Here is a 144,179-nt window from a genome sequence, read left to right on the forward strand (position 1 = left end):
TAGCTGTGTGTTTGTGTGTGTGTGTGTATTTGGAGTATGATAATGTGTTGAATCTGTATATTTGGGTGACATGGGAAAATTGCATGGATGTAGCAATGTAATTTATGTGTTGGTATTCCAATGCCTGTACCAAGAATGATAATCACCCATAAATGTGCTTTGAGGGCAGGCAACAATTTGTGCTGACTTTGTAGTAAAGGTCTTCAGCGTGGATGAAGCCAAAGTAAAATAAACCTAATTTCGTGTTTAATTTAATAATAATCTACAAGCAAAGACAACTGATGATGTGCGAAGAAAACTTGAACACAGAATAGGACAATATTGATGATTTCCAGAACTTTGTGAAACAAGACAGTTATCCTTCGCAACACTGAATAATGAATTTGTCGCTGACTTATCTTTACTATTTCCTATTATTTGTCTGCCTGCGGTGGTAGCTGTTTCACGAAAATGCAATACTCTGTTGAAAATGGACATCATAACTTTTATATCATACATTTCATAACCGTTGGCCAGTTCACTTTAAAGGGAATGGCTATAATAACTGATCGGTGGGAATCAGTGAATATACTGGGGGAATGTTTGTTCCAATCCTTTTGGGATTCATTTAAGAGTACATTATACATCTGGAGAGTTTGTTTGCAAAAACCGATAAGTCCATATTTGGAAAATGGATATATTTGCGATTAAAGGTCAAGAAAAATGAAAAGAATAATAAGAAAATTTTTGCTTCTTTTTACCATAACTTTAAAAATGTACCTTTATATGTAGTGACCGATATATAATTTAAAAGGTATTATTTTGTATTTTATGATAGAGACCGTACTTCAAAATCTTCAAAAATGGACTCATCGGTTTTTACGAACAAACTCTTCATCTATTGTTGTGTGAAAATTATTTCCTTCAAATCGGTCTCATATTCAAGTAATATGCAGTTCAATGTTTCCAGATTAGCGTGACTATGCAGTGTCGGGTCGTTAAAGGGATGGTATAGTTTTGGTTGAGATCTAATTTCAGGTTTCTAACATTTTTTGGTGAGATAATGAGAAACCTCTTATGAAATATGAAAGATCATGTAATTCTATGAGGAATTCAACGTTTATTTGATGAAAATTGATTTTGAAATGGCTGAGATATCCAAAAAAGAGCGATTCTAATAAAGTGTGGGACCCACACTTTATTACGATCGCTTTGTTTTACTTTGTTTTTGGATGTTTCAGTCATTCCAAACTTGATTTTCATCAAATAAACTTTGAATTCCTCTTAAAATGGTATGCTCTGAGCTATATATCATAAGTGTTTCTTGGTATCTCTCAAAAAGTTAAAAGCCCAATTCTCATCGCCACCAATACTGTACCATCTCTTTAAAGATCGCAAATACCAAGTGACTTGATTCTCACAGTGATATAAATTGCCTCTTGGCCCTTATCATCTCGCCCAAACGTTGCAATTGCATATAAATGCAAACAAAGAGTCGTATTGTTTACATAAAGGAGGATAAGAGTATCACCTTGTTAAAGACGCGTGTACTGCCGCGGTGCAAATGCAGGGAGTGACGGCACGAATTGTCACCTCTGCCTGAAGTGTGTGTGTGTGTGGGGGGGGGGGGGACTGCATGGTATGTGATGTGTATTGTGTGTAGGTGTGTATAATGTGCTTATAGCTGTGTGCGTACGTGTGTCCATGTGTGTTTGTGTTTGGATGTTTGTTCACGTGTATGTTTAGATGTGTTTGGTGTGCATGTGTTTAGGGTGTAAGGTGTGTGTGTTAAATATGAGTATCGTGGGTTTTCCGTAACAGGTGTATGTGTGGTGTGCATGTGTAGGGGTTCACATGGCCTGTACGTGGTATGTGTGTGTGCGTGTTTGGTGGTATTATGTCTTTGTGTTGATGGCGGTGGTTCTCTCTCTCTCTCTCTCTCTCTTTCTCTGTATGTATACGCGCGTGTAATATATGTATAATGTTATATGTATGTATAAAATATGCATGGATGTTTGTATGTATGCATGCATGTATGTGTGTATTCATGCATGTATGTATGTGTATATGTATGTGTGGGCGTGTTTTTGTTTGTGTGGGTTTTTTTTTTCGCGCGTACTGGAGGTGAGGGGAAAGTAAGGGATCACCTGCGATGTCTAGCTGTCCGTCCGTCGTCTCTCCGTCCGTCGTCTCTCTGTAAGGCTACAATTACTCATCTGTACCCAGGGCTTCTATTTCAAAACACATTAAGGGGGTAATGTCATGCTTATTGGAATGCCAACACATAACTTACATGCCATATCCATGCAAACAAGTCATGTAAAAAGGCATTCGAGGAAGTGTGTATGTGCGTTCGAACATGATAATTGAGTGTCCGTTTGTGTGAGTGTGTGTGCGTGTGTGTGCTTGTGTGTGTTTGTTTGTCTAAGTGTATGCAATAGCATGGTACTATAAGTTGGAAAAAAAAAATCTTTACCAAACACCTGCTAACCGACTGCTACCAGTATATCACTTCGAGATGTGCACACAAATGTATGGGAGTCATTGGTGCCATCTGATTAATGTCGTCAACGTAGGAAAAGCCCTCGCCATCGACGATTCAGACACTACTGCCAGCAGCGCGACTTCGTATTGACAGCGCCAATATTCTAAAAGTGGTCGGTCCTGATAATGAATGACGCAGCAAAAATCCACCGCATTTGCGGTTGGTATTCTTCAGTGCTTTTTTAAAAGGATGCCACGCATTTGCGGCTGTCAACGTTGTCGCCATAGCAACGTAAGAGAAGCGTTCAGTGAATGGAATGTTTACTGAGATTCAAGCGGTCGTAGTCGGCTCGAGGAACGAGTCTCCATTTTGATGAATTTGTCTGCGTGATTTATGCATTGAAGGACAGCGAACAGGTATGAGAAAGGTTCATTATTTTTGTAGGTATAGGCCTCTATGCCTGTCTGCGGTCTGTGGCCTATAAGTGTATGATGGTAGATCGCTCTGACTGTGTGAGTATTCTATCGTTACTTAGCATAAACATGCTATAGGTTTATTACAGCTTCATGATGTAGATAATCATATTATACTTTCAAACGCCGTGTATGAGAGAGTAATAATTCATGCATGTAAAAGATCCCGCTTCATTCATTCATCGCCAACAGCAGGGTACGTGTTTAACCCGATGAAGTGGTTCCATCTCACATCCAACTGGACCCCATGGAAGACCAGCTTAGTGTAGCTGAATATGGGCTATCCGGTCATCTCTCAGAAGGAAAATGGACAAACATATATCATCATGTGGGCGCATTTTTAGTGAAGTTGTCTCATCCACTTGAAATGTACGTGTTTGAAACTATGCACATCGAAGAGTTCACACACTGGTATTGGTCGGTCGGTAATGTATGCGAGTTGTGGCGATAAGCTGTGATCGCTGGTCATGTTTTATCATCCTTTCTTATGTAGGCCTATACTACACAGTCATGGCCATTTCTCTTCTACATCAGTTGAAAGAGAGTATTGGTGATGTCATTGTCAATTTGATATTAGCTATCTGCTTGTCTGTAAAAATGTTTTACCCGAAATATCTAGATGTTTTCCGTTCTTAATGGCCAGTATTATAGGGGGGGGGGGGAGGGCACTGAGAAATAGTGGATAAGTCTCCCGTCTCCCAGTCGGAGGACCCGAGTTCGATTCTCACCCAGTGTTTATGACCTACCATGTCCCTCTCGACCCAGGTGTATAAATGGGTACCTGGCAACGCTAGGGTAATAATAATGGCAGGGCCCTCTGGTAGAGCAGTGGCAACACTGAAGAGGCTAATCTGGGTAAATAAGACCTTATTATTGTTATTATTATTATTATTATTATTATTATTATTATTATTATTATTGTTATTGTTATTATTATTATTATTATTACTATTATTATTATTCTTATTGTTATTATCATTATTACTATTACTATAACTATCGTTATTGTTATTATTATCATTATTATTATTGAACTCATATTCGGTATACATGATCTAAAGTAGATATAAACACACTATCCTGTGATTATCAAATTTCACAGCTACATTATGGTACGCTAACGTATTTGGAGGATGTATTGCATTTCAACAGGTTGGTATTTGTTCAGATTATAATTACTCTCTACTTGACACTCACAATGACGCAGAGAACAAGAACAAAACACCTCATAGACGTTTGTTTCAATTATTCCAATGTGTGCTAGAATAATGCGCTCTTCCCTTTCTCTGTTTCTCTCTCTCTCTCTCTCTCTTTCTGTGCGCTTATGTCTGAATTATCCCGGTATTTTCTCTGACCGTGTGAATGCTGGACCAATAATCTCGAGATGTTAGATTCCGTCATTCAAGTCGTATTTCACAACTAGCGTGCGCACCACACCACTGTGGCACGCAATAACAAAGGGCAAAAAAAAAAAAAAAAAAAAACCTCTCAGTAGGAGCCACAGTGCACCAATATCAGCGGGATATTTCTGTTCGTGTAAACTCTTGCAAAAAAAAAAAAAAAATAGAGATTTTGATTGCGATCATCATCCCGCTATTTTGTATGTTTGAAAGTGATTATTATTCTATTTATACCCAAAACATTATTATAATATATACTGACATAAAGACACACATGCACACAGACAAGCAACATGATACTAGAGCCCATGCATACTTAGAAAATACGATAGAGAAGGTAAAGATATTATGAACGACTGTATGACCATTGCGGCTGATGAGTGCAGTGTATATAGAGTGGTAGTGAACTAAAACAAATCAATCAAAAAAAAAGAAGACAAAGAAGACAAAAATAAAAACAAAAGAAAAGAACAAATAAACAAGCAGAGCAGTCAAATTGAAGTGTGGAAGTATCTTCCTTGATTTCATTCTGTTGTTCTTGTTGTTATTGTTGTTGTTTTTCAATTGATAAGGTCAGCCATTACTCTCAGCCATGTCGGACGTAGTCTCCCCTCTCCAGACGGCAATGGACGCATTCCGCGAGACAAACCAGACGGCATTCATCGTAGGCCACACGGGGGACTGTGGGAAGGCGCTCGTCTTAGAATTGGCGAAGACCAAGATCTTCAGCGAAGTATTTCTAGTTGGGCGACGGGAAGTAACACTAGAGGGCGCTGTTTACAAAGACTTTGCCATGGCGAGTTCTCATATACTTTATTTCGAAAATTTATCAATTTGGGAATATATATCAAGTTATTTATCTTTTTGTATTTGCTACACAGCATGGCCATATTACTCGGCTGAATTAATCTCAATACTACTTCTCTTATTGATTAAGATTCTTTGGAAGTGATGTGTATATTTCAATTATTTTCGTCATTACCACCAGGACGTTATCAACATTCATGCCACTAGAAAACACCCTATAAGTATAAGTATTCTGTCACCCGAGTTTATAACCCCTTGCCGTTATTTCACCCGTCAGTCATTCTGTGTTAAGCGGGCAGTGACTCCTTGAAACTCATAACATCATTCGCAACGTCGCGACAGAGACTTCAAACTGACGTCACTTAGCATATAATAATTACAGATATGATGACATCATGTGGCTCATATCCTATGACGTCATTATTTTCTCGTAGGAGCAGAAGATTGTAGACTTCGACAATCTGGACGCGTTCGCAGACGTGTTCAAGGGACCGACAGTTGGATACTGTTGCCTAGGAACGACCCGGGGAAAGGCGGGAAAGGTATGATCATGTCTTGTCAGATATGCTCCAATAGACATAAAGGTCCATGACACCATTGCTCGACCTATATGAAAATTGCTTCCATGAAAATCTGAACAGACCCTTGAAACTGCTCATAAGCATTACCCCAATCATAACCCTAAACCTTTTATCCTCACGTCATAATGAACTTAAAAATGACAAAGTGTGCATTGTTTCTTTTTTTTTTTATATAATTCGTGCACGTACTTAAAATTGTATTCTGCGACCTGTATCATCAGATGAATGAATGTCAAATCGACACCCCTATTTAGGAAATTCCTGGTTCCGCCTCTCCAACTCTAACCCTTTATAACCCAAAGTCCTTGGAGAAAATAAGACCAGAGCAATTTTCGCAGGAGCAAGATAATGTTATGTCACCCAAGGCGTCATGATAACAATGATGCTCATAACTCTTCTCAAGTAACTGGTTGAGAGTATTATAGGCCTACATAACAAATATCTTGTGTAGTCATTGGTAGTTTAGGCAGGAAATGGAGGTCATGACTTGGCCATAAAGTGAAATGAAAGTAATACTTGAATAGTGCATCGATTGACTTAAAGGTAGGGGATACCTTTTACAGAGCTCCCAAAATGTAATATGAACCTCAGGGGACTTGTTTAGGCCACTGCTGAGAAATTTGGAAGTCAACAGTTATCTACAATTTAAATAATGCACAAAACTCAACTACTCAGTAGTTCTGTGTGTCAGCCACACTTAAGCCTTTTTGTTGCAGTCTTCTGTATTTTTTTTAATCTATAAACACAAATCTAAAAGTATAAGAGCTGATGTAATAAGATATAGAGTGTGTGGCAAGAATTTATGTAGAAATGTTTGTAAGTTTTGATGAACTTTCTTCACAAAATATACATGATGGACACACATGCAGTGCATGGGTCTGCAAAGGTAGCCTAGTAATGTACTGGAATTTACGGTGAGCCCCGAAAGAATTCAATTCAAAATCTAACGGTCAATAAAAATGTACTAAATGTTACCTTCCACTTTCAACACTTTATGGGAGTTTCTAAAATGATACTCTCTTCAACATACCACTGTATTTATACAGCTCTTCATTTAAGGCATGCAAATGGGATTCCCTACCTTTAAGGAGCTTTAGTATACATTGTACGAGATTGTCATCAAAGTGTATAACAACTATATTGCGCCCTCTGTAGGATGGATTCGTCAAGGTGGATCACGATTACGTAATGAAAGTTGGCGAGCTTGCGAAACAAAATGGCTGCCGCCAGTATCACCTGATGTCCTCGACTGGAGCAGACAAGGACAGCTGTATGTTATATCCAAAGGTCAAGGTAAGGTCAAAACCACCCGTCTGTATCCCATAATTCTTTACCCCCATGACCTCCCGTCACTCTAAAATACTTTGAACTCGTGTTATTCCATTGATTATGAGACCAAGACGGCATGCTTAAAACTCTGTGCGTATTGGTATGTTCCGAAAGCTGTGGACTTTGAGGAAACCTATTTTGTTCTTGTACACAGTAATGTAGCAACGTGGCACTGGAAAAAAGCATACATAGTTTGATAATATGTTTTCACATTGATGTATGGCATCAACATAAGACTTGCATGCAATTACAAGTTACTATCTCTTTATATTGTTAAATAATTATTAAACTGCCTGGATTTGCAAAATTAAAAAATAAAAATATGCCATGAATTTTCAGAATATCTATTAGTCATCTAAGTATTATCTTCTTCGTCATCACAGGGACAGGTAGAAGCCGAGACTGCTTGCCTTGGTTTCGAAAAGCTGACCATTTACAGACCAGGGTGAGAAAGTTCGATTTCCATTTAGAAATCCTTCCCCAAAGAAGAAACCGTAAATAAAAAAAATAAAAAAGTGAAATTGAAAGAGAAATGAGAAAACAGTAATGTATATTTATATTGCAGTAGTATATGTAGGTAGTCTTGTAGAAGGCCTATGTTTTCCCCGAGTACATGCCATTTTCCTAAACGTAAAAATTACCCTCTTTCCACAATAATACCACCAGAACAGAGAGAGAGAGAGAGAGAGAGAGAGAGAGATAAAGAGAGAGGAGGAGGTTCAATGTAATTTTTGGCTTCTTGTGAAATCGAATGCCATTCGAGAAACGTCAACTAAAAGAAGCACATGTATCGACAATAGACATTTCCCTATACAGAAGAAATTAGCCGTAAGGTAAGCATTTTGAATAAACACAAGTATGCACCAGGATGTACAGCGAGTGGTAGCACTAGTAAAGAAAGGACACATGGTAAGCGTGAGTGTATTTTTGTGCTTCATTTGAGTGTCACTTTATTACAAATGCCATTTCTTTCAAGTCTCCACCCCCCGTTTCGACGGGAAGAATCTAAAAGCGGAATCTTTGGAAATTGAATATTGTGTGTGGGAGGGGTGCAGCAACCCCCTCCCCATTTCCAAGGCCCCTGTGTCAGCACGTCACATATCCCTCCACTAATTTATTCCGTCGTTGCCATTTTGGTTCGAACGCAGTGTTCTCATGTGTGACCGCGAAGAGTTCCGGCTGGGCGAGCTGGTAGTGCGCGGTGTGATGAAGCCCGTGGACCGGATCTCCCCCGGCACGCTCTCCAACACGGTGGTGTCCGTAGCTCAGGCCATGATCGCCCGCACGATGAAGCCAGCCGAAGAGTCAAAGGTCATACTCGGCGGCAAAGACATCTACCGTGCTTCGCGGGAAGTTACCGGATAGACAGTTCTCTGCACCGGGCAGCGGCCGCCCCCGCCGCAGTAGCGACCGCTTGACACTGCTTGATGTTAGATGAAGCACTTAAAGGGAATGGCGAGTTCAAGATCAGTGGGAATCAGTGGGAATGTTGGGGGACGATTGTTCCAATCCTTGTGGGATTCATTTAAGAGTACATTATATATCTATTGTTGTGTGAAAATTATTTGCTTCAGAACGGCCCCATATTCAAGAAATGTGCAGTTTAATGCCCCGTCACTGTACTGACATGCTAACCTGAAAACATTAAACTGCACATTACTTGAAAATGAGACCATTCTGAAGCAAATAATTTTCACACAATAGATATATAATGTACTCTTAAATGAATCCCACAAGGATTGGAACAATTATCCCCCAGCATTCCCACTGATTCCCACTGATCAGTTACTAGCCATCCCCTTTAATTGAAAGCCTGAATCAAACTGTTAGATATTTCATGTCGAGAGCCCACCCGCTGGTGTTTTAGTTTTTAAGATGAAGGAAATGTTTCAACAGTTACTATTCTGTCTTGACATACCTTTGAAATATCTTATTCCCAGCTTGAAACCAATTTCGAAAAAAAAAGACAGCAGAAACAGGAATATTCTATTTTAGACCAATATACATTCATTTGATGGAAATTAAGGAGGAAAATCTATTTTTATACAAGCTTTTTAGTACAGAATGCAGACCTTGATCTTCTTGTCCTGATAAATTGACTTACTGCTTTCGTTTTCATATCTTATGAGAATTATTATTTCCCCGAGAGAATTAAGGAATGTCAAAGAAAGACAATAAACGGGGGGAGGGAGCAAAGAAGGGAAATATCATAATAATAATCTTATTATACTAATGATTATGCGTGTATAATGTGTGTGTGTGTGTGCGTACGTCTGTATGTGTGTTTTAATCCTTTTCTAGGCCTACATTAATAGTTGTCAATCCAAGATAGAGTACAGTCATTCAAACTTTACAACCAATCCACTTTAATAAAAGGGTCTAACATAGGTCTTAACCTTGCTTAATACAGTACAAATTTTAAGAACTGCATGCATTTTTTTTTTTTTTTTTTTTTTTTTTAGGTGCGTGCACGGTGCAGTAACTTTTACACGAGGTAATACGAGTTGATAAATTTGACGTACAGTGCACTCCCGTTATAACGAACACGGTTGTTACGAAATTGCGTTTACAACAAAGTTAAAATGTCAGGTCGCAGCATTATCAACTCTATGTAATTCTATTGTTTATTTGTTCAGTATTAACTGAATTTCGATATAACGAAAGAAAACTGCCGGTCTCAAGGGCTTCGTTATAATGGAGGTCCACTGTTGAACGAAAGAAAACTGCCGGTCCCGAGGACTTCGTTATAACCGGAGTCCACTGTTAAACAAAAGAAAACTGCCGGTTCCATAAAACAAGGACTTCGTTTTAACGGGAGTCCACTGTAATACCTTCGTTTTCTTGCTTGCTGAGAATTTCTTTCCCAAGACAGGAATGGCTGTCAAAGAAAGGCAATAGAGAGAGGGAGAGGGAGAGAGAGAGTGTGTGAGAAAGGCAAGCAATGGAATGTTCTTGTAAGAATATTGTGGATGTTTATAGGCATATAGTTGTCAATCAAACATTTTTATCTAACATTAGTACAATTATGCAAACATTACAACTAATCCACTTTATTCAAGAATTCTACATTAGCTCTAAGTTACAGAATTGTGTCACATAGTTCGGAGCAAATCTAAAAAAAAAAATTGTAATGTTTTGTTTGTGCTATGCATGGTTGCAATAACATTAAAATCGAATTATGTTTCGTGGAACATTATTGATTGATCAAGTTATATTTTGCTGTAGATGAGGCACCGAATCCTATAACCGAAAGGGTGACCCATACCACCGTATTGGAGTATTCTACGCTGTAGGCGCTTCTGTATACGATGAAACATGCGTAAACCATGAGTTATATAGAAACCCACACAGTGGACGCTTTTGTATGTGATGTCTTTCTTGTAGGCAGACCGTGCCGGAAACTAGGCTCGGCCATCAGTCGTTATTTTGATTAAATCAAGTATGAGTAACGGCGATCTATTAAAGATTTCCTCGTCGACAGGAAATTGTAGTTGATTGAAAGATATGATAGATTATATATAAGTGCATCGGAGTTAATTATAATTTTGAAATCAATGTCAACTCTTGCTTGATACAATATTACACGGGGGCCTGACCTCATCATTGCGTGAAGTGAGATTTCCGCTCTATAATACGTTGATGTCATTTGGATTGTTGTCATATTACCTGTGTTTACATTTTGTCGAACCATCTGGTGGTTTTGAAAACACCATTGCGCAATAACTGTCTTTTTAGAAATAAATATGTTACTGGTATTACATGAAGCATTTCTGCATGGTGTGTGTTTTATGATTAAGAGCGCGGATCCATTAAGGGGGGACCCGGGCGTCCCCCCCCCCCCCCCATAAAAAATCAAAAGAAATAACAAGAACAAAATGGAAGGGGCGTGGGCGCCCTCTTTAATTTTGGAAGAAACCATATTTTTCAGCCGATTGTAGTGGCAGCAGAAAATTGCGCTGAAGGCTCTTCTTTTTTTCTTCAGCCGATGAAACCCGTAAATGGCACCAGAAATATTTTGTCGCCTCCCCCCTCCCCCTTTCGAAGTCCTGGATCCGGCCCTGTTTTACTACTTTTACGATTGCAAAACCGTTCTAAAATCTAAGTAAGGATAATAAAAAGTGAAAAAGATGTTAATCATTCTGCCCTTTAGCGTAAGAATATCAAAAGGCCCCATGAGTCCCACTATAGGCAAGAAAGGCCCACGAGACCGACATTAAGTGAAACAGATCTGCATCATGAAGGGAAAATGCGGGGCTAATGTGGAAGGCACGTACCTCCTTCTTACCTTCCTTTCTAATAGAAAGACAAGTTTCGCTACTAAGGAAACCATCAACACTAGGTAAAAAAAAGGCCAACGAGACCGACATTAGTGTCGAGTTGCAATCCACGACCTATAGAGACACTGACTGAGGAAGGTCAACGAGCTATACAGTCAAGAATTCAATTTCTGATATCGCAAACTCACATTTATTTCTTAAGTCCTACAGGTCAACTATAACAAGAAACCATTTTTCTGATATCACGAAATCAAATTTGTGATACACGTATAACTTCATGTCATGAACAGTCACAAAGACGCATTTATAAATCCATTCTGTGAAGTTGATTTAAAGGGGTCGGTGCAATATAGTGCTTACCCACACAATAGTCATTTTGTGATAATCGCTGTTGAATGTTTTGAAAGTCCATACATTGTACATTAATAAAACATGAATGCATGCATTTTTGTGAAGGATAAGGATTATGAAAATGCATGTAACTCAATTTTGACAAAAGTGTGGGTTAGCACTATATTGCACCGACCCCTTCATTTAGCCTACATCAAATTTTAGCACTAATCAAGAACAAACAAATAAAAGTCACTTGGATTTCGAGTGTTAGTTTAATTTTAGAAAGCCAAACATTACTTTTGCACAGAATTTGGATCGACTACGAGCGCTTGGTGCAAACATTCACTGTAAATGCGAGCATTAGTTTTGAAGGGATATTAAGCATGGATTACAGCAACAGTTTTGTGCCAAAACACAAATTGATGTCGTCTTAAAACTTTTGCAGGTACTCTCTGGAAAGAGGCTAGTTCATTCCCGACAGAAATACGAAGGGAGTATCTTATGAAAGCTGGTGGTGTAATAACTTTCGTATAGGTATCTTTTCTTGATGGGGACTGAGATCGTCAGTACGATGGGTATATGTGACCGTGCATCACAAAACGAACAAAAAGTCCCACACACTGATTTTGCGTGAGGACTGAAAATAAGTGAAATGGGTCAATCTAGCCGATCTTGACCTTTTCATATTTTCTGTAAGAGCAAGTCTTCTTTTACATTATTCTAAAATTTGGGGTCATAAAACGGGCGGGAAAGTGTGTTTTTTAGCAGTTTATATGATAATTTTTGGTAAAAATAGTGAGTGATTATTGGTGTGTCTTTAGAGTCCTTTTTTTCATTTCTGAAAAACCTTGTACACACTCTTCACTTTCAACTCTAATAACTTTTGAAAGGATAATGCTACTGCTTTGAAAGTTGTCATTAATTATGGACAGAATGCATTAATGAGCCATGCTTAATTTCAATTTAATTTGATAATCCCTTCATTGCTATTACTAGGGTGGTTTACTCCCTGTGTTCTGTCCCATTCATCCCACAGCCAGCACGGTTTGGTTAAGATTAATCGCTTGAATAGACTCTGTACTTCAGAGCCTCTTTTCTCAGTTCACACTTTTCCTGTGTTTGTACTTTCTTTTCCATATTTAGATAGGTTAGGAAAGTCCGTTTGTTTTGAGTTACACATCATTTTAAAACTTAAAGTCTGTTCTTTCAGAATATGGTCTTAACTAAAAATTCGTGTCTGGCGACTTTTTGTTTGTTTTGCGGTGCAGGGTCACATATTCATGTACATTTCCTCGTATCAATTTTAAAGCAGTACAATTAACAAAATCAAGTATTTTTCACTCAATGGACGACAAGGAAAAGTAGCTTTCGTATTCTCTTACCATAGCCACTTTTATTTCGGTACCTGGATGGTGTAATTCAACTACCAGTATAATAACGAATCAATTTTCCTTCCAAAATATCGTAGTGCAATTTGTTGGTCGCGTTTGATTGGAACTTTCTTCTTTGATTTACGTCATGTTATACGATAATGATCGTTTCCATCCATTGAATCGGTCAATCTAAATATTTTCCTTGTTTTTATCCCTAAACACTTGGAAAGGATTCAGCTTTCTCTGTTCATATAACATGCAGCTATACAGTTTAGCTTCCATTGAATTTCACCAGCTTTTAATTAGATATGTGTTTGTTTGGATTTTTATTTATTTATTTATTTCTCTTTTTTGTGCATATGACAGCATTTTATTCTTTAGAGGTATCGGCATTACTTTCTTTGATATACATGCCATAATCTGGCCATAAATGGAATGAACATAAAATACCGAACCATATCTTGCAAACCAATGCAAACTGTATGTTATTTCAGAAATAGGAGTGATGATTAAATGAAATCACTTGGACATGATATATGGATTTTATAGCAGCGACTGTATACATAATCACGCAGAGCCTTCATCACAAAAACTGTTCATGTTGGTCAGTGTACTTGTAGTTCATGACGTTAAAAGGGCATATCTTACAAGTGCTCCACTTTTAATTTATTACACTCATCAGGAAGATACACGGCAACATATTACATCCATGTATTCTGATAATTCTAGTGTGATTTACGACCTACGCGCTATTGCCACGTATTTAATGGAAGGTAAGAAAAGACGTAAAAAATATGATGTGGTTCTGGTGATCAAAGACAAATCATTTGGCTGATAACACTTGGAGCCATGACAGAATTTGGCTGCAAATCTCGGAAAACTATACGGCGTGAATGTAACCATGATATCAAGTCTACGAAAACAACATCCAATCTAACAAAATATTCTCTGAATTATACAAAGAAGTGACAATTTGCGAAGAAGTATTAACCCGATCCATGGCCTCCAACACCTCAATAGTATATTCTCCATATGCAGGATGTAACACATAAGACTGCCCTGCCATATTTTATATATCTACCAAAGTCTGACCAATTGAAGAGTTTGTTCGCAAAAACCGATAAGTCCATTTTTGAAGACTTTGAAGTACGGTCTCTGTCATAAAGTACAAAATAATACCTTTCAAATGATTGGTCACTACATGATAGAGGTACATTTTTGAAGTTATGGTCAAAAGAAGCAAACATTTTCTTATTATTCTCAATTTGTGTAGTTAATGAAAAAGTAAATGACAGCAACTTTACAAGAAAAATAATGCTCTCAGAGTGTTCGATTTATTTTCTTTCAGAAACAGCTGTATTTGTAACGAACTTAAAGCACTTGATAGATATACAAGTCATAATTCTAGCAAGTTTCATAAATTTAACAATATATTTAGATATGAATTCAAACATGTACACACAATAACGGCAGTAAAAAGTTATAAGATGGCAATGGAGATTTAAGAGTAATGTATTGACAGCAAATTGAAAGAATCTAAGTACATACAAGTCATAGTTCTGTTGGTGAGTTTAAGAAATATATGATCTTTTAATATGCTGCAAGAAATATCATTTCACCACTTCGTGTAATTTATAGAAAATACAAAAAGCATACTATATATTCGAAAACAATACACAGAGCCGAAAAAAAAAACTTTATTCAATAACGACTTAAAAACATAGACATGACAACTGAAACTCATCATCTTCTGTAAATGGACATTGATGGAAAATGATAGTAATAATAAGGTTGGAGTATATATTTCCCTTTGAACATAAAAAGGTATTTACTTTATATTCTAACTGCAGAACTTAAACACCTGTATCACACAGACATTATGTCGCAAATAGATTAATGAGTCGATATCCTACATGCAATGGCAGCAGCATCAATAACATAGGGGAAAAAGAATTAAGTTATGATACATGTATAAATATACATGTATAGTCATGCATGTATAAACATTTAAAGATTTACGTACGTCAAGCACAGCATGTGGTTTATGAATTTCAAAACTTGTTGAAAGGCGAATACGAAGTCAGCATCTTAAACAAAGTACGAACTCCTTCAAGGTGAAATTATATCTAGGGGACATATCTCATTATGTACATTGTAAATAATCATTCAGAAAATATGGATTAATTTCAAAAGGACTGCATTATGAGCACATCAGAAGCATCTGAAAGGTATGAAAGACAGTGTACACAATATGACTGTCACATGCAGGTAAGTAATATATTGCGTTCGCGTTTCGGCATGTTCATTCTGACATAAATATAAGTGTTGTGAAAGAAAAGTGGAAGCAATATAATCATAATTTCAAAACAAGTGGTAGGTTTTTCTTTTATTCCTCACAATCTGAGTTTGAGCCTGAGTTTTTTCCATTATTTATTACAACATATGTACAAGAAAATTTGAATGTATAATGGTAATTTAAGACTACACTTCTGTGTTAACGTCAACATTAATACATAGCACACGTAACAGTCTATGAAGCACATTAAAGACATAATGAATAAATGATTAAATCAAATAAAACCATTTTTAAGAGCTTTATTGGACTTACAATTGATGATAATAATGTTCACAATTAGGTTGCTAAAAGAACCAAGAGATAGCACAAGATCTAGCAGGTGTTTTCATTTCATTTTCATTTCATTTTATTGCATTTTATTGTTTCTGTATGGTACAATGTAATAAACTCTGATCACTTTCAAAAATAAACAGATGGTTCATAATAAAACATGGCTGATTTTGCACATGACAGGTAAGCAAATCATTGTGACGAAGAACGGGGACACAATGATGATAATAATGGTCCTTTAACACGTGTTACAACGTCTGTTTCAAAATGCTTTTATAACGTTAACGATTTGCAGTACCTTGTCTATACGGCTTGAATGTGTTTTACTAGTTTACTTCAGAAATATTTCCTGTTAATAATTTTCCTTACTTTCTTGGCAGAGCGTTTCACAATTTAACTCCTATATAAGAAAGTGAGAGTTGACCAAACATAATTTTACATTTTGGTAAGTAAAGCAGGTCTTCCTTTTTGCCCCTTTTTTAATAGGAGGAATGTTGAATATTTTGACAATATTCTTAATATTCTATTACGTGGCATATTCACCTTAGACAAATCAAATATAAATGCACTGTTGGAATGTTTAAGTAATTCATACAACTGCCAGTTTTGTGAACAGAGGATCAAAAGGTGTTCTGAGTGGACTGAAGTTGATAGCTCACATGGCCATCCTCTGACTATTAAAGACAATGGCAATTCAAATAAGATTTACTTGTGCTCCCCCACACTTCAATGCCATACATAGTGTTGGACTGGATAGAAGATCTGTATAGGCGAATAATTTCAAATTCAATTTTAATTTCAATTTCAATTTTATTTTCGTATTTCTCGATGGAAAATATATAAAATACAACAAAATATGGTAATACAGAATGCCCCGCTTGGATATATACAAAAATACAAACATAACACAGAGCGGTCAATGCTTCATTTTCAATCAAAGCAAACCAATAAGTGTATCTGACATAAAGTACTAAAGCTTGACAAAGGAAAAAGTCTTACTTTACGTATGAAGATTCTGCTTGTTTTAGACATTGATAAATGGTAAAAAATCAGCATTTCAGACATTAGTCTGAAACTCTGAATGTATTAGGAACAAACCAGGTGCAACTCACACGCAAATACAATACATACACATTGCTTCGTATTGACAGTCGTATATTATATAATTCTGCTTATTTCCAGCATGATTCAAGTCTGAAGATTTAATCTGGACATACCAAAATATCAAATCAAAAATCAGTCAAAAGTTTCCTGCAATGTCTGTATTTACGATAAGGTAATAAATTCAAGAATATATATTAGAAGAGAACAGGAAAACATTTCCATGGTCGATTATTGGCAATGGTTCAAGCAGTTGCAAATGTCACAAAAAGGTTTTCACGGCTGTTTGTACATAATTCTTCTCATTTATGACAAATACAAATGTGCTGATTTTGTGAGCGATCACACTCATGTACGATCCTTATTGAATCAATGCATGACATAGGAAAGAGACATGGAAGGGAAGAACTATTGAGAGTAATTACGAGTGAAGCAGTGGCCCGAATTGAAATTTCACCTTTTAAGGATACTGTAGATATCGAAATTGAGACTATATTCAAAACAGCTTTCAAAGGTGCATATTGATAGGAATAAATGAAGAGTTTGTTCGCAAAAGCCGATGAAAGTTTGTATTTGCCAAATGGAGATATTTGCGATTAAAGGTCAAGAAAAATAAAGAGAATAAAATGAAAATTTTTGCTTCTTTTGACCGTAACATCAAAAATGTACCTTTATATGTAGTGACCAAGATATCATTTAAAAGGTATTATTTTGTGCTTTATGACAGAGACCGTACTTCAAATCTTCAAAAATGGACTTATCGGTTTTTGCGAACAAAGTCTACACTAAATATTCAACGTTTTCACTCTTGCCACACCAGATAAGTGGTATACATACATACCGGTCCATTATCAATATACAGTATGTTCTACCTTTCATTCACTGTGAGTTATGATACAGCTGTTGGCTCTGGCATATCTTTAATTATTACAGTTAAAAAATAACAAAAATTAAGGAAAGGAGGCAGTATGTATCTGCATGTAATACTGCACAATATCATGACGCAATAAAATTTTAGTGAAACAAGAACACAGATTCTGCAAACAAAATGTCGGTGTTTGCTCCCTGTTCATCTATGAATATAATCAAACGAGTGTAGGTTAGTTTAACAATTAGTGCAAGCAAAGAATAAAAAATCACTAGATTTCAAGTACAACACATCACATACATCTTCAAACAGAAGGGTTTTCGCATATGCATCGTGAGCTTCACACATTAGATTCAGACACACATACAAAAAGAGACATTTTGACATATTCCTGACATACGACTGCACCCATTCTGATTTGAGTTCTGAGTAATGAATAATTGTATATTCAGGGGTACTCTCCTGGTATCAATTACGACTACATTTATTATGAAATCATGTCCACTTGGGGCTACACAAAATAAGTTGATCACAGTAGAAATTCCAAATCAAACGAATATAGCACGTCTACCAACTTGTCATGAATGAAGAGGAAAAGAGGGAAAAGTTTTTGCATACCAGACCACTATTGTTCTTCATGTTGTGGATAAATAAAATGATGTAGCTCTTGTAGTACCTCCTGTGGAGGTTAACCTGCTCTGATGCTCCTTTTTTTTCAAACCCGAGTAACACATACTGACTCCAGGAATGAGATGAATCATCCTTGAGGAGATTTAGGCCTACACACGTGGGAATGTGTTGAGCTTACACATTGACTGTAATCAGGGTATGACAGTGTCTTACAAGCTATCCAAGCTCAAAAAACCTGACAGTCTGATCGAATTGTGCAAAAAACATTTTATCACACTTTCAGATGATTTCACTTAATCTTTCTTCCAATCCTCCAAGCTGGCACTTTTGGAGGGCCACCCTAAGGTCATCAAAGTTACCACCAGTTTCATCCTTCCAGTATTGTAGACACTGTCGCATAGCCATGTTAAGGTCCCCATTCCTCTGATGTAGAGCCTTATCGGCCCTGTTATAATCAATGTTTAGTTGGCAGGAGAAATTGAAGTACTGGTCTTTAGATATCAGGGATGACAGCTCCTGAAGTTCCTTCTCTGATGCCTTCCGAGACCTGCAATAAGTTTATGACATCTTGCATGAACATAAACTACTTCGATAAAAAGTACCGAAGGACGTCATCAATGGTCTTAGACCACATTTAACCATCCACTGCATGGAGGAAAGAAATTCTAGATTATTTTCTATTCTTATAAGAAACATGACACCAGTGAAAATGCCTAGATCTTAGGCAAAGTACAGTGAGGTTTGAACCTCATTTTTTACCTTTTTCAGTAAAAACCTGTCTAGAGCGGCCACCCAAGGGAGACGGAATCAGTGGCCGACATAGACAGATGGCCATTATAGACAGGTTTTTAACATGCTTTTTCTCTACAAGAGAATTGTTTTAATGGTCCTTTATTAAAGGCAGATGGCCCTTGTACACATGTGACCGCTAAGACAGGTTTCATTGTACCATTATCATGTTCATGCCGACAATTACAAATGTTTGACCCTGTTCAAGGACTTGTCTTCCAGGTCCGAAATCAAATCAGCACATTTCCACTTCATGTCCATTTGGCATAATTTTGTTATGACATCGCATTGACAGGATGCAGGACGACAAGACCCCAAACCATAATGCCTCCAATACCCTTTTCAATTCAACTCCAATTGATTTTATTTCTGAATTTTTGATGATATATTATGTATATATGGGTCAGAATTTTGAACGATGTACAATTGAGAGAAAACAACGCAAAACCTTCCAAATCATTTATCTTACCTGAAACAGTATAATTCAAGCGTTAATATGAACCCAATTATACTAGGATTTTCCCAGTGGAACAAAATTTTATTCACCGCGGAAGTTTACCATGTCCAGAGCAGCGAACGTCCGTGAGGAATAGTACTGCACAAACATTTTAATACCATTTAACATAGCTTGCAAAGATTTCATTCAGTTCAAAATCGTAACGAAATATCTTAAGGGACATGTGTATGTGTTGGCGGAATATCATCTTGTACTCTTAATCTGTACGTAATGGTAGACAACTGATGATTTAACCAAATTCGTTAGTTCTGTAGAAATGTTACTCTTCCGCTAAACACTTTCTCCAATTTACGCGCATTTTGCTGAAACTGAATATTTCGACCTCTTATTTCACTATCCCATATTTTAAACCTTACTCCCAAATAATAAGATACTTCTTTAAGATGTATCTGATCTAGGCAGTCTCTATAACCCAACAAACCTAACATAGTTTTCATCACGGAGGTTCGCATATAGCTCACGGACGTTCGGAGCAAACAAGATATTGAACAATGCGGTTCTCTTGAGTTGGAAACGAATTCTATTCACAACAAACAGCGATTTCATGTCGAGAACAAACTCCTCTGGAAAATCCTATATAATTAATACCTATTCTCAATTATAAAGGCTTGTTTATCTCCCCATGATGAGGAACAAAAAAAAAAACACTTTTTTTTTCATCTCGCGTAAATGAACGTACAAACGTACGTGTAATCTCAGTGACGTAGTACATCCTTGAGAACGAATATATTTATCAAAATTTCGTAATCACGAAGTAAAGATTCAGCTCCTAAATTTGTTATCTAAAGTCTACAATGCAAAATTTGCTTATAACGAACATGGTCACAGCTAAATATGACAAAGAATTGACATAGAAAAACAAAAGAAATGTGCTCCGTTATCGAAATACGAACTTTAGCTGGAGAGGGCAACGAATACGTTTGAATGTGTATAGAAAGAAATCCCCCTGCGTTTGCTCCTTGTGTTACACACTGTTACCGAGGAGAACTTGCATTATTATATTAGTTAGAAATGATATAAGGTTCGATACTCGAAGTTTCGTCATAACAAGGCAGAGTAAGTCCATATAACTTGGATGGATGTTTGCAACTTCGATATTATACAATATGGTTCGTTATAACAAACATTTTGTAGCGCGTCATTTCAGAGACTCGCTATTCATACGGTTTGTCAATCCGAAAATTGATTAAGGTTCGTATAATCATGAAGCTTGTTTATTCGGTAAATGATAGGAATCTCCGAATGTCAATCGAAAGGTTTGTTCCTTTGAAGATGAAAAATCAGGTTCGTTTATCCAAATGTGGAGAAACAAAATAACAACCAAATCCTCCAGATTTCAAAACCTCAATAATCGTTTTCACCTAAACTAAAATCAGGCCCATTCCACTTTTAGAAGAACGGACCTAACGAATAGTGAACCTTAATATTTAATTTTGGGATTAACAAACTTTCGGAATAAGGACATTTTTAATGAGAAACCTACTGAATTAACATGTATTAACTACGAACCTTTTTTTTTTAATTTTCGGAATAACAAACCTTTCGACATTCGGAGTAACGAGTCTTTGGAAGAGCGAACGTATCAAAGTGCGACCTTAAACCTATTCTTAATCATTACTTTTTTAAACATGTGTTTTCAAAGTAAGCACAAAAGCACAAACAACTTGACGATCTCTCTGTCTCTTAAATGTAAAAAAAAAAAAAAAAAATCTGTGACAGAATTGTAAATCAACATTGATTTTCATTGATGAGTATAAAAAAAAACACCATGTCATGATAAACGGAGGATTTGCGTGTTTCATCGGAAAATAATTGTATACTCCATTATTTTTGTTCGCTTATGACGATATTTCGATGACTAAGAAATAACAGAAAAAAAATGCTCCACCACAGGAATTCGGTATAACAGGAGTGCATTGGAAATTATTTTCTCTGTTTGTTGGAGCTCGATCCCTTCTCTGTTTCTTCTCATTTTCATTCAACTGCTTCCACGTCCTTTTGATACTTTTACGTTTCTTCTTGACACATGCCCATTACAGACTTCTTCCTTCATTTCATCCTTTTTGTTTCAATATATTATGAATGTGACTGCGGAACACTTTTCGGATTTGTTTTGTTTTGTTTTGTTTTTTCTGTTTGGTCGCAGCATGTTCAGGCTACTTTGGGAATGAGAGAAAATTCGTTGTGAAGAGAAAAATAAGAATGTATTAAGGCATTAAATATCATGACAATTACAGCGACGTCCGTGATGGAGACCAAAACTGGATGTGTTCTGTTTAAGATGGTAGCTACCTTACTCAAAAGATATACACGGGGAGCATCTGTCACTAAAAAGTGGCACTGTTCCTCTGTCTCCTACTATGTAATCCATGGACTTATTCTACCAACGAACATCCGTGAGCAAAATGTTTTCCTTTTGTTATTACAGGTAAATCGAATTCTGACGTTATTCACTTTTGGGTATGAGAGACTAAGTAATTTTGTAATATTTTCAAGTAACATTAACTTAATGTACAGTGATATATTTGTAATTATCAGAAATTTCCTTTCTCGGACCGAACGTCCGTGAGCGAAACTTTCACAACCTGAAACAGTGCAAATTGTCCCCAAAACCTCATCAGAAAGACATTTACATGCACAGAAATTACAGATTACGCAAAATTCCATTTGCCTATAACTTGGTTTTCAGTGTTTAGTTATTTATATATAATTAGAGGGAAAAACAAGCGTAAATTTGCGAGTAAATTTTGAGCTGTTTTTTCATCATGATCACATACCGCCTTAAAAATTCTGAAATTACTGCTCTAAGCTCATTGTTTACTTTGTAAAACTTTAACCCTAGCAACGGTATACAATTCACTTTGATCACTTCTGTTTCTTGTTTTTTACTATACAATGTATGATTACTATAGGTCCTCAATTGTTGTACAGTCTTTTCTATTTCTATGTTTTGATATTTCTTTTCTATGTTCTATTTACCTTATTCTCTGTTATCAAAAGAAGTGAAACATATGTTTTGTCGAAAAATGAAATAAACTTTGAATTGAATTGAATTGAATTGAATTGAATTGAATTGAATTGAATTGAATTGAATTTGTCGCCATTGGTAGGAATGCATACATCACGGACGTTCGCTGGAATTGTCACGGACGTTCGTTCTACTACTAGGGTCATGTTCCAGGACGGGTAACTAATCGACAGAGAGTACGTATCCTTCCTAACTCTTTCAAAAATTTGAAAAGGTATTGTCAATGCAAATTATAGGAAATCTGACACCCTTTCAACATATATATTGCTCAGAGAGGGATTAGGAGGTGAATTTTCAGAGAAAATATTAATTATTTGCTTGGTTTTCGGTGAATCGTATGGTCCAAAACCTGCAGACAAGCCCAAGTCTGCTCTAAATATGACATGCAGCTACTCGGCTATAGAGCCAAAGGTAAAATGTACCTTTGCCATCAAAGCAAGATGGTGCCCCACTCGATAACGTTTTACTCATCACGGACGTTCTTTTTTTCTCGGAGGTTCGTCTAAAAATGTAATATCGGCTCGTATTTGACAAGGGATGGACAGAAACTCAAAACAGACATATTATCGTGTGGCTAGATCTTAGTTGATCACGACTCAGAACAATATCGCCAACAACATTTAATGCCCTACGATCTTTATTACTAAACAGCGGACTCACGTCCGTGACGAAAACTGAGTATAATCTTGCATTAAAAAAAATATGTTACGTCCCATGTACAGCCAGTAGACGTACAATTTTTGCAGGATATGTACATTAGGTGAAACACCAAATTTTCGTATACATTATAGTTGGGACAACAAAGTAGAATTTGCAGCAGCGATAGAAATAAAAGCATTACGGACGTTCGTCTATTTAGGGCTTTGATATTTCAATTGTTCTCCGTAATTTCATACGTGCTCATAAAGTTCTTATAATTTTGTGGTACATACCCATGATATGTCAGCTCCAGAACACGGTCAGATATTAGATGCCACGTACCATACAAAAGGCACATCATCGGTTTGAAAAACGAAAATTATTGTTAAATAAGCTTTTTTGGCGTATTTTTACGCTTTAAGTCCTTGTCAAATGCAAAATATCAGTCAAAAGTGAACCAAACCATACAGTTCCTGAAAGGAAATTTACCAGGCTTTAAGATGACATGAAAGAATCTGTGTTTTTTTTTTTTGTTTTTTTTTTTAGATCATCTTGGTGTGTTCTAAGGGAAAGAGTGTCATAAGGTGCGAAAATTGACAATTGTACATCGTTCAAAATTCTCACCCATATATATATATATATATATATATATATACAGCAAAAAAACACCACTTTTTCAAGTTCATATCTTCAATAGAATATTTGGTTAAAATTTAAAATTCATATACGATGTTAAAGATAATTAATTGGCTATCAACCTGGTAGGTCGAAAAAGGGGAAACTTTACTCATAAGTGGACACATTCGTTTTTCTCCTTCAAGGCACAAAAGTAGAAATTGCACACATTGACAAGTTGTTAGTCATGCGCATGTGCACCTCCATATGATTATAACAATGAGAACATAGGTCAAATCTAACACAAATTGAAAGACAAATTAACTTGAAAAAGTAAACCTATTATTTCTGTAATGCCTTTGTATCCCACAAAGATAAAGGCAAAAAATTAATAAACAAAATAAAGAATCTTCTGTCAAATCCAAATTCAAATGGATATTAAAGAGGTAATACCAACAAAATCGGTAGGAATTTGAAATTTTATTTCAAATCAAGAAAATTGAAAATTATATTTGGTTCTTGAGCTTGTCTCATGAATTGGTGAATTCCTAAATTTAACAAATAAAGTAACGAAATTATGCGCATTTTATCACCTACGTTACTTACTCCCTGTATCATTTGAAGTTTGATTCGACAAAAAATTCTTATTCCCCATATATTTACCCACTTTGTTTTTGTTTGACGACATAAAGAGATACAAGGTAAAAAAAAAAACTTGTTTCTGCTATTCAAAGCATGTCTCTCATTGTAAACATTAATTTCTTGAAGGGTATTTGCAAACGAATGCCCAACTGTCAAATGTTGCATTTTTTTTTACCTTTGTGTCTTGGAGGATAAAAACAAATGTGATCACTCATGCGTAAAATTTTACTTACATTATCCTGCCAGACTGTAACCAATAATGTAAATAACATTTACATGGCATGTGACACAAACATATATCGAAAAAGAGTGTTTATTGTCCTTTTTTCTTTTTTTTTGGTTGTTGCTGAGTGTATATATATATATATATATAGAGAGAGAGAGAGAGATAGAGAGAGATGTAGATATATATAGATACATAATTATGCGTCACTGGTGAAGAATGCATTCTATCATTCGGAAATATATACAATTTGTTCAGGATTGATGAAAAGTGCTGATTGCTGTAAAGCAGACAAGACGCCAAAGCACTGGACGATACGCCTATCTTACGATTATATATATACGCATTGCAGGTAACCGTATAAAGAACAGTTGGATGGGCAGTGTCTGCAAAATTTGCCCAATGCTCTTGATAATAATAAAAGTCAGGTTTGGCCACTGATTGTCATTTAATGAAAACCGAATTTGAAGACAGAAATCCTTGATATATGAGTATTTACCTTCTGCCACTGCTACTACTGGCATTGTTACTTTCTGTACGCTCTGCATTCCCTTCCGTATGCTCCGCATTCCCTGCTGTACGCCCTGCATTCCTTTCCGTATGCTCTGCATTCCCTTCCGTACGCTCCTCATTTCCTTCTGTACGCTCTGCGTTTTCCTCTGTACACTTTGCATTTCCTACTGCAAGCTCTGCATTTCCCCCTGATGAAACAAATACAGAAAAAAAAAAACACTTCAGATTGTCTGAAATCTGTACTTTTGCTTCCTAAGCACTGATTTCACTGATTGCGAACTTTAAAAACACACTACATTATTGTTGTGCAATGATACAAAGTTATCACTACCCCCTCCCATTCCACAAAGATGACTGGATATTATGCCAGTTCACCTCCGCCAGTCAATGACCCCTACCAAAACTCTCCACCTCATCCAGTAAGTCATTGACCTTCATCATCCCTTGAGTATAATTGCACTTCTAGCCTCATCTAAAATTACGACCATGACTAAGACAAACCAAAACATCCCTGCCCTTTCCCCATTGATTACTAAGAATTGTTGTAGAATCCAAAACCAAGAATACTACGTCCATTATAAAACTAGTCCAGCCTTTGTTTCTATAACAACCAAAGTTTTGCCCAATTAGAACCTCTCTTTAACACGAAGACTCTACCCCCCCCCCCCTCACCAATTCAAAGTGTGTTACAACAGTCGAACCAATATCCATGATTGAATGTATGAAGAGATTATTGTAACATGCAGAGAAGACTTGAATTCTGACGCTCGAAGAGAGAGGATCGCTCCCAATCGCCTGTCGAATAAAGTGCTCGCCAAAATATACTCAGCTGTAAGTGTGCCATGATACTTCATTGAACATACCTCCGTAAAATAAGCTGATCCCGCTACAAATAATTATGACCCACCTCCCCCCCCCCCCCATCCGAGGTGTCTACTGCTTCTGATGATCACCAAACATTGGCGTTCAATCACATTTGAGCCTTATATATTATAGATAGATAGATAGATAAACAAAACAAACAAACTTAGCAGTAAGTGATGGGGATAACAGTGAAAGTGGGTAATGCAAAAAAAAAAAAAAAAAAATCCATTACAAGGTGCTTAACGCTCAGTACTAGAATTCCTACATAGAACCGAAAGAAGAAACGATGAGAATCTGTGAAAATCTGTATTCAATTTCTTGTACTGTTAGGACTTTATATGAAACAAGCGTTGTTTGTGTCGGCAATTTTTTCTTTTCTACATTGACTACCTTTCTGTGTTGAAAGAATGATCACGACCGAAATGATGCATCAAGATTGAAATCCATTCATTTTATATAACGTATAGTAGTAATGATTTCGCTCACTAAGAACCTAGGCTTGTGTGACAGTTAGAGCTTTGACGTTTTACCTCATGCCGATGTGTATTCTGAATAAATGATAATGTAGTTCTATTATGTTGATAGAAACACAGGATCAAAACCATGATACAAAGGAACTGCTGTAATTAAACTTCGGAGAACATTTATTTAATAATTCATATGAAGAATCTAAATTTGGAACGAACTCTCCATTACACATAGCAACAAGTTCTTCACGTGATCAGTTGTCAGAATAATCTTCAGACTTGGGAAGAAGGTTTGTAATTTTCATATTAATTATATCATATATTCATAGCAAACAAGAAGAATGAACAAAGTCAGTAAAGACCATTCTGCTTGCAAAATACCATGAAATTTTCTGTTGAATAAACAGGCTTCATTTCACATTGCCTACGGAAATTTAATTCCCATACCAACAATATTAGCAATGACTTACCAGTGAACTTCACCAGGAATCGGATTGTTTTTTGAATGCATTGTTTCACATCAAATGCAACTGCTATGACCTTTACGGACTCTCCCTGAGGTTCAGTGAAGAAAGTCATTTCATGCTTGTTCAGCCAGTAGAATGAGCGAATGCTCATTGTCTGCGTGTTCAAACCAATTAGAAAAGTGTTAGCAGTGAGATATTACAGTAGCAGCACACATACATGAACAATCTACAGAACACCTGCGAGTTCAAACCAATTAGAAAAGTGTTAGCAGTGAGATATTACAGTAGCAGCACACATACATGAACAATCTACAGAACACACGCAGGTTAGACACATCTATGCAAACAAGTCTATGAGTAGAGATCAGAATAAGAATGCATACAAATTTTTATAAAATGGGTTCAAGAATGTAGCCAATTGGAAGCGCTGAAATGAGTCACGTGTGCTTGTATTAATTTCTCACTAACATCCACGGCCGACGTCACAATGTTTGCACTAGCAGCGCGCACTCAATCAGTTGTTACAAGTGCGTCGCGCGCTACTATACGCGCTGTCAATCCTGTAAACAACTTCTAGTTCGGGCTGCCGGCCGGCCTTTCTTGTGTACATAACATGGTATTGTGTGGCCCGGCGTACCGCGTACGTATACTCTCTTATACGTACAGTACTTTCCGAGTGCGACGTGTTTGGGACGAACATCTTCGGACATCTTGATCCACAAAGGTACGTGAAAAATGTTGTTAGTTTTCGACCCATTTTATAAAACAAATGATGCACAGGATTATTTCGTGGCGTTAGTGGAGACGCAGCTCACTCTCGGGTATTTACGATGTAGTGCAACATGCACTCGGCTTCTCCTCGTGCATGTTTCACAATTGTAAATACCCTCGAGTGCGCTACGCCTCCAATAACGCACTCTATCCTGTGCATCATTTGTATAATATTGACTTGAATTGTAATACCCTTATCAGGTAATGACCAGGTGTATCTAAATATGAGCAATTTAATCTTTTTTTTCTACTATTTTTTTTTTTCATATTATGCGTTTACGCCAACAACATTATAACACACACCCTTCCAAATTTAAACCTAATTAACCTTTGGCAGAAGAAACAAAATCCCAGCATCAGGGCTTTAAAACAATTCTAAAATGAGAGTTGGGATAGAAAGAACTATTGTAAAAATTTGAATCCGTAAAATCGATGTTAAGTACTGTTCAATACATAAAATGTGAACAATAGTTATGATAAAAAAAAACATGTTTCAAACTAAACCGTCTACCGTTACGGTTTTGTGAGAAAAATACTCATATCTGCTTATATTTTAGGCTTTATTGCAAAAATGTTGATTATAGTAGAACGTTTCGTGATACAACATACCTATAGATATGCATCACATGTGATATCTTGAGCATTTTTTAAATCACTGCTACCAGAGGTAAAGAGGACCTTTAAGATTCTCTCACTGATATCATTTGTCCAAGACTGGTCACGTACAAATATGTCATAGGCCTAAATATTTTATACATATATATATATGAAGAGTTTGTTTGCAAAAACCGATAAGTCCATATTTGCCAAATGGAGATATTTGCCATTAAAGGTCAAGAAAAATAAAGAGAATAATAAGAAATTTTTTGCTTCTTTTGACCATAACTTCAAAAATATATTTTTATATGTAGTGACCAATATATCATTTAAAAGGTATTATTTAGTACTTTATGACAAAGATCGTACTTCAAAATCTTCAAAAATGGACTTATCGGTTTTTGCAAACAAACTCTTCATATATATATCCGTTTGGTATATATCCGTCGGGAATATGTAGTTTGTTGAGGATTGAAAAGTGCTCAATGCTGTAAAGCAGAGCATATTAGGCGTACTTGTGTTTTGGTGCCTTGTCTGCTACCGGCGGTTTCACGCTGTCGCGATCCTCAGGCAGACTGACAAAGTGGTGTGTTTCTGTGCTCATGTGGCGCGGTGGATCGGTTTGACGCATGGATGATTTTTCTTTTCCGGTGTCTGCATTTGGATATGAGCTCGGACCTTTTATTGAGTGCGTTTTTGTTTCGGATGATGATGATGGCCTTCTCATCGAGGCAGAGGTTGCACAGGCCACTCCTTCTTAGAGTTAAGTTTGACCTTTTTTTTTTTGGATGTCCCATGTCAGTGTGAAGTTTACGCGTTTTTCTTTCAGGCTCCAGATGTATTTTGAGAGTTGAGTTTCGTTTTTGTATTTCTCATTCTTGATGGATTTAACATGATTCCTATATCTGTCTTTGAAGGTACCCCCGCCAGCCCGTAGTAGCACTTTCCTCGTTGTCATGCTTGACGGTTGCCTTATACACAAGAGCCTTTTTCCATGCATCTTCCTCTCAATGGGCATTGGTCTTTTTGACGGCAGTTGCATTTGGGTTTGGGTTCGGTGTCACGTGACTTGGATTGTTTGATAACTCTTTGGTTGTGGGATTTTATGACTGCATCCATGTTTTTCATGCAGCTGTAGCTCACTTTTACCGTATTCTTATTGAATATTGGGTTCAGCTTGTACCCTTTGGGAAAGTGTTCGTTGATGAGCTTCAGGAATCTACCCCCCACGTTTGTCTTGGTCGCTGCATTATAAGGTGGGTTGAACCATGTGATATTCCTGCTCCTGTTTTTCCTTTTCCCTCTTCTCTTTCCCTCTTCACTCGGTTTGGAGTACTTGATGTTTTTCTCGTAGCCGTTTTTTTTTTTCTCAGGGCTTCGTTGTACAGTGGCGCTGCGTTGTAGAATATGTCTTCGTTTGAAGACAATGTCGAAATGCGTTTTTCAACGGCTAAGGGTATTTGGGAAAAGGGAAAAGAAAAATCATCCATGCGTCAAACCGATCCACCGCGCCACATGAGCACAGAAACACACCACTTTGTCAGTGTGCCTGAGGATCGCGACAGCGTGAAACCGCCGGTAGCAGACAAGGCACCAAAACACAGGTACGCCTATATGTATATATATATGGGTGAGAATTTTGAACGATGTACACTTGCCAATTTTCGCACCTTATGACATTCTTTCCCTTAGAACACGCCAGGATGATCTTAGAAACCAGATTTTGTCACGTCATCTCAAAGATTGGTAAATTTCCTTTCAGGAAATGTATGGTTTGGTTGACTTTTGCCTGATATTTTTCAGTTGACAAGGACTTAAAGCGTAAAAATACGGTAAAAACGCTATTTTCACAAAAACTTTTGTTTTTCAAACTAATGACGTGCCTTTTTTTTATGGTACGTGGCATCTAATATCTGACCATGTTCTGGATCTGACATATCATGGGTATGTACCACAAAATTATAAGAACTTTATGAGCACGTATAAAATTACAGAGAACAATTGAAATATCAAAGCCCTAAACAGACGAACGTCCGTTATGCTTTTATTTCTACCGCTGCTGCAAATTCTACTCTGTTGTCCCAACTGTAATGTATACGAAAATTTGGTGTTCCACCTAATGAACATATCCTGCAAAAATTGTACGTCTACTGGCTGTACATAGGACATAACATTCTTTTATACAAAATTATACTCAGTTTTCGTCACGGACGTGCTTCCACTATTTTCTAATAAAGATCGTAGCCCATTAAACGTTATTGGCGATATTGTTCTGAGTCGTAATCAACTAAGATCTAGCTACACGATGATATGTTTGTTTTGAGTTTCTGTCCATCCTTTGTCAAATAGGAACCGAAATTATATTTTTAGACGAACCTCCGAGAAAAAAAAAAGAACGTCCGTGATGATTAAAACGTTTTCGAGTGGGACACCATCTTGCTTTGATGGCGAAGGTACATTTTACCTTTGGCTCTCTAGCCGAGGAGCTACATGTCAATTTTGGAGCGGACTGACGCTCGTCCGCAGTTTTTGGACCATGCAATTTACCGAAAACCAAGCAAATAATTAATATTTTCTCTGAAAATTCACCTCCTGATTCCCCTCTGAGCAATAAATATGTTGTAAGGATGTCAAATTTAGAATAAGTCAATGGATTACATAGTAGGAGAAAGAAGAACAGTGCCACTTTTTAGTGACAGATGCTCCAAGTGTTTATCTTTTGAGTATGGTAGCTGCCGTCTCAAACAGAACACATCCAGTTTTTGTCTCCATAACGGACGTTCGCTGTAATTGTCATGCTATTGAATACCTGAATTCATTCTTATTTTTCTCTTCACGACGATTTTTCTCTCATTCCCTAAGTAGCCTGAACATGCTGCGACCAAACAGAAATAAAAACAAAAGAAAACGAATCCGAAAAGTGCTACGCAATCACATTCAGGATAATGACGGAAGAAGTCTGTAATGGGCATGTGTTGAAGAAGAAACGGAAAAGTTTCAGAAGGACGTGGAAGCAGTTGAATGAAAATGAGAAGAAACAGAGAAGGGATCGAGCTCCAACACACAGAGAAAAGAATTGCCAGTGCACTCCCGTTATACCAAATTCCTCTGCAGAAGTTTTTTTTTTTTTTGGTTTATTTTTTCATTCATCGAAATGCCGTCACAAGCGACCAAAAATAATGCAGTATACATTTATATTGTCTGATGAAAACATGCAAATCCTCCACTTATCTTGACATTTTTTTTATACTCATCAATGAAAAGGCAATGTTAATTTGTAATTCTTTGCAAGATTTTTTTCTTTTCATTTTACATTTAAGAGATAGAGAGATTGTCAATAATTTGTTTCTGCTTTTGTGCTTACTTTGAAAACACATGCCAAGAAAGTAATGATTAAGAATAGGTTTAAGGTGGCCCTTTGATACGTTCGCTCTTCCAAAGATTCGTTACTCCGAATGTCCAAAGGTTTGTTTTTCAGAAAATGACCCAAAAAAAAAAAAATGTTCGTAGTTAATCCAGGAGGTTTCTTATTAAAAATGTTCTTATTCCGAAAGTTTGTTAATCCGAAAATAAAATATTAAGGTTCATTTTTTTTTAGGTCCGTTCTTCTAAAGGTGGAATGGGCCTGATATTCGTTTAGGTGAAAACGGTTATCATGAGGTTTTGAAATGTGTAGGATTTGGTTGTTAACTTGTTTCTCCACATTTCGATAAGCGAAGCTGATTTTTATGCTCCAATTAATATACCTTTCGATTAACCTTCGGAGATTCCTATCATTTACCGAATAAAAAAGCTTCGTGATTATACGAACTCTATCAATTTTCGGATTGACAAACTGGTTGAATAACAAGCCTCCTAAATGACGCGCTACAAAATGTTTGTTATAACAAACCATATTGTATAATATCGAAGTCACAAACATCCATCCAAATGATATGGACTTATTTTGTCTTGTTATGACGAAACTTCGCAGTATCGAACATAATAATCATTTCTGACTAATATAATAACACAAATTCTCCTCGGTAACAGTGTGTAACACAAGCAGCTAACGCAGAGGGATTTCTTCCTAACGAATATTCGTTTGCCCTCCCCAGCTAAACTTCGTATTTCTATAACGGAGTACATTTCTTTTGTTTTTGTATGTTAATTCTTAGTCATATTTAGCTGTGACCATGTTCGTTATAAGCAAATCTTGCATTGCAGACTTTAGATAACAAATTTAGGACCTGAATCTTTGCTTCGTGATAACGAAATTTTGATAAATATATTCGTTCTCAAGGATGGACTACGTCACTGAGATTACACGTACGTTTGGACGTTCATTTACGAGAGATGGCAAAATTGTTTTCTTTGATTCCTCAGTATGAGAAGATAAACAAGCTTTCAGAATTGAGAATTGGTAATATCTATTCAGGATTTTGCTGAGGAGTTTGTTCTCGACATGAAATTGCTGTTTGTTGTGAGTAGAATGCGTTTCCAACTCAAGAGAGCTGCATTGTTCAATATCTTTTTAGTTCCAAACGTCCGTGAGCTCTATGCGAACCTCCGTGATGAAAACTATGCTATGTTTGTTGGGTTATAGAGACTGCCTAGATCAGATACATCTTAAAAAGGGATGTTATTATTTGGGCGTGAGGATTAAAGTATGGGATAGTGCAATAAGAGGTCAAAATATTGAGTTTCTGTAAAATGCGCGCAAAATGCAGAAAGTGTTTAGCGGAAGAGCAATATTGCAACAGAAATGACGAATTTGCTTAAATCATCATTTGTCTACCATTACGTACAGGTTAAGAGTACAAGCTTAATATTCTGACAACACGTACACATGTCCCTTAAGATATTTCGTTACGATTTTCAACTGAATCAGATCTTTGCAAACTATGTTAAATGGTATTCAAATGCATGTGCAGTACTATTCCTCACGGACGTTCGCTGCAGCTCTGGACATGGTAAACTTCCGCGGTGAATAAAAACTTGTTCCTCTGGGAAAATCCCAGTATAATTGGGTTCACATTAAAGCTTGAGTTATACTCTTTCAGGTAAGATAAATGCTTTGGAGGATTTCCTACTTTTTAAATTTTGCCTTGTTTTGGCTCAATTGTACATCGTTCAAAATTCTGACCCATATATATATATATATATGTATATATATATGTGTGTGTGTGTGTGTGTGTGTACGATCTTCCAAAAAATATCAGCGATCTAAGCTTCCTTTTGAATATACATTGAAGTTCAAATTTGATATAATTGATATTGGGATACCTCTCAATTAGAAATGAAAAATCATTATTTTGGGCACCAGGTAGGTCCTGGGGAAATCTGTAATTATTTCAAGGCATTGGATAAAAGAAAAGCACATGGTTTTGTCAATATGCCAATACGTTTGTTCAAGGACGCAGCGCATCTAATTTTTGAACCACTGGCTTAGATCTTTTTCCAATTCATTATTCAATTCAATAGTTTCTTTATTTCCATCCTCAAAAAAAGGGGGGGGGGGAACATGATCAAAAGTGGTACAATTTTTCATTTGTCTTTCATTCGTCTGATAAAGGCATTTCTTTTCAAATACAATAAATAGTATATCCGCGAATGAGGTCACAAAAAGAAACAATGCACTTTGCCATGGCAACAAAAATAGTAAACAATCATAACGATGGAAAACAGCGTTCCTGAAAAAAAAAAAAGAAGCCAAGCTTATGAGACGTGGAACACTGGGACATCTTCAATCTTCAATCAGTGGAACACTGGAACATCTTCATATCTTCAATTTGTTACTGGAAAATGGATTTTCCCAGATGCTCTGAAAATAGCAAAAGTTACTCCAATTTACAAGAAAGGTTCTAGGGAAGATCCAGGCAATAACAGGCCAATTCCAGAATTGCCAATAATTGCAAAGATTTTGAAAACAACTGTCAACAAGCGGTTGGTGGATATTTTGGACTCACGCAGTATTTTGTACAAACATCAGAATGGTCTCCGTAAAAAGGACAGTATTAAGCTCTCACTAATCAACCATGTGAATTCACTTTAAAGTCTATCGATGAAAGTAAACACACTATTGGTGTATTCATTGATTTTCAAAAGGCCATCGAAACAATAAACCACAAGATCATCTCAAGCAAGTTGAGTTTTTATGGCATTCACGGCAACTCTTAACGATGGTTTGAGAGTTACCTTGCGAATAGATCGCAAGTAGTATGTTACAAGGAAACAGTCAGTAGTCCAAACACTTTAAAGTGTGGTGTACCATAAGGATCAGTTCTTGGGTCAAGGCTCTTCTTGATATATATAAAGACCTACCAAATTTACCTTCATTTTTTAACTTTAGACTTTTGCTGACGATTCAAATATATTTCATACATTCAATGTTGGCCAGAGGGAAGTTGACATGGGGATCATCAATCTGCATTTAAGGAAAATTCAAGACTGGTGCAATTCTAATAAAGTGACATTCAATTTGAAAAAAAAATAAATAAAACATATGATAAAAATAAAAAATGAGAAGTTACTGGGAAAGAAATACTGAAACTATCTGATAATGTCATTGAGAGTGAATGAATCATATTTTGATGGAATATGCATTGATAGTCATTTGACTTGGAAAAGACACATACAAGCTGTAAATAAATGTGTAAGACGGAAGGTTGGTATTCTTTCTAAATTATGACACTGTGTCCCCCAACATAAACTTATTCTCCTCCACAAATCTTTTATCCAGTCCAACATTACATAAAATTATATGGATTTGAAGTGTGGGGGAGTACATGCAAATCTTATTCAAACTGCCTTCGTCTTAGTCAGAAAATGGTCATGCGAGCTATCACCTTCAGTCCACTCAGAACACCTTCTGATCCCCTGTTTTGAAAACTGGGAGTAATGGACGTATTTGAATTACATAAACTTTACATCTGTACATTTTTATTCTATTTGTCAACGGGAAATAAGCCACCAGATGTAGTAGGAAATTGTCAAAATATTCAACATTCTTATTCAACAAGGGGCAAAAAAGAAGGGTTACTCTATCTAACAAAATTTAAAACTATGTATGGTCAACTCTCACTTCCTTATACAGGAGTTAAATTGTGGAATGCTTTGCCAAAAACATTTAAGGAAAATTACTACCAGGAAAAAATTCCGAAGTAGTTTAGCAAAACACATTAAATCTGAATAGACAATGGTACTACAAATCGATGATGTTATTACAGTATTTTTATACGTATTTTATTTGTTCATTTTGTAACACGTGTTAAAGGACCAACACTTACTATCACCTGTGCTAACTCTTGGCTCTTTTAGCAACCTCATTCTGTACATTATTGCCATAAGTTGTATATTTAATGAAGTTCTTTTTCGATAAATAGTTTAAGATTACTTTATCATTTATCCATTATATATTCGATATGCTTTAGATCGTTTAGACAGTTATGTGTGATGTGTGTTAATGTTGAATTCATATGTAAACATGTATGCAAACTTTCTTGTACATATGCTGTCTTTATAAATTAACTCAAACTCAAACCAATACGATTGATAAAATATGTTTCAAAACGCCTTTCCCTGTATGTGTGTTTGTGTGTGTGTGTGTGTTTGCCACAATGATATGAGTAACACGGAAACATTCAAGTTATGCTCAGTATAGGCCAAGGTGCATCAGAATGTTTAGTTAATCATATTCGTACTTCAGCAATGATGGACAGATGATGTCATTACCATAATCTTGGTTTGGAAGATTTTTGTGGGCATATCTAAATGCAATCTAAAAATTATAGGAAAATGTTCATAAAACGTAAGAAATGAATCTCGATATTAATTTGGCAACATATTAAAGTGACAGTTATAGTACCGTGAATCAACATAAGACAACATGCATTTGCGTTGCACAGTTCCTTTAAGATCTAGAGTCACTTTAAGATCTAGAGTCATGAAATTGTAAATGAAATATATAGCAGTGTGTAGTACTTCAGTTAGTTCTCCCATGTTTACCTGCGATACAAACAAATACATATTCCATAGGTTCAGCCAAATTCCGTGTTATTGTTATATTCTGTGTATAGCAGATAAGGTTGGAAGGTATGTAATTTCACCCTATAGATGTTGTTGTTATAGATTATAAATACATTACTGCACTAACAGTCTGACTCTGAGGAACTTTCCGACGGAATAAAAAAGAATGATGCCCATAAATACTTCAACAGCATTTAACATTTTCATCACAGTAAAAAGGTGAAAGAATGATATGGTAACATTCACATAATAACGACATCCCTTTTCCCATCTCATCCCGCTGCATTAAAAGAGGGTTATTTCTTTCTTTTTTTCAAATTGACTGAAGAAGATAACAATTTGATAACTTGAATATGAATCGTTATCAGTAAAGGTACATGCATTAAATAAACCAACAATTTCTTCTTGAGATAAGTTACGACAAGAATGTGTTATTTTATTTCAGCTGTGTGAAGAGAGTAACCAGCAGGTAACCCCAGCTCAACTGTTTTATTCAATATACTATTGGGGTTCGTACGATGATTGAGTAAAGTAGGAATTCTTTATTCAATGTTTTTTTTTTCTTTTGAATACTTCAAGTATGTTTGAATAGATTCGAGGGGAAGAGTAATGTCATTTTGTGACTGTCAGGAAGTGATTGACACTGTTTATCCAGTTTCCACTACCAACAAAAATATCAATTCTTATCCTTGCCGTATGTATGCTTATGTAATTTGACACAAGAATGAGTAATTTGTGAAAACCTTACAAGGTGTACCATATGAAATTATACACTCAAGCAAAGTACACAACGTAAAAACAAACATTAACATTAACACATATTCACAACAACTCAGTTCCACGCAAACACTTCACATCTTGCACAATGCACCTCTGCACTTTTTCCCCTCATTCTTCCCTCCCTTTCTCTTTATCGCCACTCAGTGAAGTGGTGACCTGTATATTGTATTCTTATAATGTTGCATTGTTTAGACAATCATTTCTGAGGCCATTGTCCTCGTCAAGCGTTTGCTTATGATGATGGTCTCCTGAATTTCTGTACATTAAGAATGGCCTAATTTGTCTTTAAACAATTGATATGCCGTAACTTATATTTTCATAAATGTATGCACAAAATCGATTGTTTATTTTCATTTTGCATTATGTCAGAAAAAAAATTGGATATTTGAATTAATCATTTATTTGTTTTAACTGTCACATTCAAATTATACTGTGATCAACGTTCGTTCAATTGAACTTGAATTTCATTTATGTATAAAAAAGAAATTCAGATGTAAAGATAAAATCAATCAATCAATCAATCAATCAATCAATCATTCAATCAATCAATCAATCAAGCAAGCAAGCAAGCAAGCAAACAAAACTATTTCCAGTACATATACTACATTTTGGGAGAATCCTACTCAACGACATAAAAGGTTGTGCATTTCGTGTGATGCCTCAATCGGGAATGAATGTTACACTACAGTTATTTGCATTGTGTGAAAGTCTGCATTATAATGAAAATGAGGAAGACGGGTAAGCAATGATATAAATCATGTGTATGCAGTCCTTCAAAAGCTGCTGTTTATCGAAAGAAAAACCAACCAAAGTTTTCGCGCGATTCATTTTCGAACTTTACGTTATATTCTCTTCTCTTTCATCTTTCACGACTTTCTAGCCTTTTTCTTCCCCCTGTCCTACATCACTCTGGTTTATCTTTTATCCTCCCACTGACCTCCGAATTCTTTACCTGATTCTCACTTAATTCTTGCTGAAACAATGTAGTGTCCCTGTCTCCTATTCTCCAGTCTCCAATTATATTCGTGCAATGTCAACCTCCGGCTTACCGCCGCAACTCTCCTCTTTTTAGGGTCTTCTTTCGCCACTCAACAGTCCTCCAAAAAGCTACATACACATGGTGTTACTGAAAATCTCTCTTTCTCAATTGTTCCAATATACAATTATAAGGAAACATAAGGTAGAAAACAGGCAAACATTTATTTGAAGCATGAAACACTCACTGCATCATCCGCTTTCTCCTTGTTTACAAACTGGGTAATGTTGACATCACCCTCTCGCCATCTCACATAGAACTGTTCACCGTAGCCATCACGTGCCTCAACGTAGCCCTTTGCTGTCTTCTCATTTTGAATCTCCTGCAAAAAAAAAGAGTCATTCATGGAAATGCAACTGCAATACATTCGTATCTACATCTCACTCTCTCTACAAATATATTGACGTTGATGAAGAGTATGCTAAGATAAATAATTCAGCCCCCCCCCCCCCTTTTTCATTCTTTTTTTTTTCCTCCACTTTCTCGCCGCTATTGGTTAAGCAGTTTTCACCAGCTTTAAATTTATATCTACCTACGTTATTCAGGGGATCTAGCAACAGACAAATGGTGCACGTTTCTGCTGTAAAAACTTTAGTGAGTGAATTCTTAATAAATACATTATAATTTCACATACAGAGTAATGAACATTCTTTGAATGAACTGTAATATTTCTCAGAGAAAAGCGTAAAGGTTTCCATCATAGAATAACACCTTTCAAATATGTTTGAGAATAAAACATAACATGAATGTAAAGTTATACATTGCACATGTTTGAACATTTGTTTGGACAAAGAGGTACTATAAAATGTATATAGGTAATTTCTAAAGTATAACAACATAAATAACATCGGCTTCTGAAACCGTTATCCAAATAAATGGAATTTACCCTGAAAAATGCTTAAAAACAGAGGGTCTACATTTCTTTTGTCTTATCCACGATCATCAGTATGTCTACCTGAACTTCGCAGAAATAGAAATTTTCATTCTGGATATTCGTGTTTTATGTTCGAAATGAGTAAATAGATGTGTCTTTGATCATATTTGGTTTTTTTTTTTTTTTTTTTTTTTTTGGCAAAGATAATTGTTACTTTCCGTTTAACTTCTACAAGCTAACTTAGTTTCCAGTTTGTGCAACGATATCGAGTGTCCGGCGTCGAATTCATATTAAGACTTTCGTTACACAAAAATAGTTATCATTCCAGCTTAAAAAAAACAAAAAACAAAAAAAAAAACAAAAACATGAGCAACTGAATTGGCTATCATGCAATCCAATTAAACAGGATCTATATGAGGATACAAAGATTTCATGTCACTTGTGTAAAGGCATGTGAACGTGACACTCAGCTGTATATAAAACATGTATGAGACATGTTTAGGGGCAAACACCAAAGAGGACATCAACAAGTAGGGAAAAATATAAGGGCCATGATATAGCCCCATCAGATCAATTATCCCCCCCCCCTCCTCCTCCCCTCGGCTATTTACTGGTCAGTGATAAGGTTGCAGAAAAGATTAGGGTTTAGGGTTGAGGGTTCGCAGTTTAGGTTAGGATTAGGATTCGGATAAGGGTTATAGAGGGTCAGGGGAAGGATCCGGGGTAATTGCCCTGGGTTTAATTGCCCTAGGTCAAATACAATATCATTGCTATAATTGATAGTATCCGTGATTGGGAAATATTGCCACATGTATTAGTGCAAAAAGACTTGCTTCCTGTTAATTACACAAACCTGCATTTTCTATGATTATTATGTACCATGTCAGTAAGGCACAGGCAGGCGACTTTCAGACAATGTAGCCTTCCCCATAGAAATACTTTTGATTAGCTTTTTTCTTTTATATCAACATTTTCTCACAGTTGAATGATAAATTAGGCACATATGTTTAAATAAGTGCATAATATCGCATATAATATTACATATCATAATGATTTATATTCAATGTATATATAATATTACATACAAGTACATATTACATCGATTATATATATATGTTATAAACATGCACATATTATATTATATATATTTGTATATATGTATATATATATATATATATATATATATATTATATATACATGCACATATTATATATAGAGAGAGAAGGAGAGGGAGACAGAGAGGAGGGGATTTTTTAGCTGAAATTTTACTTCATTCTAACGAAATTTCGTCGTAATCATGGTTGATAATAGCAGGAAGGCAGGAAGGCACTGGAAAGAAAACAACGGGACAGACCAATATGGTGGAGTAAATTGTGGTTAGACACTTCTAAGGACAGGGAAGGATGACTCTTTGCCATAGACATGTATATACCTGAGACGAACCCTTTATGTCATCATGAACAATGAAAGGAACTGTGTGCATCTCTCCTGCTCTTGTAGGCTTTGGTACGAACGCTGTGCAAATGACCATTTTGCCAACAAAGAACCTGTCAATCACTCCAACAATCCACCATTCAGAAAAGTGGTACAAGGTTAATTCCAAGGTGTTCCTTTCTAAAGTGACAGTGCCAGACTCTGCAGTTGCCACAGAAAACCGTTCAGAATCTGAAAAAAAAGTTAAGAAAACATTTAAAAAATAATGTCATTTCTTTTCTTTTTTACACTAATGTAAGAGCTACCAAAGGTCGGCCTTTATCTCGGTAACGCATGAACCTCGGAGGATTAAAACTTGGGTCATTAAAAGACACTTTGATTAAGAATGAAAGGCTGCAGTCTGGACCTTCTACAATGAAACATTGAGAGCTACGTCTGAGACCGGACCCTCAATATTGTTGAAGCCTTTGCATTGGAGGGTCAAGGTCTGAGACTAAGAGACTATAACCCTTACAGGTCTAAGCCCTGACCTTCAGGAGAGTGAGTCTATAGTCTCACAGGTCGAGTCTAGACCGTAGATTGAGGGTTGCAGCCTTGACAACCAAACTGAACTATGACAACTCACAAACATTTTCCTGTTTTCTGTTTTGGAGCACCACAGGATACTATCCGTTTGAACAACCTGTACAGTAAAAGGTAGTGCAAGGCTTTATATGCATTTTATTTTTCTTCAAATCAGAATCAAAATTGATTCTGGGAGTTTTCTGCATTGAAAGTATCACAAATCAAACAAGTATTTTTTTTTTCTAAACAATAAGACCTACTTTCAGTGGATACCCACATTAATGAAAAGTACGTGTACAACGCACAGAAAATAGAATGAAGACAATTCAATTTAGATTTAAAGTCAACATTATTGTAATACTATTTTTGCGATGGTACAGCAGAATGGTAGCGCGGTGAGGTTGGGTGAACATGGCACAGTGGGGCATAGTGACTTTGAATGGTTTCCCAAGTTGTTCCAAGGGTGAAGTGAACTTCAGACCAGCTGCAATCACCACTTCTCCATCCCCAAGGATCAGGTCATCAGGAGGTTTCAGGAGTGGTTGGACTTTGATTTGGCGATGCTCGTCTAACTCTACCGTAACCTGTATACCAAATGGCTCAAGCTCTTGCAGGGATGTATCAAAATCATCTTGACTGGTGGACACAAACTGTTCCGTATTTGCTGCATCAGTGCACAAAAAAAAAATGATATATATGATAAGTCAGTCAAAAACTAATTCACGTAGAAGAGTACCCTGCAGTGAGCATTCACCTCAATATACCAACGTAATGTGGCAAAGGTCATAGAAACATGAGATAAGATCAAGTTTGCTCATTCATTGAGAGTTTGAGCAGAGCATGCTCTTATCTAGTTGGTATTTGATCTGTTATCATAACAAAGGCTAATAAAATACATTTTTTTGAAAACTTATCACTAGACGAATACAGTAAAAATCACTTTGAAAATTCGATGTAGTCATGTTTCAAGGAGATGAAGCATTCATGCACAACAGGTTAATTCCAAAATATTTCAGAATAACTCGAACTAAGTATTGCATAGTCAATTTTGACTAAATTGACTTTAAACCTTACTAGGTCAAGGAGAAATTCTACGCAGATGTAAACATGTTACAGTTACATTTTGAAAGTAAATAATTGAAACAAAATCGTTGCATTGTCTCTGGTTCCCTTGTATTTGATATACAGACAATGATTACTGTATTTGGGGAAAAATATGAGAAAGACCTTGCAGAATAGGTAGTTTCACGTCAAAATTTCACATCTTCGTAACATCTTGAGGCTTTACCTTTTTGGCAAGTATATGCTCATTAATTGTTTTCAGCTGTTTTGGCAATTTCAGGTTAATATCAGCCATATGCAGGGACACATTCATTTTTGACAAGAAGTAGCTATTCTCATGCTTTTACAATATAAGAGCAAGTATGGGATTTTGAAAAGATCATTGAAGATATGGGTTGAATACTATACAGCCTAAAATCTTTGAGGAATGGTAGTGCAGGGGCAAGTAAATGAGTATACGCAAGAGAACAAAGAAAATATAAGCCTATATTATATATGATATACATATATAGGGCCTACCTATATACAATTACAATCAAATGTACATATGTATGTATGTATGCATATTGTATATAATATACATACGTTTGCCATATTGAGCAGAGAGAACAAAGAGAGCTAAAGTCCCCGTACAAATGCCGTACTGTCCTGCTCATTAAGTGGAGCTAAGAACCTTGGTCAGGAGGGAGACCAAACAACGGTTTACATTTATTGGGAATCTCATTTAGTCAGATTAGAGTAAATCTGGTATCATCAGACAAGTTTGAACCAGAATGAATGTGATGCAAAGATTGATTTTACAACATAATATCTTTCATTTGAAGACTCTGATATTACTGGTGTGGCATGTAATGTGATCGTTGATAATTCGACATGTAAGTGAGTATAGTCTGCTGATGTGTTAGACAACCAAACTGGTGATTCGTTCAACTACAATTATATATCAGAGTTATATGTTGCTTAATCTGTAATTATCATATGACTTTTTATGCATTTATTTTGCTGATTACTAGAAGTGTGAACAACAATTGCGCTTATGGTTGTTACCACTGATCATAATTTGTGTTTTGCAAGGTTTTTGCTGCACCTTATTTCTTTCACCTTTTTTTTTTCATCGGGTGCCGACTTTTGCACTACTAAAAATAAATTCCTTTTCCCCACATTATTGTTGTTATTATTGTTATTATTATTATCATTTTCATTATCATTTATTATTATTACTACTTTTCTTGCATGTTCTCTTGAAGTCTTATGCGTGTTAACTTCATCCTAGCAATGTGACACTTTTAACCACAGACCAGAATACGACACAAGGGTAGAGCAAAAGTATGTTATAAATCACAAATTGTGCACAAATCTGTCACATCACAACATATTCAACAACAGACAGTGACATTTAATTTAGATATTATGTGTTTCATAGATTATGGAAATATCTTCCACAGGTAATTACCATGTTCCAAAGGGAATGGCTGTAGAACTTGACTTTCGGTTGCTGCACATGCTATTTGCCTGAATATCAGAAAACAAACATGCGTAAAAAGAAAGAAAAAACTCAACTAGCATTTTCTTTTTGTTTTTTATCAACTGAATTTCACTGGATAATAAAACGGGGTCATCCCACGAGACCGACGCCCACGAGTCATATGGCCCACGAGTTTGACATTGAAAATGGACCAATGAGACATGCAGCCAACGAGTTCGATGTTGAATACGTGGAGACAAAACTAAAGCCTTATGCCATTATCGGGTCACCTTGCACAGCTACGTACTCGTAATTGTCAGTAGGTGACGCCGTTCATCCTGTCGAATGGGGGGGGGGGGTGGTCTTTCCCTGCAAGTGTTGCTTTCAAAGTTCCAAAGTTCAAAATTCAAATTTAAATAAAAGTTTAATTTCCGTCAAATATGCAGGGAAATATATACAATGTACTATCAGTAGTGTAATGGTGACAAAAACGTAGGGTAACAAATTACATATGGTAATGAGTAACAAAATGAAGAGAACGTAATTGTTTTTCAAATAATCTACATCCACATGCAAAGCACATAATTAAACAAAGGACAGGAATGGAAATGGACCTGGGGCCCGTTCATAAAACTTGTCATCAGTGACAAGTTGTTATAGATGTGACAAGCTACTGAAATCCCTGCATCTGATTGGCTGAGAGCAAATTTGTCGCAGAAATTTGGCAGTTGTCACTGATGACTAGTTTTATGAAACAGACCCCAGAGGTTCCGACTAAAGAAGCAAAGTTTGTATGATATGGGAACCTCAGAAAATAGTTAAAAGAACGAATAATAAATAAATTAACTTTAATGAGATATCGAACAAAATTAAAGGAACTAATGTCAACTGACATGGGATCAAATTAGGGGAAAAAAAAGAGGCTCTCAAGAGCCCCATTTGCCTGGTGTCGAATCATGGGTTTTATTTGGCCAGTGTCGAAATTATAAGCTGTATATGGCTTCTCGACCTACTTTGTCTTGATGTCGAACTCATTGGCTTTGTTCACTATGTATGCGTCTAACTTCTGGGCTGTATGGGATTAATGGACTTTAGGACGTGTGAAATCTCTGACTCGCGGACGTCGGTCTCGGGACGTGCACCAAATAAAACATTATGTCAAGATAATTTCACCCTTTAGCCTTTCTTAACAATTTGAAGAATTCGAAAAAATGTATTTAGAGAAACAAACAAGGACATTTTGAATGTGAACAATTATTTCATTGACAAGGACAGGAAGCAGCCAGAAACATGTCATCGTTTCCATACATGATATGATTTTGAGGCAGTTATTCACTTGGACGGCAAAAAGGCTTTGAAATGTTGTTTGTAATATTACCTTTTCTTTATTTTTCTTTCGGTCTAGAGACTGTAAGCCTTGTACTGCTTGAGCAGGTCGCATATTGTGAAAGTACACAGTCACGTTTCACACTGCACTGGTGACGGCAATATTCTAGGCTAATTTGCAGCTTTTGTTTACGTTTATACCAGTTTTCTTGTACATAAACTTATCATTTGTAGTCATTGTGAATGATATAGCGTGTTATATTACACAAACAATAGGGTTTCATGTCATCTTTTTCAATATGTCAATAAAGCACTTATTAAAATCAATTAGGAATCAATTTCCACATTATCTAAAAAAAGATACACAACCCTATCCCCCCCCCCACACACACACACAAAGTGCAAAGTACAGTATCAATTGAATTCAGTTTAATAAGAGTTCATTTCCATAGTCAAGAAGTAATACACAATACAATAACTGCATAATTTCAAAATAAGTTTCAAATATAGATTGAAGACAAACAACCTTTGAAAATACAAAGTAAGTCACTTTTGTAGTTTAAAAAGTTGATATAAATACGTTCTACTTTATTTTAACATTCAAAATACCCCGAAAAAGTAATAAAGCCGTAATACTATTAACGATACCATGTAGAGCATTTGAATGTATTAACAATAATAACATGTATGACAAAGTTCACCTTGTAATAAAGTCATGCACATCATCACGTGCATATTGCAGAGGGACTTTCCCTCTCCTGTCAGTAACATTTGGGTCTGCACCGTGCTGAAGGAGGTAGAGGATAAGGGCTTTCTCAGGTGAAAGATTGCCATCAAAGGAATCATGAATGATCTGTGTTTGATAAAGAAAAATACATTGTATATGCATAAAGAATTAATCATGAGAAGTTACTAGGTATAGTAGCCCTATAGTTTTAGTTAAAGTGGGGATTCAGCTTTTTGCTTTTAGCAAGATACTAATTAGTTACTGGTTTATGAACTGTTAAAATTAAAACAATTCTAGAAGAATTCGAAATTTACTTGATAAATTTCGGTTTTTGACACGGCTCAGATATCCAAAAGTAACTTAAAACAAAGACGGTTAAATAGTCAATGAGGATATTAATTTACTAAAGATAATTAAAGCAAATTATAAATCAAGTAACTGCAATATTATTTCATCAATTTGCGATTCAGTTAAATTAGGATTACTAAGACATTATATCAATAACTATTGAAAGAGGACTAAAGAATCGATGAAAATGTTAAAGAATCGTGCTCTTCGAGCAGTCATGGGAGCAAATGGAATTTTTCGTCTGAGGCAATGTTTAGTAAGTTGATTGATAAATTTGAAAATCTAAGGACTTTTAAGCACAATGTGTGAAAACTTTATAAGATCGCACATGAAATGAAACCGTATGTTATATGTAATTATTTTCGAGTAACGAATAATTAAAATCTTACATACATCAATTCTGAATTTCCCAAAAGTTCACAGAGTTTTAGAAAAGAAGTTGGAATGGATTAGAAAATGAGGTAAAAAGTTTGGTTGAAATCATCTGAGGAGACAGGTAAACAATCTAAGATAATAGTTTGATTTACATATCTATTGATTTATTATATAGGTGCATGGAGCCGGGTTGGTCCGGGTTGTTTAGCTTGATTTTTTTTTTTTTTGTTATTTTTCTTCTTATTCTTCCTTTTTTTTTGTAACAACGTAGCATTGTATGAAATGTATATAGTAATTAAGTTTTTATGCATGCATTATGGTTCTTCTATGTTAAATACTTTCTTCAGTTATGTCACTCTATTGTGTTGTGGGCATTTGATTTTACGGACTGGCCGGGAAACAGCCATCTTGCTGAGCAACCAACCGCGACAAAACAAAATGACAGGAATGAAATAAAAATAAATGTTACAATAATAGCAAAACACATCACTGAATTTGTAAGATAATCGGGCCATCTATATTCACACGTAAAGCTTTCTTTTTATTCTGTTTGTCGTCACCACTGGACAATGATGAAAGTGAAAATCACTGTTCAATTATCAATGATCAAATCGCCAAAATATGTACTTTTCAAAAAAGGAAATGATTGCTTCTCGGAATTCTTTCAAATCAATTGAGAAAAATCTGAAACTTTGATTCAACAGGGGACCAATTGGGTCTAGTGATCTTGCTAGCCTGCATTATTTAGTCTCGGGATTGTTGTGTTAGAAAAAAAAAAATAGATTCAATTGTAGGAAGTCAACTTTACATTATAGGAAAAATTAGGATACACTTGTGTATGTATAATTTTATGTTAATAATGTGATTACATCTTAACCTTTGATATACTGCTTTAAATGTACACCGGATACCTTTGTTATCGAAGGTGAACATTCAACACGTCTTTTGTCATCGTTACAGAGTCTGACTGCTGTGTGAAGACACGTTCGACCGTTGCCAGAGGGAATGTTCAGGTCAGCACCGTGATTCACAAGAGCCTCTATCACAGATGAGTGGCCATGCCATGTGGCATGGTGCAATGGTGTGAAGCCTGTCCGATCAGTGCTGTTTATCAATTCATCAGCCTTGGAAAATTGGGAAAAACAAGACGTCAACTCTATACTAAGGTCAAATCATCATACTGATACCCTCACACATTCAATCAATCCCTGAAGTAATGAATATTACATTGATACAGCGAATATCATTTACCATTATTACGAACAATTCTTGCCCAAAACAAATTCATTTTCACTGGCCCGCTGTTCTAGAACAGCCTTGATAACACTCTAAAAGACGCTTTGACTTTTCCTTCCTTAAAATAAAAAAACAAACAAACATACAAACAAATGAAACAAAAACCCCTGTAATAATACCCACAAAAATAACCGAATAAATAAAAAGTGAATATTTTCTTACGCTCATACAAATTAAATAACGAATAAATAATTATATACATTATTTTTGGAGAATAAGAGTTAATGTATCTCGATTTTGCAAATTTTTATTGAATTCAAAGTTTCTACCAATGCCTTGGTGACCTTTCCTGAAAACCGAATTGTAGAACACTCGTTTTTGTTTCCCTTTTTTTTTCATGCCTATTTTTATTTACTTCTCCTGCCTGTTTTGTCCCTCCTGTCGTTCCTGCCCTTGTCATAGTCCCTCCTTTTGATTCTGACGTCAGGATATCAAAATTGTAATACTTGGAGTCCTTGACGGAGCTTGAGACCCCCTCATCTCCTACAGTGATTCACACAATATACAAGATATGCTCCTCTTGTGATTACTCATTTCCATATAGAGTTATGATAATAACATTGTATCACCTACTTGTTTATTTATCTAAAGAACTAAGTTAATATAACCGTAATTGTATCTACATTTTTTACAACTAATGTGATTCAAAGCTCCTTAAAATATTATGCATTATGAAGGCATTATTCATATTTCATTGCGTTTTATTACTTTATATGGAAATAGAATCATTTGAATTGAATTTAATATTGATAAAGACGGTGATGGCGCACAGTTACCTTTTTTTTTCTAAATTTTAATTTTCATCAATTTAAAATTTTAAACCAATACATTGAATGGAAAAATTTATGGTTGGCATAGACTTTTCCAAAACTCTGAGTAAAAACACCCTGCCACAAACTTTTAGTGTCTATCCATATATTCAGAGCTTGAAAGAACAATTTACCTGTACTACGCCAGCGCCAACTTTCATAGGTTCAGTGATGCAGTCAATGGTCGTGATGAAATAAACCACAATGTTGACATGTCCTTCTTTTGCTGCTACGTGCAGAGATGTGTGTCCCTCACTGTCGGTGATGCCTACTCTCGCACCGTTAGTGATCAGACAGATGACAACATCTAGATGCCCATGCTTAGCTGCCCTATGAAGGGATGTCGTGCCTTCTTTCGAGTCATTAACATCAGCACCTTTGCTGATGAGATATTCCACAATACAAAGTTGGCCTTCTGCAGCTGCAACACCTAAGGCTGTATCTATGGAAATGTCAAGACGAACACATTCCTCCATGAGGAATGAAACGACCGGAAGATTTCCTCTCTGGATTGAAATATGTAAAGGTTTTTGACCTCTCCCATCGACTACATTCACATTTGCATCTTTGCTCACAAGGGCGGTGACTATTTGGAGGTTTCCTGCTCTCGCCGCAATGTGCAAAGGTGTTCCTTCATCCATTACAGGAACATTAGCATCCACACCATTGTCGAGAAGACATATAACCAACTCCAAATAATCTCTCTGAATCGCAATATGTAGAGGTGTCATGCCACTTCCATTAGCTTCATTTGCATCAGCTCCTCTTTGTATCAAAAAGCATGACGCCTGCAAGTGGTCTTTTTGAACTGCCATGTGTAGAGGACTAAATCCCCGTTCAGTTCTTTTATTTACACTTGCGCCATTCTCAGTGAGATACCTGAGCACCTCTAAATTACCGTAAAAAGATGCAAAATGAACGGGAAAGATGTTATTATTACCGCTCGTGCTGCAGTCAGCACCATTGTCAGCAAGACAGGAAACGACCTCAACATTGCCCTTTGCACATGCTAAATGCATGGGTGTGATACCAGCAGAATTGACAGCATTAACATCAGCTCCCTCTTTCAAGACCAAATGTTTCACCATTTCAAGATGCCCGTTCATTGCTGCAATGTGTAAAGGGGTTGATCCCCTTTCATCTTGGACATTTACATCTGCTCTTGCATCTAGAAGAAGGTACATACATACTTCCTGGTGGTTGTAAAGCATTGCAATATGAAGAGGTGTGCGACTTTTGATATCGGCAGTATGCACATCAGCTCCTTGTTCAACAAGATATTTTGCCCCTTCCAGATGTCCATTTTCACATACATAGTGTAAAGGAGTCTTCCCAAAATTGTCAGCAGAATTCACATCAGCTCCTTGTTCAACAAGATACTTTGCAACCTCAAGTTGTCCATTTTGAGATGCAAATTGTAAAGGAGTGTTTCCATCTTTTGTAAGTGAATTCACGTTAACTCCTTGTTCAACTAGATACTTTGCCACATCCAGGTGTCCATTTTCACATGAGTATTGTAAAGGAGACTTCCCATACTTGTCCTCAGAATTCACATTAGCTCCATTTTCAACAAGATACTTTGCCACTTTAAGGTAGTCATTTTGACATGCATAATGTAAAGGGGTTTTCTCGAGGTTATCGGCAAAATTTACACCACCTCCATGTTCAACAAGATACTTTGTCACTTCAAGTGTTCCAGAGATACAAGCACAGATTAATGGAGTGTAGCCATATTTATCGACAGAATTAACGTCTGCTCCTTGCTGAGCAAGTATTTTCACAACAGCGAGATGCCCCTTTTGACAAGCAGCTTGCATGGGTTTTAAGACATTGGTATTTACTGGACTGATATCAGCTCCTTTGTCCAAAAGGAAAGACACAAGATCATGGTGTCCGTTCAAAGAGGCCAAGAAGAGAGGACTGTTACTTTTTTCATCAGTAGCATTTACGTCAGCTCCCTGTTCAACTAGATATTTCGCAGTTTCAAAATGTCCATTTTGACATGCACAGTATAAAGGAGCGGTGCCACTGTTATTGCCTAAATTCACATCAGCCCCATGGTGAACCAAATACTTTGCCACTTCAAGGTGTCCATAAACGCATGCATTTGCTAAAGGAGTCATCTCATCTTTGTCGGCGGAATTCAATTCAGCTCCTTGTTCAATTAAATACTTTACCACTTCCAAGTGTCCATTTTCACATGCGTATTGTAAGGGGGAATTCTGGAATTTATTTCCGGCATTCACATCAGCTCCTTGTTCAGTAAGATACTTTGCAATTTCCAGATGTCCGTTTTGACATGCAACATGGACCGGAGTGTCTCCAGACTTGTCGACACAATTTACGCCCGCTCCCTGATCTACAAGTATTTTGACAACTTCGAGATGTCCGTTGTAACTTGCAATATGCAGAGAATTCTGAATGTTCATGTTTGAATAATTTATATCAGCTCCATGATCCAAAAGGAAGGACACAACATCACGGTGTCCTTTCAAAAATGCCAGGATGAGGGGACTGTAGTTTTTTTCATTAGCAGCATTTACGTCAGCTCCTTGTTCAACAAGATCGTTTGCCATATTAAGATACCCATTTTGACATGCAGAATGGAGAGGAGTGTTACCATTTATGTCGGCAGAATTCACATTTGCTCCTTGTTCAAGAAGATACTTTGCCACTTCAAGGAGTCCATTCTGACATGCAAATAACAAAGGAATGCGTCCTTCCGTTGTGGCAGAATTCACATCAGCTCCATGTTCAACTAGATACTTTGCCACTTCGAGGTGTCCATTCTTACATGCGTATTGTAGAGGGGATATCCCGAATTTATTCTCAGCATACACATTAGCTTTTTGTTCAACAAGATACTTTGCCACTTGAAGGTGTCCATTCTGACATGCAAATGTCAAAGGAGTGTTTCCTTTCATTGTGGAAGAATTCACATCAGCTCCTTGTTCCACAAGATACTTTGCCACTTCTAGGTGTCCATTCTGACATGCAAATGTCAAAGGAGTGTTTCCTTTTATTGTGGCAGAATTCACATCACCTCCTTGTTCAACTAGATACTTCGCCACTTCAATGTGTCCATTTTTACATGCGTATTGTAGAGGGGATATCCCGAATTTATTCTTAGCAGACATATTAGCTCCTTGTCCAACAAGATACTTTGCCACTTCAAGGTGTCCATTTACAGATGCAAATATCAAAGGAGTGCTTTCTTCTTTTGTGGAAGAATTCACATCAGCTCCTTGTTCAACTAGATATTTTGCCACTTCGAGGTGTCCATTTTTACATGCGTATTGTAGAGGGGATATTCCGAATTTCCTCTCAGCATACACATTAGCTCCTTGTTCAACAACAAACTTTGAAACTTCGAGATGTCCATTTCCAGATGCAAATATCAAAGGAGTCCTTTCTTCTTTTGTGGAAAAATTCACATTAGCTCCTTGTTCAACAAGATACTTTGCCACTTCAAGGTGTCCATTCTGACATGCAAATGTCAAAGGAGTGTTTCCTTTTAGTGTGGAAGAATTCACATCAGCTCCTTGTTTCACAAGATACTTTGCCACTTCTAGGTGTCCAAAGCGACACGCACACTGTATTGGAGTGTAACTATATTTGTCAACAGAATTTACTTCTGCTCCTTGGTCAAGCAGAATTTTCGCAACAATCAGATGCCCTTCCTGACAGGCAGCATGTAGGGGTTTTAAGACGTTGGTATTTACTGGACTGATATCAGCTCCACTATGCAAGAGGAAGGACACAACATCTTGATGTCCTTTCAAAGATGCCTGGATGAGGGGACTGGAAGAATTCACATCAGCTCCTTGTTCCACAAGATACTTTGCCACTTCTAGGTGTCCATTCTGACATGCAAATGTCAAAGGAGTGTTTCCTTTTATTGTGGCAGAATTCACATCACCTCCTTGTTCAACTAGATACTTCGCCACTTCGATGTGTCCATTTTTACATGCGTATTGTAAAGGGGATATCCCGAATTTACTCTCAGCATACACATTAGCTCCTTTTTCAACAAGATACTTTGCCATTTCCAGGTGTCCCTTCTGACATGCAATTTGTAGGGGAGTATGTCCTTCCCTGTCGACAGAATTGATGTCTGCTCCGTGGTCATGAAGTATTTTGACAACACCGAGATGCCCAAACTGACAAGCAATGTTCAGAGGTTGTGAGACATTGCTCTTATCATGATTGACAATAGCGCCATAATCAACAAGGAATGAAACAACATCTGGGTGTCCTTTCCAAGATGCCAAAAAGATGGCAGTGCGATTGTATTTGTCAACAGTATTTACATCAGCTCCTTGTTCAGTAAGATACTTTGCCATTTCCAGATGTCCGTTTTGACATGCATATTGTAAAGGAGTGTTTCCATCTTTGGTGGAAAAATTCACTTCAGCTCCTTGTTCAACTAGATACTTTGCCACTTCGAGGTGTCTTTTTTCACATGCATAGTTTAAAGGAGTCTTGTCAAATTTGTCAGCAGAATTAACATCAGCTCTTTGTTCAACAAGATACTTCGTAACTTTAAGATGTCCATATCGACAGGTAAATTGTAATGGATTGTTACCATCACAGTTGGGAGAATTTACTTCAGCTCCATGTTCTACAAGATATTTTACCACTTCAAGCTTTCTACTTTCACATGCATTCCTTAAAGGAGTCTTTCCAAAGCTGTCGGCTGAATTCACATCTGCTCCTTGTTCAACCAGATATTTTGCCAGTTCAAGTTTTCCGTTTCGGGAAGCAAATTGCAAAGGAGTCTTTCCCTCTTTCGTGACAGAACTCACCTCAGCTCCATGTTCAACAAGATATTGTGACACTTCAAGGTGTCCATTCTGACATGAGTATTGTAAAGGAGTCTTCCCAAATTTGTCGGGAAAATTCACATCAGCTCCTCGTTCAAGAAGAGACTTTGTCACTTCAAGGTGTTCATTTTCACATGCATAATGTAAAGGAGTCTTCTCGTATTTGTCGGCAGAATTAACTTCAGCTCCTTGTGCACTAAGATATATGAGCATTTTAAGATGTCCATTTTCACATGCATATTGTAAAGGAGTGGTACCATCACAGTTGGCAGAATTCACTTCAGCTCCATGTTCAACAAGATATTTCGCCAATTTAACGTTTCTGTATTGACTTGCATATTGTAAAGCAGTCTTCTCAAATCTGTCGGCAGAATTGACATCAGCTCCTTGTTCAACCAGATATTTCGCAACCTCAAGGTATCCATTTTCACATGCATACTGTAAAGGAGTCTTCTCGAAGTTGTCAGCAAAACTCACATCAGCTCCTTGTTCAACAAGATACTTTGCCAGTTGAAGTTGTCCATTTTGACATGCATACTGTAAAGACGTGTTACGAAGTTTGTTGGCAAAATTAACGTCAGCTCCTTGTTCAACAAGGTACTTTGCCACTTTAAAGTGTCTATTTTGACATGCATAATGTAAAGGAGTCTTTCTAAGTTTGTCGGCAGACTTCACTTCAGCTCCCTGTACAACAAGATACTTTGACATTTCAAGGTGTCCATTTTCACATGCACACTGTAATGGAGTCTTCCAAAATATGTCAGCAGAATTTACAACAGCTCCGTGCTTAACAAGATACTTTGCCACTTCAAAGTGTCTATTTTGACATGCATATTGTAACGGAGTCTTTCCATCTTTTGCTGCGGAATTGACGTCAGCCGCATGGCCAACGAGGTACTTCACTATTTTAATTTGTCCATATTGGCATGAATAATGTAAAGGGGTCTTCCAGAATTCGTCGCCAGAATTCACATCAGCACCATGGTCACCCAATAACTTCCAGATTCCCAGATATCTATTTTGACAAGGACTATGTAATACCGTGTTACCTTGTCTGTAAGACATCACATCTGCTCCATGATGAATGAGTATATTGGTTGCACAGAGGTGGTCATCACTACATGCAGCGTGTGATTGATTTAAGTCATTGTTGCCCCCTGTATTAAGATCCTCTCCGTCTTCAAGATAAAAAACATTTGATGATCCTTGGTCAACAAGATTGTGGATGTCGTCACGACAACGATTACGGCACAACGCCGAGGGACAGTTGTTTCCCATATTTGTATTTGGGCCTATTAAGACAAACACACACAAAGTTGATCAACCTGTCGACAACCTTACAATGAAAAGATCAGCGGTGCTAAGTAGAGCAGATTTATTCGAGTGCATTGACAATGTCAATAAGTGCGTTGTACCTACATTCGCAGTACGATGTTTAGTGTCAAATGCAATCATACTTTTACATACAAAACGCCAACGCTGATGAACATGGAAGCTGCTCGAGGATCCTGTGTCTCCTGTTTCCTATACTTCAATGCACTTCCAAAATATCCAACACAGGCCAGAAAATAGATGCTACCACCCTGAACGAGAACAGAAAAATAATCCTTACCAACAGATTGGTCGACTGCTCATAACATGACATTCAGCAAAGGTACCAGTGCATGAGCATGCAAATGTTGTTGCGAAGTTTTGGACGGTCGCCAAAGATGAACGTACACAATTCTGCAAGCTCGTCATTTACCTTGTAGTGTGCAATTTTCAGTGCCGTGATTTTTTTTTTTTCGGGGGGGGGGGTGTAGGCCCTACTCAGGCAGTGATTTCTACCACACCCGTTAAGGATTATTGGTTCCTGTGCTAAACAAGTTACATGGTTGTACGTGTGGCGTTATCTGTTTAATATTGTGGTCATATGAAGCAAGAAGACAAATTTCCATTATATGAATATGAAATACTTCATAAAATCTATAAATATATAACAGTGACCGCATCTACTATGTTTTGTAGACAGAAATGTTAAAATGACTAGAATTATGCAGTCACTACAGTACTTGCCATAACAACGACATTTCTACGGATATCACGACAAAAGTGAAAAGTAAAACCCTTCATAACACCTCCTTCATTGACTAAGGAAATAGTGAGAACGAGCAAAGGATTCATCAAGTTAATCATGGAATGCATAATTGTTTATAAAAAGGTATTTGAAGAGACCTAATACTGCTTTTACTGCGTTCTAAAAGTAGGTTCCAAAGTCAAAGTGAGGTAAGATTCACAAATGAGAACGAGGAATGACAATGGAGCTGAATGAACGAATATTACATTTGCGCGTTCATACCCATACAAACATTATAAATGCCTATCTTTTCGGAACTCCAGAGTCAAAATGCAAGTATCAAATACTGGAAAACATTGTGTCATGCATGGCGTCACAAAACATGGATCAACACAATCCAAAAATGGGTTTGTAATATTTTACGAAATATCAATTCTTTGGAGGTGAAATATTTCATCGACGGGGATGACTTGACTCCCTTTATTTAGAATTTAGCTCTATAATCAACAACGGTCTCAAAGACGTTGTCGATTTACCAGTATACCAAATATTACTACGCTTACCTATATACTATTATAAGAATCGAGAAAAAAAGAAGAGAACGACTAATCATTAAATTCACAATTGATATTGTGTATCCATAAGTATTGTTACTGTGACGGCCGTTCATCATCTACGTACTATCATAACATATCAAAAGTTAGCGTCTCTGCAGGACTTTGCTTGACTTTATACTATGGAGATATGTAAATTAAAAAGGAAGTCTTATATCAAGAACTTTTATTACACGTTTTCATTAAATTACTTCTTTTTTTTTTTTTTGAAAGATTGGTTTATAACGGGAACACATATGGGGGGGGGGGGGTTGTCCCACGATCAAGACACCCACAAGTCACAAGGCCCCGAGTTAGACATTGCAACAAGAGACCTGGGCATATCGGGCTTACCTGAGCATTACAGGCTAGCCTTGCAAGGATTCTTGCAAACTATTACCTAAGAAGAAGATAGCAAACTTGTGGATATGTGTGTGTGTGGGGGGGGGAATCAAGGAGAGCGTGGTTTTCATTTGTATATTCTTTTCATTTTTGCCAAGTTGACAGACAATTCGACCCAAATGCGAAAAAAGCCCCCTAGTTGTTCAGCCACAAGTTGCAACCCCAGCATTTGCCATAGACAAACTTCAAGTACCTTCACTAATTGATTTTGTTTTTAGATATTTTTAAAGTATTTCTGACTTAAAAAAAAATAAAAAATCTGTTTTTAGAGACTTTCATATTTGAGAGTTCTGCTTCCCCCTCCTTGAAATGAGGATATTGGGTCCACCATGATCGATCAAAGCTGAAACTATATAAAGTCATAAATATTGCGCTTACTATAAACTCTATCACTCCTGGTTCTAGAGAAGATCTGTAAAGATTCCCTATTTTGAGGGCTTTCCGGGCCCCGGGGGGAGGGGGGATGCCCATTTGAACAAATCAAGATCTCATTATGGGCCCTAGGAATTCTACCTACAAATTTTTGTCAAAATTCGTCATGGGGTTTTAATAAAATCGTTGAAGATATCAACCACAACAACAACAACAACAACTACAACAACAACAACAATGAAAGTTTAGGCATGACGTACGATGGACGTCGGACGATGAAAGTTCGTTTTGGCTCAGGACAGGCAAAATGATCAATATGAGACATGCATCCCAATTGCTACAGCCCAAGAGTTTGACACTAAGTACAAAGAGGCCTAAAGACTGTAAACTTTGCAAATAAGAAAAAAAAAAAACTCCACAAGCTCAATTGGTCCTATTCCTTTCTTCCGTCTTTTCTTACTTTTTTTTTGGTAATGTCACTGTGCTGTCGTCCTTGTATGAATTCGCGTCTTTCCTTAATGTGTTTATCAGCGGTTTTTTTTTTTCTTTACGGAAATGGGCAAATACATCCACATAATCAACGTGTATAGTACTATTGTGAGTTTTTTTTTTTTCTATATCCTTCTGTTGGCTACACACAACTCATGAACTCAATGAGCAGCGCTTTCAGGTTGAATATTGTTAGATTACCCTGAATTTGCATTCTTTTTTTTTATACTTTAAAATGATAACTGTTTATAAAGATGATGTAAAGTTATTAATAAATTGTGTTATTAGGTGATCCATATATCGCGTGCCTTGCTTTTTAGTGGACCAGTCTTTTCCATATATACTTTCCTGCCAACTTTTTAATTTCCTTTCCAACAATTTACATACTCGAAATAACACAGTATCAATACAATTAACAAGTACAAGTAACAAAGAAATGCATATGAAGTTAACAATACTACGCATCAGATGAGCAGATGAAAATGAATAACAATAAAAGTCGCAGGAAATAGAAGAGTCGTGCTGAAAAGCCATGTTTGTATTTTGCAGTCTTCTCGTGGACAAGAAAAAACAACTAAATAACATCAAGAAAGCAGTTGCTCAGAAAGATATAAAAAGTGCACACACGTACAGACTTATACAAACAAACAAACAGACAAACACACGTAAGCTCTCTTGTTAAAGAGAAAGAGAGAAGGAAAAAAAAGAAGAACCTTTACAGCATACTCTGGTGTTCTGAATTTTTTCTACTTCAGTGTACATACGATTCACATTGCATTATGTATTTCTGTTTTAAATTGATCAAACGATATGATTGTTTCCTGCATGCTTTTTAATGTGTTTCACTTTTTTACTGTTTGATTGAAAAAAATAGATTGTATCGAATTGCATCGAAAGTTCATATGGCAGGACAAGGGGCGAGCAGGTACACACTGTAGTACAGTTACACAAGATGGAAATGAATATTTTACTATTAATACCTGCAAATAACAATACAAATAGGAAATTTATTTTCATATCAAAAGCACAAAAAAGGGAAAATAATGAAACAAAGAAACAACTTAGCAACGATAATCTTTGAACCTGTTTGGCCTTCGAGACAATCTGAAATGTTTTAGAAATTGCGAAGAAGAAAGAAATGAAGCTCATATTAACTTACATGACTCTTATATACGAGACTCTTCAAGAAAATGTAACTGGCGTTGTTGCTTACTACATGTACAAGAGAGGCGGGATGGATGCTTAAAACTTTGTGTTTTCCTTGGCAGCATTACTATTCTTTTGCCTCTTCCATAAAAACTCAAGAAAACATGGCGAATATGGAGCTATCTCGACTTCTGTGAATCAATAATACCGAGGAATATTCGGGTACCACAACAGCGTTGTGCCTTTACCATGCAAAAAGCTGGCATGTATCCTACCTGCATGCATTAAGGGCAGTAACAGCATTAACATCGCTAAAAGTTCAAATCGACATACTGTATTGTATCACTGCATGAAACTAACCAAGAGCATGTAGAGAATGATTCGATTCTGCTCAATAAAGTTAAGTATAAGATCATCCCAAGGTTTTCTGATAAATGGCTGTTTGTTACCACTGCCTAGTAGCTCTCTTTCCTCTGTCTAATTCTGTAAAATATCAGAAAGATTTTTATCACTTAAAACATAATATATGCTTTTTTGTACCTTTCTGCACTAAAATTCTGAAATAATCGACATCCCACATGTAATGTGGGATGTGTGTTGATCAGAAGCCATCATGCAATACACAATTCATACAATTGTTCATCATGACAACAACGAAAGAACCAACGCGTATATACAACCTTGTACATGTATTGGCACAATTTAAAATGATCATGGTTGCCTGACATTGCAAACACTGCCTTTTTTTTTTCCTGTGAGACCTGCACCGTACTAAAGTCATGAATAGGAGACAAGTTCAATTCCTGACAATAAATGGACCACTTCCCCATTTACAATTATATTTTCCACCAGTACTCGTTTAAACCGATATCAGCATTGTCTCGTACCAGTTGCAGCAAGCAAAAGCCCCATTGCTTTGCGAAACTTGAAAAAATAAAGAATTTGTGGGAAAAAAAGAAAAAATATATATGTATATAAAGTTTCGGACATACTTGCCGACTAAAGGCATACAATTAAATTGAACTAAAGGGGCCTGAACTTTTTATTCCAGCAGACTCTTTGTTAGGAAAATATAATAACATGAAAAGCAAACAAACAACTATTTGGACCAGATATGTAACAAAAGAACTTGCACCGTTGCAACGAGGGAAACAAGATAGGAAGGCATGCTATAAAAAGCAGATAGACAAATGGGGATTTGAGTAGTGGAGAAGGTGGACAGAATAAGAATGATAATAATCTATAAACTTAAGTGATGATCCCTAAATATGAAGAGTTTGTTCGCAAATACCGATAAGTCTATTTTTGAAGATTTTGAAGTACGGTCTCCGTCATAAAGTACAAAATAATACCTTTTAAATGAAATATTGGTCACGACATATAAAGGTACATTTTTGAAGTTTTCAAAAGAAGCAAAAATGTTCTTATTATTCTCTTTATTTTCTTGAACTTAAATCGCAAATATCTCCATTTGGCAAATATGGACTTATCAGTTTTTGCGAACAAACTCTTCATACGTTTGTGGTCACCCTGTGAAGGAAAACGTGAAGTGGAGCTTAGAGGCAACTTGAAATATAGTAAGGAACGATAGGTTTACACTTATCACGGGTATTAGAAGGGGTAGAAAATAACACTAAGTAGCAAGTGAGGATGTAAAACAGGAAAAATAATTCAAAAAATATAATGTGTAAGTATATATATATATATAATAATATATATATATATATATATGTATATATATATGTATATATATATATATATATATATATATATATATATATATATGTATATATATATATATATATATATATATATATATAATCCGCAGCCTACAGCATACCCTTCCCCCATTCTCCAGCCGCCGTAAATTAAGGAACGTTGTAAAGCCAGACAGGTAGAAGAGCACTCTAATCTACACAGTGTACCGTCAAAATGTTTCGATTAGTACAGACTTCCTGAAGGGAACTAACAATGATGTTAACAACTCCATATTTAAATGTTAAGCAACCTGTCATTTCCGTATTAAACCAAGACTTTGCTGATGTGGGGGTACTAAAACAGAGTTTTGATGGTGTAGGTTATTGAACATAACTACACAGTCCAACATTCTATGATAGCCGCCTGCTTATCGACAATGCATGCCGTGCCCTTCTCAAATTCTGTCTCGTACAGTACATTATCACAGAGATTTGTCTCCGGCAAAACACAATGAACTTTTTATACCCTTTTCTACTTTATTTCTGAAATCGACATTTCTGATATCCACGCGGGTCCACAGTCCGATGGCAATGACAAAAGAATCAACGCATAGACGTCACGGTGGAATTCACAATGATCGATTGGGTGAGAATTTCGAACAAACAGCGTAGAGTTCTTCATTTCTGCGAGACCTGGGGGGCATTTCATGAAGGAACTTGTCGGGTAAAATATCTGACAAGTCTCTTTTATCCGACAAGTTTTGAGAAATGCTTTAGTCTGATTGGCTGATTCCTCTGAACTTGTCGGATATAATTGACTTGTCAGACATTTTATCCGACAAGTTCCTTCATGAAATGCCCCCCTGGGGGGCATTTCATGAAGGAACTTTTTTTTTTCCATGTGCATGCATTTTACCCTTTACCGTGCATGAATCCAGACTAGCAGTGCCAAGGGCAATCCACATGAATTATTGATTAAACATTCATGTGCCTGGGAGTGCAAGACTGACACCTAGTCAAGAGGTAGTTCAGGCATGTCCATTGTTCAGGGCCATTGTCAGCACACACTCATCTATACACATCATTGGTTCCTGTGCAAAGTTCAATTTTTGTACAGAGGGTTAAAATTTGACCAAAATCTGAAACCTTACTTCAAAATCAGTCTTAGATTCAATGAAACTGATTTATGCTTTAACATTCAAGTCACCTCGAACAAAACTGTACACTATTCAGCTATTACTCATATCAATGACAGCTTTATCGAATGAATAGTTTTTTAACTATTAATAATCAAAAGTGGGATTTTTTTTTGAAACACCTAGTACTAAAACAGTGATAAATGCAGTACTTACTAAGGACTATAGGGCAATTTGTCAATCAGTTGCAAAGAACCCAAATTGCTTGCGTCTAGTTCATATTTCATCTCAGTACTCCTTCAGACCGATCGCAGAATTGTTCGTAACGTCTTTATAATGCAGAAACAACAGTGAACGAAACGTGAAAAGAAAGTCATACATTTCACACGAAAGCATGTACCAAGGGATGGATATGGAATCATTAAGATTATGATAGATAAGCTAATTTAATGAGTCTACATAATCTCGTTGTTGATGAAGTTATAATGAGTCGCGTTCCCCCCAACATTGTATATAACTCCATCACATCTTGTCAGGGAAAAGCCACTTTGCATAGGATAAGATGACGATTTCAACAAACATCCAGGCGATAAAGATGCATCTCCGCATTCATATAGTTCCTCGGTCAATACAATTTAACTACATATTGATCAAAGAACCTAATGACTCTTTGATTATTTCAGCCCCCTTTTACTTCCACATGGATTGTCCTTGATATTTTGTAGTCTAAGATTCTTTTATTATGCTCCTTTTCTATCGGTATCTTATGTCTACAAGCTCTGAAGTGCCCAAGATGTAAAAACAATGAACTAGTCACGCTGATATCCAATACAGTAGTAGAAAAATCATTGAAGACAAGATCTCGGATCTTGTAATCTCGACATCCTAGAGAAGAGATGATCAGAAGACTAGATCGAAGATCTCGTCATGTCTGCAGGCAGTAGATTATGATAAGATGTTGGATCTTGCAATTTCTACATCGTGTAGAATAAAAATGATTACAGAAAACATCTTGAAGCTGTGCCCGTCATATCTAAAAATACATGTATATAGAATAGATGACTACCAAGGACGGATACAATTTTTTTGCTACAGAAGGGGGAGGGGGCGGTGACCTAAATGAAAATTAATAATTTTGATTATTATTATCATTATTTTTGTTATTATTAGTAGTAGTAGTAGTAGTAGTGGTAGTAGTAGTAGTAGTATCATCATCATCATCATCATTTGATATTTTTATTTTTATTAATTGTTTGTTTTTGTTTTTGTTTTTGTTTTTGTTTTTGTTTTTTTGCCGTTCCTCCTCATAGTCTCCCCAAATTGGCTGGCAATCAAACAAACACAAGCGGAAAAAGTCAATTTTGCTAGAATTGTGCTGAAAAAGGAGAAAATTGTGCCTTGAATACAAGTCCGCTACACGCTGTCAAAGCGTCAATGATATGCCAGATAGCATCATTATCCCAACTCTGGCTACGTTGCTGTAGAAATGGCTTTCACCATATGCAATGCTGCCCTCTTGAGTTTGCGTTTGGACATGTTCACCAATAAAACAAGACTATTAAAGTCATACACGTTAATGTGCCCATCCTGGAAGTGTAGAGATACATCGGGGTAAAGAGTGAAAATGCAACATTTAGATTATCTATTTTCATTTTTTTTTTCAATCTTGCAGAACATGCAATATTAGCTTTAGTGAAGAGTCCCTACATAGGGTAATGTATGGTGGTTCCAATTTACGCTAACCAAGGTCGAAATTCCAATAGGTTATTAATAGACCATGAAAACTAATGGACAATAATGAGGTAGAGAGAAAAATTGGTCTAATGGAAAAATAATGACAATAACAATGATAGGAATAATAACAATGATAATTGTATTAGTTGTAATAACAATAGTAATAATAATAATTATACTGTTGTTATTATTATTATGATCATCCTCATCATTATTATTGAACATACATACGAAGAGTTTGTTCGCAAAAACCGATAAGTCCATATTTGCCAAATGGAAATATTTGCGATTGAAGGTCAAGAAAAATAAAGAGAATAATAAGAAATTTTTTGCTTCTTTTGACCATAACTTCAAAAATGTACCTTCATATGTAGTGACCAATATATCATTTAAAAGGTATTATTTTGTACTTTATCACAGAGATCTTACTTCAAAATCTTCAAAAATGGACTTATCGGTTTTTGCGAACAAACTCTTCTCCATACAATTTCTATAGCGCCATTTTCCATTTTGATTCAATGCTCAAGGCGCTTCACACCAAAGCTAAACGACTGACTTAAAACATTAAAAGAAGAAAACGAATAAGAAGACATGAAAGTCTGTCTTCAAAACGCACTGTAAAACAAATAGGTTTTGGGGTTACTCCTAAAAGGTGATAAGGAGCTTGAGTCTTTCACGCGATAGTGAATTCCAAAGTGTGGGTTCAGCGTTAGCGGAAGCCAACATTTTGGAATTCAGAATACCAACAGAATTTTCTTCTTGGTCAGATGGAAAACCAACAAACACCGACAGGAAGTCCTACGGGTCCAATAGAATACTGGTAGACAAGTTCTTGCTGGTCCAACAGAATATTTCCTGTTTTTGGTCCAATTAAAAAAACACACAAAAAAAAAAAACAAACAAAACGAAAACCTGTCCATTCAATAGTCTTCATTAAACGTTCTACTGGCGACTTTTGGAACCAATGTAGATTTGTTGAAATTCACACAGGTAGATTTTAGTGATATTACCTACACTGAATTCATTTTTCCATAATAAAACGGAAAGAAGGTATCATTGACATATTATGGAAAACTTAGTAAATTCAATCAATATTGATAAAGAAAAAAGTGTCAAATAAAACTCTGCTCTCCACAGATTTTCTGTAACATCCCTGACAACCTCGGGATAATTAACAATTTGAACGTTTTTAAGACAAGACACGATAATGCCGACTATCATTATAGATTTAAATCAATCAAATTTGCCTATGAGCAGCTTAAGGATGTAAGGAATTATGTACCCCTCGCCGATAGTTTTACGTTCTCTTGTGGCCGTGTTGGGTCAGTGATCCTTTGGGGTTTTTTTAATCAAGTTTTCTGTCATTATGTAACAATGTATTTCTTTTGTTTTTACTTGTCTGTGTTGCTGGTAATATGATGCTATTGACATAGGCGCCGGAAGTGGGGGGGGGGGGGGGGGGGCAGGGGGGGGGGGCTGCCGCCCCCCCCCCCCCAATCCAAAAAGTGGGGGGGCAAAACGCATTTTTGCCCCCCCAATAAGCCCCCCCCAAAAAAAAAAAATAATAATAATGATAATAAAAATAAATGAATATATATATACATATATATATATGAATAAAAGGGGAAAAATATGGTTACAAACGGCAGCTTTTGGACTGTAAAATGTCACAATTTTCAAGCTCGCTCGCTTCGTTCGCTCGCATCCAGCAGTTGAGCCCGGTGCGCCTCCCCCTAAATTTCTAAAGCGAAAAACATAGCTACAACGGCAGTTGTTGTACTCTAGAATGTCAAAATTTTCAAGCTCGCTCGCTTCGCTCGCTCGCATTGAATCGTTATGCCATTTTCGTAATGTTGCTGACAGTAATTGCCAGTAGTTGCGCCCGATGCCCCCACCCCTTAATTTCCAAAGCGAAAGATAAATATAGCTACAAACGGGAGTTTTGGGACTGTGAAATGTCAAAATTTTCAAGCTCGCTCGCTTCGCTCGCTCGCATTGAATCGTTATGCTACTCTCCTAATGTTGCTGCCAGTAATTGCCAGCAGTTGCGTCCGATGCCCCCTCCCCCTTAATTTCCAAAGCGAAAGATATAGCTACAAACGGGAGTTTTTGGACTGTAAAATGTCAAAATGCTCAAGCTCGCTCGCTTTGCTCGCTCGCATTGAATCGTTATGCCATTCTCCTAATGTTGCTGCCAATAATTGCCAGCAGTTGCGCCCGATGCGCCCCCATTTATTTCAAAGCGAAATATGTAGCTACAATTAAAACTCCAGTTTTGGAACTGTAGAATATCAAAATTTTCAAGCTCGCTCGCTTCGCTCGCTCGCATTTCATTGTTATGCCATTCACCTTATGTTGCTGACAGTATATAATTTGTCGATCGCTTCACACCGTCATTCCATAATCCATGTAAGGAAAACTTACAATGTTCCTCAATGACTGAGTTGTTGAATGTATCACATTCCGTAATGTATAGTAGTCCCATTATTGCTCACGCACACACGCACAAGCATACAGACCGTCAAAATGACTTTATGGTTCCCTCATGTTTCGACCCACCCTACGCCACTTTACTTATATATATATACAAGTGTATATATATATATATATATATATATGTATATATATATATATATATATATATATATACATATATAGGCTATATAAATAATAGATGTGTGTGTGTGTGTGTGTGTGTGTGTGTGTGTGTGTGTGTGTGTGTGTATTGTGTAACATATGCATGGTCTAATCTTGAGCCCCCCTCAATGTTTGCCCCCCCAATCCAAAACTGCTTCCGGCGCGCCTGGCTATTGATGTCATTTCTAGTTTTCTTTCTGAATATATATATATATATATATATATATATATATGTATATATATATATATACAGTGATACAAAAATCATTACATTTGGTTCAGTACCTTCTATTCTATGCCAATTTCTGTAAATGCAGTCATTTTCAAATTTCGCTGGATTTTTGCGACGTATGAAATATTGATTTCGGTGCGACACGCGTTCCATACAGCGAATTGTGTAAAATTCTCAGGTAATGCATGGAGATGCTTGCATTTCTTTATTTTTTCACATACTCACCTGAGAATGATTATTTATATCATTAAATGCATAATTTTGCATTACTACATAGAATGAAGATCCTTGATATTGTGCATTCTTTAGAATCAAGTCATACATCTGGTCATGATGAAATGAGCACGTCTCTTTTAAAACAAATTGTTGGGCGTATATTGACAGCTTTAGTACATATTTGTAATTTGTCGTTGTCAATTAGTGGTGTATTTCCGAACGCATGCAAAATTGCAAAAGTTATTCCAATATACAAAAAGATGACTCTTCTTTTGTTTCGAATTACCGACCTATCTCTATTCTTCCTTGTCTTTCTAAAGTAATAGAAAGACTCCTTTATAACAGACTCTATGATTTTTTGTTACAAAATGATATACTCAACCAAGACCAATATGGTTTCAGGAAATTTCATTCTACTGATATGGCACTAGCCCAGTTGTGTGACAGGGTGTCGACTGCCTTAGCTGAACAAAAACATGTCATTGGTGTGTTCATGGACCTAAGCAAGGTATTCGACACTCTTGACCACACTATCCTTTTACGCAAATTACATTGTTATGGAGTTCGTGGCATTCCACTGGAATGGTTTGAAGATTATTTATCAAATAGACAGCAATATGTATATTATGAATCGGTAAACTCTGAAGTTTTACCCATACATTGTGGCGTCCCACAAGGATCCATATTGAGACCACTACTATTTCTAGTGTATGTAAATGATATTACAAATTCTTCAAATTTACTGCAATATATTCTGTTCGCCGATGACACCTATGTATTTTGTTCCAATTCTGATTTTCAGCCACTTTTAAGAACTCTTAATACTGAATTGCCAAAATTATCAACATGGTTTAAGAGCAATAGATTGTCATTCAACTTACAAAAGACAAATTTTATCTATTATCTATATCTAAAAATGAAATGCACCATTTTTTTTTTATATTATGGTGGACGGTATATTATTGGAACAAAAAGAAAGTGTCAAATTCCCTGGAATATATATCAATGAAAATATGAAATGGAATGCTCATGTGCAATACATCTCAGATAAAGTGTCTCGTAACGTTGGTATACTCTGTAAGCTTAAGTATTATGTCCAAAAGAATATTCTATTTATGCTTTATAATTCGTTGATATTATCGAACATCTCATATTGTAACATTGTTTGGGCAACTGCAAAAAGTCACATTGACAGTATATTGCTTCTACAAAAGAAAGCTATACGTATTAGTAACAATTCAGGTCGTCAGGACCATTCAGATCCTGTGTTCGTAGAATTAAAAACACCAAAGGTAAATGATATCAATATTTGCAAAATTCACTTTTTATGTTTCGTTTGTATAACGGTCAGTTGCAATCTTCTTTTTTCTCATTATTTAATTTAAACAAGGATATACATTCTTATCCCACAAGGCAATCTGATAAATTTCATATACAAAATCCTAAAATGGTGATGGCTCTGAAATCCATCAGACACACAGGACCTGATATCTGGAACTCTCTTCCTTTAGAAATTCGAACTTTAAAGTCTATGTATTCTTTCAAGAAAGCTGTAAAGACAATGCTGCTCTCTGGATATCAGTGATCTTATAATGTCATTGCAATTGTTTCGTATATGAAATTCCCTCGTGGAATTATCGTCGTTCTGAATTTATTGCGTAATGTTATGTAACCGACCATGACCTGTAACTGTTCACCTGAACCTCGGTGAGAAAATACTTTGCCATGCTTTACTATTCAGTGATCCAGGTGATCTAACTTTGTGTATAGTGAAAGCAGACAAACCTCTCCTCTCTCCTTTCTCCTATCCTATCTCTATGCAAATCATCCCTCCCCCTATTTTCCTATATGTTATGTATTATGTACGAGGGCTGCATGCAAATCAAGCAATGCTTAAAGGGTATGTACAGTTCTGCTCGAGGTGAGGATTTAGCTTTTAACGTTTTGCGAGATATTCAGAAACCACTCTATGAGATGTCAAAGAGCATGCAGTTCTAAGGGGTATCAAAAGTTTATTCGATGAAAATCGGTTTTGAAATGGCTGAGATATCCAAAAACAAGGTGAAACAAAGAGATGATAATAAAGTTGTGGCATGTCGCCTTTTATTATTAGCACTTTTTTGGATATCTCAGCCATTTGAAAACCAATTTTCATCAAATAAACGTGAATCCTTCTTAGAATTACATGTTCTTTCATATTTCATAAGAGGCTTTTCATTATCTCACTTATGAATGTTGAAAACATGAATCCCCACCTCAACCAGTACTGTACAGTCCCTTTAAGCTGTAGCCCTTCTGCGTTATTCGTTGCATCACTGTTCTGTTATACATTGTACCATCAATGAAGAAACTGTATTGCTGTATATTCTAAAGGTAATGAAAAAACTCACTTTGTTAGCAACTAATGTATATGTATATCCACTTATATGTATGGTACCATCAATGTATATGATATATGTTTATGTATCTGCATGAGCAATGATATAATGCAGGAACCAATAAAATCAAATCAAAATCAAATCAAAGATGCTTGTGGTCAAGAAAACTTGCTTGAATTCAAAATGCTGTTTAGTTTGAAGTTAGCATTTACAACAATTTTTACAAAACGTACAATATACTATCTTTTTCTTTCCCAGCTGAAATATATTGCCAATGTCTGGCGTGATTGTTCTATATAAGTTGATTTGTCATCCGTTGGCCATGTTCTATGACTATTCTTCTGATGTAGGTTTTTCTTTCCCAAACCATAGTGGAGGGACCCCAATCGTGTTTGGCTTTGGCGTCTTAGCATTTTAAGTACATGCAGTTTATTGTCAATTAAGAGAATCAGGGGTAATTTAATGTTTGAAATCAATGAAAATAATGGAGGTCTGATATTAATGTCGTTAGCAACGGGACAAGTAAACAAGTCTCCAGGTATTGTTGTCTGAAAAACAAAAGACCCAAAGATATAGCATACACATTTCCGTTAGTGGGTAGAGGATAAACAATTCTAATTAGCTCTTTAGAAACTGTTCTTGTCATTGGAATCACCGAGCTCTGAAATTGACGCTTTATTCAGACTCTGTGAAATCAAACCAGGAATCCCTATAACAGTTACTTTCTGTTTTCTATGGTCTATTAAATTTTTTTTGCTCAATAAGTAAAATATTTGCTATAACCTACAAGTACTTGAGTACGCAATTACAGGAAAAAAAGGCTGTTTGTTTTGATAATGCTTTTATCAATGGTTCATTTTGGTTGTTTTCCTTTTTTGTCTTAAACATTCAGGAAATCCTGTCTTTTTCTAGAACTAATTTGCTGTAAATTTCTGTTATCATCATTGATTTTGATTCCTCCCGACTTTATTCATACCAGTTCATAGAGTCATCGTATACTGAGAGACAAAAACACAAACAACAACAGCAACAACATAATCTGATTCTTTTGAGGGTGCAAAAATCCAGACAAAATACATTTAAAAAACCCGATGACGGCAAATTGTGGTCCTTAGAAGGACAAGGGTCAACTGTATCGAAGTGATGTAAAGTAAATGACTTTTTGATATGCCGTTATTGCTTGAATCCAGAGGCCTTGTCGATAATGTCATCTGAGATAAAGTGGCGTAATCAAGTGGTGTCAGCTGTCATGCCCGCAAGAAACTAAATCGCATTTTATTTCTTCATTTTACTTGATACGATGATGTCTGTCAAGTCTATGTAATTTGCAAAAGGTCTCTAATAAGGGTCCAAGAGTAGAGAACCAAGAGTAAAGAGTGATATGACTCACGTAAACATGGTAAACGTATTTATTACAAATTTTCAGATCGACACAATTTGTTACAATTTGTGATAAAGCACAATAGAATTTTATAGTCGAGTTGAAATCGCATTGCATAAACAGTTAGGAAGACCTCCGTAAATATTTCAAATGTACACCCCGTGCCTTTACATAATGTTGAAACTTACAAATATCGGTAGCTCAACAAATGTAAAGGGATATAATTTGAACGTTTATTTTGTTCGACCTCTGTTCACCATTTGCACTATGTGAATCAGACGATGAATTGTCATGTCTTCACAAAAAAAAAATGAAATTTCATTTATGAAAAAAAACAATGGAGAATACACAAAGCGATCGATAAAACGAACAAGGGGGTTTCTGCGGATAGTGACATTTGGTAGACTTAAGACCTTCAAACAAAGTTTCAAAACTGTTTAACTTTCTACGTGATTTGTCTCTTAGATGCGATTATTTTCAACTTAAGAGAGTTTTTTAACGTCTTCCGAGTTATTCGCTAGAAAAAAGAAACATATGTGTCACATATTCAAACTGGAAAAAGCCGCTCATTTCCACCACTGATCTTGTTCCTTTACATAGAGATCAGTGTTTTCAACCAATGCATAATATTATCATGTATGTTGAAAATCGCCCTACTTCCCAACATCGAAGTTTTTTTTTTTTTTCTTTGTTATGTCATCAAACTCACTTCCAGCTGCTGGGCACACGTCCCTCTATTTGGCAGCTAGAATTACATCCTTCACAAATTACTTCTTGTCCTCTGATTGGTCGAGAGCATTAAAAACGACAAAATATTTTTCTTCCATAGAAATCCTTGTCCCGTCAGCGTCTTACTATTCTTCCCAGGGAAATAAAAAAAAAAAACAATAACATTTTCACCACTCCTATACCCGCAAAAATATCGAAAATCCTTCCTAAAATCTATAAAAGTTTTCGGATCACCACCAAAATAATTATAATCATCTCTTTCGTTTATCATTCTAAGTCTTTCCTGCAAGTTTCATCCAAATCCGTTTACAACTTTTTAAAGTTATTTTGCACATGAACAAACAACCCACAAACAAACAAACCAACGGTAATTATGATAACATCGATGTGGGCCAATTTATCAATCACTTGCAATGTGTAACATATTATACCCACAAACTGATTTCTTTAAACATTAACGCCATGTGACCCCTCTCCCCCCCCCCCCCCAAAAAAAAAGTGATTAGCTACAGTGTTCATATGAGTCGAGATGAGGCTCGAAGTCTGCTAGCTTAAGATCATCCCACTAGACCGACACCCACGAGTCAAACAGCCCACGAGTTCGACATTGAAAACAGCTCCATGTGTCATACAGGTCACGAGTCATACAGCCCATGAGTTCGAGACTATAGGTAAAAACAGCCCGCGAGTTCGACAGATACAACGCGGGATTTCAATGTGTCGGTCTCGTGGGCCTTGTTAGCTTAGTGTCGAACAAATGAGCTGTAGGACTTGTGAGCTGTATATGACTTGTGAGCTGTATAATTCATGGCTGCATGACTTGTGGGCTTTATGACTCGTGGGCTGTATGACTCGTGAGTGTCGGTATCGTAACGTACACTCCTTTTCAATACAGCGATGTGATGCTGATGCTCGGCCGCAACCAGCCTCGAGCGTGGAAACGTATGTGGTCTGAGAAAATTGCACTTTATACCGGTGATCCCATTATCACAAATTGACTAGATCTTTTACTCAAATCAGCTTAGAAATCAAAGAAACCAGTGCCGGATCAAGGGGGAGCGCATAGTTCCCACATTTATTATTATTCTTTTTTTATAGAAGTTATAGAAATTAAGTTATAGAAAGAAAAGAATGGAGGTTCGTGAGCACCCTCCCCACAATTGAATAATTAAAAGGAGGTGAGAGCTTAATTAGACATATTCATAGGCCACAACTTATAAAACAATTACCACTGGCAGTGATTGTTATTTTCCTTTCTGTATCTCAGACTTTTTCTATCAACCGGAAGTTGTAGACAATGCATAACTCCTGGAATTGTTCATCTTTTTAATGAAATGATTATGAGAGAAAAGACAACTTAATACAATATTATGATAATCAGCATGCACTGGTCAATCTTATTATTCGTTTGCTTGTTGTTGTTTTTTCATGTAATACGTCTACTAATTTCTATGTCTAATATGAAGATGAGTCATATTTCAATGGGTTTTTTTTTTCTCAATAATTAGTTCGCCTCGTCGGTGGCAGTAACCCATGTGAGGGTCGAGTAGAGCTTTACGTTAACGGAGCCTGGGGAACTGTGTGCGATGACCATTGGGATATTCGTGATGCGACCGTTGTCATGCAGAAGTCTTGGTTTTACATGCGCTCAGTTGGGTTTAGATACAGCCGCCTTCGGAGAAGGCACCGGTGCCATTCTGCTTAAAGGGAACATAAACCCAAAGAGCAATGTGGATTGAGTAAAAACACTAACATTAGTAGAACACATCAGTGAAAGTTTGAAGAAAATCGGACAATCGATGCAAAAGTTATGAATTTTTAAAGTTTTGGTGTTGGAACCACTGGATGAGGAGACTACTAGAGGTTATGACGTATGAGTGGACTAAAATATAAAGAAAATATAAAAGGAATTCTACAAAAAATCACTTTTCTAGCAAAATGAAAAAGTACTTCACTAACCGCTTTCAGAAAGCAGGGGGAAGAAGTACTACCCCTAACATATGTCGCTATCAAGTTGATGGAATGTGTAATTTTCATGAAAAATGAATTTTTATTGAATTCCCTTCATATTTTCTTTATGTTGTAGTCCATTCATACGTCATAACCTCTAGTAGTCTCCTGACCCAGCAGTTCCAACACCAAAACTTTAAAAATTCATATCTTTTGCATCGATTGCCCGATGTTCCTCAAATTTTCACTAATGTGTTCTAATGTTACTGCTTTCACTCAATCCACATTGCTCTTAGGGTTTGTGTTCCCTTTAACGGTTTGGGATGCACTGGAACAGAAATGAGTATCTTTGATTGTGCCACCGTTGGATGCGGAGTCAGCAAATGCAAACATGAGGAAGATGCTGGGGTTAAATGTACCCCTTCAGGTAAGGCCAAATACTCGACTTCCGTCCCCCACAATATCAATAATGTTAACCAATATAAAGACCCCATTAGTTTTGTCCAAAATGTAACGATTTAAACATTGCTGTTGTGCTATTTCAAATTGTTTTTCTCTGTATATCACACTGTGGCAGATTGTTCTTTCTAACAATCTAGCTGTTGTAGAATTTAAATGAAGATGAGGTTTAGAATATGCTGCATGTCATATTCACGTGTTAACATTGACTGAATCCGGGTTAACTGATCGGTCAATATGCTGAACTTTGATCTTGCAATGTTAAAGGATTATAAAAACCCGCCAAAGTCATAAAGCTAGAGATAGATTTTCGGCATTTCTTCTAAATGTATTTTCAGATTAAATATGAAGGCATTTGATATCAAATTTGTGTGGTTTATCCTGTGCATAGTTTTCATTTGAGGCATAATCTAAAAAGTTGGACAACATTCGCAACACAGACCCCGGGGCAAACCTCACCGAGTACCTCACATTTTCCACCTTTATTGTGACTTCCACCCTACATTAACTCCTACATTTATCATCCACATTATTAGAGTTCTTGCTTATAAAAACATACCCTCACTGCGGACAGGCCGTCCAATTATATGCCTCCGTATTACTTTCTGGCCAACAGTGCAAAAGCAAGCACGCTAGTTAACGATTGTGATTGACCCTATAATGATAAAAAATTCTAAAATAAATGAATAATTTATAGAAGACAAAAAAAATATCCAAAGGATGATCTGGACCAGTATCAAAGTTGTATCTTCTGTTCCTTCATCATTATCGACTTAACCTGAAAATTTCATTCAAATTTGTTTGTAGCGGTTCTATTTTTATCTCTTAGTTTTCCCATCCACGCAAATTTCGATTCTGTTTTAATTGGTTATGCCGAGTTGCGTATCTTTTTTTCTTTAAGTAAGTTAAAGATGATATCGCTATTTCCCATGAAAGTGAAAAAAAAAAGTATTTTTTTTTTTTTCACTTTGCATACTTCATGGTACACGACAACAGATAGAAATCCAAAATCAAAGCTGAGCAAAACAGAATCTCTTCAAAATATCTCGTTATGCTAAAAACGTCTTAACTGACTTGAATTATCTCTCTCATTCAACTATTTCGCCTCGTCAATGGCAATTCAACAAAAGGAAGGTCGAGTAGTTAGTGTACGCCAACGGAACCTGGGGAACTGTCTGCGATGACTCGTGGGATATCATCGATGCGGGCGTTGTCTACAGAAGTCTTGGTTTTACACGCGCTGAAAAAGCACTGAGTGAAGCCCACTTTGGAGAAGGATGGCTAACCGGTGATGTATTACTTGATGACGTGTCATGCACTGGAACAGAAACGAGCATCTTTGATTGCGCCAACAGTGGAATCGGAGTCAGCAATTGCGCACATACGGAAGATGCTGGAGTCAGGTGCAATTCTATCGGTAATGCCAAATAACCCCTACCTATACAATAAGCACAATAGAATCAGTTGCGAGGCTAGTCATCATGTTTGTTTTGTTGTTGTTGTTTTTTTTTTGACCCATTCCACTCCATAACTTGCATTGTTTTTTGTTCATCATTGCGTAATCATTCTAACTGTGCATTATGACTTGTGTGTGTATATATATATATATAACGGTTATCCAAATTTGGAGGGGTCTTCTCGTCACGTTGCATGCACTAATGCTGGTGCGGTCCGCAAGAGAGTTCTCCACCGAGTGCGGTTGGCTGCATAGTAGCGCAGACGATGTTTGTTCCCGTGCACTTCCTGATATCGTCGAACCAACTTGCTGCTGGCCTACCCCTTCTTCTCTTCCCTTCGACCATCCCAAGAATAATTCTTTTCTCAAGGCATTCTTGTCGTATGGCATGGCCAAGATAGGCTAGTTTTCTTGTTATGATGTCAGAAAGCAGTGTCTTCACAGACCCAATCTGTTCCGGGACCCATGTGTTGGTTTAACGCAATCTCCAAGACACTCTCAGCACTCTCCGGTAACACCAAAGTTCAAAGGAAACAATGATTTTCTTGTCGCTTTTCTTCAGTGTCAATGACTCAAAGCCGTTATGTTGCAGCAACAAAAGCTGTTGACTCAAAGAAGTCAAATCTTCAGTGCAGTTGGTATCTCGCTTCTCCAGATTTTTGACATGCTTTGAACCATGTTTCTGGCGATGGCAGCTAGTTCTCCTTTTTATTTCTTGGGTGCAGTCACCTTTAACGTTGATAGCAGAGCCAAAGAACTCCAAGCTAGTGGTCTCCTAAATAACACTGTCATCTAGCTTGAAAAATTCCCCATGATCCCGTCTATCATCATCAATGACCAATATACTTGTCTTTTTGGTGTTCACCAACAGTTCCCTTTCCTCACTAGCTGATTTCACTTTTCCCAGGAGGTCCATTAGCTCTTTTCTACTACTGCATACAAGGGCAGTGTCATCTGCATATCTCAGGTTTGTAATCTGTTGACCGCCAACCCTGATACCTCCTTGGAAATCTTCTAATGCTTCTCTCATTATCATTTCAGCATAGGCCTATATATTAAAAAGTTGCGGTGACAGGATGCAGCCTTGTCTGACGCCTCGACCAATTTTGAACCACTCTGAATCTCGCTTGCAGGCTATATAGTTCTTACCGCATATTCCTGGGCTAGATAGAGCTTACGAATGAGGAACACAACGTGAGCTGGAAATCCCATTTTTAACATCATATTCCATAGATCTTGGTGGGCTACACAATCAAAAGCTTTGCTATAATCCATGAAACAGAGATACCGTGGCATTTTGTGGCCTCTGCACTTCTCGATTATGTTCCTGGTGTTAACAATTTGGTCCCTGGTACCTCCTCAAGCTCGGAAACCTGCCTGTTTTTCAGCACATTGACTTTCAAAGGCAACGGTGACACATTGGAATTTTCAAGCTTTGGTGTTTTCGTGAAGAAACAATGAATGTCTAACTGAATGGATGAGATCTGTCAATTTAATGGGAGTGGCCACACACACCACCCCACCCCCTTACACACACCACATATACAGCGGCAGCATCGTGCTTAAACTCTTGAACGTGGCGAGATGGTGTAAGGTGACTTAAGTATAATTGGCAACAGATCTTACACCAGGGACGTACGGTATATAGCTGTATCTGTTGCAAACCCGTTTATTCAGTCTTCAGACCTCGAACTTCGTCACAAATATATTATAATGACAATATAAGCAAAAATAAAACAACGGTGATATGAATATAATAACATACTGATTTGCTGTGATTTGATTTTATTTGAGTCGATTTGATTTTGATTTGACTTAATTTGAATTGAATTGATTTGATTTATTTTGATTTGATTTGTTTATTTTCTGTATGGCATCAGTTATAATTTTTGTTAGCAAAAAAAAAAAAAAAAAAATAAGTCCATATTTGCCAAATGGAGATATTTGCGATTAAAGGTCAGGAAAAATAAAGAGAATAATTAGAAAATTTCTGCTTCTTTAGACCAGAACTTCAAAAATGTACCTTTATTATATAGTGACCAATATATCATTTAAAATGTATCATTTTGTACTTTACGACAGAGTCCGCACTTTAAAATCTTCAAAAATGGACTTATCGGAACAAAGTCTTCATATATATATATATATATATATATATATTATATATATATATATATATATATATATATATGTATTTTATATATATATATATATATATATATATATACATATCATGTGTACGCAAACATAACATTAACGTCAGAAATTGTCTGTAATGACGTTATTGTGTTTTTCGGTATTTTATTATCATACATACACAAGTATAATAGTACAGTACTATGACAAGGACATGTTAACTTTGCGACGTAGAACCTCACATTGAAACCAAACAATGTATTGTACATGATTTACAGGTCAAATACCACTAAGTCAATCTTGTTGGCATATAGATAGTCCTAATGATAACATTCCTTGAATTTACCTATAGTGCGAAAGCTTTATTGGTCCATCTTCATGTAGATAGATACAAAGTAGATATGAGTACGAAAATGGTATCAAATATTACTTTTCTTGTAGCAAATAGAGGCGTTATCCACGTGGTCATGCTTTTGCAACACGGCAGTTAAACAAGACGCTAAAAGATGTAGATATGTAGATGTAGATGTAGATGTTTCACGATATCTCTACGTCGCTAACACAATTGTGTACGTTGTAATAGGTTGATTTCGTGTTAACAGAACGTCGGTTATGGCGTGATTTATACGTCGAAAGAAAGTTGTATAAGGGGTAAATTATTATCTTGTTAGTTGTTCGCCGCGCATATATATATATATATATATATATATATATATATGTATATAATTATGTTACGTGATACGTTACAAAACGACAAAGATTTCACGTCATATCCACATCTGACGAGATTCACACGTCACAAAAAGACGTAATTTCTCGTCATCAATATGTATTTATGAATATGCAATTACATCCACGCGCCGTTCTTTTGGAAGTACTATCTGGACATTGGACGAAAGTAATTTAGAAAATATAACAAAGTGATATAAGTTTTTTTGTTTTGTATGGTACCTCTTGATATGAATTTTTTATGGTTGCTAACTTTCCTTTCCTCTGTCTAGTTCGTCTAGTCGGTGGAAGTTTACCACGACGGAAACTTGGAGAATATATGCGATGACAACTGGAATATAACCGAAGCTAGGGTTGTCTGCAGAAGCCTTGGTTTTCCAGGCGCTGATTTGAAGAAGCATTCGGTAATGCCCACTTTGGACGAGGCATCGGTCACACTTTGTTTGATGACCTGTCATGCGCTGGAACAGAAACGAGCATTTTCGATTGTGGCCACAGAGTTGGAATCGGAGTCAGCTACTGCTACTATTCCCAATATGTTGGAGTAAGGTGTAATCCTGCAGGTAAGAACAGAGTTAGCCGATTGCAGTCTGATTGCAATCTGTAAACGCTTCAATATCAGAAGCTTACACTTTTTAATGTCTTAATTACTAATATTCTTTAACTTAAAGGAAATTTTATTAGAAGCGTGAAGAAAAATCTGAATAGCATTGGAATTGAACACGTTAAAAAATTATTATGATAAATTCATTAATCTTGTCATGGTTTTAAAGACTTCAAAATGCAATCTCCGTTTATCTAGTTCGACTCGTTGGTGGAAGTGCCGCAAATGAAGGACGAGTCGAAGTTTATGCGAAGGGAGCCTGGGGAACTGTGTGCGATGACTTTTGGGATATCACCGATGCGGGCGTTGTCTGCAGAAGTCTTGGTTTTCCAGGCGCTGAAGAAGCACTTAAGTTTGCCGCCTTTGGAGAAGGTACTGGTAACATTTGGCTTGATACCGTGGCATGTATCGGAGTAGAAAGGGATATCTTTGGTTGTGGCAACAGGGGAATAGGAGTCCACAATTGCCGCCATATCGAAGACGCAGGCGTTCGATGCACAACAAAGTAATTTTCAGGTGTGTTTTTACTTTGCAATGCGATGATTAAGAGTCCTGTAGTTAAAAGGGGATGGCTAGTAACTGATCACTGGAATCAGTGGGAATGCTGGGGGACCCTTTTGGGATTCGTTTAACAGTACATTATATATCTATTGTTGTGTGAAAATTATTTGCTTCAGAATGGTCTCATACTTAAATAATGTGCAGTTCAATGTTTCCAGGTTAGCATGCCTGTACAGTGACGGGGCGATCGTTAACGGGTGGTTAAGGGCTTCCGCTACGCCTACAAACATGGCTCACTATGGGTCAGTTTAAAAAAAAAAAAATCAAACAAACAATGCATGAAAATTGACTAATCACATTGATAAGATTCTAAACTCGACCGATTTGATGTGCCCGCGTAGAAGTCTTCTTTTACCTTGTTATACTATACCTAGAATTGCATATTGTATTGGGAGGTGGGCTTTCCAGTGGGACACAATGTTAATATCTGACACCAGAGTACAGAGGAATACTTATGGATTACGTGTCTAATCAGCAGAAAACCCTAGGATGTTGACTTGCCATAAAAATGCAAGTATTGTAAATAAAGGTCAAATGTAGTGAAGGTCAAATAGGGCCTACATGTTTTCACGTAAGGAAATACCACGCAACAAGTCCCTGTGATTTATTCTGTTGCATGTTCAAAATCCAACTGTAAAATGCTTTCAGAAACACACACACACACACACACACACACACACACACAAACAAACAAACACACACACACACAACGATTATATAATTTGGTTAGAATACTTGTGTCACTGTTTGTGCTCCTTTTTTCGCAGGACCTGCAGCTCTTACAAAGACAGAGGCTACATGCGGATGGACATGACTTTCTCCATAATAGATTGATAATTCGTCGTGCGCATGGCAGATTGTCGTTAGCGCGCTTCCGTGCGCATGGCAGATTGTTGTTAGAGCACTTCCGTGCGCGTGGCAGAATGTTGTTAACCCTACGCGCACTCCCACACCCTAACGACAATCTGCCATGCGCACTCCCACGCTGTAACGACAATCTGCCAGGCGCAGGGAAGCGCGCTAACGACAATCTGCCATGCGCACGACGAATTATGTAGCTTATACTAGAATACAATATGTAACACTGGCATTCCATATCTTCATCGCCTATTCCATGAGCTGAGCACATCTAGTTCTACTAGTACTTTATTTGTTACCGTTGAGCCGCTGAATAGCCCTGAGTATGAGAGGGTATTTCAGGTTTATCCCTCACAGGGTACTTGCTTGGACTGACCGTGAACGATGATGACAAGCTTTCGGCTACGTTATTTTTGGCATTAGGCTTTAAGATATGTCATCAGTATCAGAGGTTACCCAAAGTCATGCAGATGGGTTAGAGACCAAGAGGATGAGGATCAGCTGCTGACTAAACCGACTAATCTTGACCTTGGTGAGGTTCGAAACCATACAGTTCTTATGAGCAATAGAGAGATTTGATGACAATGATAATAACGATGACATTTAACTATAATGATAATGATAATGATAATGAATAACATTCGTATAGCCCTTAACACTGATGTTTCTAAGCACATCCTTCCGACAAAAAAGTATGACATTGAGGAAAAATACAGCATTGTGTACTATATATTAATCAAAATGAATATAATATTATATTATAGTTGTACCTCAGGGGCATCTAAGTCGCTTGAAAATGTAAACATACCAAAATAAAGCAAAGTTACGCAAAATAAAACAGAAAGAAAGAAAGAAACGAGCATTATTTTTTGTAGATATATATAAATGCCACGGTGGAAATGTTTACAGCTAGTATTCATTTTAAAGGCTCATATCAGGATATAACCGTTGTGTTTCCTACTGTATGCTGAATCTCATATGAATATTCTACAAGTTTCGTTTTATCGCTTGGAGAACTTTCCTTTTATTAAGGGCTGGTGGTTGGTAACAAAATGTATTCCCTCTGAGGGAAAATAACATTGATGACCGTTTGTTTTCATATCGGGTGCATGTGATTTCATTCAGTGTGCTAGTTTGCTCTGAAAGTAAGAGTATTTGCATGGATGTGTGATGTCGTGCGTATGTGTGCGTGTGCGTTCGTTTGTTTGTTTGTTTGTTGTTGTTGCTGTTGTTGTTGATCTTCCTATAAAGTTTTTCAGCCTAAGAATGCTTTTAGTATCGAAAAGTTCTGTCATGTGTAAGGTACTCGGGAACCTAATTTTATAGAACTCTTATAAGGCCCAGATGCAGACGTCTCTCCCTTTGGCACAATACACATGGGAAACCCAAAATATCAAAGTGAAATGACTAGCAGAGAGTGCGCACTGCCAGGATATTACAATGCGTTCGTATTAAATCGATTTTTTTTTTTTTAATTACTGGTAGTGTATGCAATCTACACCGAAACCTGCACAAGGTAAGGACATCAGATTTATTCGGGGAGATTATAGAGATTTTCAAATACATTGTTACACTTTTTTGAAATTATAATTTGTGCGAACATGTCTCGACCATAACTGCAAACTCCCCACTCCTGCCAAATATATCTATATATCATATACAAATCACTCATCAAAAACGGAAAGTAAACACTTTTTTCGTTCATAATTTTCACAGAAGATTTTGATGAAAATCAATGTAATATGTACAATATTAAAGGTAATTCAGTTGAATATCAACCTACTAGGTCAATATAAAGCGAAACTTAAGGCATGAGTGATCACATTCGTTTTGCCATCCAAGGCAATTAATGTAAAAATCGACATGTTGTCCTTCATTTACAAATACCATTGAAGTTAAAAATAATGAAAGCCACTTTAACACAACGAGAAACAGAGTAAAATAAAAAATTGTTTACGTTCTCTTTATCTTTTTACAACCTCAAAGAAAATCAAAATGTGAAACTAAAGGGGAAAATAAGAATTTCTGACAACTATTATTTCAAATGACAAGGGTACTAAGGGCATAAAGATAATTAAGTCAACATAATATCTTTATTTCAATTCATTATTTAAAAAATCATAAGACAAATTCAAGAAATAATTTTAGAAATCAATGCAAAATCCTACCTCTTTTGTCAAAATTGCTTGTTCTCTTGTATCATTTGAACTGGATTTAACAGAATATTCTTCATTTTCTTCCATTATTTTTATCCTTTATTGATATTTAGGGCTCTAAAGATCATAGGTATATATATATATACTCCTAGATGGGTCATTTGGAAGACATTTCCATTTGTTTTATATGCAAATTTTAAAATACATGTTCAATAGCAATTTACGCAATGGAGACACGAAAATTGTCTCCTTAATGACCAGTTGTCTCCCTAATGAAGACACTTCCCCCCAATATGTCTCCCTAAGGTGCCAACTAGGGATATATATATATATATATATATATATATATATATATATATACATATATGTTCATCTTTGAACTTTCCACGTGTTGGACTTCGAATGTTGTAATCCGTTTAGAAGAAAGAGTCTCAAGTACGCCATGGATCCAGCGTTTACAAAATCGTTGGATCCATGGCGTACTTGAGGCTCTTTCTTATATATATATTGCAACTGAATTCATGTTGGTTATTTGGTTAAATGTTTCATTTGTTTTTATTGTTTCATGGAAGAGCATTTACGCATGAATGACAACTTGTTCAATTTTTCGATTTTTACTTTTGTGGCTTGGAAAACAAAAACGAATGTGTTCACGCATGCAACTTTTTGATCTAGTATGTTGATAGCAAATTGAATTACCTTTAATATGGTACATACTTCATTGATATTTATCATTTCATCAAAAAATGTTTACTTTCCTTTTTTTTTTTGCTGAGTGCACACGTATATATAATTATATATAAACAACTATACATCTCTTCCATGTTCTCGTCTTCTCTCAACTACTGTATAGCACATGTACTTTAAAACTGAAAAATAAATTGCGTGGGCCACCACATTACAAGTAGTTGCTTCAAATCGTTTCGCACACAATTGAGTCTTTTCTATGAAAAGACCTTATTTTGGCCTCAATGTTCAGTATTGAAAGAAGATTCCTGCTAGATCCAATGGAACAAAAAAAAAAAAAATGTTTCTTATAATAATGGCAACAGTAATGTAAACTATGCATGTTACGTCAGCAGAGTAGAACTTAACATGTATAACGTGACTACTAATGCATGCTGAATCATATCAAACACCATTCCGACAAGATTTACGTCTTTGTATGTTTTATTCGCATAGTTCCTTTTTTATGCAAAATCCACACACATGTAAAAAAGGAGAAAAATGGGGCATGAAAATGGCACTATAGTTTGTCACACTTTTTTTTTATCTACACAAACACGTGATACAAAATTATATACAGAAAAATAGTGTTCGGCGGTACGACAACTTAAAATCATACAAAAATTCAGTAATTCTGTAATGCTAAAAGATGGAGGGATGATATCATGCCGCCTTAATAACAATTGAAAATTCATAATTATGTACATGCAAATATTGACAGATACATCCCTGCTACAAACAAAGTCAAGCCTTATTCAGAGCAATATTAATAAAAAACAAACAAACAAACAATAAAAACAAAGACAGACAAGAAGGAAATTCAGGTGATGTCATTCTTAGCATCAGTTGGCAAAAATGTACCAAATATATTACATCTGTTAAGAAAAAACACAGGAACACACATGGAATATATTACTATGTGGCTAGAAAATGTAATTTCCAGCCATTTTCATACTAAACCTAAAACATAAATACACAACAATTGACAGCTAAAAACAAAATAATGATATGAAACAAAATAAAAACTCATTTTGCAATGCCTGTTTTTAGTTGACAAATACCATTAGTTTACTATACAAGTGACATTGGCAAAATCTTGCATTAAAAGCAGTACTAGAATCTGTAGTCTCTTTCTTATATTTCCTTGACTTATGGAGGAAGGGACATAAATGATCAAATTGTATTCAATCATTCCCTTTTTGGGGGTAGATTTTAAGTCTGATAGTTAAACTGACTGCTACACCTGAAAGCTTGAACAGACCTTCTAGACTCCGAGTTATCTTGCTGTCATGAAAGTGCGCATCTACACTGAGCTATGCATCTTTTTCATTGCGTATCGAGTACTTCTACTTTTTTTTATCATTATTAACTTTTCATATCATAGTGACGAATCTGTTAAAAGGATCATGATCCAAATAACAGAAGGTGGAATGGTGTACGAAATAGAAAACAAATTCTACGATAAGAGGAATAAAATGTATTCTTCAGTGTCACTGCATAGAATGGAACCTCCTTAAGAACTGCATCCATACTCTGCGTTTGCAAACAGTTGTTAAAAAGGACATAAATTATTGTACCGTATGTACGACTGCATTCTCCACCTAAACATTTAGCTAATGTCTCTGAGACATCGTGTGATGTGTCAAAATGTCTCAACATAAAATGACAAAAATCTCCAAAAACATTTCTCTCTACATTAAAGAAAAATAAAAATCAACTAACTAGGTCAAGTTTGTGGCAGAGAGCCACAAAATTAACATATTGTCACAGATGAGAACTGGAAGGGCATCATCGCATTCTAAGATTTGATTATAAATTAAAACGAAATAATCAATCTTCATGAAGTGAACAGTTTATCTAATTAAAAATCGGTAGATTTATAAGCAATGTTCCAAATATCGAGTAAAATACTGCCCTTGTGATTTTAATTCAAAACATTTTTTGTCTGAAAATGATTTAAAGGGGAAGGCTAGTAACTGATCAGTGGCAATCAGTGCAAATGTTGGGGGATGATTGTTCCAATCCTTGTGGGATTCATTTAAGAGTACATTATGGTTGTGTAAAAATTATTTACTTCAGAACGGTCTCATATTCAAGTAATGTGCAGCTTAATGCCCCGTCACTGACCAGGCATGCCAACCCGAAAACATTAAACTGCACATGACTTGAATATGAGACCATTCTGAAGCAAATAATTTTCACACAGCAATAGATATATAATGTCCTCTTGAATGGCTCCCACAAGGATTGGAACAATCATCTCCCTGCATTTCCACTGATTCCCACTGATCAGTTACTAGCCTTCCCCTTTAAAAGTGACAAAGTGACATCACAATGTAGAAGGAGACCAAGCTCTACAACATGATACCAATACCTCAATAGCCTCCACAATTGTGATAAAGCCCTTCTGGTTTTCAGCCAACAATATAAAGAAGATAGAAGATAAAATAAAACACGATGTAAACCACTGACATTTTGGACAAAAGACTCGTCCCCACTGGGGAACAAGACAGATGAAATATCAGAGAGAATACTTCTGGCAAGACATGACAAATACTCAATTTAGTAGGAAAGTCTGAAATAAAAAAATAAACACACTTATAAACAAAATTTCCTGCAGCAAAATGAATTATGTATCAAATGGGCTGATCAATACTTAGTCTTCTAATTTCATGCAGGATATTATAACATATATCATGCATTGGGTGAACATTTCAAAATGCATAGCTTGACCTCGTATGAATGGGATTCTAACACGTGGTTCGACGGTCGGTTTAGATACCTGCAGTTACCATAGCAACAGCCCAAATGCTCAGAATTGATTGGCTGTTGGACAGCCGCTGCCTTGAGCACTAACTGTAATAATGTGATAAGAAATGTTGCAGAGAATGTCAAAATGTGGTTACTAAAAATGTTATGTTTAAGCCTGCAGCTTGACTGAGGTGAAAACTACAAGAAAGAAAAAGAAAATTACAACAACAGCACTTGTTGACAAGGGAGGATTGTAGAAAATGAAGGAAAAAACATATCATTACGCTCGCAACTTGGTTCAGTACATTCACATTACAGTTTCTAACCCTCTTTGGTGATTCCTAAATTTGCCCTGAACTTAACCAGTAAGTGCTGATATGGCATCCGAACTTTAGAGAGTCTCATATAGATTTTATTAATCAAGTACTAGTACATGGTGGTTTACATGAAACTTGGCACGTGTCTCGAGGTGTATACCTTGTTCTACAATAGTCGAAAAGTTTGCTGTACGACAGTTAGTGAAAATATCACAGTTGACCAGAACCAAGAAAAATAATATGAATTATACCGACTTCTTGGTGAATGGCTAATAGTTGGCAAACAGTATCAAGCAGGATAGCACGTTGTGCCATACAAAGAAAAAGATTCTCTGGCTACATAGCGGTCTTTTTTCAGTACATGCATTTACTGAGAGATACGCTGAGAGGAAATAATTTCGTCTTTGAGAAATTAGCTGAAACATCAGTTTTTTTAAAGATGAATGTTGTTGAATATTGTACAGATAGGTACACACATTTATAATCTATTTTGATCTGCATGACAGCAAACACAACAAAACAAAACAAAATACAGTAACAAAGAACTAATCCCAAACACCAAATTCAAATTGTACATGAACCTGGTGATATGGGATTCCAACAATTATTGCCAATTTATGAGAAAAAAAAAATGATAATTCATAACAAAAATTGAAGAAATAAAGTTTTGCATCGTTGCAAGAAATATAAATGTGCCCCAGTGTGGCCATGTAAAAATGTTCTGCGCATCTTTTGACACACTTTCATGACAGCTGAAAAAAAAAAAAAAATGTTTTACAATTTTTCCCATTTTTCTTGCAATTTCAATAAAAAGGGAGAAAAATCAAGGACTAGAGAGCTAAGAGAAAAATGGAAATACTATATTTCTGTGGACTCTTTTCACACTGTGACTGCAACCTTCAGCTCAAATACAGTTTAAAAAATCCAATAATCACAAAATATTGTACAAAGATGATTATTGCCGGTAATATTTACATGAAATATGAAAGACAGAGGCAGCATGGAGGAGCCAAGCAAGTTCATGAACATCACCAGAGTGGTAGAAGACTGTTGCTGGAATACAAGTCTCAGGAAGGAATCACAGCAGAACAGAAATCCTGTTACCCCGCTAAGGATACAAACCACATTCTTCTGGTTTGATGGCATAGTTTTCTATTACAAATAATTGCATCATTCATTGTTACTATTTCATATTTCAGAATGAAAACTTTTCTTGTCCATTGAACTCTATATTTGGTAAGAGCAAGAGGTACTAGGCTAGTATCTCCTTGGTCAGAGAATATTGTTGAGCCCAGTTGCAGAATGATCAAAGCCTATATATCATAAAATTCATCAACTGATTTTTCAATCGTTAATGTAATAGAGGAGATAAAAGTTCATATCTCTGTCTCAATTTTGTTTTTCCCATGCAAAATCAACAAATCTACAAAGTTTGATATCTAATCTTTTTTTTAGTGTAAGGTAACCTGCACAATTTATCTCCTTAAATAGATAACAAATTTTTAATTATACTGAATTTTTAAGCGTGATCCCGACAACCATTGAAAAAATGGAGGACACAATCCAATTATAGCCTAAGTGTCATCTAAAAAGACATGAACATTGGGGAGAAATTCACTGAAGGATAAGCGAGCTAGTGCTCGGTGAAGACAGTCATGTCAACTGACATTTTTTGAAAATAAAACCAAAACAAAACAAAAATAAGCCACAGAAAAACATGAAGGAAAAAGATTGAGTTTATGTAACATATATCTACCATAAGAACACGGTGTTATCAGGAAAACAGACATGGCTCGCTAGTAAGAGCAGACTCTCTCGATGGAACAACCTCACTTATTGTGAACCAGAATCGAGAATCGACACCATCTAAAGTTCATTTCACGAGTGCTTCAACCCAGTGACAATCGAAACATGCATACTCAAAGACAAACCACTTAATGGTTTTAGCCTCAAGTAAAAGGTCCTAAATATACACAAAATACACACAGTACAACAGTACGAGCTCAAATAAAACCACATATCAATTCCTAGCAGTTGCATCATCAATGTTTCAATTTTCCTACATGTCATCTACAGTAGATAGAAAAAAACAACAAATTAATCCAAATGGTATGTGATCCACTTGAAAAAATTGAGAATATATATTATTGCTCAACATTCAGTTTAATTCTATCATATCTTGTTTCAAATTGCCCACATGCTATCATCTTGATAGAAAAAAAAAAACAAATCACCCAAAAGTCGTACATGATCAGTATTCAAGAAAAAAAAATGAGAGTATATTGCTATCCCATCCTGTCCTACACAATGCAGCTGTGTGTACCATAGAATTAGAAATGTTATTCTTTTGCATGCAAAGTTGAAAGACTGCATATAATTTAGTAGAATATATAAAAGAGAGAGAGAGAGAGAGAGAGATAGACTGACTGACAGATAATGGAAGAATTCATTTGAAAATATTGTATTCATTCAGAGTAGAAAATACATATAAGGTGGACAATCTCCATGAAGTTAACAGTACTTTTCACAGCGATTGGCACAGATGGCTTGAAACTAACAGTCAATGGATAGAGATTATCTAATCCCCTTAATCCATATGGCAGGGCTTGACATTAACAAAGGTGATGTAGGTTGGGCCACCAATTTTTTTTTTTTTTTTTTTTTTTTTTTTTAAGGCTATATTTTGGTGGCCTATCGGACAGGTGAAATTCAATATTAATGTTTGCACTTCCTTTTCTACATTTTCCCCATTTGAAATTCACAGATTTCAATGGGAATAGAAAGAGGTTAGTGTCGAGCCCTGCTTAATGCGTCACATTGCCTTCCCCGTTGGACTGCGCCACACTGCTACACCAGAGTGGGCTCGCTAACTTTACAACCGAATCAAGACTCGATGGATTCATGAATGCTTGCAGAAAAATCTCAGCAAGTTCAGCTAATTGTCTCAGCACACTAAAGGATTACACACAAAAACTGACAAGGTCTACAAAGTTCTCACAAGCTAATCTGGCCAAAGAGAATGAATATTGTTCCATTGCATTCTTGACAACAGAATGATACTTAGGAAGAAAGACTAATTCTTAGTTAGGTAATTTTTTTTTTTCATTTGGCATGCACAACAAATATCACAAGCTTACTACATGTTCTTACAAAACCACACACATTTTGAATACACTCAGAGTACTCCTAGTTTGGCAAAAAAAAAAAAAAATGTGACAAGATATTTTGTTGCATACTTGGAATTAAGTTTTGAGAATTTTGAGCTTGTTGTGGAGACCTCAATGTTTGAGTCTTTAAAGTGCCATGGAGTAAACCCCCTGTGTGCCACATTATTCGGAGACACCAACATAGTCATGCTTTGAGAAAACATTCTGTGTTTCAAATCTATGTAACTTTATAATAGATTTTCGTTCTCTTGACATGTAATGAGTCATGCAGTAGAGAAAATGCCAAGCTTTGCTTTGATTTAAATTGTATGGCAAATTGTTTTTTCTGTCAAATGACCACTATAGCTACATTATTGTAGAGGCATAATTTTTGCACACAAAACAGTGACAAAGAGATAGAAGCTACTCGCAAATCCAGTAGGGAAGATGGCTCGATAGTAAAAAAAAAAAAAACACATAAAATGCGAGCTACATGAGACAGGATTGGAAACGCCAGAAAATGCTTTCATTACTATGGTATTTGGCAATAAGGCAGGTTTGTGCCTCTTAGCAGAATATGCAAAGTTGGCATGCCGTCCACTGAGTCGGGCGTGCGAGCTTGGCACATAAAGAGTTAAAAACTCATCAAGTGGCTATAAACTCCTATGACCCTGAATCCATTATGTAATGCGTAAGCTGGACATATCTCCTTTCTTGTTTGGGGTGTTTTCCATTCATTTGTCGCTGAGTGGCAGTGATCAGCTGCTGATGTACCTCTGAAACTCACTGTCTTCGCGGCTTATTGCTCTCAATTGTAGAATATTAATATAAAAAGAAATATCCACTTGGGATTGTGACAAGACAATAACATTCATATTGAAAATGCAGTACATTGTAATTCTGTGATAAGTCTTCTGTGATAAGTCCCCTGAATAAGGCAACAAACAGATTTCATATAACTACAGTGAAAATATGGAATGTCTGCATCCATATCAAATCAAGTCATTAGATTTCATCGATAAATTTGACATGAACTTTGCATGGCAAAGGGGTATTGTCACAATATCTGGATAAAAGACACTTGACTAGCACACAGGGGTTACCAAGTTTGACATTTCTGGAGCTACTTTCTACACATCCTGAATTCAGTCCAATTTTAAACATTTAGATGAAACTGTAAAGTTTGAATCACTGTACAGTAGTATCATCCTACTCACAACTAAAACTGAATTGAAAACTTTGGACTGAAACATTCATGACTGGATGCGACTCAGAAATATGAAAGTCAAAGGTGCACATTTGGAAATCTGGACTGATTACGTTCGTTTGCATAAATCAGCTAGAAAGACATTCGAACATTTAAAGGCTTCGGAATAGGCTGACAAAATGTTCCTCACATTTCATGGAACTCTTGCCTCGGTCACCTTCTCATCAGCGAGCCCCGATTGCGTAGAGCACCCATCTTCTAGTAACACAGAACAACTCTAGACGTTGTGCAAACATACAACGCCGCGATGCAGGCACACAAGAAAGGCAGGATATGAAAGGCATCTTGGCTGCCAGCAATTCAGAGACTTCATCAAGATGGACGGAGTGAAATTTGACAGGAATACTTTTTTAAAAAAAAGAAAGAAATCCCTCTTTTCATCGAGAGGCTTAATCTCAAAGTGTAACACAGCAGTTTAATGTTGCATTTGTTGAATAACTATAATCATTAATAGCATGTCTATGTCTTTCTCCACATATACAACATGTGAAGTTCCTAACAGTCCTACGATATTGCGACAAAGACTTAGCCGATCTATCTGCTAACAAATCCTCTATCAGTGATTTTGCTACGTTTGGTTAATGTGTTACACCCGCCGGGGGATGGGATAATACTGAATTCATTAAATTGGCAATTCTGTGTCACACATAATATGTGACATAACTCACTGAGCCCAGTTCTCATCATAGAAATTCACTTTGAATCTCCTCACTCCTGAATACCCAAATTGGCAACATAAAAAAAAAACTTCTAAAAACACATAACTTTGTGTTAATTGAAGACTGAGAATTCCATCGTAAGGTCCAGTTACACCTTATGCTTCGGAAAATTATAACATGATTTATTTCATGCAATTGTACAATTTTGACGTGTTTTGGTGAGATATATCATTAACGATGATCATATCATAGTATAAGTTATAACGATATGATGACAAATAATATAAACATTTTTTATATTACACTCGTTCTGTCACCAAAACGATGCAGTCAGCTATCCAGCTTGATATGTGAGACGGCAGATTCTCTCTAGCTCATCCACAAACACTGGCTGTGTTCCCATAGGGAAGTCTGTCTCCGCAAACCTCAAAAGGCGATCAAAGAAGAACATAAATGTATGGCAGCAGCTGCAAAGTACGTCAGCAGTTTCTGTCAAACGTTTGGCCGCTATCACCTGAACTCCTCGGGGGCGTAGTTCCGCCTCCCGCGGCCGCGGGCGTCCGACGAGTCGCGCGAGATGGGCTGCTCGCGGAACACGATGGGGCCGTCCTCGATGGCGGAGGAGGAGAGGCGCGTCTTGTAGCTGGCCCGACTCCGCTCCTTGCGACGCCCGATGAAGTCGTGCTTTAGGAGATCGGAAGCCGCGGGCCGCTGGCTCTGATCACTGCAGTAACAAATATCGCACAAACAGAAGATATAACAATACCGTAACACATACAGGCGACTACCATTATGACAAAGTCCTTGTTGGAACCACTCTCCTTTACAGAAGAAATCCATCCCAACAATAAAGGGAAAAAAAATCCCTACAGAATATTTCAAAGAATGACAAAAATCAGATAAGAAATAAGGAAGATATGACTTTGGCATCTTTCTTGGAAAACATTTCTTAACCAGTCCTTATGAATATTCAAATGAGCAGGTTGATAATGTCATGTCATCACATCTTTTTAATGAAATTTTGACAAATTCTTATTTCTAGCTATCAGAGGTAAAAGCATATTCCTACACCAAAATATACCAGAGTTAACATATATGTTCTCTTTTTTATTTTGGGTGGCAAGTTTTATATTTAGACCCAGCAAAAATATTAGATTTTTTTCATTTCCACAAATGGAATGAATAGGAAATTGTAAGAGCATGGCATCATCAATCTGCTGATTTGAATAACCATAACAACTAGTCAAGAAGTGTTTGCCAAAAAAAGAAAGAAAATTAACTACTACATGATGTGAAATTGTGAAAATCATTTGGAACGTCACTTTAACTCCTTGCCAATTTACACAGATGTCTGGTAAATGATTGTCAATTGAAGAGAGATTAACAAATCCCTACAAGCCAGTTTGCAGTTCCACTTTGTACATGAGCAGAAAAAAGGTCATTTGTACCAACAGATACGTTGGTTTTTGAATTCACTGGGATAACGTCGCTGGGGCGACAAGACCTCGTATCTCAAAAATGTCAAATGTTCAGGAGAGCCAAAAAAAATGGCGGCCAAAGCACTATACTGAATGGGATAGCCGTTCCTTTGACATACCGTGGTGGCTTCATTTTCGGGGTAAGACAGCTGGGATTTGGACAGGACATCACTTAACCGATTATTTGACCACTAATGCAAAAAAGTCATTTTCACCAAAATTTGAGATACAAGGTCTTGTCACCCCGGCGACGATAAGCATCTGTGATGTAATGATCATTCATGTAATCCTTATAAATAGTGGTATTTGGCAGAATCAATAGAAAGAGATTGTTAATACATTCAATGCAAAATTATGCAATGGATGCTTTCCAAGTGTTCACAGATTATTCTGGTCATCCACTCTATTCATTCTTTGTTTGATCAATATTAATGAATTCCATATATTCCTATGTAAAGCTTATGCATTATGTCACTCTAAGAAATGGTGAAGTGCTCCTAACAGCTTGAGAAAAACAGAAAGGTCATTTGGACCAATGTGCCCATGAGCTAACTCTAAATTGGCGCATTGTGTTACCATGACCTTTCTGTTTAAATTAATCACATTGCTATGCCTCAGTGGAGTAACGGTTTGGATGGACTAATAGCTGCCAAGGCTGGATTGGGGCCCCTTATATTTGACTGCTTTTTGTTTTATTCGGTCACAAACATATCTCACCGTGACAGGCAAGCGTTGACAAATGCCCTCGCCTCCTCCGAGAACTTCTCCGGAAGCTGGGGGACGGGATCGCCGGAGCCGATGGCAAAGATGGCCGCCATGGGGGGCATCTCGGCCCAGGGGGGCTTGCGGGTGGCCATCTCAAAGACAGTACAGCCGATGGACCTAGAGGGCGGCATTACATACAGATGATATGAGATAATAACGATGAAGATATCACAAGTCTATTGTATTGTAGATTAGTGAGACTCATGCCATTTAACTCTGTAGGTGCCACGCAAGACTCAACTGACAGCGTGCCAAGTTCGCATATTATGGCAAAGGCAAAGCTTGACATTTTCTCAACAGCTGTTCTTATTAGATACAACGCAATATTTTCCCGAAGTATGACTACATTGCTGTCTCAGAATAATTTGGAACAGAGGGGGTTTACACTATGGCACATAAAGAGTAAAATAGAAATTATGTTATATTCGTGGTACAGCTAAGGATGTATGCGGCAAAAAATAATAATTCAAAATCAAACAACTCTCTCAATACTAAATTCTGATTGGCTGATACTCAACTTATGCTTCATATTCTGACTAAAGATGTATTTGATTCCGATCTTTTTATGAAGTGCTAACAATCTCACCAGATGTCCGACTTCTTGCCATGGATGATAAATTTCTGAATACTAAATTCTGATTGGCTGATACCCAACTTTTGTTTGATATTCTGACTAAACTTTTATTAGATTCCATCTCTTCATGAAGCGGTAAAATCTCACCAGATGTCGGACTTCTTGCCATGGCCCGTCTCCATGATCACCTCAGGGGCCATCCAGTAGGGGGTTCCCCTCATCGACCTCAGCACGTTCTGGCTCTGGCTCAGCTGGATGCACAGACGCTTGGCGCAGCCGAAGTCGATCAGCTTGATGATGCCGTTCGACATCAGCATAATGTTCGCCCCCTTGATGTCCCTACAGTGAGCGAACATGAAATTACATGGGACGGGTTAGAGTGTGGAAGTGGACAGCAATCTGGTATGCAAGTTCTATGACCTCGATTCATAAGATATGTGACTTGCTACAACAAAAGGATCCTAAAGTCGCTGACGGCTGAGCTGAGAAAATCAAGTTTGAACTCACATCATCAAAATTGGTCAAAACAATTTGATTTTTGTTTTTGGCATAATTTTGGATTCTGATGTTTTGTCTATCATCTGCTGAAATTTTGAAGCTAAATGATCAAAGGAAAGGCAAGAAATCAGTGTTTTTCTGGGCCATGATCTTCTGACTTTCAACCTAACAGAAACATGTCCGAAGATTTTGATTTAGCGTGATTTGGAGTGATCTTATCGTTCAGTGCGTGGCATCCTGATTACTGATTGGTCGTGCATAGACCGCTGGCGCTAAGCTTGAATTAGCATTGTGGAGGTCGCTAGGAGCATACCTTCTATTGTCGAGAGGTGAAAACTGTCTCGCCTCCCCTTGCGCTTTTCTCGAAACTCAGATTTCCTCGAGCACTTGACATGAACTAATAAAATCATTGATATCTCCGCAACCAAGTACTTTTATGATTTGTGCTATATTTATGATATTAACGTAGAAGAGTAATGGAATAATGCAGTGCCATTTTCAAAAAATTGTCCTCCCCCGACTTTTGGATCCTTTTGTTGTAGCGCGTCACATATACTGTAAAACGAGAAATTTTCGCGTGCATTTTAATTTCGCGAATTTTGCGAGCGCCAAAATTCGCGAAATTAAAATGCACGCGAAAGTTTTTGTCTACACTACATGCATTGAACACCAGTGGCAATTCGCGAAAATTTCATGACACGAAAAGGGCTGTCGGCTCCAATTCGCGAAAATTTCATGCCGTGAATATATCATGTTTTACAGTAGGTTGATTCATACGATAGGTTGGAGTATACAGGCAGAGAGTGACATTCATCACCATTAGGTCTACCCACAGTTATTCTATGGACTTTGAAGAAAGAATCACCTCTTTCATTTTCTCATACTTGCCAACATTTTCATTTGAGATATCAGTTGACAACAAACAGGCTGCCTACGCGAGCAACACTACCTTCGGTGATTTGCTGATGAAATTTCTCAAAAGCGGCAGTCTACAGCCAAATGCAGTAGAGTTGGCAAGTACGCTTTCCCGTTCTTCTCATTTCATCTTTCTGCTATGTTCCCCTGACATTTTTTACTCTCTTTCTCTTTTTTCATATCCCTCGTTCTTTGTTACCCTACAAACTTTACTCCTCTACTTTCTCTATCCACAACAGACCTGGTCAGCTCTATACTCACATGGTGAACCATACACTATACATGCACTTTTATGTTCACTACGCCATGGAAACTACTTCCTTCACGGAACATCTTGGTCGAAGTATATTACCGTGCGTGGAATGAGCAGATTTTCACCTGTGAATGACGTCGTTTTCATGGAGATACTGCGTGCCCTCCAAGATCTGTTTGGTGTAGCGGCAGAACACGGTCTCCTCGAGGGCGCCGAACCGTGCCAGGAGGGACGCGATTGAGCCACCGGGGACGTACTGCATGAAGATGTTGACAATGTTCTCCGCCAGCGACACGCCAAGGAAACTGCGACAAAGATGAAAAACATAATTAGTAATCTATAGTCGTTCCTTCTCTATGTGGCACTTTTTTTTACTTTTCTCTGGTGCTACAAATGTTTCACAACATAACATCACCTATATAGTCATAGGAATCACTACTATTTCACAATTATAGTGCAGAGTCTTACAGTTGTGCTTGAGATAGAGAATTTTTGCAAAGTATTACCAGTAATTAGAATCCACTTAAATAAAATATAAACCCTAAAAAGACAGGGCTATTTTGATGGGTTGCGGGGGGGGGGGGGGGGGGGGAGGGAACCGTCATAGGGGGCCGGGGGGGCCCCCTCAACATTTTTCATGGTTAATCAAGTCTTTTCAGGGTTAAAGACCATAAAATTCTAAGAGGAATTAAAAGTGTATGTGATGAAAATCGAGTTGAAATGGCTGATATATCAAAAAAGCAAATCAAAACAAAGTGGACCTTGTAAAACATGGGGCTCACCTTAGAATTATATATGAGTGTCTTGATGAGCTGCACACACCAACACAGAAATGAATGGGTTGGACTGAGCAACTCACCTGACAATGTTCTTGTGTGCGAGTGTCTAAAGGAGCTGCACACACCGACACAAAAATGAATGGGTTGGACTGAGCAACTCGCCTGACTATGTTCTTGTGTGCGAGTGTCTTTAGTAGCTGCACACATGAACACAGAAATGAATGGGTGGGACTGAGCGACTCACCAGACAATGTTCTTGTGTGCGAGTGTCTTAAGTAGCTGTACCTCCTCCTGTAGTTTCTGGTATTGGTGTTTGGCTTTCTCTTGGTCCCTCTCACTCAGCTCCACCTGCTTGACCGCTAGGAGCTGACCGGTGTTGGTCAGTCCGAGATAGACCTGGAGGCGAAAAAAATGGAGGGGACAGCAATGATCTATGACCTTTGAACTTTAACCCGTTGAGGACAGGCTGATTTTGCTACAACACGCATTTCTTGTACACCTGCCCGAGTATACTCGGGACTCATCCTCAACAGGTTAACTGTCAGTATGGGTATAAACTTGGAGTAATTTGTAAGCTTTTCTAATACCACACCGGTATGTACAATGATAGTATCAATAACTTTCAGAGGAAATGAATGAAGAATTCTTGCTGCCAGTAGGCCTATATGATTACTTGGGTTGAATGGTAGAAAATCTCCAAGGCATTATATACAGAAATACCACTGAAACAGATAACATCGTTGATATCAAAAATGGCGATATTGAATCAAGCAGATGCTCACAATAATAATGATAGAAGAATCACCAGAAGAACAGGGTCATTTGGGCATGAAGGTAGGATTTTTCATCATAACACCAACTGAAATACCAAGATGATGATGACCATTAGTTAGATAATAATGACTTTCACTTGAAGTATACAATGTCATGTGATTGGAATATATATATTCCCAAATGTAATGCAAGTTTTTATTGACACAACGATGGAAGAAATGAAAGTGTGAATCAAAGCTCTTATTTGCAACATCAGGGTTTATGATGTTATTATCATCATCATTGCCAGTACCATTATCATGCTCATCTTCACAGTCATAATGATAATGTTAACGACACAATAGATTAGAATGATAAGAACAACAAACACTAGTAAGACAAAAATTAATATCAATCATACTAGTTGTTCAGCATATTCTGTAAGTGTACTGGGAAGGTTATGCAAATTGTGCATTTTTATTTCTGCTTGGTAACAATTCAGAAAAAAAATTAATTGAAGGTGAAAACTACTTGGCATTCTCTCATATGGCTGGAATGGTAAATTTAACTCCTTTACCTCTGCAGAAAAAAAAAACAAAACACTACTATGAGCTTCTCCTGACACATCAGTCTCTTTTGCATGGACAGAAAACACAAACATTTAAAGTGCCTATCTAAAGGGCCTATATGGGACCCATGTACTGTCAAAGTGGAAATTTTCTCTGGGGAAATTTTTGTGCATTTCGCACAACCAGACGCTAGCGTAAAAAAATAAATGCACACAAATATTATTCATATGCTGTATGTGCCAGTAGTTAATGTCCTGATTCCGCAGAATTAAATAAATGTGAAATCCATCTTACGCACTGAGCACGAAAAATTACTCGCCAAAAAATATCCACTTTTACAGTACCAGTATACTCACAGAAGTAAATATATTGGGAATGAGGCATTCACCATGCCAAAGGCCAATACACACAGAGAAGTATATACATGGGACTAAAAGGTACTCACCATGCCAAATGCTCCTTTACCGAGGAGATTGCCTTTCTTCCAGTGCAGCAGCTCCGTCCCTTCTGACTCCGAGTGGTTCGTGTTTGAGCTCAGGCTGCGATCCGTGCTGCTGACGATGCTAGAGACCGTAGCCGACCCACCCTGGCTCATAATTTCCTAGAAAAAGACCAACAATTAGACACAGGGTTCAGCTTCAATCCTCATTATTCTCTCTATAAAGTCTCGTCACCCCAGCAAAGCCACGTACATTTCATAGGAGTTAATGCAATTTCCCTTTTTATTGAGCTCTATTTTCATCATACACCACTGTTTATTTTTGTTATAAAGTAACAAAAGTCTCCCAATTGCTAACTCTCAAATTGATTCTTCAGTTGGTATCTTTTCACATACACTGTACCAAGGTATTCCCCTCGGATTTCATGCAGATTTAAAGAACTTAACCTACTCTGATTGTAATCTTTCTTCAACACGGGATGTTTCAGAGGGGTCATGTTAATGATGACCAGATGAAATGTTTCATGGAAAATCTCTCCTGGATGTGATGGATTTACATACGCACAGAACTCCAGAATAAGTTTACACTTTGGCACAATGGCTTCAGACAATGTGTACAACTGTATGGAGTTTTTCTGACCCACTCGGCTCTCAAGCACACAAAGAGTTAAGCACACAAAAAAGAATGTGAGTCCACAAACTATGCTCACCTCTCCTGTCTCCATGAGATCTCTGAAGACTTCACTGCTGGCTTCGGACAGCGCCAAGCTCTGATCCAGGAACTCCGCCTCGTCCAAGTCTCTCTCCTGGTGGTCCGAGACCTCCCTGGGGGTCGGAGACAGGCTCCTGTGGGAGCGGGCAGTGGCTATCGACTGCGGACGGGTGTGGATGACCGACCGGTTGATGTCCTCTTGGGAGCTGGCGATGGCACTCGACAGTTCTTGGAGGGTCTGCTCCGTCAGGGTTTGGACATGCTTTGTCAAGGGGTCCTCGCCTTCTGCATCATCCTGGCCCTCATCAATCACGCCGGGTTCCTCAATATTTTCATTCCTTTGATTGTCTGGCTGGAGAGTTTCCTCACCTTGTTGATTGGGTAAAGGATCACCCATTGACTGGTCACGGTGCTTGTCAATTGAAGAAGATGAACTTGTCTTTGAGTCTAGAATGCTGCTCTTTTCTGAGGAAACCTTAGTCGGGGTGTCCTCCTGCCTTCCCTCCGACTTGTTGTTGAGGTCTGGTGGTGGCAGCACCACGCTATTCACATGTGAGTCTTGCTTGGCTGACTGGGAAGCAGAGTCTTTGTGGCTGGATTGCCTTGGACTGTGTTTCTTGGAAGGTTGGATCTGGTGTGCATGGAGCTGCTTTGGCAAGGGTGGCTTCTTCCTAAGAGGCTTTCCCACCTCCCTTCTTTCTGCGGATTGCTGCTCTTCCTTCCCTTCCGTGCCCTCACTACTACTGTCCTGGCGGGTCGTCAAGATGAGATTCAGCCGTTCCCTGATCTGCTCCTCGTCAGAGTTGAGGGAACTCTTTCGAGAATCTCGAGGGGAGGGGGTCTCAAAGTGGTCCTTTATCCTGAAGACTTTCAGGAGCTCGGGATTGGTTTCATAGTCGGACAGATCTGCAGTCATGCCCTCCTTTTCTCCGCCGGCTCTGGACCTCCCTGAACATGGCGTGACGGGTGGCTGCAAACTGGCTTTTCCCAATTGATGCTCAAGTTGACTCTCATTGACAGATCTGTCTTTCAACACTGTCTCATCATTCTCATTCTTACTCCCTTTCTTTCTGGAGATTCCGCCCCCGTCTCCCCTTGCTTGCCCACTCATTTCTGAGGAGGAGGTGCTCTTGAGCGAATCTGCAAACTCCTTGATGGTGCCCATGGTGTCTGGGATGAACATCGGAGCATTGAGCTCCAGCGGGCTGAGGATGTTGACAATGTTCTTCTTCTCCTCAACGGAGATCTCCCTCATGACGGTGAGTTCATCCAGCTTGAGGGAGTGGTGAGGACTCAACTGCACATCGAGCTCATCGTTCTCTCCAGATGAGTCATCCTCTTGATGTGTTTCCCTGACGATGACATCGCCATCATCCTCATTTCGGGTGGTCTTGATATGCCATCCCTGTCCTGAGATAAATGCTGTTGTATTGGTGTCGACTTCAGGCACCAGCTTTAAGTCTGTGTCCTTCACTTTTCTCTTCCCTTTCCCCTTGCCTGCAGATCTCTTGGACTTTTTCATTCCTGTCTTTGACTCATCACTTCCTTTCCTTCCTCCACTTCCTCCTCTTCCTCTGCTCTTCCCTCCACTTCCGACCCTCTCCTTACTTTTTCCTTTTCCACCTTTCCCTGGAGAACTCTGTGCAGAACCTGACACTTTCTTTGGTACTGTTTTCACAAGTCTTCGCACGGGTTCCTTGACGGAGACAGCACTGCTCTTGATCTTTCCCAGCACCTCAATCCGCAGGTCGTTGGGCGAGGAGCATGTCCCAGCAGACTTGAAGAGTTCCACAATGTCCATGATGACGGGAGACTGTTTGGCTGCCATCGGGTTCTTTATCGGTCTTTTATCCTTGGGACTGGCCGTTGCGTTCTTGCCTGCCTCCCGCGGGGATGTGTCTGGTGACTTATACTTGCTGACTCTGGTAAAGGTACTCTCAGGCTTTGGTTCCTTTGGGCTGGTTGGGCTTAGCACCATATTTTTGCCAGTCTCAGCCTTTGCAAACTCAGACGTAGTGACTTTGACAGCAGGGTCTATGTGATTCTGGCTGGAAGGACCACTCTCTTCTCTTCGTGTTTGCTCACTCTTTACCTTTTTGTCAATCGCATCATCACCACTGCGTGGACTATTAACCATTCTTGTAGTTGTAGCTTCTCCCACTTCTCTCATGCTCTCGAATGTTTCATCAGGCACATCGGAAGTCTTTCCTATACTGGTCACATCAGGTAATGACGGATTTGGCTTGCTTTCAATTGATACTTGTCCCTTCCCCTCACCAGATTTCTGTAAAGTATTTTCCTTTAGATTACCCTGAGATGTCAAGCTCACAGTCTGTTCGCCTTTTGCTGAAGCAGCATGACCTTTCCTTGGAGTCGCATTACCTCTTTTCTGTTCTTCCTTTTTCTTCTGCTCCAACCTCGGGGATGAAACCTTTTGCAATGCCAACTTTTCTACGCTACCTCTTGTATCCTTGATTCGTTTAGTCGAGGCAGGTGGCGGCTCCAATTTTGGTTTGCTTGTACTGCCGTGTTGCTCTACATTTGTGTCTTTTTTCACAGCTGCATTTGTTGCAGATGGAACAGGTTGGACTCTCCTCACGGCCATCTTCCCTTTTTCGACTTCCTTCTCTTTCCGCACCTTCTGCTGGACTATTACCAAGCCTTCTTTGCTGCCTGTCGTTGCTGTGCTGCTTCCAGCCTTCTTGGTGACTCCTTTCTCCTTGTTACCAGCTATCGACGATTCTTTCTTGATCCGGTGGTCAGGTTTGGGTCCTCCTCTCTTGAACCCGTTAAGTCTCTCAGCTTCATTATCATCATCTTCTCCACTGAAGATGACTTCCTCAAGGACCTCCTCAGCCTCACTGCTCTCGAGGAGATCCTCCGTCTGATCTGTCTTGGTGGCTTTAGGCAAGGTGCCCACTCTGCTTCCGGCAACAGTGCTTCTGTTTCCCTTCTGCTCCTTGGACTGCTTTGTGGCGGGACCCTTCCTGGGAGTGGTTCCTGCAAATCTCGGCGTTCCACTCTCAAAGTCTGATTCAGAGGAACTTTCATCATTGCACGATATCCTCCATGTCGTCTCCATCTTCTCTTCCTCCCCTGTAACTCCCTTGCCCCTCTCGCTAGACTTACCCTGGTTTTTCCTGACTTTTGGTGTATTCTTACCAGCTGCTGGTGTCCTCTCCCTCTTGACAGTGATTGCACTCTTCCCACTAGGTTTCATCAAAGTCTCTTTTTTACTCTTGTCCCCCGCTTTCTCTCTTCCAGAGCTTTTAGCTTTCTGCCCAAGCTTTGAGGTTGTTTTGTCAGAGTTTGATGATATTCCACTCAAAGTTTTCACACCTGGAACTTTTTGTATCATTGCAGCAACTTTTGACTGTCCAGCCGATGCTTTACACTTAGTGTCCTTTTGCTCTGCCACCTTCTCACTTGCACCTTGTGACTGTACTCCTGGATAAAGCCCAGTTGTCGCTGCCTGTCCCTCATCAACTTTCCCTTTATTTTCAGCTCCTCTTGACACACCCTTATCCAAATTTTTATCTGGATTTTTAAGATTGCTTTTGCTGTCAGCCACAGTATGTTCTTTTGACTGTTGTTTCCCAGTCCTGTCGCTGTTTAAATCAGAAACTTTTGCCACGGGCAAGACTTCAAGAGTTCCGGGAGATCGCTTTGAGGACCTTGGAAGAGAGGAACTGCTTCCACTTTGAACACAGGATGAGGCCGGCCCTCGTGTCCCATGTGATAAGAGTTGTTTTTGGTTTTGTGAAGTGCAGTTGCCTGGAGCTTGAGAACCACCAACTGTTGAAAGAGTCCTGTTTGAAGCTGGACTCTCCCCGTGAACTGTTCTGTGGTCAGACGACGACCTGCTATTACATGACAACGGAGCGACTTTGGCCGAAGCAGCACAGAGTGGTGCGACCTTTGCTGACTGTTCCTCTTCAAGAGAAAGTCTCTGACTTGTCACCGAGTCCACCTGACCAGACATTTCAAGGTTGGAATGTACAACAGATTTGGAGGTAGAGACGGTGCTCACCTTGGAGTCGACAGCTGGAGTAGCTCTGGACAAGCTTCTATGATCTGTGGCCACCGATGGTTGTCTTTTCCTATCTACAAGGGCAGAGTTATTCTCCAGGGAGATTCGGCGCTTACCAGATGTTCTACCATCAGTCACTCTCATCTGCACAGGCTTTGCTTCGATCTCCGTAATGAATGTTGGGGCTTCGGCAAATTCTTGCTTCTCACTTGGGTTTCCCATCTCCGACATGTGTCCGTGCACAGACGACATGGAAAGCACAGAAATACAGTCCTCACTGGTCTTACGCTTGGACCCCTGACCCGAAGTCTGCCGCCGCATGGGGGACGACCGCCCGAGACTCGGTAACCTGGTCTGGGCACGCTGGAAGAGGGGGCCCTTCTCTTCAGGCAGCTTTGTAGCCGAGGGCGTCATCTTGATCCCCAAGCGATTCTTCGCCGCCTCTTTGCGGTCCACCTCCAGCTGAGGACTGGGGCTTGAGGTGAGGATGCTTGCAGAGGAAGAGGTGTGGCTAACCGTTGACCTCGACGACCCTTGACCAGAATCCGAACTCTCCTTCAGAGCATTCACACGGCTAGCCTCGATGTTAAACATCGCGCGGTGGGGCAGCGCGGGCTGCACCTCATGGTTCATGGCACTCAAATCAATCCTCAAGTTGTTTTCACTGTCCACAGCCGCATCTCCCTCAGCAGCATCGCCATCGTTTTCCTCCTCGTCCTCGAATTCGAAGATAGTTTCCTGGTGCGGGCGTCCGTCAGCAGCCGCGGACGGCGTCAGCGGCAGGACCAGCTTTGAGTTGGGGAAAAGACTGGCAGATTCCGGATTGGGACTTGGACTGTTAAGTACGAGGTGCATTTGTTCTGTGGGAAGGAATGGACAAACATCATATCACCCGTCAATTTTCTTCCAGACTTTCTTTTCCCCAATTTCATCCCCCAATATGTAAAAGCAAACACATACCGGTACACACAATATGCATTGCCTTGAAGACAGGCCAACAGACCAACTGTGCCAAGCTATCTATTTTGGACAATTACTCCAAATTACAGACACTGTATAGAATTGGTCAAAAATTGTCAAATTCTGCTGACAAAGCAGGATGAAAATTTTTGAATTCATTAAAACAAACACAAACACACACACTTCAGCATATAAAATCTGCTCATCATCAACAGGATAAGATTACTGTTTATGCCATATATTTCACATGGCACTTTTTTTTACAAATTTGGCAAACTGGGTGACATATGTGAATACAACAACACGCAAAAATTCGAACTTTGATCTTGACATGAATGTAGCATGCAAGCATACATTTATCTGTCCATTACTCATAATCCACGACAATGAATTTAACCGCTCAAGGGACTGTCAGGAGGTCCTAACTTGGATTAAGGCCTCAACAGTAGATGGAGAAATCATATTCTTGCAATCCCACATGGGGTATATCACTGAACAGCGAATGTTTACAAACACACTGAAAGTCGCGTATGGATTTCAGTGTCCCAAACAGATTTGATTCCTGCAGAGTTATTGAGAGCAGGTTCAAGAAAAACTGTTTGCGAATTTTGATTGCAACTCTTGTGAACTCGAGTTCAAATATTTATAAACTTTGACAAAGGTAAGATCTACACTAGTTTCGCAAACATTCGCCACTAAGTGAGATACCCTCAAGGGATCTGGGCCCCATTTCATAAAAGATGTTAGGATGGCAACTCTTGCTGGAATGGCAACTTCCAATAGCAACAACCAATCAGGAAGCTGGATTCTTGTCGTTACTATGACAATTGCCATTCCAGCAAGAGATGTTTTCATATCAACTTTTTATGAAATGGGGCCCGGGACTACTTGGCTGTGTTTTATGCGACACACCCACCTAGGTTCAACAAATGAGAAGTGCGTAGAGGAGTAATTGAGGCCAACGGGGGGTTAGCGTTTGAATCTCGCTGGGGGAAGAGACCACCTCCGGACGAAGCGCCGAGGTCCGATGTCACGGAGCTGTCTGATCCACGGTGCTGCACCAGGCGTCCTCTGTGTCTCGCTGCGGGGAAATCGCCCTGGCCGGTGGACTGCCGGTCAATGGGTCGCGAGGCCATGATGCGCTGAAATCTGCGGAATGCAAGAAGAATTCTTCAACATGTAGCCCATAATGTCCCCCAAACATGTTACTCTTCATGAGTATATTTGGGCCTATGCTCTACTGGTAATGATAATTATTCACACAATTTATGTGGGACTTGTAACAATAAAATGTCTTAAAGCATTTGAAAGAAAGAGGAACAGAGTATGTACAGTTTCAGAATGTTCAGACATATAAACAACTACTAGCTGCACATGCTCAGCCATGAGACTATTGATTAAACTGATAAGTTTTTAATACAGATTTGAATTGTTCTATTGAGTCAGTTTGTTCTATACATTATGGAATCTGTATTATGAAGAGTTAAAATTGATTGTACAGTTGATTTCAACTGTAAGTCTATGGCAGCCTGTGTTGTAAGGAAATTTAAAATTGATATTATATTATCTTTTGATAAAATGGGGCCCAGGTAGATTATTCCGCAGCTGAGGGGCTGCTAAATGCTGAATACCAATGTATGATGAATGCCAAGTGAAAAAGAAGAAATTAGCCAAAAAAAAGATGAAACAGAAAACCTCTGTAACTATACTCTCCCTCTCTCTGCAAAACATTTTTTTCCCTCTCATTGGTCAAGCCTGGCTGGATTACTAAATGCTGATGAAAAAGGCTCAGCAAGTTAAAGGTCCTGATTACCGCTGGGAGCAGTGTTCATAAAAATGTTCAACGTATCACATTTGATGCATATGCGTAGGTCTGTTGAACCACAAAACGTCGGTTGAAAATGAGAACGGCATAATACGTTGTCACTAAACCCATAGTTTTTGAGACAACTTAACACCCTTCTCATTCTCAACAAATGAAAACATCCTACTGTTAAAATTTTCACAATGATGCCTAAAATATAAGGAGATATCAGTATTTTTCTCAATAACCCTAACTGTATAGACGGTTCAGTCTGGAAACATTTTTATTATAACAGTACTGTTGTTCACATTTTGTATATTTAGCAATACTTAACATCAATTCTATTGATTCAAATTTTTACAGTTGTTGTTTCTACCCCTAACTGATATTCTAGAACTAATCTAAAGTACTAATGCTGGGTTTTTGTTTCATCTGCAAATGGTAATTTATACAGTTAAGCTAAATGTCTACACACATAAAATAGTTCTCGGTACAAACAGGCCTCAAATTTGGAGCATCACCACTTGAAAAATGAGTTTCTACTTAACGATGCCTCTTTTAAATCTTTCATAAGATTGAGAGAGAAAAAAACAAACAAAAAAACATGTTATTTCACAATCATTTGAAACGTACTTCACATCCCGTAGGCTGTCATCGAGGTCCAGGCCGACCACGGTGACGGGAATTTGTGAGCTCTCTCCTATCAGACGATGTCCAGTTGGGTCAGCTGTGGGAAAATGAGAAACAATGGCATAATTAGCTTACAATTAAATGGCCATACAATGGCATAATTAGCTTAAAATCCATGGCCATTGCAAATTGCTTTTCGAGATATTGAAGTAATACAGCCATAATGGCAAGCTTGGTCATTGCAGCCAGAGGCAAGGAGAATTCTGTGATTTCTCACATTCAGGAACAAATGAAAAATGACACATTTATCATGAATGTTTTTGATTTGATTGATTGTATATTTATATGTTTTTTAACTGAACTTGTGTGGAAATTAACTGAAACTGAATGAAGCTCCCAAATTAGTTCAGCTTCTAAAACGTTTCATGTTCACAATGCACAATCCCAAAAATGATAATCACATGCTAGTTTTACTTCTTTTTTTTATAAAATATCTCCTTTTGTAGGGTTATGCAATTATTATTATCTGCAATTCATGAAAAAAAAATGAGGAAAGAACATGAATTCCATCAGGATGGAATTGCATTTTCTTTGCTCATTTTTGTATGTACTAGTCAATGTACCCGTGGAGTGCCAGAAATCCTTTATGGGGATTCCCCCAGAAATGGTCAAGGTCACTGGGTCAATGGAGGTCAAATAACTGTTTTGCGCTACTCCTTGGTCCGATCTTGGCCAAATTTGCTGGAAGCATAAGTAGGCGTACACCTGGGAATCCCCATATTATGAGTAGGCCTACATAGCACCCTCTATCGGGTGTCTGATTATATTTCTGGGGGAATCCCCATATAAGTAGGCCTACATAGCACCCTCTATCGGGTGTTTGATTATTGCAGCTGACAAAGATTAGTTATTTGACATTTGACCCCAGTGACCTTGACCTTTTCAAAAATGAACCCCTTAAGGGCAATTTCGCGGTCAACCTGCATCCACCCACTAAGTTTGGTGGAGATCGGACCAAGGACCTGGGAGGAGTAGAGGAACAAACAGACAGACAGACAGACAGACAGACAAACGTTGCTCAAATTATAGTATGATTACATATTTTTCTTTCTTCCTGGACAGTTTCCCAATTTGTTTGAATTCATTATCATTCAAGATTTAACTAAATATCATTTATCACTTTGCTGGTAATTAATTCTTTCATCAAAGAAAAGAAGAAAAAGACAATTCGACATCTCCCAGCTTAGAAATGTGTAACTTTGTATTTCTAAAGTCAATTCCTCGCATAAGCGGAATACGGAGATATTCAGTTCCGCCAGATTATGGTCGTACTGATGTTTACTTACATCTTGTCTTTTCCAGCTTGTCATGACCCCTTGACCTTTGACCCTTGGCATGGGTGCTACTCCTACCGGAGAAGGTCAGTGACCTTTTGGCCTTCCTGCACGATGATGATGATGACGTAGCTGAGGTGGTGGTATCCAGCTTGCTGGGGGTAGTGGAGAGCGGATCCAGCACTCGGGGAGTCTTGGGCGGGGCGGGGGAATTGCGGGATTGACTGCGGAGCAGGCCCAGCTTACGCGCTTGCAACCTGCGGGAAGTTTGCATGTGGAATTAGGAAAACGAGATGAACAATTAAGCAAAAGTGCATATGTATTAAACATGTGCGCACCATCAATGTTGTAGGTTTTTATACAGTTTGCTCTGTTAGAAGGTAATGTTTTCTTGATCTACATTTGTTGCATGACTGCATCAAATGACATCTTTAAAGCTTCTAATAAGCAAAAGAAAAAAAAATAAAATACATCAAAATAGAGCTCTCCCCTGATGAACAAATGTTTGAAGTGTGGGATGGCTCATTTTGACCAAAAAAAAAAAGAAAGAAAACAAAAAACAAGGGAAAGAAATGAAGAGTTTGTTTGCAACAACCAATAAGTCCATTTTTGAAGATTTTGAAGTACGGTCTCTGTCATAAAGTACAAAATAATACCTTTTAAATGATATATTGGTCACTACATATAAAGGTACATTTTTGAAGTTATGGTCAAAAGAAGCAAAAATTTTCTTATTATTCTCTTTATTTTTCTTGACCTTTAGTCGCAAATATCTCCATTTGGCAAATATGGACTTATCGGTTTTTGCAAACAAACTCTTCAAATACTCAAATCAAAGAAGCTAAGCAAAGAAATGCCTAGATGATAGAGTTAACTGGTAAGCATCCCTCACATGAATACTCTAACTTATTTCTAGTTTGGATAATTGTTGGAGTCAAACTCTAGAACAATAACACACGAGTGCATAAGTTTGACACTCAACCAAGCATGAATCAAGGTTTTTTCTAGATGCAAATGCCATGTGCAGCTGCCCTTTTGCAGTAGCTCATCAACTTTCATAACCTCTTCATGGTCTCTAGAAAGAAATATGATTATACACCTGTTAGCTATTTAACAAACGATACAAGTTGCTTGATCTACTGGATAGAGACATATAATTATAATGCCGTAAACGTCAATATTTTACAGCTGAGCAGCTCAAAAATATATTCACAGCTTCTTGAACTCATGCTGCACAATTGTCAACTCATTTATAATGTGTAGATATTTCTAGTGGGTCTAATGAGAATTCGCACAAGCCAAAAGTAGCGCAAAATGCGTGAAAATTAATGTACGGCAAAAATTTCCACCTTTACAGTACAATATTCACACACACACTGATAGCTGATCATGCATTCTACAAGATGAGCAGGTGTTTCTAATTTTTGTTTCAACATTAAACAGCTGAATTAGGCCTCTGCTGGCACTGCAAAATTCAAATTTTGGCTCAAGAGAGCAGCAAAAAAAAAAAGGGGGAGGGGATGGGGGTGCAAAAGATCGGTAATCCAAAAGAAGAGTACACTTACCCAGGAGTAAATCTTCCTGATTCAATATCTTTCAGCATCTGTTCCTCAGCCAAGACTGCCTTGTGGGCATCAGTCAATTTCTGGAGCATTTTCTCTACAACCACAAGGAGAGAACCCCAATACATTTGTTTTTCTGTTTTGTTTGTTTGTTTGTTTTCAATCATAAACTATCCATCTAACCAATGACTGTGAGACTCCACTCCACACTCTGATGTAAGCTAATCTCATTCAGAGCATATGAATACATAAAAGATATTCTACTCTGAAGAGTAGCAATTAAAATGAGTTCTCATAAATAAAATAGATATAAAATTGACTGCAGTTGCTAATGTAGACAAATACTGCATGGTATCCATGCACAGCTAATCAAAACAAAGAAACAAAATATAGAAATATTTTTGAGACTGAGAGAATACAAATGCTTACACAGTCCTTAGCACAAACATACTCATTTGTTTGTGAGCATAATTATGCAGATGTGCTATGTGTAATATATACCTAACTTCTCCTTAATGGTAAGAGCACTCACAATAAAATCCTTCGGCGCAGGCTACTGTGCAGAAAGAAAAAATAGATTAAATTGCATGCTTGAACAGAGACTAAGAAAGCTAAAGAAAGACATTCATGGGACTACCATGTCTTTCACTTACTTCCCAGTTCAGATGGTGGGGAGGTGGAAGAGAGGCTCAGGAGGCGTGTCTGTCGAGGGCTGTCCTCCTCCACCAATCCCATGCGAGAAGGAGGCTTGACTGGGCTAAGCTCCGCCTCCTGCTTGTTGTGTGTAGCCTCCGTCCAAGCCTCTACAGGATGGCAGAAAATACAATTCTTTTATCAGCAATGCAGGGGGGAAAATACCGTGTTTAAACCTTATCCACCCGATACCAAATGTTGCAATGACAGAAGAAACTTACTTGGCATGCGGACAGAAAGTATTTAGCCACTTTTATTTGAATAAAACTTATCATTTTAGGATAAAAGGAAAATAAATTCCTTCTGTTTTTGGATCATCTTAGAATTAGAGTACTCTACTGCCATGGTAACTGTCACCTGCACTGGAGTTTTGAACATATAAACTGCAGCACATGGAATGCTGAATAACACTTCCGGAGCTCTCTGAACATTGGTAACCATTTAATGTAGAGTTCTGATTCCTTCAGGAGAGCCTATAGTAGTCTAGCCTCGAGGGGGTGTAACCTCAGAGTGCCTGACTGTCTGTTTAAACATAGAACGATGAGTCATGATTACTCTGTCAATATGATTATTCTACAGCTAGCAACATGATCGAGACATTTGAAATATGGATATTTTCAAACACATAAACATGTATTAGGCTTTTGATGTCTTCCCTATGATAATGTGGTCCTATTCCCATCTAAGAATAAGAGGTTAATGCCCTGCACGAGGTGCATGATTGTCTCCCAATACCTGATCGCTAAAAAACTGTTGCCCTTATCGCAGAAAGTGTGCACATGCATGTAAAATCACAAACCTTTAAGGACTGACTTCATGCGCTTGGTCTTCGCGACATCGACGGCCGTCTTCCCCCTGTCGTCGACCAGGGTGACGTCGGCTCCGTGATGGAGTAATGTGTTCGCCACTTGGGTCTGGCCCGCTGAGGCCTGGAGAGGAAGAACAAAAATAAGTCATTACATTTGAAAAAAAAAAACACAAATATTTCCTTAATATACATCCTTTGCTTTCCTGTTCTGGTATGCTCTTCATAAATCTTCAATTTATTGGTAATAACAGACTCTCAATGTTCTCTATTTAAGAGAAGATTACGAGCATCATAAACACACATATGATATATTGTTTCATTTTGACTTTCTTTCAACTGTCTGCAGAATAGTAAAAAACAAATCATGAATAGTAGCAGCTACCGTAAGCACTCACATATGAAGCACACTCATGTATGAGGCTCCTTGTGACTTTGCATCAAGCAAAAACAGAAGAAAATACAAACATGGACACAGCCTCAAATTTTCAGTATTTTTTTATGACAAAAAAAAGATTTGCCTTTTACAGGACTGTTTACCGTAATTGTATGGTGCAAATTTCCACCTTTAAGTGCTCATGGTGCTTCACGAAAAATACATGCAGAAAACATGAAAATGGAGACTAAAAAAACAAACTAACAAGTAAGCACACAAAGAATGCAATATTCAGTATTCACAATATTATGTCACCTGTCCTGCAACAAACATAGAAAGAAATACAGGGCAAGTGCCATAGAGTGTCTCGCCCATTCGCGTACAAGAAATTGTACGCGAATGGGATATAACAGATAAAACGAGATATGAAAGGGTACAAATTTATGGCAAAAAAGAAACGTGCCATAAAAAACTTAACATTGGGCCCTTAAAGTTTGTTGACCCCTGCCTGTGACCTTTGACCTTGTGGTGACCATCCACTCCCCAAGGGACATCTACCATCCAAGTTTGGTCACAAACGGACCTATGGATCAAAAGTTATGACCCATAATATAAACGCGCCATAGAAAAAAAAATAGAGAATCTAGAAATATGACAAGTTTTATATCTACGAAAAGCTAAGAAGCTAGTTAACAAAACTGGATATCTTTTAGACGATGTAACTTTACCCCCAAACTGTTTTTGAGATTGAAAAAACACCCAATTTCCATGACCACATACAAGATTGTAGCTCCGTTCGCTACAAGAAACATCGGATTTGAGCGACGTCACCTAATGTGTATGAGCTGATTTGCCGTACGGCTATGTGAGACCCGCTCTGGCAAAACCCGAAACTTCTGGGCAAATGTGATTTCGCGCTACAGCCCGAAAAAGGTAAAAAAAATGACCTATCTCAGGGACCAAATTGACATTTTGGTATCACATTGTAGGGGAAATTTTCTAGTTTCTGATTGATATCAACAACATTTCGAAATACAACCTACAAAATGTGGAATTTTGAATAGAAAAGTGGGATGTCAATCTCAAATGTTGGCCAAATCTTACATCTAAAGATCAAATCGCCTTCGCTTACGGCGAAAATGAGTGTTCTTTTGGCGATCGTGTCTTAGATATTCTGCGTTGAACCCTGACACATTTGGTACCTACAGAAAGCTCTACCTCTGCTTATTACAAATATGGTCATGGCATGATGTCATGCTACTCACTTTCATTCATAAATTCGTCTGAAACATGCGTAAGTTTATGCAAATCGTCTCCCAGACACGTAAACAGCCTTGTTGCTTATATCAAGACACGTGATCGAAATACGTGTTCACGATTGGTCAACTGCGCCGAGAACCCCCTTGTTTACAAGCAACCTACATTGTACGTGTTATACTATGGGGATCGCTGCAGCAGCAGTGCATGCTTGCATGCAACATGTGTATCTTGACTGCTGCTCAGCACGGAAATGTTGCAGTTTTCCGCTTTGTTAGACTGTTTTTTTAGCAAGTTGAGGTAGAAATTAGAATTAAACCAACATACAAGAGAAAAAGAAGGTCACATTTATCTAACAAACCTTCATCATGCCATTTCGAAGAAGAATCAAGCTGAAATCACGGCATCAAGGAATACATCTTCACTGCTGATTCTGCTGGTACTGTTGTGCGTACACCTGATCACGGCAATCGCGAATCTTGAGCTGATTACAGTAGGTTTGTGCTTTTCAAACGTCGTATTTCCGTAAATTTATGGGTGTAAAAATGATTTCCAATCAATTACACCTCTTTGACTTAGTTATCATCCTTCATGAGTATGTAAGATTACCTCAGCTATACGCAATTCCCCCACAATGATTGATTTGTTGTGTCAATAATAACAGAAAATTGTGGCTGTACGAAGGAACACCTGATCACGGCAATCGTGAATCTTGAGCTGACGATAGGTTTTGTGCTTTTAAAACTTTGTTTTTCCGTAAATTTATGGGTGTAAAATATGATTCCAATGAACACAAACAAACAATTTCACGACGTGAATATATGGTTTTGGCGGACGATTTATTCTAGATTGACAAAAAATTACACACCAATTTCCTGAAAAGAGCACACAGTTTGCCTATAGATACGTAAATCCCACTGGGTTGCATACACACGTGGTGACATCACAGACTTGGCACTTTTTGTAGCCGCATCGAACTTTTTCCAGTGCTCAAATTTGGTAAAAATAAAGATTCTTATATTCAAAGCAGAGACAACTTTATTGCATGATTTACATCAGAAATTAATCAAAATAACATTAAATGATGGAAAACAGTCAATTTCTATGATATTATTTCCTATAAATTTCTTCTTTAACATTGGGCTCTAAAAGTTCATTGACCCCTGCTTGTGACCTTTGACCTTGTGGTGATCATCCACTCCCCAAGGGACATCTACCATCCAAGTTTGGTCACAAATGGACCTATGGATCAAAAGTTATGACCCATAATAGAAACGTGCCATAAAAACTTAACATTGGGCCCTGAAGTTCATTAACCCCTGCCTGCGAGCTTTGACCTTGAGGTGACCTCCATATACGGTAAAATGTGAAACTTTGTATGACCCCTCTTCCCTCGAAGTTTGATTGCAATTGAAGCCCAGAGTAAAGAGTTATTGAAGTTTTTGTAGCGTTACGGACAGACGACGGACGGACGTAGGACGGACGGACGTAGGACGGACGGACGCTGCAGGCGATCCCTTAGTCTCCCCTCACCTCCGGTGGGCTCGACAAATATCTGGGAAAATTATTGTTTTTCATAAAATCTGACATATTTTTGGTAATTAAAAGAATACTGTAAAACACTGTATATTTACGGCATGAAAATTTCAAAATTGCAGCTGGCAGCCTTTCTTGCAGCATGAAATTTTCGCAACCTGTCATTGGCACCCCAATTCATACAGTGTAGGCAAGAACTTTAGTGTGTATCTTAATTTTACAAATACTGCCGCTTGCAAAATTCACGAAATTAAAATGCACGCGAACATTCCTCGTTTTACAGTAGTGAGTTCAAAAAATTGCCCCCTGAAAGTAGCAGGCGGTATTGCTGCGAAAGATGATACAATTTCCAACAATCGGTTAAACGAAATAGAGAGGTCTCACTCACCGATACATGGAGGGGTGTGGCTCCCGCGTGTCCTCGTTCGTTGACGTCCACGCCCTGGCCAAGAAGAGCCACGACGACATCGACGCTGCCGCTCTGCGAGGCCGCGTGGATCGGGGCGGCAGAGCGGTCGTCGCGGGCGTCGGCCGTCAGGGGAATCTGTAGGAGACGCAGAGCCATCTCGTCGGCCAGCGTGGAGTTTGCCGCCGACGCCGCGAGATGGAGCGGGGAGTGGCCGTCCTTGTCTGTCGCCACGGGGTCGGCACGGTAACGAAGGAGCTCCTCCACAACGGCCACGGGATCGTACGACTCGAGCGCAGAGCCAACTGATAAATGTTCAAGGGAGGAAAGGATTATACAAGAGCTGATATAGTGAAACTCACCTTTGCCAAATATGTAATGATTCAATGTTTGGATTGTATGTGGTATACAGCTGTACTAATTAAATGAAGAATTTGTTTGCAAAAACCGATAAGTCCATTTTTGAAGATTTTGAAGTACGGTCTCTGTCATAAAGTACAAAATAATACCTTTTAAATGATATATTAGTCACTACATATAAAGGTATATTTTTGAAGTTATGGTCAAAAGAAGCAAAAATGTTCTGATTATTCTCTACACTTTTCTTGACCTTTAATCGCAAATATCTCTATTTGACAAATACGGACTTATCGGTTTTTGCAAACAAACTCTTCGAATATACTGACAAGCACCAGATACATATGAGTATATGAATATAAGAATGACCCAAGTCCATGGAAAACCATTTCGAGTAAACTAAAAAAAAACTTCATCAATATCTTTTTTATTTGTCCAATAATATTCTATTTAACTGTGATGGGAAGGCAACATTGTATACAAATTAGAACATGTATTATTATGACAATTAACATTTACATTAATTGTGGAGAGGTCATTTTGGGTGGTGGACTTGGGTCGTTCTTTGATTCATATACATGATATTCTGCTATAGAGATGAGAGAAGGATGAGAGAGGGCGCTATTATATGAATGTAAAAATGACCCAAGTCCTTCATTCTTACATTAATATATTAGATTTAACTCATTCATTTTAGGCACTTCCGGGGTTAATTAGGACTTATCATTTATACACAAGATGAGTCCATGCATAAGCTACAATTTCCCATGTCAAACTGAATTTGGCCAAAAATTGGGCTTGGGTCGTTCTTATATTAAGGTCTTCATATTTTAACTCAATCTCATCGTGCATACTGCATATGCCGTACATTTCGATGGGTACCCTGGTATTCATTTTCATGAATTTTGCAAATCGGGTGATATTTGCAAATTTACGTAATAGAATGCAAAAAAAAAATCAACTCTGATAATGACATGAATGTCGTGTGCATATGAACATATTCTGCTGCCAGTAAACATGAACAAAATGTGTGATGATATAATTATGTAGCACTAAATGAATGCAATTTCAACATCTCCTGACATTGGTGGGAAGTGCCAATTCATACAAAATTAGACTTACTAAACATATGCCGTATACAATAATCTAATGCTGGGTTCCCACGGTCCTGTGATCTGCTACACATGCCATGATTAACAATTAGTGGCTGATCATAGAACTGTGTGTATGTCTACCACAATTTCCGCCACTTTTAATTTAAAATCATGGTCCTAATCGAGGAGTACTCGTGGTGATCTTGTTAGATCTGATCAGATCATGACGTCAATCATGGCAATCATACTCTGATCACAGACTATTTCTGAACCATCGAAAACTTGTCTAGAATCTGCGTGACTGCCTTGACTTACCTCAAGATCTGATAAAATATGATGAGATCTGATAGTAAAGATCTGGGGGGCATTTCATGAAGGAACTTGTCGGATAAAATATCTGACAAGTCAGTTATATCCGACAAGTTCAGAGAAATCAGCCAATCAGACTGAAGAATTTCTCAAACTTGTCGGATATAAGTGACTTGTCAGATATTTTATCTGACAAGTTCCTTCATGAAATGCCCCCCAGATGACATCAGATAAGACCACTATGACTACTCCATGATTAGGACAATGATTTCAATCATGGCACAAATTATGACAGACATAAGCAAATATTCCACGATCAGCTACTAACGGCTAATAGCGGCATACGTAGTGGATCCAACAGCAGAGGGAATCCAACATGAGGACGGGTGAATCCAGAGCCTACATGTAGCAGGCCTCGAAATAGGATTTTGGAGGGGCATGGCCATTTAGAAAAGGGCACTTTTTCCAAGAGGCCAGGGCACATAGGTCAGTCAGAGGGGCACCAAGGCCACATTGGAAAGGGCATGTTGGGTGTTTATACGTGATGTGAATGCCCCATAGAGCTGTATGCTATCAACCGTGCTGCTACACTCCAGCAGTGCACGCACGCATAAGATCTCTCCGCAGCAGACGATGTTAGGCAGAAGGCCATACGCAATACGATGTAGGTTCTGTAATACAGTACGTTCTCAACGCGTACGCCGCGCTCGCTTTGGAGCACTTCCGGCACCATTTTGCTTTGAGCTTGCGGCGCGGGCATGAATGCAGAGCGCGCGAGAGAGATGGCAATGCTCACAGCCGTCCGACAGGCCTGGCATTTTTTAGCATGGCTTGCAACCACTTGCTCCGGCCCGCCGCTGCCTAGCTAGTAACTCTATGGCCGCTGCGCTGCGGAGGCAGTCGGGACGGTAAAAGCCGGTCGGGTGTACATGTATGTAGACTTCTACACGTCGTCTCGTATCTCGGAAAGATACTTTGAGTTTGAATTAGAGTGAACTGAACGTATGATATTTGAGATCAGGGGGGCGTTTCATCAACGAGTTTGTCGGAGATTTTCACCGACAAATTTGCTATCAGCCAATCAGATGCAAGGATTTCTGTAGCTTTTAACAGTTGTCGGTGTAAATCACTGACAAAAAGTTTCATGAAACACCCCCCAGGAAAGTTGTTCAAGCTTATTAAAGTGTAGACTTTGAGAAAGGGCATATTATACGTCATAAATAATAACTTTCATTCTAAAAGTGCATCACGCCCACAAGAAAAAGGGCACATTTTTTTGTTTGGCCGTAACTTTGATCAAGGAAAAAAAGGCATTGCGGCCAACGAGAGGGGCACCGACAGCCATGGCCGTCGGTGGCCGTCGGTTAATTCGAGGCCTGATGTAGGTTCCAATGACATCATCAAGCCATGGCTCAACTTGCTGAGGGGCAAAAACTGTGTATGGGGGACAAGCGCATACTCGTTACATCCCACGTCCCATCATCATGTGCGATTTTATCAGGCCATAGAGACAGGCGGGTATGGTATGCGTGCCACAGGCTAGAGGCTAAATGCTCTTTTCATACATGCATGTTTTGTCTTTGCCCCTAAAGGAAGTGCATTTTTTGACGTCACGGAACCTCGCCTATTAAATAAAGACAATCTTGAAAGAAAAAAAGGTCTTACTGCTCTCAAAGAGCTGCACATCCCTGGTGACCAGGAGCAGTGGGGTGTAGCCATCGGCATTACGACAGTTGATGTCCAGCACCTTGCTCTCACCCTTCAAACAAAGATGAAACCAAATTTCATGTCACTGATAAAAGTTCTTCTCATTCATTCAGTCAAAGTAGATGAGGATGTCTACTTAGATGAAAAACAAAATCTGGAAATAAACTCGATGGTACCAATGCTTAGCCAATTATCAACTGGTTTCATCAGGTGAATGAAGATCCTGTAGAAGGAACAGCCTTTATATTACATAAGATTGTGTAGACTCTGAGTGCACTGTACCATGTCCAGCACACACACACACACACACACAAAACTATGAGTTTATTTCCAAATTTTTATCTTTCTAAATTTCACCAGTTTCATTTTATTCTTTTCACTACTATAGATCAAAACAAATAATGAAACTGGCCAGACACATATAATATGAACAAAAGTGAGTACAAAAAATGGGACTTCATTGGGGACTTGACCTTGAGATCTCAAGACTGAAATGAAAATTAAGGGGGTTTCTGGAATGGACACCATACTAGGGCATTCCATCGCTTAGTCTGTATAAGAGCACTGGTCTAGAACTCCATATGTCTCTTTTGCCATGTCCCTTCTTCTGGTGGGATATTATTGGTCACTTTGTTCAATCCATAATATGCAATATCTAGGCAACTCTTTGCATTCCGAAATTTGCCTATTTTTTTTATACAAAAGTGTGCAGTTGTTAGAATAACTTAACTTCTATCTGAACAAGTGGAGGTTATTTATGAATTTTTACAAAGATTATTTGGTAATCTCTCATCTTTACTGTTCATCCAGCTCCTACAAATGTGGGAAAATGTTAGAAAGAGAAAGGTCATGAAAGATAAATGTCAATGCAATAATACTAACAAATTTCGATATGCTCCAAGAGTGCTTTCATAGTGCTTTTATTGTTTGCAACACAATTTTTCAAGTGACAGTTAAAATTGTCACTTCTTTTTTCCTCATTTTTTAAACATAATGGATTGAATCCTGACAGTAAATTGTCACTTCTTTTTTCCTCATTTTTTAAACATAATGGATTGAATCCTGACAAAGTCCTCGGGACCAGCAGTTTTCTTTTTGTATATCTTAACTTCTTCATAACCAAACAAATAAATAATATAAAAACATAGGGAGGATAATGCTGCGGCCTGAATTTTTATTCCTTTGTAACCGGAAATTCATTATAACCATGTTTGTTATGCACTCTATTTCTTTATTTCACACATTTTTTTCAGTCTTTCTTACAATCTTTCTTTCTTCCATACATTCTTTATTTTGTGCATTAATTTTTTTTCATGATTTCTTTCTTAATTTTCATGCATTCTGTCTGTTTTTTTTTCTAACGTGTATTCTGTCTTTCTTTTCAGTACTCTTCTTTTCCTTCTCCACACGTTCCATCACTCTCCACCTACCAAGAGCCGTCTGACCACCTTGGCATTGCCCTGCCAGGCGGCCTGCAGTAGATGGCGGGGGGACACGCCCGTCCGCATCACTGACTCCAGGAGGACCTTCCGCATCTCGGCATCGCCGGCCAGGTCCACAGCCGTCTCGTTGTTGCTGTTGCGCAGCGTGACATCGGCGCCGTACTTGAGCAGCAGCCACACGAGCTTGACGCAGCCGATCTGGACGGCCCACATGAGGGCGGTGTTACCGGTCTCCTTGTCCCGTGCGTCGATGTTAACCACCTGACGTGGACAGACAAAAATATAGATGTGTTCTACTTCAACACAGGAGGTCTGGTCCATACTTTGGAAGAAGCTGCTGTACAGTAAACGTTTCATCCACTCTTGGATTTTGTGGTACTGAATAGATACTGTTAACATGAGCTATAAAAGATACGGTAAACCTGAGGCAAGATACGATAAACCTGAGATATACGGTAAAACTGAGGCTGGGAAATCTTATATCAGGTGTGTACAGTGCATGTGAGAAGTTTAATTGCAAAGACCAATGTATCCATTTCTATCAACTTAAAATATTTGAGATTAAATCTGCTGAATACCAAAGACAGTAATTACAATGCATGTCATGATTAATGACATTTTATAATCATACCTTCAAAAATATGACATTGTTATGTTAAAAGTGCTGCATCATTGAAAAGTTTTTATTTCTTTTCAATTTAATGATTGACCTAATTTGACCCCAAAAAATAAATAAACTGCCATTCTAATATCTTTTATGATTTCAAACTCTTCAAAAATTCAAGCAATCGGTGGTAATATCTACATCAAAATCACTGCTCACAAATTATTTTCATGGCCACTTTAAAAACGAGTGAGTAGAAAAGAAAAAGAGGATCGTCACCGGACCTCGTGATTGCGGCGATGCAGCATGTTCTCCACTCTTTCGTAGTCCCCGCTGCGGACGGCAGCCACGAAGAGCGCATCGCCCTCCCCGTACAGCTGGCTGGAGCTGAACAGCTGCATGGTGAAGTCGTGGTAGGACTTCAGCAGCTGCTTGTTGCGGTGCGAGCTGCTGGACCCCGCGCTGGACAGGGGACTGGTCGGCTCGGATCCCCGCGGGGCCCGGCGTGCTGAGTTTGGCCCTGGCTGGGTTCCTGGAAGCATGGATTCAATGACCCACAGTCCATTAAACATTGTTTCTTCTGGGTACACTGTACCATATGTCTCCCAAAAAAACACAATCAGGACTTTTTTGCAGTGATACCTTTAAAAATAGTGAATCAATCAAAATACAATTTCAAGGTATGAAACAGTAACTATAACTTATACCTGACATCTTTACTACAGAAAACCCCATCCTATTTGCTTCAGTGGTCAAAGAGAAATTGGGATCCTTGTCGAGCATGTCAGAAATCCCTTCCCTCCGAGTTTAGTCTATTGCTACATGGTAGATGTACATTCATCCCAAGAGCATCCAAGTGTTAAACTTGAAAGAGATGGATCCATGACATATGCTTTACAACGATCTACATTTCTCCGTGAACACTTAACCAAATTGAATGGGGTTTTCTGCAAATTGTATGTAAGAAATTATATTTTCATCCCCTGAAATAGCATTAAGATAGCTCTATTATTTTGAAAGTTATCAATGCAAAATCAGATTATAATTTATTTTTTGGACATACTGTGTATCACATGTCAGTATATACAGTCACTGTATATCAAAATCTTGCACACTTCTAGCACTTACAGCACAATACAAGAAAACATTTGAAAGTTTAGAATATCACAAATTACCCATTTCAAGTCAGAGTTTGATAAATCTCTATCACCGAATTTGCTTGATTTTTTTCTCTGATTTTCTCATAGATTAAATACTTTTCTGTCGCTTGTGATATTTGCTCAAAAGTTTGACAACTATCTCAGTAATATGTTTGGCTACAGTGACATAGAAAGAGATCAGGTTTACATGAAATATCTCATAAAAACATTTTGAGAATATAATGTTAATCCACCTATAAAACCTCCTCAAATCTGGAAACAGGAATATTAGGATCCGTAAGATTCACAATCTTTATTTAAAAGTTGATGTGGGGGTTACAAGGTTTCAAAAACCCAAACCACACAGATGCTAATTTATCTTATGTTTGGAACAATGCTTACATACACTGTAAATCTACATGTACTCTCTTTTCATTCAATAACCTTTCCCTTCACAAAAATTGATTGCCTTTTTGTTTTCATTTACACTCAAATTGTAGAATGGGATCTAGCATTCTTCTGGTTATAAACTGACTGTACGTTTTAAAAAAGAAACACATTTAATGTGCGGAGGAGTCCTAGCCATTATCATGTACTGGGATAAAAAGTAACAAGAATTCCTCTAAAGCTATAAAAAGGGAGAGCTCTGTAAGTATAGCCCTCACTATAGAAGAGAAATTGGGACCAAAAAAATGGTTCTCCACAATTTATCTTTCCCACAGTTTACTGCATCAGGAAAATTTACTACTTTGTATGGCTGAATTAGAATCCCAGACCCCCTTTACAGTGCGGGGCTGGGCCGAGCCGCGGCCGAGCCGCGGCCGAGCCCAGCCACAATTGCGAGGCCGGGCCCCGCAATTTTGTCCGTTTACACTGCCGGGCTCGGCCACGCTTTTGATTCAAACCTTTCAATATTTTGTAGTAGTGGTGCTCTGCTTGTAAACAAATGCAATTTGGTATTATCTGGTTTTCAGACCCTTTGCCAACTGAATTCCATGGCGACAAAGTCGCCGTTCGGGCAAAGGTCTTTGCCGAAGGAAAAAATCCTTTGCAGGACAAAACCACCTTAAACTATACTAGTTTTCGACGTTGAAGGGGTTAATATCCTGAATAGCGAAAGTTACAGGCAGAGGGTTTGGAAGCCAGACTAAAATTGGCCGCGCATTTGGCCCAGTTTGCGTCTACACCAAGAAAAGGCCGGGCTCTAAACGGGGTCTAACCCTACAACAATGAGAACTAAAGAGATGAACAGCTCATGACTGGATGGTACAAAGTACAAATGTGCATGACTGATCATGGAGGGGGGGGGGGTGGGGCTGTTACAAGAAAGCAATGAAAGAGAAAAGGGAGAAAAACAAGACCGTTGCCAATAAACAGTAACCAGCTTCACCAAAATAAGGAGTCCTGTGTCCACAATAATGTCTGAGTTTAAACAATATATACTTTAGGAATGGCATAAGTATTGGTTGAGGTGAGGATTCAGCTTTTCAACATTTTGCAAGATATTTAGAAACCACTCTCTGAAATGTTAAAGAGCATACGGGAATGGTAAGTTTATTCGATGAAAAACGGTTTAGAAATGACTGAGATATCTAGAAACAAGGTAAAACAGATCAATCCTAATAAAAGTTGTGGCATGTGGCATTTCATAAAGATCAGTTTGGGTGGATATCTCAGCTATTTCAAGACTATCTCTATCAAATTAACTTTGTATTTCACCAAGAATTCATGTTCTCTCATATTTCGTTTAATAAGAGGTTTCTCGTTATCTTACAAATTCTATCAGGGCAATTACCCCCCCCCCCCCCCCCATCTAAAAAAAAAAGAAAAATACTGGTCAGTGATGAGGTTAGAGTAAAGATTAGGGTTAGGGTTAGGGTTAGGTTTAGGTTTAGAGTTTGGGTTAGGATTAGGATTAGATTCAGGATTAGGATTAGGGTTAGGGTCAGGGGTGGGGTCGAGGGTATTTGCCATGGGGTAATTGCCCTAGACCCTTACAAACACACACAAACACAAGTGGGAACCTGCAGCCCCATCAAAACCAAAAGAGTACCATTCCTTTAATAGCCATAAAACCCATTATCTGGAGCTGTAGACTCTGAGTCTACTTGCATAACACTCATATTTGCTCAACATTGATAGACGTCGGCCATCAACAGTACTGGACACCTGCATAAAGATTCACCATCATTTCTTAGCAAGGCTCTTCACATTTATTTCTCCCTCTTCGAAGGTTAATGGTTGTTTCCTTGGCAACAGTGTGTTTGGGTTTGCAGCAAAACATTATGCAATCTTCTCTTATTTTTTCAGGAAACTTTCATACAGTTTGTAGAAGTTTGCTTAAATAGCCTCTTCTTTTTTTTTTTCTATTTTACCATACTTCCACAGTATCCTCTCTAATTTCCACAATGATATAATACAAGCTGTTTTAATGGAAATCACTTGATGTACCTACTTGTTTTCCCTCACAAAATTTGTAACAATTCCAGTGTGATGAAAATACATTATAAAATGTACAAAACGAAAGGTTTGGAGCAGTTTAATTACAGTCCAATCAAAAGGAAAGTTCATTGACACTTATTGCTGTTGTCATCAGTTTTATTTGCTTGCTTGTTTGCTTTTAATTAATGTTTGTTACATACCTGTACCAAGTTTGTTTGTTTGTAATTGTTTGTTTGCATGGTTTTTTTTTTTGGTTTGTTTCTGATTATCTTACCTGATGAAGACCGGATAACATCAGTGGCCATGGCAGGACCAAGCTTGCCGGAGGAATACATTGAGGGTGGCTGGGATAAGACTAGTCGGCTCTCTCACCGTTTCCATGGCGACAGGCAGTCTAATGGGAGGCTGTAAACCTGAGTGTGTGAATGAAAATAAAGAAAGATGTATAAATTACAAAAATACCTTATACCTGTGTTGGGAGTTTGTACTTTGTATACAAGTTTAAGAGATAGAAAGATAAATAAAAGATAGAGAGAGAAAGAGAGATATTTGATAGATAGAAAGTATAGCAAAGAGGAATAGATAGAACTGGAAAAAGTATAACCCCTCACTCCCCCCCCCCCCATCAGACTTGCAGACTTTCTGAGCCACAACCCAACTGCAAAAGGTGGAAGGAAATCAGTCAGTATTCAAGCATACCTTACATATTTTGTTTGCATTCAGAAGAAACATTAGAGTTGACACTAAATGATAGAGTACAATGTAACTTTCACTGGAATCATCTTTGCTGTACATATTTTAATTCCTATTCAGATGATGATGATGTAAATGCTTTTCCAGAGAGTGTTAAAGCCTGAAGGGTTCCCTCTTAATAATAATAGTGGCTACTTGTATAGCGCACAGGTCCACTTTTCAGTGCTCATGGCGCTTCAAAAATGAAAAAATATCATATATTTACATGCATATACATATTCAAACATTTCAACAAAGAAAAAAATGGTAAACAAAAGCAAATATATACCAAATAAAGAATACAACATATGTCAATTAAAAATACAATATTAATCCAATATTAATGACATACAGCAATTTCTTTTTTCTTTTCACAATGTTTCTTGTGAAAAACAAAAATTTTTGCTTCGAACATAGACCCCGTTTATAGTGCGAGGCGAGGCTGCGGCTCAGCCGCGGCCGAGCCCGTCTTCATTTCAGTGTAAACGCGCAAAAGGCCAAATGCGAGGCCAAAATTGGCCGCGCATTTGGCCACGCTGTGGAGGTGGTCTCAGCCGCGGCGGAGCCCGGCCTTTTCTCAGTGTAAACGCAAACTGGGCCAAATGCGCGGCCAATTTTAGTCTGGCTTCCAAACCCTCTGCACGTACTATTTCGCTATTCAGGATATTAACCCCCTCAACGTCGAAAACTAGTATAGCTTAAGGCGGTTTTGTCCTGCAAAGGATTTTTCCTTCGGCAAAGGCCTTTGCCCGAATGGTGACTTTGTCGCCACGGAATCCAGTTGGCAAAGGGTCTGAAAACCAGACTATACCAAATTGTGTTTGTTTACAAGCAGAGCGCCACTACAACAAAATATTGAAAGGTTTGAATTAAAAGTGCGGCTGAGCCCGACAGTGTAAATGGACAAAATTGCGGGGCTCGGCCCTGCAATTGAGGCTGGGCTCGGCCCAGCCCCGCACTGTAAACGGGGTCTAAGTTGTCACTGCACGAGTCCAAGGTGAAAGTTTCATCTGGCATGCCTAATTCCCAGGACCAGGGGAGGTAATGGGATACAGCCAGAAATATGCCAGGAATTTGGAGAATTTTGTAATACACATGTACCCCCTACACATAGATCTGTACATTGCTGATGGCAACAGATATACAATACTCTCGAAGAAGTTATGTGAGTCATGATACACACCATTCTGCACAAGGCACTTTCACTAAAAATCTACCCCTAGTGTAGTTATATGATTTGTTTTCTTTCTTTTTTTTTGGGGGGGGGGTGGTATTTTTACTGGACATTTTCAAGGTGCATCAAATTGGAGCAATTAGTGAAATAACGTGATTTCAGTATTGGTTTAAATGTCCAGTCTACAGTTAGATAGAACATGTCAATCACAGATCTTTTCAGGATCCTTTGTGTTCTTTGAAATACCAAATTGTTTCGACTAAAAAAGCAGTTAAATGCTAACATCAGTAGTTCATAATCATGACATTGTGCGAGAGATTGATACAACAAGCTCCAGAAACCATATTCAGTACGGTACAGCAGGGAGGTGGGAAGAACGTCTTTTCCCACCTCCCTGGGTACAGTAAATTGTTTATTTTTCATTGTCACATGTTTTGTCATTTCCGAGGGGGAAAAAACAAAGTAATTCTGTATACTGAACCCTGTCCTATGTATGTACATGTACATACAATTTGTACGTAACATTGCTAATTGTATATTTATGTAACATTGTAAATTTTGGTAGTAGATCTAGATCATGAGTCTTTCAGTCACGGTATATTTATGCACGGCTTCCATGATTTACTAGTACAGATATATCACTCAGAGGGGCAGATTGGGGTCAAAAGGGATAATTAGGATCTACATAATGTACAATAGGTGACACTTCGGTAGACAGGCAGATGCATTTAACAATCTTTGTAAAAGGGAGTTGAAAAGTCTGCCATGATCCAGAAGGCAAAATATGAAATTTATATAATCAATTAAATGTCAAAGGACCAAACTAGGGAGATGGCAACTTTTCATATGGTAAATGTCCAATGCTATCAGAGGAAACACACACACACACACACACACACACGCACACACACACAAATCTAGCAATCTGAACAAAATACAGACAATATATATTTCATATTTAATAGTAAATATGAATCTGTTCAAATGTAGACTGTCCCTAATACCCTAGCCTGTACTCTATTGGTAGGCCAATGTGTGACAAGCCATCAATTTTATATCAACTAACACTATCTATCTGGGTCCTATCTGTCTAACAATCTGTCAATTACTACAGTACAAACATAATACATTAACACACAAACATTTACTCTATATCTGTAATACAATATTGCAGATGAGTTATCTACATTGTGTTGTCTATACAGTGAGTCATATAGCAGTGATAGTAAACTGATACAGAGACTATAATAAAGCATACTTCACTCTTTATTACTAGCTATATAGATCTACACCTGATAGCACTTCATTCAGCAATCTGGTCAAAGTACAGATAGGGGTGAGCGAGTCTGCACCATATTCAAACTAGGACTATAAAGTAAATTGATTTGCATAACAATGAACATGCCATAAGGTCTGTGTTTGGGAGTAAACATGCATGGATTGTACAGAAAAGGCTGAATCTTTTGTTACTCAGGGACGCCTTAATATGTGCAAATACATGTATGTGTGCATGTGTGTTGAAAGGGCTCTTGTGTGTATTATAAGTGTGTGCATAACGAGTGTGTGTGATGGTGCATTCAAGGGTGTGTGTGTATATTGATTCTGAATGAATGAACCGTTGGGGATAGGTTTACAATTCACAGGGAAGGGGGATGGGCTCCTATTTTGATGAAAAGGGTAAGTACAATTAATGTAAAGCTGTACACAAAACCAGTGCAATGCAAGTTTCAAAACAAAAGGTTTGAATAGACCAGCAGGACACATGTCTTGAATAAATTGATAATATCATTGCTGAAGTGTGTTTACCTCTAGAGATAGACGAGAGAGAGAGCTGGTAACGTAAGGCACATTCGCTCCTTCGTGTGAAAACAGAGGACAATTTAAATGTTAAAAAAGCAAAATATACAATAGTGCAGAGAATAACTTTCAAACTCAAATTTGATCAATCTCAGCAGATGAACAGTATTTCAAATGGTAACATATATGGCCCATTCTCAGTGAAAGCGTTCAAATACGGAATTTTGGTGTCGCCGACATTCCATGACAGTTTCCGGTTCCCTGAAACCTATTAGATACTATTTAAGGGCAAGTCCAAGATATCGCGCACCTTACGTATGGGACATTCAGAGATTTCAAACCTCTGAAAAGTAATGAAGGAGCACTTGGATTTTATTGTTTATCATCAGGAGGACTGGTATCCCTGAGAAGAATATTGTGTTTAAGTTTGATATCATTTGACCTTGGGTTAATGGTTTTATTAAGAAAAATATGCCAACTTACGTATGGGACCAGAGAAAAATTGGATTTTTCAAAATAAAGTTTGAACTGAAAATTCTCTGAAAGTACCTTACTGATCAAGTTCTGTTTGGAAGTGAAGAAAGGTACAATACTGAAGTATCTTTCAGCAAAGTTTCACTGCAAAAGAATAAAGCATATTTTCATGAAGTTGGTTTAATTAACGAAAGTACACCTTACGTATGGGACATGGCTCAACTTACGTATGGGACATTTGTCTTTAGTGCACAAATGCATTCATGGGAATGACTTTAAATTTCCCCATAGTATCATATTCAGTTCCACAAATCATGCTACAACATGTAACAAATGAAATAGACTTCTAAGTGGGTACTTTCCCGGTTCAGGTACCTAGCAAAAGCTAAAATAAAACAAATAAAAGTAATTACCAATTTACAATTAAATGTCTTAGTTTGGATTCCGTCATACATTAACACTGTCCTCATGATGTCTACACATACAGATATAGTATACTGACACTCTATTTCTAGCCCATTTGTAATTACTCTAGTCAATATTTTTTCATCAAATGAAAAAAAAAAAAAATGAGCGAATTCTAGCTTGTGACCTTGATATAGCATACATGTACATGTACAATAACTAATTTGTAGTCTTGATAATTTCAACTTCAGAATCAAATGTCATGTACAATGTAATTTGCAAATACAGTTTGAAGTGGGTACTTTCAGTAGCTCTAGGCTTACCTTGCAAGTTGTCTAAGTTTTTATAAAGCTTTATAATTGTTTGAAATGCAGCACAAAACACAACAACAACAAGAGTACTTCATTTTGCTCTGTAATCATCATGTTTTGCCATGTGAATTTTAGCTGAACTGCAAAATCAATCAAATTTTAATGAAAGTTTTAGATTTTAAGGAGATAGAAGAATGTATGTACCAATGCTGTTTTTTGTTTTTTTTTTCAAATTGCTTGGCTTCGTGTCTATGAAACCAAAGACGACAAAATTTGTGTTACTTTGTACATACATACATGCTTGTGTAGTGATACAGGAAAGATTATCATTTGCACATTCAAATCTAGATTTGAAACACTTAAGTAACTCACTGATCTGCAAATTACAATTTTGAATAAATTCTTATAACCTCATTTGATCATACACTACCAGATTGCAATGTATGTTGATAATTGTGTAGATGTGGGGTACAAAGTAAGTATGAATTGATGAAGGTGTCTCAGAGCACATCTGTCTCTTCAAACACAAAATAGAAAAGAAAATTGAATTCCCTATTTGTTTGTGTAATTTGTGTTTTTTAGCACTCCAACCACAGAACCAGTATTGATATTGTGGTTTATAGCAAATGTAAACTATAGTCTTCATTTTACAGGATTTTCAGAAATCATGTTCATGACCTTGATAAGTCATGACATATTCTGAGGGTGAGCAGTTGAAATATTAACAATCATATCAAAATAAAAAGTATTCTCATAGGGTTTTTCCTTTGCTATCAACTCTAGTAATGACAAAGTTACCTGCTCACACCTTCAGTGATTTTTCTTTTCAGTAAGACCTATAATGTTGTCATTGATGCGCGCTATAAGCACAATTGTTTTGATTTCGCTTTTGAGGCTGTACAACCTGTGGTACATGCTGAACAGTGTCCTGCACCTAAAATGACACTCAGAGAATCCCATTCTTGGACAAAGTCATTTTGTAGAGAGGTAAAGTTGAAAATGATAACTGAATTAAGAAAATGTCCAATATCAAAATGTTCACGGGGAATGTTAATTTAAGACCAGCTGCACAGCCTGTAATGAAAATAAGAAAATACAAGTATAAATGAATATTCTTTATTTTCCTTTCTTAATCATAGAATGACTCAATAATGCTGTTCTTACACTCTCCCTGAGGTCAACTGAGTAGGAGAGGCAGATATATAGACATATCCTTCAGAGTAGGTGCAAAGATAACCATTAACCAAACAAATGTAAGGACATAGGTCCCTATAGCATCCATGTCAAAAGGCGGTTTTCCCATTCACTTTGCATGTAATGTCCCATACGTAAGGCATTTGTCCCATACGTAAGCAAACTTTAATTAGTTATAAGATGAAGGACTAATTAAATTTCCTCATTTAGTTTTGCTAATCTGGAGTTGAAATGAATAAATTAGAACTTCCTAAAGTATGATTGGTCAATGTTACAAATCTTCAGAAAAAACTAAAAAAAACATACTCAAATCCTTACGTATGGGACACTATGTTCTGGGAAAGTGCATAATTTGCATAATTAATGTGCTGACCTTGTCTTACCAATTGCAGATTATACTAACTCATACAGGGGTCATGTCCATAAAGGAACTAGGTCAAGGACAAATTCAACTGATTTTAGATGAATATTTATAATTTGTCCCATACGTAAGGTTTGTTTTTGATTTATGCAAATCAAGGCCATATTTCTTGCATAAATTTGCATAATTCAATATTTTCTTTGCTGGAAATATATGATTTAACTCTTTGGCTACAACATGATATCAATAACTTTTTGATAAAATCAAGTTGAATTTTGAGCATCTGAGGGGACATTATCTTGGACTTGCCCTTAAATGTTTATAATATATCACGAGGACTTTATTTGTTAAAAATAAACACGATCAAATGCGGTTGTCTGCCTTTTTGTATAAAATTTTGCTGTTAAACTTCGTTAAGACCCCCAAAACGCAGTGTCGCCGGCTATTTCAGAATTATGTTTCATTGCTCCTCTCCGTCCACAAACACACTTTCCAAATATCATTTTCATGGACGATGAGCATATCATATGTGCTAATCACAATACTCAAAAAGTTCCAAAATTCTTATTGACTTCTTTTTTTATAGCCTTTTGAAACCTGTCGCCAAATTCACCGCCAGATACGTTACCAGTTTCTTTAGTGTTACAGCATTGGGAAAATAACAAGACTATGCAATGACCCTGCGTATATGAAACCCTGAGGATATACTTCATACACTGCAAGTACTTAGATTTTTTGTGCAACAGCTCTCTATTGAGAATACGGTATAATGTTTGAAATATCGGTTTTCTACACTTTTATTTGGACAGATAAGTTACATACTTTTCACGCCACCCACTGCGACAGATATTGCAATGTCAGACAAATTGTATATTATACATTACTCCTCGGAATGACGCATCGATTCAACATTAAAGTTAAGTACAAGTGAGAAATATTTGGTAGATATCGCTCTCATAATAATATGATCGACCATATACGTTACCACAGATACGTTACCCCAGATACGTGACCGAATTTTGCTCATTGGTCTTGTGCTTTCTGGGGATCAAATCTGGTCAAAATGTATCCCTACACATTACATGCTTCGTTTTGTCGGACCTCAGGATTATATTCTTACACCAAAAGGACAGAGAGGTGAAAAAGAGCAACACTTCCACATGATTTTTCTTTGTGCGTCAGTGTCTCACAACTTAATGCCAAGTTTTCCGACAGATACGTTACCACATAATCAAAATGCTGAAAAGAAATTGTAAATGTTTTTACAAACAAATCGTTGTGTGCTCATAAACTCCAAAGTTCTATTCTATAAAACCCAGCCACTTTCATATTCTATGCAACAACTTTGAACGTTTATTTTACAAGACGAAGCTAAGATTCAGCATATCAGTTTTTTGCTTTTCAGATTTAGCAGATACGTTACGTATAATTCAGGGCACCCACGGTGACAAATAATGTTATGTAAAACAAAGTGTTCATAAAACAATTCTGCATAGAATGACGCTTCCATAAAAAAATTAAAGTTATGTCCAAATGAAGAATATTCAGTAGAAATCGCTCTGTAACTTCACCGACAGATTCATTTACGGTACGCCAGATACGTTACCAAACTTTGAAAGAGTAAAAAGTAGTTTATGAAACGCTTCCGAGAAAAGTTTCAGTGTTCTGTTGCATATTTATTCTAGTGTTTTTCAACATATGAAGAACTACTCAAGATTCATTGATAAGTTGAACAATTATTTATTCATTTTCATTAAAAGGGATGAGCCAAAAACGTTACCATAGGTCAAACAACTGTTTAGCATATCGAGTTCATAGAAACTGTACCTACTTCCTTCTAAGTGCCTGCAAAAATATATTTTTCAAACCTTGATTGCATTAACCATCAAAACTTAATGAATATTTACAGTCAGATGGATAAATACATTCAGACGTAAGATGAGAATATTCTGTGAATGAAGAACTCAGCTTTCACATTTAGGGCTCTTTTCCACTACATTTCATAGTTTGAATATTACGTACAATGTTTAAAATGGTTAATTTGGGCTTACATCATTCATTTTTACATCAATTCATGAGGTAAATAATTAAACAGGTGATATTTATTAATTCATACACAACTAAAATTATTACTTATATTTTACCAGATACGTTACCAAAGGTGATTCGATATTTATCAATAGTTATTTCCCCAGGAAAGCAATTCATATTTGTTTCCTGTGAAAATTCCAGATCGGATCGTTCCCTTTGCATGATTTGTGGGATTCGAAACTTTATTTGTAAGCGAAATTTGCTAAAAATACAAAGTGAATCTTAAGGTTATATTTCATTTCAGCAAAAAGCATATTTCAACCTACCACACAGAAATAATTTCTACCAATTAGCAAGGGATGACAACATCTTTACCTCTTGAAAAACCCCAATATCTTTAGGGGGGACAGATGTCTTTTCCTGAACAGAAATTTGATCAAAACAATAAATTTAATTCAGAGTTAGGAGTCCATTACAACATGTAAATTTGCGGTAACGTATCTGATTGGTGATCAAGAATCATATATGATGCCCTATTTCAATTCATTTTTACTCAATGAATGGCCATCATTTAGAATGTTCCACTTTTTGTTTCGTATTTGACCGGTTTTGAAGTTTCCGAAAACACATCTTTGAATGTATTACTTTGTGGTTGATTTTTCGGTTTTACTCACATGGAATTGAACACTTAATCTGAGAATGGCCCATATATCCTGTACATGTCTATGGAAGAAATATGCTACACAAAAGCTGGTTTGCATAGCAGCGGCGTAAAAATGCTGGCAAATTGCGATGTGATACCAAGGAGGTACTAGGTGATACAAGGAAAATAATTCCCTGATACTGCATGTAAATTTTAACTTACTGTCTCCCAATGAACTCTCTCTTCCCATTACATAATGCTACAATACACTCTACAATATACACAAACCTTCTTTTTTCTCTTTTCTTCCTTTTTTTTTCTCCTCTTTTTATTCTTCTCCCTATCATGTACATGACTCCTAGATAAAGGACCAATTATGAAGGGGACTGGCCCACTCAACACAATTTCTTCTGACACAGTATATTTTCTAAAATGAAAGCAGAATGAAGTCAAACAAAGCGGGTGCTGTGACAGTCTAGAAATCATTCGAAAATTAAGGATTACTTAGCACCAGTACCGGTTTCTACAATGTAGTTTTGGTCGAGGCCTAATGTCAGGATAATAACATTTTTTTTGTATAACGTATGAGATAAATGAGAAACCTACTGAATATATGAAATATGATAGAGCATCTAATTTCAAGAAGGAGTCAATGTTTATTTGAGGAGTTCTATTGCAAAATGAGCTAAGCACCATTTTTAAACTTTTCAAAGTAAGTCCATCATCAGATAGAGCAAATTTAAACCTCTTCAGTGATACCTTACTTGTTACATAACAAAGAATATTCTTGAAGTTACAGTGTATGATTAAAAATATCCGGTATTATCATTTTCTTTGATTTTTAGCAGCTTTAAACACAAATATCTCAACTTAACAAGAATGGAGTTAGCCAGTTTTGCGATAAAATCCTTCATTTGATCATGAAAATTGGTCTTGAAATGGCTGAGATATCAAAAAAAACAATCCCAATGCAAAAAAAAAAAAAAACAGGCCAAGACTTTTAGTATAGTTTGTTTTACCTTGTTCTTAGATACAATGTATAATCATCAGTCATTTCAAAACTGATTAAATTCATCGAATGAACTTTTGATTCTCCTTTCAATTCAAAGAGAGGTTTTTAAACATCTTGCTAAATGTTACAAGCTGAATCCTCAACTCAACTAGAACTGTATGTGTACAGTCCCTTTAACTTTGAAATATTTCTCTCTGAATATCATGTCACTCTGAACGATTACAATTTTGCAAGTGTACACTGCAGATCTACCTTAGCCTGATCATATTTGTATGTATTACCATAACCTATTTTTCTTCTGTGGCCTACTAATTTTTTTCATTCATTTTCCCCTGAAAACATAAGGCGTTTTTACATCAGCCCGATGTTTCGAAATATTTAGCGCGCTATTTTCTGACTTGGGAAATTTTCCCCGATAGCGAAATAGTGCGCTATTTGATAATGTGAACACAAATTAGCCCGCTTATTGTATCGCTCTGATCAAGAAAATTTCTCGACTCCAACTCGGGAAATTTCTGAAATAGCGGGATAGTAGCGCGCTATTTGATAATGTGAAAACGACTCGAGAAATTAGCCCGATGAATCCATCATGCCTAGCGTGTGTGACCCGATCGATCGAGGCAAAGTGCACGCAAATCATGAGGAATTTTTGAGAGGGCACACACATTACTGATGCTGTTTGCACATACTCAGCTGTCGAATTAGCTCGAAAAAAAAAATGCGGACTAATTCTCTTCGGGCTGATGTGAACAAGAAATGAAATAGCGCTCTAATTCGCAATCGCGAAAAATATTTCGAGCTTGGATTTTTATCGGGCTGATGTGAAAACGCCTATTCAAATCCCTACACAGTGTACTGAGATTACAATGTGTACATGTATCTGTTCAACTTTCAAAGAGTTATCATGAATGTGCAGCAAAATCAATTTCTAGGACTTAATTCAGGATTTCAACCATCTTGAGGTACCTGAAAGTTCTCTGTTGCAAAGTGGTATGCATACATTGAGCATGCAATGGTAATGTTAATTTGATTTGACTCAAATGTTTATCTACACTGTAGTTACATTGTGCATCATTGTGAAGTGACTTAATCTTGTAGACAATAGAGTAATAATTCTCAAAGTTTGTATCTTTAAAACTGCTTCTGACATTCAAAAAGGACAACGACTTCATGGAATTTATACACACACTTACCGCTGTACACACACATTGTATGCATACAATTAATGTATGTGTATGTCCCCACATTTATATTTTGCTCACATTAAAAATAAGATTTAGATCCGCATGCACAAATGAAATGATGACTACTCAGTATTTTCAGAGGATCTTTTTCTTGAGTGGCACACTGTGTCTGTTTGATAACTACATGTATGTGCAGCTACATTGTATTTACAGATCTAGATAAAGAGAGACACTTATTATATTAAATATATCATTACTCATTCAGTTTTCATATACCGTTTACAATACCTGCATGTAACAGATGAAATTGAGGAAGAAAATCTATCAATCACACAGGATTCAATTCCACCCTTACCAAATTAACCAGCAACGTCTCTAGCTTCACCAAGGCCCCAAGCTCCTATCCCAGGGATAATTCTTGGGCAATTCCATAAATTCGGACGTACATTTTGAACACATTAATAAGCTGCCAAACATGCAAAGATTGAGAATATGAAACTTTTTTCTGGCCATGATATGACAAGTGATTAGTAGAAAACAATTAACTATGAAAAAATTATGTCAAGACCTCAGTGACCTTGGAATGATTAAAAAATAGCATGTGTTCGGACGTACACAGAAAAAGTGAATTTTCTGACTTCATAAGTTCAGTCACAAAGTTCTGTGAAGTATGCAATATTTTTCTAAAAATTCACATTATATCAGTTAAAGTAGATGTGAAATGATGTAGAAATGTAAAAAGAATTAGCAATTTAAACAATTAACATGGAAATTATCATGTTTGTTTTTTGTTTCGGACGTACAGTTTCGGACGTACACGACCGCCGTTTCGGACGTACACTATGTACACCCTCAACAACACTTATAATAAATGCAAAAATAAATTTGTTACATAATTATTATTCATCCTAGGCCCTTCTCAGATGATAGCACTTGTCTATCATGTCAGTATTACCAGTGTAAATGAATAAAACCTCTTCAGAACATGAAAAATACTGTATACATAGGGTCTGTGCATTATCAGCTGCCTTATGTAACAATATTCAGGCATGATAAGTACATCATGTATATATGTACTTGTATTACAGAACCAGAATTCTAATATCAAACTTTGTGATTATAACACAAAATACAGCCTAAAAACTTACTGGCCAGAACAACAGGAACACATGTGTTGCAATCTGTAGGTAACCAATTACTATATTAACTATAGACACATTATATTTCTGTTTATTTTTTTTTTTTCACAATGTGATAAAGGTACAAAATAATGTACGGTCTACAAAGTACTGTACCAGATGCATTTATTTACAAACAGAAAGAAAAATAAAATTTGTGGAAAATCAAAAGATTTACATGAAGTAGCCAATAACTGTAACATACTGACTAGATATCTGTTACATGTACTATGTATACCATGGTGGCAAAACAATACATTTTTTACAGACAACAGTAGAGTAATCCTAACACAACGGATATTGTTCATGGGCAAGTCAAAGCTATTTGATTTTGCCATCTTAAATGGGAAATAAGAGTAAAAAATAGGCCTGTTTTGCCAATATTAGAATTAAACCCTAGTCTATATTAAAGCATATTGCAGTTAGTAAACAACGACCTTTACAAATATGGAAAAAAAAAATAATCAAAAGAAACCATTTGCTGATTACTTTATGTTGATTCAACAGTAAGTACATGTATTGGACCAGAACATTTTACATGAATTTTTTCTCTGTTCTCAAGACTCTCTGAACTTACAATGAAAAGAGCAAACCAAAAATTGCATGGTCACATTCACTTTATGAGTGATTTATGTATTAAACACAACATTCAGTGTAATTTAAACATTATGGGTTCCTTTTTGTGAGACAAGCTCACAGAAACATGCATGGTAATGTACAAAATGTATGAAGAAAGTAACATATGGGACAGTTTTGCATTAGGCTTGGAATATTCTGGTAATCAAAGGCCTTTTGATGTTGTTTTTTATATAGAATATTAGATTGAGTGAAATGTTATTGAGTACCCGCTAAACAATGGGCTCTATGCAGTGTACTTTTGTTGCATAATTTATTTCATGGAAAAATCTTATTCACTCTGAAATACTTATTATTATAAATCACTAACACTATAATAACCATTTTTATGGCATGACCTGCTCCAGTACTCCTTCGGCAGCAACATCAGTCTGTAATTTTCAAATGAATCGTTAAAGTGCATGAAGGTAAATCACAAATTTGACTGGGCTGCACACTAACCCATTTTTTCTACTGGTTGGACTGGTCTGTCAGACCAGGAGGTACCCAGTTTTTCCATCTTTTACTGGTTCATTCCTTTAAAAAATTACTGGTCCGACAGTAATTTTTACTTGTCCTGGAGACCATCGGACCAGTGCCAGTGTGCAGCATTGAATTAAATCATTAAATTAAAAAAAATATGATATGACATAGATACAGTAGACCATGAAACCGATTTTGAAAGAAGACAGGATATACATCATAGCTTTGTCAAGAAAATTGACAAAAGGTTTAGGAACTAACCGAAGTGAATTGAACATTGTATGTCTATGAGGTCTTAGGTCGTAACGATGTATATCATATTGTTGTCTAAATTGCAGGCTGTGTGTCCATTAATCTGTAATCAAAATGCATGAAGATGCAGATGATAACTTTAAGTTACAAGATTAGGATTGTAAACACCAGCTGACAAAAATGGTAGGAAACTACTTTGTAGTATTGCAATGTGAACGCAAGGTGATAAGAAGCTGAAATACTCAGTCTTGGCCAAAATAGGAGGGTATTTCATACAACAAGCCACCTTCTCTGCTCTATGTCCCACAAGTAAGCAAGTAATCAATATTTGTCCTTGTAAAGACACATTGCCTAAACAATGTTCTCAGAATTTTGATATATAAATACCATTCCCTACTGTTGGTGGTTTTCATACATTCCACAGTATCAACTTCAAACCACGCTTTCCGTTCAGCCTAACTTGTTTGTGTGCATACATACATGGACAGAATTTGTTTATTTAATAAATAATTAAAATTTTATTGAATATTAATTATAAACCTACTTATACAAGAGGATTAGACACAGAAATGTATTCCTTAAACATTTAAGCTCAATAGGATTGTTTTCAATGGGTTCCAGAGCACAGTAAGAAGTCAACATGAAAAGTGTTTCGGACGTACATAAAAGTTGTTTCGGACGTACATAAAAAAGTGTACGTCCGAACACATATTTTTTCATTAATTAGAGATAATTACAAAATTCTAAAGTTACACATTTAAAAAGCAACAAAAACTTGCTTTGCACTGAGATTTTGTAGTTTACTAGCATTCAAGTTTTTATGTAAGATTAAAAAAAGGTGTTTTTTTGTTTCGGACGTACATTGAAATAATGCATAAAATAAGAGTAAAGAAGACAACATATAAATTGTCCCTTTCACATTCTCTACCCTATGGATATGGAAAAAGTAATTCATTACCTTCATATTTAATGATGTAGTGAGTTGAAAAGTTTTCTTTCCCTTCACAAAAAATATCAAATGAAATAGTGGATTATAAAAGTGGTTCCAGAGCAGTTGTTAAATGGCTTCATTGAAATCACTCCTGTGACCTTGACCTTGGTTAAGTGCATTTCTAATTTACATTTTTGAACAGTTTAAACAATTCCCATCAAAATGATATATAATTTGTGCTGATAATTTCATTTTGAAAAATTGACCCTCTGGTTGACAAATTTATGGAATTGCCCTCTTTCTGTCATGCATACATTACTATGCAGGCAGCCCAGCATACAATAATAACTCACCCTGTAGCCAATATTATTCCAAATGAGCAATCCACATTGATCAAAACACCGCTGAATCACAGCCCCGTGATAGACACTGCAATTGTGAACATGTAACCTCTCCAAAATGAATGCTCCAATAGACAAGATTAATAGATTCTCACTGCAGCTGAGCACTATAAACAACTCCACTTTCTTGGCACATAGAAGCATAAATATATGGCAGTCACTGTCATATTTCTATCTCCACTTCATATGTACACACACATGAGCATTATGATATTTTGCAGGGGGAAGATAATTATCTACTAAGCACTATATTCACAGCAGTCAATAAATTCAACTGCAGTCTATGTCCATGAAAGTCCGAGCAGATGATGCTGCAGTTTACATTTGTAAGTTGCCGCTTTTCCATTTAATATGCGCACGCTCTCCAACGCGCATACACACAGACGCACACACACACACACACACACATGTACGGACAGACAAAGAGATTGCACGCCACATACACAGAGTGCATGATTGACGGCTCGTTACTGATGCATGCCCAGATGATGGCAAATGTCTCCAGCAAGAGCTAGAGCTGGGCGTTGGGATGGGGGATGGGGAGAAAGGGGGGGGGGGGGAGCATAGAGCGGTTTGGGGAATATGATATGAATATTGAATGAGCTGACCAGCTGGGCTAGTCTTGTTTTTCAGACCCAAAGATGGATTGACTGTCAAATGATTGTGTTGTTTTTGTAATACGTTGTTAGTACCAGTACATTGTACTGAATAGAGCATTCAGCATAGTGTACACTAAGCCATGAAATCACACCTCACAAAGAAGTCAGCTGATATACAGTACAAACGCATTTTTGTAATGTAATATAAACTTAGATAGCTCGATCTGTACAAACCTTACACATTAAAAAGAATCCATGTAGGCCTTTGGATAGATCTATCATAATTTATCCACTCTGTATGCCATGCAAAAATAAACAAATTCTGCTCCATATACCAAGAAGGCACCACTATTTCGCGAGTGGATAAATTCGCGATCGTGGAGTCTTGTACTGAACGGAGAAATGTAGTATGCGTACGTCACATCCACATCGGGATCAGAGTCAATATTTTCGCGTGTCTTTAATTTCGCAAATAGCACCTGACTCGCGAAATTCACGAAAATAAAAACCTCGCGAAATATTCGGCGTATACAGTACTTATTGTGCTCTAAAGTGTATTTTCCAACAAATTAACCATTTACATTTAAGTCTAGTAATCTCAATGAAAGAATACAAATAATGATGATAAAAACTAAACTGGAATGGTCAAATATGCGGGCTAGAAAGATCATGCTTCTTAATGAGACACAGTTGACATGACTTGTTATCATTAATTTTTCCACACATCAATTGGCTGAGTGCATTCATTATAAAACTACAAACGAATAGAATATATGTGGATTTGTGTTTCTTCTGCGTGGAAAAGAGAGCAAAATCAAAAGAAGGCATTTTTTTCCGTTATCATTTGATTTATGTACACAGGAACAAATACAGTACTATTTCATGTGATTCTGTGCAAGCTTTAAAACATGTTTATCATTTTACCCTGCCGAATGCCAAAACACACTTACAAAAATTATTCGAACTGAAATTTCCACATTTACATTAATCATCAGGAAGATATGAATGTCACATATCATATATGCTAATAATCTCTCGAGAAAAATCTGCACAAATCTGGAATCCACACTGCTTTTGTACACTTACAATGTAGCCCTAAATTGCACGGATTAACTCAAACAATAACATGCACGGATTTCCTCTAGCAGAGATTTTAGATAGCTGCTGAGAATAATTAATCACTGCAAGAGTCAGGGATAATTAAAAGGACAGTTGAATGCAAATGATGATCTCAATAAAGCCGTTCTTAATTTTTCAATCATCATGCATGTGCACTTTTGAACACGGTCAACATCAACACACAAAAAGCATTACTTTGTAGTACTACAGAAGGTCCGATTATTTCTAGTGCACAGTGTACTGTACATCTGTTCTAATCTCATCATCACCATCAAACACTGGTGGCTTAATCAATACAGCTGCATGCAGATTGCCTCATTAATATTCATACATTCACAGGCACCCAATCAATTTTACTAAACAGAAAAACTGTAGCCTTCCCCAATTGGAATAACATACTGGTGTATTGTGTACCGTGTACTTTTTCTTGTATGTTTTCCATTGCTACTAACCCATGGATGCATAATTTGTGTGGACTCATGATTGTGTGTGTGTGTGTGTGTGTGTGTGCGCGCGCGTGTGTTTGTCTGTATGTCTGAATACAGACGTGAGCAACATACAAAGTTGTACACAGCATTAAAGGACTGCTATGCAGATTTAACAATGAACTACAGAGTAACAACAACAACTTAATAGTAAGTCCCAGACCAAAAAAAAATAAGAAAGCCACAACCATTGATACAGAGTTCACAGACGAAATAAACTTGTAGCTTATCCCGTTCCCCCCCCCCCCCCCAATTCCCCTTTCCTTTTTCACAATGAATGGGTACGCATATTTGATATTGAGGTTACAGAAATAAAATGAAACCAACGACATTTGCTGGAGCAGCAGGGGGACTGCACAGACAAAAGGAATTTTTGTGTGTGTGACAAAGTGCAGCTTTTTTCTTAGTCTTAATATTGAAAGTGTATTTCATGGCCAAATGAAAAGAAGAAGACAGTGAAAGATCTTTGACTTTACAATTTTTCAACTTATAAATGCGAAGTCGACTTTTGGAAAAGCAAGGTTGACTGTATTATCCCAATACAATGAAGTGCTCAGATTATGAAATATAGTTTGTCATAACCAAAGATACACTGTACACAAGTATTGTTACTGAGATAACATTCAAAAATATGTGATTATTAAAATTCCCTACATGCTCCCGAATGGAGAAATCATCTCCCAGGTTTGAAAAAAAAAAAATAACTGCTTTTTAATACCACATTCTCCTTGCGCCTTCAAGACATTATAAGCTAGATCTATACCAACAGACAGGTAGACATCTTATTAGATTTCAATTTGCTTAACCTTTAGAACTATGTACAGTGTAGCACAAGAGAATTTGCTAATTACTTCAGTAATATCTTCCCAGGTCCGAAAATGCATTTAAATTTAAAAGCAAGAACTTACCAAAGAGATGAAAAGGTTTGGAGCTTGACACAGGGCCATTTTCAAACAAAAGTGGACATGAGGGTGAAAATTAAAACTTGAAAGAAATCAGTAGGATTCAATATTTTTTGAAACTAGATATCTTAGACCATATTCTTCCATAGAAATTATGTAAAATAATTTATTATATCTCGTAATACAACAAATTTAGTACTTGGGTAATTTAATGTCATAAAATGTGTATTTTTGCATCAAAATTCACATACTGCAAATCATGATAAAATATTTGTATTTGAAGAGTATTTGTTGATAAGATAAAACCTTAGTATTGTATTCATCCCCTGAATAGCATTACATATTCTCAGAAATCATTTTCAGAACAAATGAGGGCTTCAAAGTTTTCAAAAATGGTTGTCGTGTCACTCACGTTTTAAACATAAAAAGTTTTCTAGAGCTGTGTATTTTGAAAATCAAATTACCCCAATACAGGACCAAATACAGTTTCACCATACCTTATTTCATGTGTAGCAAATTTGTCCAATTTGTAATATGTAAAGCCAGAATCTACAGTCAAAGTTCTGTCGTGTCACTCACAATGTCGTGTCACTCACGATATGTCGTGTCACTCACGATATCATATTGTACACAAATCAGGACAGAGACTAATCAGTAAAACATTATACTAAATGGAAACAATGAATATAATCAAATGTCATCTCTGGTAAGAGTAGGCCTCCTGTAGCTTTTGCTATTTATTTTCCAATCTGCCCACTGCAACAGGAATAGTCTGGTTATGACGAGTTCATCTGCATGTTACAGTGTGTTTGTGTTTGAAATCGGCACCATCTTTTACATGTAGGCATCCCCCCCCCAAAAAAAAAAAGAATCCCAAGAATAAAAAAACAAAGATAATGAACAAATATCCAGAAACAACTTTGTTTCACAGTGGATAGTATTTAGGAAGGATCATAGCAAACCGATATAACAATTTTTGGTCCAATTTGGAAAAAAAAAAACCCAGCATTTTTCAGCTATTGAAATAGTGTGTCTTTTGCTGAAAATATTCATATTTGGCAAAATTTGCATGTACAAGGTAGATCTTCTAAAGTAGAAATTTTCACTATAAAATGACTTTCAGCTGATTAATCTTCCTTGGTATCTTACTCTGATAAAATATAATAATATATATATAAATATTCAAATTTCAACCCCTTTCAAAGTGCCATGTCTATCCTATTTTTGACATACAAGTTTTGGTAGAAAACAGTGTTTTGGTCAAACTTTGTTCTAAATTCAAATGCAAAGCTAAAGTGTGATATCACACAACACATCCACACAGTTCTTTAAAAACCTGCATAATTCAATTTTTTAAAAAGTGCTATTGACATTACATCGCCATGCTGCAGACATTACACATTCGTAGAAAAAGTATTAAAGGTAAAGTTATGATTGAGAGTAATAGTTTGGATTCTACACTGCAATATTGATATCTGTCATAATGAATGCCCGAGCCCTTGCATAATTTATTAAACATTGATGTGGGACTAAATTTCATCAGCAATAAGTGCACTGTTCAACAAGGTTTTGACCAATCTTCTGCATCCATTACGATCTTCTATACAAGCTTGTAGATCTACATATTTTTACCATAGAACTCTCAGGCAATTGCTGTAACCTACAACTCTGTATGTAACAGCAACAGCATATCATGCTGAGCGATTACACTGTGTTGGCAAGATTGTGAGTTGAAACATTGTTTGTTAGAGAAACAGAAACATCCCTGTTATGGTCAGTTGCTGTCTGACTTGTCTGTGAAACACATTCCAACTCAGATTGTGAATATCTGACCATGTCATGACTGGTAGCCATTTTGACACATTTTGTCAGATAACAGAGATGTGCTCAAACATGACACTCTATGCAAGTTGTGTTTGGGGCATACAAAAGACATGATCAATTTACTATTCAATCCAGTTATTTACATGATAATTTTATGTTTCATCGTTCAAATAATGTGGATTGAAAAGGAATGTGACTGGAAATACCCCTTCCTCAGAATCTACAGTTTGTTCCTTCTAGCAACTGTATTTTGGTTTGTAGAAATATAATGTTGTATCATAGCAACATTTACATCCTGAATTACTATCACTTTGCAAAAGAATCAAGTGTTTTTTACTTTTAGAAATCATTTTGTACTGAACAAGCAAAGACATTCATGTGCCATGCAGTGTATTGTCTTGATTTTTTTAGCAATCCAGAAAAGTGATAACTGTTGTCAGACTTTACTAAGTGATCTGTTAAGAGGCTAGTGCTATGAGTATGAAATTTCTGAAACTTAGACAAGAATCCATCAAAATTGCTTTGAGTGCAGCAAAGGAGAGCCATTTTTAGAACAGAATGAAGTCACAGCAGTAGTCCTTCTCCCACAATGAACCAACAACAAGAAAAAACAACTAAACACTTTTATTAGCTTCAAGCCGATGTGGAAGCAAACAAACCATTTTTTCTAAACAGACTTTTCTCATCCTAGAAAGGATTGTGTAGAAGAAATAAAGTAAAACAAATCCTTCATAGTGCAAAATTACATACTGAACATTTGTTGAAGTCTTACAATGTGTGCATTAGTTTTCATTAGAATAGAAATTGTTTATAGTGGAGCGGCATAGCCGAATAATTGTGCATTTTGTGATAAAAGCACCAAATTTCGTACAAAGGTTGACAATCACGTTCAGATTAAATTTAGATATTGGGCCATCGTAAATAGCGCCCTCAACGTCCATGGCAGCCATTTTTCAAAATGGCTGCCATAAATGCCATGTTTTCTAAAAATTTACTATTTTAAGGAGAGAAAAGTAAACAAGATATTGGTTACAAATGGGAAATTACATTCAAACTAAATCTAGATATCGAGCCATCGGAAATAGCGCCCTCAACGCCCATGGCAGCCATTTTTCAAAATGGCCGCCATAAATGTCATTTTCTTTTTTCAAAACATTTGCTAACTTCAGAAGGGAAAGCCAGTAAGATTTTGCAAACAAGTGGGAAATTACATTCAAAATGAATTTAAATATTTTACCATTGTTAACTGAGCCCTCAACGTCCATGACAGCCGTTTTTTAAAATGGTTGTCTAATGTGCCACTTCTTCGATGATTTTGCAAATTTTAGAAGGGAAAAGTTAATAAGACTTTGCCCATAAATATTAATTACATTCAAAATAAATCTAGATATTGGGCCATCGGAAATTGCGCCCTCAACGGCCATGGTAGCCATTTTTTCAAAATGGCCGCCATAAATGCCTTTTTTTTTTGTTAAAAAAGGCAAATTTCAGAAGGAAAAGCCAATTTTTTTTTCTCTTTTGTGCAAACAAGCGGGAAATTACATCCAAAATAAATCC

At 37.3% G+C, this 144,179-nt stretch overlaps 3 protein-coding genes across 3 annotated transcripts; 1 reads left to right on the forward strand and 2 right to left on the reverse strand.

Annotated features, from left to right (window-relative positions):
* The first annotated feature begins 4,962 nt into the window (after positions 1 to 4,962).
* Positions 4,963 to 8,419, forward strand: LOC140247046 (oxidoreductase HTATIP2-like). Its single transcript, XM_072326340.1, has 5 exons — positions 4,963 to 5,133; positions 5,579 to 5,686; positions 6,881 to 7,018; positions 7,438 to 7,499; positions 8,203 to 8,419. Exons 1-5 carry the CDS (start codon positions 4,963 to 4,965, stop codon positions 8,417 to 8,419), a joined length of 696 nt encoding a protein of 231 aa, XP_072182441.1.
* A 10,122-nt stretch (positions 8,420 to 18,541) lies between these two features.
* LOC140246564 (uncharacterized) lies at positions 18,542 to 75,595 on the reverse strand. The gene is made up of 10 exons (XM_072325906.1): positions 75,533 to 75,595; positions 49,438 to 53,857; positions 48,754 to 48,939; positions 48,044 to 48,171; positions 47,351 to 47,516; positions 41,584 to 41,753; positions 38,405 to 38,539; positions 27,030 to 27,180; positions 25,215 to 25,416; positions 18,542 to 18,809 (listed from the first exon to the last, which is right to left on the reverse strand). Exons 1-10 carry the CDS (start codon positions 75,593 to 75,595, stop codon positions 18,542 to 18,544), a joined length of 5,889 nt encoding a protein of 1,962 aa, XP_072182007.1.
* Positions 75,596 to 90,715: 15,120 nt separating this feature from the next.
* Positions 90,716 to 119,506, reverse strand: LOC140246565 (uncharacterized). The gene is made up of 17 exons (XM_072325908.1): positions 119,219 to 119,506; positions 118,319 to 118,591; positions 116,847 to 116,940; positions 113,404 to 113,726; positions 109,841 to 109,970; positions 109,002 to 109,151; positions 108,352 to 108,445; positions 106,799 to 107,043; positions 105,456 to 105,549; positions 103,935 to 104,167; positions 98,018 to 102,918; positions 97,323 to 97,463; positions 95,800 to 95,951; positions 94,902 to 95,081; positions 93,258 to 93,449; positions 92,489 to 92,653; positions 90,716 to 91,017 (listed from the first exon to the last, which is right to left on the reverse strand). The coding sequence occupies exons 1-17, from the start codon at positions 119,504 to 119,506 to the stop codon at positions 90,804 to 90,806; spliced, it is 7,869 nt and encodes a 2,622-aa protein (XP_072182009.1). The 3' UTR covers positions 90,716 to 90,803.
* Between the last annotated feature and the right edge of the window lie 24,673 nt (positions 119,507 to 144,179).

The sequence above is a fragment of the Diadema setosum genome, chromosome 3 (assembly GCF_964275005.1).
Source record: "Diadema setosum chromosome 3, eeDiaSeto1, whole genome shotgun sequence".
In the NCBI taxonomy this organism is placed as follows: Eukaryota; Metazoa; Echinodermata; class Echinoidea; order Diadematoida; family Diadematidae; genus Diadema; species Diadema setosum.

Bases quoted from the DNA above. Each gene is read 5' to 3' on its own strand.
- LOC140247046 (XM_072326340.1), top strand. From the start codon at position 4,963: ATGGACGCATTCCGCGAGACAAACCAGACGGCATTCATCGTAGGCCAC. The intron at 5,134-5,578 runs GCGAGTTCTCAT...ATTTTCTCGTAG, and splicing joins TTTACAAAGACTTTGCCATG to GAGCAGAAGATTGTAGACTT. The intron at 7,019-7,437 runs GTAAGGTCAAAA...TCGTCATCACAG, and splicing joins TGTTATATCCAAAGGTCAAG to GGACAGGTAGAAGCCGAGAC.
- LOC140246564 (XM_072325906.1), bottom strand. From the start codon at position 75,595: ATGGGATTTCCAGCTCACGTTGTGTTCCTCATTCGTAAGCTCTATCTA. The intron at 48,940-49,437 runs GTAATAATAACA...ACATTTCCATAG, and splicing joins TGCTGACTGCAGCACGAGCG to ATACAGCCTTAGGTGTTGCA. The intron at 25,417-27,029 runs GTAAGTCATTGC...TTGTTTCATCAG, and splicing joins ATTCCTGGTGAAGTTCACTG to GGGGAAATGCAGAGCTTGCA.
- LOC140246565 (XM_072325908.1), bottom strand. From the start codon at position 119,506: ATGTTTAATGGACTGTGGGTCATTGAATCCATGCTTCCAGGAACCCAG. The intron at 108,446-109,001 runs GTAAGTGAAAGA...TTGTGGTTGTAG, and splicing joins CCCACCATCTGAACTGGGAA to AGAAAATGCTCCAGAAATTG. The intron at 93,450-94,901 runs GTGAAAATCTGC...CGCTCACTGTAG, and splicing joins GAAAACGACGTCATTCACAG to GGACATCAAGGGGGCGAACA.